Consider the following 144,179-nt stretch of genomic DNA (forward strand, 5'->3'; position numbering starts at 1 on the left):
CGATTTCCCCTCTCCGGAGCCCGAAACGGACTCCAGATCTGCCCTCCAGATGAAGAACAGGATGTGGCGGCGCCTCCGTATCGCAAAATGCGATGAAACCTTCTCTCTGATTTTTTTCCAGGCGAAACGGAAGATATAGGACTGAGATCAGGGGCGGTGGTGCCACGTGGGCCCCACAAGCCTGCATGGCGCGACCTAGGGGGGTGGCCGCACCGTGTGGGCTTGTGGCCCACTGGCACACCCCCTCACGTGGATCTTTGCGCAGGTATTTTTCTTTTATTCCAGAAAAAATCTCCGTAAATTTTCAGGACGTTCCGAGAACTTTCATTTCTGCACAGAAACAACACCATGGCAATTCTGCTGAAAACAACGTCAGTCCGGGTTAGTTCCATTCAAATCATGCAAATTAGAGTCCAAAACAAGGGCAAAAGAGTTCGGAAAAGTAGATACGACGGAGACGTATCAACTCCCCCAAGCTTAAACCTTGCTTTTCCTCAAGCAACTCAGTTGAAAAACTGAGAGAGACAAAAGAAAAACTTTGACGAACTTTGTTTGATCTTGCTATTGCAACTATGTCTAACTCACAACAAGAATTTAAGGAACATCACAAGCAAACCACAAAAGCAAATGACATCTAGGTCTCATGGTAAACTCATCTAGGCCTCAAGTGTCAACACTTCAATCAAAACAACATGAGGTAGCACGGATAGATGGTATCTCGCTAGCTCTTTCTGAGACCGGAAAACATAAATGCAGAGCACCTTAAGAGACCAATGGCTGACTAAACATTGTAATTCAAGGCAATGAAAATCCAGTCATAGTCACACTCAACACAGTTAAAAGCAAAGCTTAAAAATGACAGAGGTGCTCTCTAATTGGTGCTTTTGTAAGAGGAGGATGACTCAACAGGAACATAAATAGACAGGCCCTTCGCAGAGGGAAGCATTGATTTGCGGAGGTGCCAGAGCTCAAGCTTTGAAAACAGAGATAATAATTTTGGGTGGCATGCTCTCATTGTCAACGCAATTACTAAGAGTTCTCAACATCTTCCATGCTACACATGCTATAGGAGGTTCCCAAACAGAAAAGTAAAGTTTCGGTTCCCCCACCACCAATCAATCACACTCCACGACTAGCCGAATCCTCGGGTACCGTCCATACCAACATCAATCTTGGGGGAGTTTTGTTTGCAATTATATTTTCGATTTGAGCAAGGAACTGGGAATTCCAATTACCGGCCCCTTTCTCATGAATGATAGTGAATAAACACATATTGAGGATAACACGCCTAGCATGGAAGATACTAATAGCCCCCTGTCACCACATGAGCGGTTCGGGCATGCAAAACAAATTATTTGTTGAAGGTTTAGAGAGTGGTACATGCAAATTTACTTGGAACGGCAGGTAGATACCGCACATAGGTTGGTATGGTGGACTCATACATCACAACTTTGGGTTTATGGAAGTGGATGCACAAGCAGTATTCCCTCTTAGTACAAGTGAAGGCTAGCAAAAGACTGGGAAGCGACCAACTAGAGAGCGACAACAGTCATCAAAATGCATTGAGAGTAACTAACATTTAGTGCAAGCATGAGTAGGACATAAATCACCATGAACATGAACATCATAGAGGCTATGTTGATTTTGTTTCATCTACATGCGTGAACATGCGCCAAGTCAAGCCACTTGAAACATTCAAAGGAGGATACCATGCTATCACACTACATCATAGTCATCTCAACATTCATCTGGGCAACCAAGACAGACCATTATAAGATCCTAGCTAAATAAGCATGGCATAAGCAACTATGATCTCTAAGTTGTCATTGCAATACTGTTTCTCTCACAACAAAGCTGAATCAGGCATGATGAGCTAGTCATATTTACAAAGACAAAATAGATCGAGTTCATACCAGCTTTTCCAGGCTCAGTCACTTCATCATATATCGTCATTATTGCCTTTCACTTGCACGACCGAACGATGTGAACAATAATAAGAGTGCTTGTGCATTGGACTAAAGCTGGAATCTGCAAGCAAACACAAAGGAGAAGACAAAGTAATATGGCTCTTTGAAAGCTAAACAGGTATGCATGCAAGAGCCACTAAACATTGTAACCAATATCTTCTACCTTGACCCAAAGAAAAACAATACTATCTACACGGGAAAGCTCCCAACCAGCAAAAGAAGAAAAAGAAAATATTTTTGGCTTTTGTTTCAAACTAGACAAACACGCGAAACGAAAACGAGAAAAAGAAAATAAACTAGCATGGATGATATAGTGGCAAAGTGTGAACACCGGCTAACAAAGTGAAAGCATAAGCAAGAATGTAAAGTCGGTGAGAACACGTACACCCCCAAGCTTAGGCTTTTGGCCTAGCTTGGTCTACTCCCAAGGACGGTCCTGGCGAAACCCAAAATCATAATGGGGGTTATACAGGAGCGCTGAAGCCACTGCCTGAATAGCTGCCTCGCGGAGACGAGCAGCCGTCGCCTCCCTCTCATACTCCTCTGCCTCTCCTCTGGTTATGTAATATCTCTGTTTTACCTGAAAGTCAAACAAAGCAGGAGCAGGAAGGGTAATATGGAAAACACGCTGCCGGTTAAATATCAATCGGTATAGGAGGGATTCATCATCCCTCTCAAGGAACTGGTAGCGTGTCATAGCGACGCGGTCAAGGAAAGCTGTATGGAGCAGGGGATCTCCTTCGCGGATGGGTACTCCAAGAAAATTTGCTATGCGAGTGGCATAGATCCCACCAAAGAAATCCACTTCAATAGCATTCTTATTCAACCTCCTTGCTATAATAGCTCCCATGTTGAAGATTTTGTCACCCGTCACTGCGCTCTTAAGGATACTAAGGTTGGGTGCACAGAGGTGACAATGCCCAATCTTGCCATTAATGCATCTACCCATGAAGAGGGCAAAGTAATGCAAGGCAGGAAAATGAATACTCCCCATGGTAGCTTGCGTAATGTCTCTAGTTTCTCCAACTGTAATACCTGCGCAAAAATCTCTAACCGAAGATTTAGGAGGATCATTGAGGTTACCCCAAATAGGTATTTTGCAAATTCTACTGAAATCCTCTAAATCCATGGTATACGATTTATCATAGAGATCAAATAGTACCGGCGGCTCACGGCCAGCTCAAAATTTGAATCTATGAACAAAAGAGGCAGTGAGAGAAACATACTATTCACATTTATCGGAGATGAATTCTTCGAGTCCGACGTTGCAAACAAATGCATCAAACTCATCTTTGAAGCCTGTCTCAATCATAAATTCATCAGAAGGCCATTCACATGGTTGAACCTACGCGTCCCTAGGTTGGTAAGGATCAGGCTCCCGAATCGCAAGACGGGGACCTCTCTTGCTTGAGGAACCACCATGATAGTTTCTCTTGAACATCTTCCTTTTCTGAAATTTTCAGTGACCCAAAGGAAAGGTGAACAAGGTTCAACTAAACTTGTAGCAACTACTCCCACAAGTGCCTAGAGACCATATTACGCATCAAAACTACTTGGGGCAAGCTAGAAAGAGCATACAAAGCTCAAGAACATGGTCACCAAGGCCGCAAAAGTACGCGGAGTATAAGGCACTAGAGCAAAAACTAATTGGACCAATGGAGGAGTCACTTACCAAGGAGTAATTTCCCCAAAACAGTTCGGAGAACGGTGATTTGAGCAAAGAGATCGAAAATCCCAGCAAGAGGAGCAAGAACACGGGTTTGAGCTGCGAATTTTTTTCTGGAGGTAGGAGAAGCGGATGGAAGCAAGAATGAGTGGAGGGGTGCCTGTGGGCCCCACAAGCCAGGGTGGCATGGCCAGGGGGGTGCCCGCGCCCCTAGGGCTTGTGGCCCACTGGTGTGGGCCCCAGACAGACTCTTTGTCCTAGTATTTTTCAAATATTCTAGAAAAAATCATACTTGATTTTCACAGCGTTCGGAGAACTTTTAGTTTAGGGCTATTTTTCTTCGGGACGCTAAAACAGAAAACAGGGAAAAAGCCTTGATGTCCCAAGTGACTCACATAATATAGTTGTGCCTCCCCGGCAACGGCGCCAGAAAAAGCCTTGATGTCCCACAAGCGTATGGGATCGCAGCAGTTTTCGAGGGTAGAGTATTCAACCGAAATTTATTGATTCGCTCACAAGGGGAAGCTAAAGGATATTCTCAAGTATTAGCAGCTGAGTTATCAATTCAACCACACCTGAAAGATTAGTGTCTGCAAGCAAAGTATCAGTAGCAAGGTAGTAGGCACCAGAGAAAAGGTTTGACAATCACAGCAATGGCGCCAGAAAAGGCACGTTGACGGGAGACAATTCTGGAGTCACCCTCCCCGGCAACGGCGCCAGAAAAAGCCTTGTTGACGGGATGTTAGCGCCAACAAAATCTTGCAACAAGGAACATAAGAGTAGAAAGGAAAAGTAGTAGCAACAGCAAAGCGACAAGTAACAACAGTAGCGACAGCAGCAGCAAAGTAACAGCAGTAGTGACAGCAGCAAAGTGGCCCAATCCCTCTTGTGGCAAGGGATAAGCCTAGGCAAAGTAACTTAGCGAGGACCAGTAGTAAAAGACTCGTAGGCAGTGGATCGGTGATGGATGAGTCTGATGGATGTGATTCATCATGTAACAACTATAACACGGAGAGATAAGTAACTAGCTCCCGTTCATCAATCTAATGTAGGCATGTATTCCGTATGTAGTCATACGTCCTTAGGGAAAAGAACTTGCATGACATCTATTGTCCATCCCTCCCATGGCAGCGGGGTCCTAATGGAAACTACGGGATATTAAGGTTCTCCTTTTAATAAAGAACTAGACCAACACATTAACACGCGGTGAATACATGAACTCCTCATACTATGGTCATCTCCGGGAGTGGTTCCGGCTATTGTCACTCCGGGGTTGCCGGGTCATAACACATAGTAGGTGACTACAACTTGCAAGATAGGATCTAAAACACACATATATTGGCGACAACATAATAGGTTCAGATCTGAAATCATGGCACTCGGTCCCTAGTGACAAGCATTAAGCATAGCCAAGTAGTAGCAACATCAATCTAGAACATAGTGGATACTACGGATCAATCCCCGTCAAGAACTAACTTGATTGCATGATAGATCTCATCCAACTCATCACCGTCCAGCAAGCCTACGATGAGATTACTCACGAACGATGAAGAGCATTATGAAATTGTCGATGGAGAAAGATTGATGATGACGATGGCGACAATTTCCCCTCTCCGGAGCCCGAAACGCACTCCAGATCTGCCCTCCAGATGAAGAACAGGATGTGGCGACGCCTCCGTATCGCAAAACGCGATGAAACCTTCTCTTTGATTTTTTCCAGGCGAAACAGAAGATATAGGACTGAGATTGGGGGCGGTGGTGCCACGTGGGCCCCACAAGCCTGCATGGCGCGGCCTAGGGGGGTGGCCGCACCGTGTGGGCTTGTGGCCCACTGGCACACCCCCTCACGTGGATCTTTGCGTAGGTATTTTTCTTTTATTCCAGAAAAAATCTCCGTAAATTTTCAGGACGTTCCGAGAACTTTCATTTCTGCACAAAAACAACACCATGGCAATTCTGCTGAAAACAACGTCAGTCCGGGTTAGTTCCATTCAAATCATGTAAATTAGAGTCCAAAAAAAGGGCAAAAGAGTTCGGAAAAGTAGATACGACGGAAGCGTATCATTGATCAATAGATGATCATGGTTTCCTGATTTGATAACGGGATCACATCATTGGGGAATGATGTGATGGACAAGACCAAATCCTAAGCGTAGCACTAGATCGTGTTGTTCGTCTGCTAACGCTTTTCTAATGTCAAGTACCATTTCCTTAGACCGTGAGATTCTGCAACTCCCGGATATCGTAGAAGTGCTTTGGGTGTACCAAACGTCAATACGTAACTGGGTGATTATAAAGGTGCACTACGGGTATCTCCGAAAGTGTCTGTTGGGTTGTACGAAACGAGACCGGAATTTGTCACGCCGTGTGACGGAGAGGTATCCGTGGGCCCACTCGATAATCCATCATCATAATGAGCTCAGTGTGACTAAGGAGTTAGCCACGGGATGATGTGTTACGAAACGAGTAAAGAGACTTGCCGGTAATGAGATTGAACAAGGTATAAGGATACCGACGATCGAATCTTGGGCAAGTATCATACCGATAGATAATGCGAATTGCATACGGGATTGATTAAATCCTTGACATCATGGTTCATCCGATGAGATCATCATGGAATATGTGGGAACCAAGATGGATATCCACACCCCCTAATTTTTTATTGGCCGGAGAGATATCTCGGTTATGTCTGCATGTCTCCCGAACCCGTAGGGTCTACACACTTAAGGTTCGATGATGCTAGAGTTGTAAAGGGAATGGTATGTGGTTATCGAACATTGTTCGGAGTACCGACTGAGATCCCGGACATCCTGAGGAGCTCCAGAATGGTCTGGAGGTAAATAATGATATATAGTAAGTCCAGTTTTGGACATCGGAAAAGTTTCGGGCTCATCAGTAGTGTACCGAGAGTGCCGGGAGGGTGCCGGACGACCCCCGGGAGGGGTGTGACGACCAAAGAGGTTCATGGGCTATTAGAGGAGGTTTACCAGCCCTTATTGGGTTGGACAAGGACTTCCCTAAAGGCCCATGCGCATAGGTATAGAGGAGATAAGGCAAGAAAGCTTAAAAGGAAAGGAGGAAGAGTCCTACCGAGAGAGTCCACCTCCCTTGTGGGAGGAGGACTCTCCCTTAGCTTCGGCCGAAGCTCTCCTCCTTGGAGGAGGGGCCAAGGCAGCCCTCCATCTCCCTCCTCCTATATATACTTGATGTTTTTTCTTTTTGGAAACACACAATTAATCTCTCCCAAGGCGCAACCCTCTCTCTCTCTTCTTCCTCCTCCGCAGCGCTTGGCGAAGTCTTGCCGGAGAACCACATAGCTCCACCGGCACCACGCCTTCGTGATGCCAGAGCTCTCCCTCAACTTCTCCTCTCTCCTTGCTGGATCAAGAAGGAGGAGACGTCACCGGGCTGTACGTGTGTTGAACGCCGAGGTGCCATGATTCGACACATAGATCGGAATCCACCGTGATACGACTCGCTGCGAGTATGACTCCATCAACCGCGTTCTAGCAACGCTTCCGCTTAGCAATCTTCAAAGGTATGAAGATTCTCTACTACTTCATTCGTTGCTGGTTTCTCCATAGATAGATCCTTGTATGGCATAGATTTTTTTTGAAATTACTACGAACCCCAACAGTGACATCTGAGCCAAGGTTCTATGCGTAGATTCTATGCACGAGTAGAACACAAAAGTTGTGGGTGCTGATTTGTCAATTTGCTTGCTGTTACTAGTCTTATCTTGATTCGGCGGCATCATGGGATGAAGCGGCATGGACCGACTTTACACCTACTTTTATGTGAGACTCGTTCCACTGACTGACATACACTTGGTGCATAAGGTGGCTAGCGGCTGTCTGTCTCTCCCACTTTAGTCGGATCGGATTCGATGAAGAGGGTCCTTATGAAGGGTAAATAGCATTGGCATATCAACGTTGTGGTTGTCACGTAGGTAAGAACCTGTCACACCCTGTTTTCACCTCACTTTCACCCTAATTGCAAAAACTGAGTTTATGGAAACTTTTCAAAAACCAATGCTGTGAGTGCCATGGATGTCATTGTATGCTCGTATGCTTGGTTGAGTGGTATCAAAAACCATATTTTCATAACATAAATATTCCCAAAATTCTTTTTCCTTATTTTTGACTATTTCAAAACCCTGCTTTGGGTTGCACTACATGTCCTTGGCAGCAAGGGAGTGCTCTTAACCAAAGATGGTGATCTGGTTTTAAAACTATTTTAACTCTCCAAAACCACAAAATAATTATTTTATAAATTGTTTTCCTATTTTATTTGAATGTCCATTTCTAAGGCGAGAAATGATATTCCTATATAGAAAATTACTTTTCTGCCTTAGAAAAAACTGAGAAAATTTGGAGATACTGAGAGGACATATATTTTCCATATATAAGATTTTCAACCCCTATTTATATTCAAAATATTTGAGAAAATCCTTGAAAACCTATTCTGTCCGTTTTGATCTTTTGGAATATTTCCAATAAAACCCTAGAAAATTCCAGCAACCATCCCAAGCTATATTTAGTGGCCACACCAAGTTTCATCTCATTCCAAGGTGATTTGGTTCACTAAATAATCCAAAACTCCTCTCTGTCCAGAACCAAGTTGAAGCATCTCTACATTGCGAAGTTTATCCAAATGGGTTAAAACTTTGCAAGAGTGCTCAACACCCCAAATGAGCTTTCTCTGCCAAAAATGGGATTTGAAGGAGGTAATCTACCCACATGCCCTTTGGAGGGGGCAAATCTACCATTTGGGGGGTGATTTCAAGTTTGCATTGCCAAATTTGTCCAATGAGGCTCAAATTTGGTGGAGTATCTTATTTCTACATCAAAGTTAAGCCTATTAACTCTCACCACCAGTGGTGAGGTGTTGCTATCCCAAACACCTGTCGAACACCTTGTGCCATATTAGCAAATCAGCCACTACCCCACTCCAGAGCTAAGCTCTTCCCTCCAAACTCTTTGACCAAGTAGCCAGAACCAGTCCCCAACTGCAGGAGAGTGGCCCCTCCTCTAATCCAAGCAGAAGGCCCCAAAATCCTCATTCTAAGTTCTGATCCAATGATGCATCTCTTCTTTCCTCTCTCCCCATGGCTAGCAGTGAGTCCCTAGTCTCCCAAACGGCTAGGCATCTTTAGTCCAAGCCCCAAGACACCTCAGAACCGGCCAAAGCGCCCCAGAGTGCGCCGGCATGCGGTGGAATGCCAAAATTGCGCTATGGGCACGCTGTTGGGCGCACCCGAATTAAAGGTGGCCAGCCCCGGCCGGTTCGAGCCTCCTCCTGATGCCTATTCCAGTCCCCGACCATCTCTCTGTATCAGGGCAGCTCCAGGGGCCCTCCTCCCTCGCTTTGTTGACCGGAGCGACGCGTGCCCATGCGCGCCCGATCCTACCGGAAGACCATGGCCACGCGTGCGCGCTCCTCCTTGCTCTCTCTCCCTCTCAGTGGGTCACGTAGGTCCTAATCCATGCCTATATACTATGGTTTCGACCCCGCGCACTCACTGCCCCTCCTACGAGCAGCGCTGAAACCACCGGCGCCATCGGCTCGGTGCACCATCGGGAGCCTATAAATAGGCCTCCCCTCAGTCCAGCACCCTCTTCCCACCTATCCAGTGCCTAAATTCCACCCCTAGCCTCCCCATTTGAGCACAGCGAGCTCCTGCGCTCGAGATCGACCGAGGCCCCGCCACTTCAGAGCTCCGTCGATCTCGGGCTACGGGCCAGCTCCGACGCTCTTTTGACCTCCTCCGTGATCCTAGCAACCTCAAGGAGCTTCCCATCACCTCCCCGAGCTAATCCACGCCCGCAGCACCTAGTTCATCAGCCTCCCGAAACAGCTCCGCCATAGCCACCTTGTCGCCGGTGAACCAGGGCCTCCCCAACGACCTCTCGACCACGAGCAGGTAGGCGACGGTGAGATGGTTCCATTTCTACCTTCGTTTGGGCTCGAGGACGTCGGTAGCGTCGTTGGCGTGCCTCCCCACCTCTCTGTCCCGAGGTGGAAGACGACCCCAATAGGTGGGGCTCACCTGTCGGTGGCTCTTCTCTTTCCCCCTCTCCCCTTGCTGCCACTGACCGTGGGGGCCCGCGCGTCAGGTTTGAACATTTTCGCGTGCGCGCATGGGCTGGCTGGCTAGCTAGGCCGGCCCAAGCCACAGGCCAGCCACGCCTGAGCCCGAGCCTCTTTTATTTTTCTGTTTAATCTGGTTTTAAAAGATTTTTATAAAAATAATTATTCAATATATTTTTATTATTCTTCCACCATAATTCTTCTAAAATGAGTAGTATTTAAGAGAGCTTTTGTATAAATTTTTGAGACAACCTTTCTGATTTATAATAATTAACAAGGTTATTTGGAATAGTTTTGCTTTTGTTAAAATGATTTTAAAAATAATCCTTTCACTAAAACCAGAGACAAATATTTTTAAATAACAATATGGATTTATCAAAATTAAGCAACATTTTTAAAGTGATTTTGTGATATGTTTTTTTGAGTGAGCTACTTATTGCTTTTTATTTATTACGATGATAGAAACCACGTTTGACGAAGGAGTTGGACTTGAAGACCCCGAAGACCCCGGATACTTAGCTGATCAAGGCAAGCATCCCTTTGACCATATTTGAGAAAATACTATATTGCATGCTAAGTAAAACAAATATTTCCATTGCATATGATCATAAGTATTCGGTAAAGCATCGATATGATGATTCCGATGGCTCCTCCGGAGCACTTGCATTTTGAGCATGATCCTACCACCTATGAGGGTCACGCTAATACCATGTTGACAAGTAGAGCTAAGCATAGTAGAAGCATGAGCATGATGATGGTAAAAACCGAAGGTTTATGAAAACCCCGTCGGGTGCCACTAATGCCCGAGGGTCATGATGAGTTAGGTGGCCACTTTTGGTGAAGTGGTGCACCGGGTATTTTGGTGTGAGTGGTTTCAGAAATGGGAATAGATGTATGATGTGTCGACCGTCCCAACCATACATGCGCGGCCACGTTACCCCATTATGGGACGGGGCTTTGTTGATTACTCTGGTCGGTGCTAGCAAAGAGCCACATTACTAGTGGCGGGAGGGATGTGTGGTCACTCTCGTGACGGGGTCGTTCCAGGTAGGGTGACTATCCCGTTTTTACGTGTTCCGGGCACACTGTTGGTCCCCGCATGGATGATAATGTACAGAGTCGGTGCTCGTAAGACGTACCTCATGTTTTTTTACTGGAAAATAGTTGGAGAGTCTCCTACTATTCTATATTAAAATAAATAATATTTACATAGAGAGGAGGAAAGTCCTCAAAACAAGAAGACAAAAAACAATGAGAGTCTAGAGATTGTTTACAAGGGAAGTGATATAATCACTGAGATCAGTAGACACTCTATATCTAAGCCAACTAAGATCAGCCTTAGTCATCTAAAGCAAGCGTTATATGTGGGATTGATCTAATTGAAGATAAAATTGTTCCTCTCCTTCCAAATATTCCAGACAGTAATAGTGAAGATTCAAAGAATAGTCTGCCAGAATAAATTTCTTTTGCTCTTATTGTGGCTTCAATCCCTGAGATATTAGAGTTGTAAGATATACCAATCTTGGCCCAACAAGCTTGACTGAATGGGCAATTAAAGATCAAGTGATCAATGGTCTCTTCCTCTTGAGTTGTGCATAGAACACATGATTCTATGTTAGCAATGTGATAATTTCTCCTTTTCAGCATGTTCCTTGTGTTCAGTCTATCAGCTAATAAGAACCACATGAATACTTTCTATTTCATTTGTAGTTTTGATTTCCATATCCATTTGAAGGGCTGTGGGCGGGTAATGTGTCTATGGCAGTGCTTATAGTATTTTTTAGCCAAATAGACAGGTCCCCATGGGTATGACCACTTGTCTTCATATTCAGACTGCATCACATTAGTCGGTTTTAAACTGTTTATAGTTTGCAACTCGGTGAGTGCCTCAGGGGATAGTGGCAGTTGGAACAACATGCTCGAATCGTTAGTGTCATAATATGTATGAACTGATATATCTTCTTCCTTTGCATATGAGTATAGACATCCATAGTTTTCAGCCAGTATTAGATCATTACAATTATCATGCCACATGGAGACATGTTGGCCATTATGAACTTCACATTTGGCGAATCCTATGTAAATAGGCATTGATTTAATCAAAGATCGCCACGAGAAAGAGCCACACTTAGGAAGATCATGGGGGACAAAACCTTCATAGTATGATTCCCATAGCAATTTTACCCATTGAAGGTCTGCATGATTGTAAAACTTATCCAGGAATTTCAAAAGAAGAGATTGATTATGCACTCTGATGTTAATTACTCCAGGGCCTCCTTTATCTTTAGGACAACATACTCTGTTCCAAGCAACCAAAGAGTTACATTACTCACCATGATCATTGTTTTTGTGCCATATACATCCCCTTCGAATCTTGTCAAACGTTTCAAAGAACTTAACTGGCAGTTCCAAGGTGCAAGACACGAACGTGATCATTGAGTATACCATCGAATTTATAAGAGTGATTTTCTGACCGTCGCACATGAGAGTCAATGTACTAGAGATGCGACGTTCCACTCTATCAATTAATGACATGAGGTCATTCATGTAGGGTTTTGTGGTACCGAGAGGTAATCCAAGGTAAGTAACGGGAAGGATCCAACCAACATCAAAAAATGTTTGCTAGCTCTGAAGCTTTCTCAACAGAAATATCGATGGGTATAAGAATGGACTTTTGGAAATTAACCCGAATCCCAGTCGATATGGCAAAGTTATTCAATACTCTTTTGAGGTTGGCAAGCTGAACATGGCAAGCTGGGATAACCAAGATTGTATCATCTGCATATAGTACAACCGGGTACGCACCAGAGCGATCAATTGGGAGCTGCAGCCTGCCTTCTTTGTACTCCTTGTTAATAACATCCATCAGCAGATCGGTAGCTATAGCAAATAGGAGAGGTGATATGGGATCCCCTTGACGCACCCCACGTCTGCAATGGAAACTCTTCCCGGGGGTTCCATTTGAAATAACCGAAGAATGACCGAAGGTAAGAATAGAGTTTATCCAATGATTCCATTTGGAGTCAAATCCCAACTTTTCCAACATCGAAAGGATGACATCATGTTCAATGAGATCAAAGGCTTGTTCAAAGTCTAATTTGAGTATGATCACTTCATTTCCAGATTTCTCACATTGGAAAATGTATTCGAAGGTCCAAGCTAGACAGTCGTTGATCGTTTGACCTTTTATAAATCCATACCGATTTGAATGCAGCAAAGATAAAATGACCTTTTGAAGACAATCAACAAGAAGTTCTGTGATAAGTTTGAGGCAGCAGTTTAGCAGAGATATAGGGCGATAGTCATTTACCGAAGTGGGGTTTGTCTTTTTTGGGATAAGAGTGATCAAAGAGGCATTCAAGCAATTCAGAGAGATAGATCCTTCCCAAAAAACTGGTGCATAGGTTATAGAAATCCAGTGCAATCAAGTCCCAACATTGCTCTAAAAATAGCCATTAAATCCATCCGGACATGGAGCTCTATCTATTGGCATTTTGGCTACTACCTCATCAATCTCTTTATTCGAAAATGGTTGCAAGAGACCCTCAAGATTTCCCACAGGTTGGATGAGGTTGTCAAGGTTGAACTTCATTTCATGATCAATAGATACACTGACTCTCGCTTTGAATGCGTGGAATATAACTTCAGCTTTGGCCTCATGATCCTCAACGGGAGATCCATCAGGGAGAGATAAAGAGGCAACCGAATTTTGTCTGTGTCTTTTAGTGGCCAAATGATGGAAGAGTTTTGTGCTTTCATCCCCGCCCTGAATGTATCTGATTGTGCAACGTTTACGGCAGAATTGATGTGTGTAATATTCTAGATGAATGATGTGGGTTTTCAGAGTTTTTCCAAAGTTCCATTCCTCAATGAATAAAGGTCGTTTCTCTTCAAGACCATCCAAATGAGCAAGAGTCAAGTTACAGTTGTTTAGCAGCAACAAAAGCTTAGATAAACCTTTACTCCATCTTTTAAGAACTCGTCTCAGGTTTCTGAATTTAGCCGAAAGAACAAGTGCAACATCAGAAGAGTGTATGGGGATCTCCCAGGCAGATTTAACAGTAAAAACCAGGGTGTAGGGGCCAATAATTTTCAAAATGAAAAATCTTTGAGCGTGGAATACTAGATTGAACCAAAAACAGGCATGGTATGTGATCCGAAACTGGTCTTGGTAGAGCTTTGACAGTTGTATTTGGATATGTAGAGGTCCAGTGATTGGATGTAAGAATCTAGTCATTTTTTTCTAACAACGGAATATACTGCATATTACTCCATGTGAAAGATGCACCCTGTAATGGTAAATCCATGAGAAGCTGGGAGCGAATAATATCATTGAAAGTGATCATGTCGCTAGAATTACCTCCCGGGCGATTACGGTTTTCAGGTGAGCGAACGAAGTTACAATCCCCCACAAAGCAGCCAATTCTCATCGTCTCCAATATGAAGATCATAAAGCCAATTGACAAAACTTTCGCGTTCAATCCCCGCACACGGACCATAAATGTTAACCATCGTCCAAACGTCAGGTGATAGCATGGATTTAAAGTTTAGGATTTGAGCGCATTGTTGATTTTCAATCATTGTAGCGGAGAAAACATTGCTATTCCAAATTATAGTCAGACCACCTGAACTACCGATCGAGGGGACTAATTGGAACTTAACAAACCTACGCGGGCAAAATTACGAATGTATGAATGATCAAAGTGTTCGTGCTTAGTTTCTTGGATGCAAATGATGGAGCAACACGAACTATTGATAGTGGAGTGTAATGCATCATGCTTTTCATCACAGCTGATACCATGGATGTTCCAACAAAGAAAATTCCATGATCGAAGCTGGGAGTTCATCAAACTAGTAAAAGAATAATAATAGGTCTAGGCGCAGGAGAAAAATAGAGCAATACTTGTCCAATGAGGGTAAACAAATAAAACGCGTCGAACTAAGATTTATTTGTGTCCACGTAATGGGCATGAACTTACTGCTCGTCATCCTTTCCCTTGGCTAACAGACATTCATCAGTAAGCTCCTCAGAGAGGATACCGCAGAGCTCAGTGCCAACCTACTGAATGTATTTGATGGTCATAGGAGGTGGCGGTGGAGCACAACTGGAACTAGCAGCTTCAGTGATTGTTGATGGTGCAGGATCAGAGATCACAATGGAAGCCCTTGGTTTGATCATTGATTTACGGCCACGAGAATCAGACGGCAGATCCACTTTGAACCCCATATATTTGTTATTGCGAGGACTGCGGCAAACTTTAGTAGTGCAGAGTGGAGTAATGGACTTAGACCTTGTGCTTCTTTTGCGCGAAGGGGGGGCATGATAATCCTCAGACATAGCAGACGGAGTAAGCTCAAAACCGTCACAATTATCTTTAGCTTGAGACTCACTGTCATCATCTGAAAGTTCTATGATAACCACTGAGGAAGGAATATACTCAAACTGATCAACAATGTGTGATGAGACCTGGATATTGGAGGAAGCAGGGGTGTGCTCAAACCATAGCTTTCTGGTCACCTTTCGAGCAGGAGCCTCTGGGCTCAAGTGATCAGAATCCTCTTCAGACTTTGGGTTCCATACAATCATATGTAGGGGCATTGGAGGGGTTTAAATTCCAAAAGAGCCACAAAGAATATTTGGATTCTGCAGGTTCATAATGACAAAGCGAGCAAGGTGTTAAATATCCGGTACTTTAGCATTATCAACAAAAAATGCAGCGGCCACATGAGATCCCGTAGATCTAGTAAAAGTGATAGACAAGGAAACCGGAGCTGGGAGAGATATCAATTGACTAGAATCATCTGATGAGTTTGAACTTTCCTCACTGACATTGTCATTCCAAGCTGGCAAGGGCTATCAATTATATTACCAGTGGGTGTAATTCCATTAGTAAAGGAGACGCCTTGATGCCTTAGGATAGCCTGGTAGTTTACTTGTCCTGCGGGAGGAAAGAATAGCAGTGGAACATGTTGCTGGTCTGGAGTTACAGGCTGCTCATCATCTTGATTTCCACCATTAGGAGGGCTAAAAACACCATTTTGTTGTAATCAAACATGAAGTCTTGCTTGGAAAGCCTGCTCAGGAGTCATATGAGGACCATAAAGGGGATGTGGTTGATGGTTGTCCCCCGGAGGTGGGTCTTCCCCTGCTAGAGGAACCTGGTGGATATGAGAAATTCCTCCAACAGTGCGCAATATGTAAACCGACAATGTCCAAGACCGTCGCTGACCACCCATTTGCCGCATCACCAAACTAGAAGGAACAAGAGAAGGACTCATGATCCAAGTTTTAACAAGAATGCAGGAAGCAGATTCCCGAGGAGCAAACCAGGGTATTAGCTTTCCAAATTGGGAGACAGCTTTATCAACCCAGAAATTGGTTTGGTAGTCTTGGGGAAAAGCAAGCAACATAATCCAGCAATCAGAACCTAGCGATGGCATGCGCATATTCAATCCTTCATCATGTTTAACGAAAGTGATTTCATTGTCCTCCCCTAGCAAGTATGTTTCTCCAACTACTGCGTCTCTGATTAAAACCTTGTTGAAACGGAAAATACCTAGCCCCAAGGCAGTATCTTGAACATCTCTAACAAAGTACCTATCATGGTTTAGGAGTCTTGCAACTTGTTGCCTGGCAACATGTCGAAGATGAATCGGGATCGGTCTATTGGACTCAGCTATGGCAAAGTCGTCGTTGCAGAGAGGTGGTGTGGCGCTAAGAGCCATGTCTGCCCTGACCTTGCAATCATCCGGCCCTCGCTTGATGGAGAAGCCCGACGGGAGGAACGCAAAGGGGTTACACGTGAAGTTTGCCATCGCCTGAGAGGGAGGCGGGCCGGTATCCAAGCTAGCAATGATGAGGTCAACAGATGGGGAAGATATGCAAGAAAGGTACATCATGTGGGTTGGGTACCAATCGAGTGGACTTCTTTGTCTAGTATCGTCAGGGGAAAGGCAATGATCGGGTACTTACCTTAGGTATGTTATATACCGCGAGTCGTGGATGACACAGAAGGTTCCCGGATCTCGTGGGTGCAACGTACAACCTCTGAAGAGTGTAAAACTATTCGAATAGCCATGTCCACGGTCAAGGATAGTTGGTTAATCCTGCTTAAACTACGTCCAGTCGTTTCCACATAAACCAAGTGTGAGTGTGTGTGTTAAATGGTGAATCTAAGAAAGAGTTGATATGACCAAGTTTGGTGACTTGGCATATCGGGTGAACCGGAGTGTTCAACCCTTAACAGATATGTTGATATCTGTGACCTATTCTTCTAAATATCATCTAGATTATGTTGCACATCCATGATCATGTTTATTTACAGTTAAGCTGCTATCCACCAATACTGCATATTACTTGTTATCCTACAAATTGCATTATTCATATCATGGGCTGTTTACGAGTAGATTCCAAAGTACTCATTAGCTTGCCACTAGTTATATTATTGACCAGACATGGAAGGACCGGAGTTTGGAGAAGAGTACGTCATCGGAGACGGCCCTGCGAACTAGGACGCTTCCCACTCAAAATGCTTGTTGGTGTAGGCTGATGGCATGGGACCCGCTTAGCATTGAGATTTCCGCTACTAGTTGTATGAGTGTGATTTGGCCTTATAGGACCTACCTTGTGAATTTGACCGGGTTGTTATGTGTTGTATTACTTAGGTACTTTGGATGTAAGACTCTTATATTTCAGCGTCTGTGTGTTCGGTGAGCAGTGATCTCGGGTATCACGGAGCACATTCATTCGGCGATCTCGACTTGTAAGTCGGGGTCCCCACAGAGCTGGTATTAGATCCATCGTGACTGTAGGAAGACTTAGGTAGCACAGACGATAGCCACGACGAGTAGTGCACTCAGCCCTTACACTTGAGATTTCCTGCACCCACCAAAAAATTCTAACCCTCTCCGACAACCTTGTAGATGGCCACCGTACCTGAGTTGCTTCTGGAGACGGGCTTTCCCCTACTTTTGGGAGATAGCCTCGAATAGTGTCAAGTACGTCGCACGCCCATTTTCCTCTACCACAAGCACTGAGTCAATGCCGACACAAAGGAATATCACATGGACGTGATAGTGAAGGCTAAAGACTCCCCAACTACTTGGTTCTTTGAAGGATCACGGATGGAGAATCTGATGTTGGCAGTGGAGATAGCCGCACGAGAGGCACTCGTGCGTCTCCGCAACACCCTTCCCGAGATGGCTAACGAGCCAGCTACTCGTCACCTTCGTTTTATTAAGGATGGGATTGATGAGAGTTGGACACTCAACCCATCTTCAGAGGACGGGACACCACTTAGGTTTCAGACCTACTTCAGCCTCTCCATCGACACCTTGACTCACCTTCTGATCAAGGAGTCAATAACGCTTTGCCAAGACCTACACCAAGTCAAGGACCTACTTTGCGTGGAAAATATGACGATCCGGAAGGTCAAAAAGGAAGGAGCACCCAGAGGGCAGTCCGCCATTGCCTTCCGAGGAGGAATACCATCGCTCCAGGCCACTCCTATTCAGAGTCGTCGTCTGACCGCGGAAGAGTACAATGATCTCCTCACCGCGTCACTAACTAAGAGACGCCGTGATGGACCACTTTCGTCCCCCACTCCTCTGAAGGAGGAAGGTACCGATGAGGATGAAGACGAAGACCCCGGAGAGCCTGCCTACGAGACCGAGCGGTCCGCCGCTTAGAAGTACGACTTAGGCAATTAGGAGTCTTCCCCAATCTTAGTTGAGTCCATGAATCAGTTCATGTGAACCATGAGTGTTGTGTGAACATCTATGATGCAAGCCGCATTTCTACCTTAGGCAGCTTGTAAGCGACTACATCACTTATTTTAATTCAATGCATTTGATTTCCCAAAAATCTTTGTTTAAAAGTCTCACACTAACACATTACCAAACCCCCTTATTTAGAGCATCATCCCTTATGATTCCCAGCCAATTCGGCATGTTTACCTGTCTACTCCCCTGATAGGATGGTGATTTCAAACCGCACCAGCACCTTCGGCAACCCCGGCTCTGCCACCTCTGGCATGCTGCAAGGAACCGGTGGAAACGCTCAAGCTGGAGATCACCACGAGCAGCAGCAAGGCGATATTCCTCCGCCACTGCCTCCTCAGGAGAGCCTGACTGTGGCTCAGTTCCTCCAAGCTCTCCGCGAGGAGCGTCAAGCCAACAATGCCGCCATCCAACAACTGGCTCAAGTCTTGGTGGATAATCCGCCGCAAAATGGAAATGTCAACGGTCGCTCTACTCTGTCTGAGTTTATGCGGACTACGCCTCCTATATTCACGGAGAAAACTGAACCATTGGATGTCGATGACTGGATCCGCAGTATCAAAGACCTCCTCCCGCTGGTCAAGTGCACCGATGATCGTGAGAAAGTACTTTATGCTTCTCACTATCTCGGAGGCACGACCAGAGCTTGGTGGGACGGGTTCCAGATCATGCAAGAAGGGCAAGCTTTCACTTGGGTAGTATTCAAGGAAGGATTCCGCGCTGCTCACATTCCTCCTGGAAAGATGACCATTAAGAAGCGGGAATTCCGAGCTTTCAGGCAAGGCAATGGAACCGTCAAGGAGTATATGCAGAAGTTTAACCTCCTGTCAAGATATGCACCAGAAGACGTCTGGAAGGACTGCAACAGTCACTCCAGTATCAACTGGTTGTTTGTGAATGTCGGACCTTCTATGATCTGGTTAACAAGCCCTCATGTTGGAGAATAAGCTTCGTGCAACGGATGACACCCGTAAGCGCAAGCTGATGGTTAGTGGAGGACCTAGTAACCCGAAACCGCGCACATGGTAGTCAGCTCCAGTGTAACATCCCAAAATTTATAAATTTTGGAATGTTAATATAATTATTAGATTGTTTGTTTGTTTGCTGAGTGATTGAAACTTGTGTGAAATTTGAAACTTTTCGAAACTTTTGAATGAGAGGGAATAAAATGACTTTCCCCTTCTCCGGTAAATTCAAGTTCAATTTTTTTAAAAGCAACGAGAGAAGATGACATGACTTCTTCAACTATAAAGAATTTGAACGGAGATAATTGCATTGAATTCTTTTGCTTTTCCATTTTTCCTCGCGCGAGAAATGTCCGAAGAAAACTCTCTTGCACGCAAGAGAGAGAGCGGAGGAAAATGACACTCCAACAGTGCGGGCAAATCTCTGAAATAATTGAGCAAAGAAAACCATAAATTCTTTTGCAAAAATAATTGCAAAAAGAAATAAAGCAAATTGGGAATTTCTGAAAAAACATTTTTGTAAAAGTTTTTATTTTGGCTTTAAAAAAATGTTATTCGGGTAGAGATTCTTTTTCTGATTTTTTTATACCATATATTTTGATTTACTTTCTTTTTTGTCGTTTTTATTTTCTGTTTTGGAAAACCTTAGAGATTAGGAAGTATTATTATTATTATTATTTTTGTAGCAGCTGCCCTGGGCGCTAGATAGCTGGGCCCGAGCCCCTTTTCTCCCTGGGATCGAATCCCTTGTAACCGGTCACCGACCCCTCCCCTTTTTTCTCCCCCTCTCACTACCGGGTGGACCCCACCCGAGCTCCTCTCTCCCACGTCAGCCTCCTCTCTTCCTCCTTCCTTCTCTGCACCAGTACCGAGACCGAGCCATCTCCTACTCACCTCCAGGGATTCCTTCCCAGCACTCCCTCTCCTCCCTTAACTCTCCCTCCCTCCTCTAACTGCCCAAGCCCCACCGCGACCGAAGCTTTCTCCCTCCCCGTCACCTTCCCTTCTTCTACCTCCCTCCTCCTTCCTTCTTCCACCAAGCCAAGACCGAGCCTCCCCAGTACACGGGATACCTTCCCCGAAGCTCCCTCTCCCTTCCTTAGCCCGAGCCCCTCCTAGCCTATATAAAGACCACCCGAGCCGCCCCCGTTCCCACCCCGCCACCGCCTCCCCTCTCCTCGCCGCCGCCCTAGCCCTGCACCACCCGCCGGAAGCCACCTTCGGCTACTGCCACCTTCGAGGAGGAGCACCCCGTCGCCACCCCTGCACCCCCACCTTCGGCCCCCTCCACCACCGCCCCCTTGCCACCCCGCCACCCCCTGCTGCACCCCCCCTCCACGAGCTGCAGCCACTGCCCACCTTCGGCACCCCACAGGAGCAGCACCCTCTCCCCAGCGCCACCCCGAGCTGCCCCGAGCCGCCCGACGCCTCCCCGCGGAGGAGAAGGACCCCGCCGCCGCCTCCCCGACGCCACTGCCGCCCCGGAGCTTCTCCTTCCTCGCCGGCAGCGACGTCCCTCACCGGTGCAAAGCTACTGCCGTCCAGGTAGCTTCTTCCTCCTCTACTCTCTGTTATTCTTTTGTTGTTCTCTTCCTAACCGTTGGATCTTAACCAGTGGCCTAGATTAGATCATATATACCCTTTCGGTTTAGTCCAGAAAACCAACGGTTCTTTTGTTCACTTAAGATTTAGCCAGTGGTTTTTCTAGCCATAGGACGTTTTCTCCAAACCAAGAAACAAACAGCAACCGCAGCTTGCCACATGTACCCTTGTTAGTACTAGTAGCTCCAGTTTTTCTGTCAAAGAAATAGCAAAAACAGCAACTTTCAATCTTGTTTTGGCCACAACTTTTGATCCCAAGTCCAATGACATTGATTCTTTTTCCAGTAGCTCACAAATTTCCTGTAGTTTTTAAAAACATATAAATTGTCTATGTTTGAAATTTTTAAATATAAGTTAGATCAGATTTAGTTTACACCTTGTTTTGCCTATTCCAGGAGTTTAAAAATATATTTTAATTTGATTCCTTCTGGTGCTGATCACTAGTGAACCTAAGTATCAGTGGTAAAAATTTCAGATTTGTTTGAGTACATTAACTCATTATTTCATGTGAAACAATTTCTGTTTCACCGTTTTTAGGATTTCGGCTAATTCATTTTCTAATTTTGTTTTAAAATATTTTCTTTATTATTTAAGAAAGATTATTACTGTTTTGTTTATGTTAGTTAACAGTAGTTTTTCAACAAGTTTTTATTTTAGTTTTATTTGTTTTTATGAAAACAATTCTAGCTCCGTAGTAACGTGCAATTGTTTTCACCGTTGTTTCAAATCCCGTTTGGGAATACTTCCAAAAGGTTTTGTGAAAAATACTTTATTTTATCTTAGTTAGATTTATAACTTAGTTTCTTGTTATTATTTTATGTTAGACAAAAACTATTTAGTGTTTGACGTAGTAGAGGACTCTCTAGTCTTGTTTGAAGTTTCTTTCGGTTTTCTATTCGCTCTCTCTTTTATTTTGATTGCTAGAATGATTGCTAGTATGAGTGCTTATGTGAATGATATATTTGTTATATATATTTCATCGGAGAGTGACGAGTAGTCTATCAAGTTATTTTCTCGAGGAATTCTTCTTCGTCAACAGCACCAGGCAAGTCATTTTGATCATGTTATTTCACCTATGTTTTCGATGCATGGTAGATCACCTTTCTTTGCCCAATTGCATGCTGCCTAGGTACTTGGAAACTTTAGTGTAAGTTGTAGTATCATGTGGTAGGAACACAACAACAACGACACTTGGCCCCGGGACGACAATTTCTTAATGCTATGCTTGAGTAGACAGGTTATCGGTTGAGTGTATACCACGAGTGATGCGAGGTTGATATAATAATCAAGACCGGACTAAGACAAGATTTTTCAAGACCTCGGACGCAATGCAACTCTGGGTGAAGGACGGTTGATCGGCTCCCTGGAAAACCCAGTGGATGCCCGGGATGCTGGAGAGGCCATGTCATCCTGCGGAAAGCTTCACTCAGGCTCGAAGAGATGGACGGAGACTTCAAGACTCAAGGCTTACCTGCACAGCCACAAGTCATTGTGGGCTCTGGCTTGGTTGGACAACGCGGCGACTCTGGACAGGCGGTGCTAGCAGATGTAGACGAACGGTAGGAATGGATGGGCACCGACAGGGATTCAGAGGGACCCGTTGAAAGACCATGTTTTGATCATCCGGTCTTCAAACACCGTGAAGTGCGAGGACAAAACCCGGAGGCGATCAAATCTTGTGGGGAACGTGTGCAAAACTCTGCAGAGTGCCCAACCTAATCGATTAGCCGTGTCCACGGTCATGGACAACTTGAGCCGAAGGCATTGAATTCCCCCTGAACTCTCGACACAACTTAATAATATTGTGGGTGTTAACACCTATTCGGGTACGAGAATTGGTTGGCGGAACCATCTCGTTAACAACAAACATTATAGTAATATTTTGCTTTTCAACCCCTCTTGTTGTAGGATAAAACTAGCTTTATGCAAAACTTAGCTCCACCGGCCAAATATGCATGTAGAGATAGTTGATTATTATTTTACCCCTCTCTTTGATGACTTGCCAGCATATTAAATATGCTGACCTACACGGCTGCAACGTCTTATGTTGCAGATATTTTTCTTCGACGAGTAAGAGTACGATTCAGGGTTACGGTCTACACTCAACTTGCTGTTGGTGTTTATTGGGACTCCACTCCCTTGACCGCTTCCGCTGAGATAATTAAGGTATATATCAGTTTTACGCTATTTACATGTGATTGCACTTTGATATATACATTGATGTACTGTGTGTGCCAGCATACTGATCCAGGGATGGCACAGAAACACAGAGACTTGACTCGTCTTGAGTCGGGTCGCTACATCCAGCAAGACCCAGTTATCAGAAACAACACTACAAGGCACCAACATTCCGCCACAACTACTAGCCCCAGGAGAAGTCAACACCAAGCCAACATTCAACCCGCAGAATAACAGTGTAGTCAAGACCAACATCCGAGGACAGGTTCCTTTTTTGGATGTGGACAACCTGGGCACTATTCCAAGCAGTGCCCCAACAAGAACCCCGATGCCCCGCACCCAATGCGCCAAATCAGGGACAAGGTCAAGGAGCACCATGTTGGACCAAGCTCCCCGTAATCAACAGTACCACAGCAGGGGACGTATTAATCACATCCTCGTAGAAGAAGCACAGGAAGACCCAGACTGCATTTTGGGTACGTTCCTCGTCAACTCCACCCCAGCAACAATATTGTTTGATTGTGGTGCTTCGCAGTCTTTTCTTACTCAGAAGTTTGTGGAAAAATGTGGTTTCAAGCCTGCCCTACTTAACGGGCAAATGGCAGTACATACCCCGGTAGCAGTGCTAAGGACCAACCTAGGATGTAGAGGACTCGGGGATCAATATTAATGGGATAAGCTTCTCGGCAGATCTCATCGTCATTAAATCGCAAAGCTTAGAAGTGATCCTTGGGATGGATTGGTTGGCAAAGCACCAGAGCATCTTAGACTGTGCCAACAGGACTATTACCATGACAAGCGACCAAGGGGTCAGAGTCAAGTATGTCCCTAAACCGACATGCACTCAAGTGTCACATCCGTGATCCCTATTAGGGTTTAGTAAGTTGTGCTCATGTCTTCTTTCTTTGCATCCAAGAAAATGAAATGAAATCAAAAAGCAAAGCAAAGAAAACCAAAGAAAAACCCTAGCCACCCATTTTTCAAAAACAATTCAACTATTGCCAAAATCAATGAATCCAAAATGGCCATTAGAAAAGTTCATCTTTTCTGATAAATGTTGAAAACAATATATCAGGGGAGAAACATATTTTCAAACTACTTTTGGCATTTTATTTTAGTTTTGAAAGTCACTGAAATCAATTATATAGTTCACTTCAAATAATTTAAAGTTTCCAAAAATGTTGAAAACTCTATGTGTAGTTGGAAATATTTCAACTAACACCCCAATATTTTTAAAACTATTTTTGATTTACCTAAGGCTTACCTAAGGCCCAGCCCACCTCCACGCCTCTCGTCTTCCTCCTTTGCCAGTCGGAGCAGGAGGTGGCCGCCGCTGCTCCCGGCGCGCCCACGCACCTACGTGCACGCCTGCTTCACCCCGATGCGCTGGAGAGGGAGGATAAGTCTCCCGGGATCCATTCTCACCTCTCCCCCCTCCTCATTCACGATCTCTCCTCTCTCTCTTCCTCGGCCGCCATGACCGCGAGCTCGAGCTCGACCGAGCCATCGCTCCGGCCGTCCTCCCCCGCCCCTGAGTGTGCCGTTCGCTCCGCCTCGTCGAGCTGGTCGTCTCTGCCAAAGGAAACAAGCCCCCGAGCCCTGCATTGCCGGATCTCCATCGTCTTCAACCTTGGATCCCCGGAGCTCGCTGCCGTCGTTCTCCCTTCTCCGACCGTCCCCGAGCCTGCTCTCGTCGCCTCTGCACTCCACGTGAGCCCAGGATGCTTTCCCCCATGTTTTCCCCCTCGATCCCTTCCTCTTTCGCCCGATTCCACCGGAGCTCGACGAGATCTGCCGCGGGAGCTCGTCGCCGGTAGCTCTCCGATGAACGGCTGATCATTCTAAGGCCACCAACAGCTTCAGCGCGTTGCGTAGATGCTGTAGGAGCTAAACCCCGCACGAATTGGCTGCGGTTTCGATGACCTCGTCGTTGCCCGATCTCCGGCAGCTGCCGAGCTTGTCGCCGGAGTCATCTCCGGCCACCTTAGCCCCCGTTCTATGCAGAAATGGAACCGCGGCTGAGTGCTCGTTCCACTGGTGCCCACCGTGTGACGTTTGGTCGCCGGAATAGAAAACCCGAGCCCCTCCGCCGTCTCTGTGATAGCCGGAGCTCACCGCCGGCAAGTTCCACCTCGCCGCCGGTGGATCTGAGCCTCCCTGAGTCCGTGACATGTGGGGCCACCTTCAAACTAATTAAGTTTAATAAAAATAAAAATAACTTATTTAATTAACCTAAATAGACACTGACAGGTGGGTCCTACTCTGTTAATTAGCTAATTAAGTTAAAATTTAACCAAAACTGGCCAGAGTCACTCCCTACTGGGTCCCACTGGTGACGTTTGACTTTCAACGACCAGCGGACCTGCTGATGTCATGCTGATGCAATAAATCTAATTCTGGATTTAATATAATTCAGAATAGGTTCAAAACTTTGGAAATTCATAGAAAATTGAATATAACTCCAAATCAGACAAATAATATATGTAAATTGATCAGAAAAATTCAATGAACACAATGGTGCTACTTTCATGCATGAAAAAAAAAGTTACAAAACAGCATGAGGTCAAATCAATTAATGGAAGTTAATAAATAAATCATTTCAATTGGAATTTGAATTTAAATTCAAACCAACACCAAACGAAAGATTTTTCAATCACATTAGCTCATGCTACATTACTTTTCATGCCATGTTCATGCATCATATTGTTGCATATGAGTGTTATTGATTCTTGTTGTTATTCCGGTAGGCTCTGCCCCTCCGGATTCGACTGAATATCCGACTAACGGATATCACCCCTCTGCTGAGCAACAAGGCTAGAAACCATTTTGATCATCCCGATAAATCCCATGTTCTCGCTCCTGCTCTTATTTATTGCATTAGGTCAAAATGCTTTCAATGCTTTTACCACGTTAGTTGAACCCATTCCTTTGAATGACCTATCTTTGTCACAGTAAATAGCTAAACCTTGCAACCTAGCATACCTGGTAGATGCTTGAGCCATGATGTGTCTTATCCTGCTATGCATGCTATGCTTAGAGTTGTGTAAGGTCTGTCATCTCGGTGATGAACAGGATCGTGAGAATGTGTTCAGTTAATAAAGGTTGTGTGTTGAACCTGATTTGGTAAAGGTACCAGTGAAAGGCTATGTAGGAGTACATGGCGGGTTGTTTCATTGGAACCGTCCTTAGGAACTGAGTTTCGTGTATGTAATCCAAGACAAGATACTACCACATGCTGGGCCCTGAAATATGACCCCGCTTGACTTATTAATCGCTTAGTACTTGGTCCAGGAGTTGCAAGTAGTTTCTGGTGTTTATAGTCATGCTGGAGGCCGTGCGTAGCGCTGACCTTAGAGGTGGGCTATGATGCGGTAGACAGTGGCACGGCGTACCAAGTGGCACCCAGATGGTGGGCTTGGGAACCCTGTGCACATCGTTCGGGGCCATGGCGGAAACCTCGGCTGGACTTCCGTACGGGTTACCCTCAGATTGGCGATAAACCTCGACTAGGTATTAGAGTGGTTAACAGTCGTGGCCGACTCCTTCGCTGGGCTTCCGCTTGAAGGTTGCCGAGGTGCATGACGTGCACATAGCGATAAGTGGCGAGAGCGTGTGTGAAAAAGTACACCCCTGCAGGGTTATGATCTATTCGAATAGCCGGTTCCGCGGATATGGACTACTTGGAAACATATGTTGTTCTAAGACAACTATAATGGCTACTGATAAAAATTTCAAGATAAGTGTGAGTGTCGTGGATGGCATTTCCATAGGGAGATGGAATGATTCCACGATGGAGTATTGTTGTGGTGTTATTGGACTCGTGTCCAAGAAAACAAAGTGGTCAAAGCTATTTGAAAATGTAAGTTTGTCTAGCCAAGAGTCAAATGTTGGATTTCTGCATGAAACCCCACAACTCCTGGTTGATACATTGCATGAGTAGATAGATTGTCCTAAAGTCCTGATGAGTACCTTTGTACTCACGTTTGCTTAATAATTTGTGGAAGAGGTTGTTAATGACCCTAATGGTGGGTTCTTTCTAGACGTCGACGACGACGAGTAGCTGGTGTCCCAGCTACGATCTGGCCCTAGGTTGGGGGTCTGTAGATAGTCATGCCATGTGCCTTTATCTTTCCATCTGTCTGTACCCAGACAGTTTTAATCTTCCGCTGGCTTGTAAGACTTGTTTGAATGACTTGTGATGATGGGTCGTGAGACCCCTATCTATGTAATATTTTGTGTGAGGCTCGTCCGAGCCTTCTAAATAAAGTTTGTATGTTTATGGTTATGTTGTGATGCCATTGATGTATCTATGCATATCGGTATGTCATGCGTACGTGTGTTGTACTTGATGTGTATGGGGTTCGAATACCTAGTCGTATGCCTTAGTAGCACTCCTTATGGGGAAATCCCCCTTTGTGATTCCATCGAGCCATGGTAGTTCTCTACTGCTCCGGACACATTGGTTGACCGGCATGTGTCCTTCTTAGCTACTGTGTCTGTCCCTTTGGGGAAATGTCACGTGATAAAATGAAGTCCTTGTAGCTTGCTACGACTCATCTACACTCGTTGTTGACCGACACCTGCTTTGCTGGGTCATGTATGTGTGTTCCTGTACGGAACTGCCACTTGGGTTTATAACTAGACATGTCGATCCAGGTTCTTTGCCATAGGAATGCTAGCGACACGATTACATACGCGAGTCAAAAGGCGCAAATGGTCCCGGCTAAGGTAAGGCTGCAACCGTGGGGATAACCATGCGTGAGACCGCAAAGAGATGTGATGTGTTACAGGCTAGATTCCTATGGCTTAGGATCGGGGTCCCGGCATCATGTCCCGCGGGTAAATTGCCTATCGGGAGAATAGCTGGATCGAGTGTCAATAGTTTGTTAATACCCGGACGTCTTTCCTGATGAGCTGTTGATACGTCTCCAACGTATCTATAATTTTTGATGGTTTAATGCTATTATCTTGTCAAACTTTGGATGTCTTGCATACCTTTTATATATTTTTTGGGACTAACCTATTAACTCAGTGCCAAGTGCCAGTTCCTGTTTTTTCCAAGTTTTTGACCCCTTTCAGAGGAGATTTTGAAACGGAGTCCAAACAGAATAAAATCCCCGATAAGAATTTTTTCGTAACGGAAGAAGATCAGGAGACTTGAGAGCCAAGGCAAGGGGCCCCAGGGGCCCCACAAGCCCACATCCTGCGAACAGGGGGAGGTCGTGGCCCACAGGCTTGTGGGCCCCGTGGACGTCCTTTGCCCTAGGGGTTGCGCCTATATATTCCTTAAAAATCCCAAAAAATCAGGAGATCATCGAAAGTACTTTTTCGCCGCCACAAGTTTCTGTCTCCGCAAGATCCCATCTGGGGCACGTTCTGGTGCCCTGCCAGAGGGGGGATTCGGATATGGAGGCACTACTGAAATTCAGAAATTTACCGTCTGCCATGGCGGACGGCAAAGGGGGGAACCACTGACGGCAAAGGCTTTGCCGTCGGTCAGCAGACGGCAAAGTAGACGGCAAAAAAATCCGGTGAAGAGGTTCTTTGCCGTTTGCTTTTTTAAAGCGGACGGCAAAGAATCTTTGCCATGAGGGGGCAGAAGGCAAATTAAATGGGACGTCACATACTCCAACGGCCCCGTTAAGTGTTAACGGCAGGCCTCCTCTCTTTGCCGTCTGCCATCCCACCTTTGCCATGTGGGGGCTGACGGCAAAGGGGGGAACTAACCCCCTCTCTCTCCCCTCTTTGCCGTCTGCCATCCCACCTTTGCGATGTGGGGCTGACGGCAAAGAAGGGAGAGAGGGGGGGCTGGTTCCCCCTTTGTCATGTGGGGGGCACACGGCAAAGGGGGGAACCAGCCCCCTCTCTCTCCCCTCTTTACCGTCTGCCATCCCACCTTTGCCATGCGGGAGCAGACGGCAAAGGGCGGAACCAGCCCCCTCTCTTCCTCTTTGCCGTCTACCTGCACCCCTTTGCCATGTGGGGGCAGACGGCAAAGGGGGCAACCAGCCCCTTTTTAATTTATTTCTTATTATATCCAGCATTTTTAACAATAATCAGGATATATATATATATATCTATATTTGGCATAAATAAATTTCTTTCCTTACTCATAACCATATTAAAATAACTTTCATCCATAGTGCATAGATATTATGCAAGTTGCATCCGTACCAAACCATATATTACACCAGTTTCATCCACATGCATACAAAGTTTCATATATATCCATATACTACAATAGTTTCAATACAAGCTTCCATGAATCCATGGTACAAGAAATCATCTTCAAGCATTCCATCAATATAATCCAAGGTTCCCGTGAAGTGAATGTAATCTGCAAAATGACAAATAAGAAAATTAGAAGAATAATACTAGATGAAGAAGTATATATAGGTTATTTCGGAGAGAAATTAGCTAAGTATAGGCCATTTAATAGCTAAATTAGGTGGAATAGGTCATCTTGGAGATACATAGCCTTATTATGTCATTTAGAAGAGAACTTAGCTAACTATATGTCATTCTAGAGCTAACTTGGATAAAAATATGTCATTTTGTAGGCAACTATGATTATTAATCCATTTTGACCTTATTATGTCATTTTGGAGCTAAATTAGTCATTTTAATGAGCTAACCAAGGTTCTATGTTGTTTTTACCTAGCTATGCTAATTATCTCATTTTGGAGGATAATTAGCTAAGTATGTCTTTGTTGGGGAAAATAACCTACATAGAAGAAGAAAGAGAAGAAGCAAGAAGAGAAGAAGCAAGAAGAGAAGAAGAAGGAGAAGAAAAAGAAGAAGAAGGAGGAGGAGGAGGAGAAGGAGGAGGAGAAGGAGAAGAAGAAGAAAATAAGAAGGACAAGAAGAACAAGAAGGAGTAGAAGAAGGAGAAGGAGCTTCTCTCCTCCTTCTCCTTCTCCTTCTTCTTCCTCCCTCTTCTTCTCTTCTTCTTCTTCCTTCCTTCCTTTCATTTTTCCTATTTCTTCTCCTCCTCCTCCTTCTTTTTATTAAATAGACCATTTTGGAGCTAACTAAGCTAATTATGTCATTTAGGTGGAACCCTAGCTAACTATAGGTCGTTTCGGAGCTAACTTGGGTAAAATAGGTCATTCCGGAGCAAACTATGCTTATTAAGCCATTTTGGATCTAGCTAGGCTAATTATAGGCCATTTAATACCTAAGTTAGGGGGAATAGGTCATCTTGCAGCTACATAAGCCTTATTATGTCATTTAGGAGAGAACTTAGCTAAATGTAGGTCATTTTTTATTAAATAGGTCATTTTGGAGCTAACTAAGCTAATTATGTTCTTTTGTAGGATAATTAGCCAATTTAGTCTTTCTTGGATGAGTCTAAGCTACGTAGAAGAAGAGAAAGAGAAGAAGAAGTAAAAGAAGGAGGAGGAGGAGGAGGAGAAAGAGAAGGAAGAGGAGAAGAAGAAGAAAAGAAGAAGGAGAAGGAGAACGAGAAGGAGGAAGAAGAAGGAGAAGGAGGAGCTCCTTCTCCTTCTTCTAGTCCTTCTTCTCCTTCTTCTTATCCTCCTCCTTCTCTTCTTCTTCTTCTCTACTTCTTCTTCTTCCTTCCTTTCATTTTTCCTCTTTCTTCTCCTCTTGTCCCCTTCTTCGGGCTAAATTAGCTAAGAATGCCTTTTTGGAGCTAATTATGTCATTTCGAGGATAATTAGCTAAGTATAGGTCATGTTTTATTAAATAGACCATTTTGGAGCTAACTAAGTTAATTATGTCATTTAGGTGGAACCCTAGCTAATTATAGGTCGTTTCGGAGCTAACTTGGGTAAAATAGGTCATTCCGGAGCAAACTATGCTTATTAAGCCATTTTGGATCTAGCTAGGCTAATTATAGGCCATTTAATACCTAAGTTTGGGGGAATAGGTCATCTTGCAGCTACATAAGCCTTATTATGTCATTTAGGAGAGAACTTAGCTAACTATAGGTCATTTTTTATTAAATATGTCATTTTGGAGCTAACTAAGCTAATTATGTCATTTTGCACGATAATTACCAATTTTGTGTTTCTTGGATGAGTCTAAAGCTACGTAGAAGAAGAGAAAGAGAAGAAGAAGTAAAAGAATGAGGAGGAGGAGGAGGAGGAGGAGAAGGAGAAGGAAGAGGAGAAGAAGAAGAAAAGAAGAAGGAGAAGGAGAAGGAGGAAGAAGAAGGAGAAGGAGGAGCTCGTTCTCCTTCTTCTCCTCCTTCTTCTTATCCTCCTCCTTCTCTTCTTCTTCTTCTCTTCTTCTTCTTCTTCCTTCCTTTCATTTTTCCTCTTTCTTCTCCTCTTGTCCCCTTCTTCGGGCTAAATTAGCTAAGAATGCCTTTTTGGAGCTAATTATGTCATTTCGAGGATAATTAGCTAAGTATAGGTCATGTTTTATTAAATAGACCATTTTGGAGCTAACTAAGCTAATTATGTCATTTAGGTGGAACCCTAGCTAACTATAGGTCGTTTCGGAGCTAACTTGGGTAAAATAGGTCATCCGGAGCAAACTATGCTTATTAAGCCATTTTGGATCTAGCTAGGCTAATTATAGGCCATTTAATACCTAAGTTAGGGGGAATAGGTTATCTTGCAGCTACGTAAGCCTTATTATGTCATTTAGGAGAGAACTTAGCTAACTATAGGTCATTTTTTATTAAATAGGTCATTTTGGAGCTAACTAAGCTAATTATGTCATTTTGTAGGATAATTAGCCAATTTAGTCTTTCTTGGATGAGTCTAAAGCTACATAGGAGAAGAGAAAGAGAAGAAGAAGTAAAAGAAGGAGGAGGAGGATGAGAAGGAGAAGGAAGAGGAGAAGAAGAAGTAAAGAAGAAGGAGAAGGAGAAGGAGAAGGAGGAGGAAGAAGGAGGAGCTCCTTCTTCCTTCTTCTCCTCCTTCTCCTTCTTCTTATCCTCCTCCTTCTCTTCTTCTTCTTCTTCTCTTCTTCTTCTTCTTCCCTTTCATTTTCCCTTTCTTCTCCTCTTGTCCCCTTCTTCGGGCTAAATTAGCTAAGATGCCTTTTTGGAGCTAATTATGTCATTTCGAGGATAATTAGCTAAGTATAGGTCATGTTTTATTAAATAGACCATTTTGGAGCTAACTAAGCTAATTATGTCATTTAGGTGGAACCCTAGCTAACTATAGGTCGTTTCGGAGCTAGCTTGGGTAAAATAGGTCATTCCGGAGCAAACTATGCTTATTATGTCATTTAGATGGAAGTCTAGCTATTTTTTATTAAAACACTAGAAATAACATACCATTATCGTCATCACGGCGGTGAAGCACGGTGGCTCTGGCTTGTTTCACCTGGAGAAGGCTGCCCTGGAGAAGGCTCCACTGTAGAAGGGTCGTGCGATGCGTTTCGGGTCATATTCTGCACCAAACATCGTTTGCAATGTGTCGTTAGCATGAGTACACTCTTAAGATCACTGCACTGAAATGAAACTCACCATCGCCGCCACATTAATGACTGGCATCGGCGGAGGGACTTGGCCGCTCTGCTCGCACATAGACTGTACATTTGGTTTCGACAAGTCAAACTTTTTATTTATTAATGAAACAGACATTCAAATGCAAGATTTGAAATAACATGAAGAAGAAACTTACCACGAAGAGCTCATATATGGCCCTGTTAGACGCATCATTCCGTGCCCTCTCCGCCTCCACCAATGCAGTCGTCCTCTCCTCCAGCTCCCTAATCTCCTTATCCTTCTCCGCCATAGCCGCCTGCATTGCCTCTCTCTCTTTCTGAATAGCAGCCTGCAATACAACTCATTGTTAGCAATGTAATCATATTGGTTCCAACGCACAACATAATGCGGAAAGATAGTTGAGCCCATTAAACTAACCTCGATGGCGAGCTTGACTGGCCGTGGACGACGTGTTATCTCCGGACAAGAGCTCGTTTGGTGTGCCTTTATCTGTCGGAGAGTGCTAGGACAACGTATAAGGCCGTCTCCAATGGCGATCGAGCATGGGGCCTCCCGTTGCCAGCTATCATCACCAACTCTGGATCAATAGGCCCCTCGCTCGGGTTAAAGTCCTCCCCTTTCCTGGCCTTCCCGTGAACTCTGTACTTCACAAGCTTGTGGTGGGAGGAGATGTTGGTGAAGTTTTCTGGATGCTCGAGGTCAGACTCAGAGAATGCCTTGACCTTCTTGTACGAGGCCGTATGGGCCATCGCATACAGGTCGTACATCTGTGGCACCTCCGTCTTATTGTGACGCGCCTAAAAGAGAGAGAGAGAGAGGAAAATTGTATTAGTAAAGGGCTCAAGATAGCATTAAGAATGAATTGCATGAGGCATGAAGCAAACCACATACCCAGTTCTCGCCAAATTAGATTAAGTTGACGCTCCCTTGATGGTGTGGCACACCAACCATTTTGCCACGCCCCTCCTTGGCGTTGTTGCGGCTGGCCTCCCACGTTTCGGGGCACCACTAATCCACCAAGGCCTCCAAACAATCCATCTTATCCACACACCATCTCGGGGGCACCTAAGTTAATAAAGAGAAATTTGAGCGCGTAAGAACCAAATCAAGGAAACTAACTACAAAGCCTTAATAATATGTAATTACCTTCATGTAATGCTCCTTCTCCATCTTAGCATCACGACACTTTGCCTTGTCAATCCTAATACGCCACGTGGCATAGTAGTCTCGAACAGCCTACACCCGAGCCTCATGCCAAAAGTTTTGAAGTAGGCCGCGACATTCGGTTTCGATAACCTTTGCCGCGTCCTCCTCGTATCCCTCCTCACACCTGTAGTAGGTCTGCAAACGAGACAACATCGATTAGTACAATAAATAGCTATGGTTGATTTATAATTGTGTGAAGGAGAAATTACCCAGAACTTTCGGATCACCATGTCCGCCCTCGTGTCGCTCAGAACACCGTCGATCTCCACCTCCGGTGGGGCCGGGGCACCCAAGTAGTGCTCCCAGGTCATTCCTACCTCTCGCTCCCGATCGGGCAACTAACCAAACCCTGGGAAGTTTTTACGGCAAAGCACACCAAGGACGCTGTTGGGCTTGCGGACACCCTTGGCAACAATCCAACCCCTACAGCATGACAGATTAAAGCAAAAACATTAGATATTTGAGAAAACGCAAAGGCAAAAGGTTAAATAAGAGTAAATTAACTTACTTGTCCCCATTTGGCCTAATCGACCACCTCTGCTCGGGGGTCGTCGGCACGAGCGGGAGCCCCGAACTACCACGCTGGTAGATGGTAGCCCCCTCACCCAGCTCCTCGTCGCTACCAGCATGGCCACTTGGCTCAGCCCAGGTATCCCACTGGGTCTCTTGGGACGTACCCTCATCCCTGCTTTGCTCCGGAGTAGCCTGGAATGAATCCTCCGGGACACGAGTCTCGTGGGTCGAAGGCTCGTCGACCTGAGGCTCGTCGACCCGAGGCTCGTGAACCGGAGACCGTGTAGCCTCCAGCTCAGATGAATCCACCCTAGAAGTCCTCTGCTCATGTGAATCAGCTTGGGGGTGGTGGCAGAGACCGTGTAGCCTCCACCTTAGAAGTCATGGCAGCCACTGCCCTACCTCTCCCGCGGCCACGTGTACCTTTAGTACAACATAAATACGAACATGAGTAATAAAATGTATATAAATACCAATATGCATACATCATGAGTACAACATAAATACCAACATGAATACAACGTGTACCTTTAGTACCTCTCGGCTTCGTGGGGGGTTGACCTCCTCTCACGGGGGCGCTCCTTGCAGAGTAGAGAGCAATGCTCTCCGAAGAGGCGAGGCAGGAATGGAAGTACCCATCCCATCACCGGCCGACGAAGAAGGAGCCGCGGAGTGCTTTCGACCCTTTCCCACCATCTTTCAACACATGTCATGACAAAGAGTAAATGAAATTAGTACAACATAAATACCAACATGAGTAATAAAATGTATATAAATACCAATATGCATACAGCATGAGTACAACATAAATACCAACAAGAATACAATGTGTACCTTTAGTACCTCTCGGCTTCGTGGGGGGTCGACCTCCTCTCATGGGGGCGCTCCTTGCAGAGTAGAGAGCAACGCTCTCCGAAGAGGCGAGGCAGGAATGGAAGTACCCATCCCATCACCGGCCGACGAAAAAGGAGCCGCGGAGTGCTTTCGACCCTTTCCCACCATCTTTCAACACATGTCATGACAAAGAGTAAATGAAATTAGTACAACATAAATACCAACATGAGTAATAAAATGTATATAATTTAAGTGTATCATCGTCATAAATACCAACATGACTAATAAAAATTGAATACCTAACATGAACTCAAAATTTATATATAGTATAATAGTTGAATACCTGACATGAACTAAGAACAATCGGGTTCGTCTATATATGCTTCGGGGTCAGTAAATGCATCATGATCATCACTATCATCAATAAATGCATCATCATCATCACTATCAGGAAGAACATGTGGAAGGCCACCATTATGTAATTGGTCAAGAAGTGACAGGTCATCCGCAGCAGTAACCTCTTCTTCTTCTAGCTCTTCCTGTTCGGGCTCATGGGTTAAGATGGATTCACTGTCACTGTCTACTTCAATGTTTTGGGGTGAAGTAGAGCGGTTCTTGAAATGTTTCTTGGACATACGTGTTTCTTGGAAGAATTCTCCTTCATATGTTGTCTGGGTTAATGTGAGGTTCGTAATCCTCTTCATTGAGGGTAGGGGGTCTAAAATGTGGTGGCACTTCATAAACGACATCCCAACGTTTGAGATTTGGATCAGTTTGGCAGGCACACGGTAGATAGAAAACTTGTGTCGCCTGTTGAGCCGTAATATAGACATCGGGAACATCTAAGTGGGTGTTTTGGTTGATTTCGACTAGTCCTATATGTTCATGAGTCCTTCTAGTCTCCCTCGGCTCAAACCAATAACATTTGAAGACTACGACGGTCGGTGGGTTTTCAACATAGAATAAAAGTTCATAAATTGCTTCAACTCTTCCATAATACTCGGTGTCTCCTTCGCCGATAGCAGAGACAGAACAATTTTTAGTCTTTAGGTCGGGCATAGATAGCTCTTTGCCAAAGGTACGGAAGTAATACCCGTTGATGTTGTATTTGTCAAATGAAAGGACCTTATAGTCAAAACCATTAGCGCCTTGTCCCAACTCGGCGTCCATAGTCTCTGCATCAGCCTACAAGTTTAGTACGAAAGAATGGATGCATTAGCCGCAAATTAGACCAAGAAATCAAATGGGCCCTTAATGGTAATTAATTACCCTTTGTTTGAACCAAGAGATGAGACCGGGATAGTCGCCTCCATGCATTGCGAGAAGCTCATACTCTTCGACGGAATCATTTTCGATGACCGCTCCATCCGGGAATTTGGCGTTGTATCGACTATATCAAATATCTGGGAATAAGAGTAGTTCAAAGCAATTAGAAGTTGCAGAATAATAAATTACGGAGAACTTACTCGATGTATGGCCGCACTTCTGTTAGGTTGGTGAAGATATACAAAGAAATGGTCCGCCATTCTTCGACATCCAATGATTTCCCTTTCGAAGCACCGGATGGTGCGAGCTTACCTTTGAATAGGCTGAGGTTGTATCAAGCTTTTTTTGGATCACCATCATTGTACCGAGGCTTCGGGTTATGCAAATGATGATTTTTGGCTTCGTAGTGTGCTGTCACGAAGTTTGCCGCCTCCTGAGTAATGAATGCCTCGGCCATCGATGCTTCAATTCTACGTTTATTTTTACACTTAGCTCGAAGCATCTTCTGCATCCTCTCATTTGAGTAGCACCATCGATTTTGAACGGGCCCCCCATTCTTTCCTTGGTCGGGGGATGCAAAATCAAATGTTGCATTGGATTAAAGAAGCCCGGTGGAAATATATTTTCTAATTTGCAGATCAACTCCGGCGCCAACTCTTCCATTTCATCTAGCACGCCAGGCGATAGTTCTTTCGCACAAAGAGAACGGAAGAAATAGCTCAGCTCTACCAGTACTAGCCATTCATCCTTAGGGATAAAGCCATGCAACATCACCGGCATTACCCGCTCAATCCATATGTGCCAATCATGACTCTTAAGCCCAAATATTTTCAATTTCTCAAGACTCGCTCCCCTCTTTAGATTCATAGCATATCCACCGGGGGACATTAACCACATTTTCACCCACAATAGCATTTCCATCATAGCTGGCCTTTCAAGATTGAACCATGCCTTTGGCTTCGGTATGCTTTGCTTTCCTTTCCGTTGCCGCAAGTTTTGCAACGGTCTATCACATAGAGCCTCTAGGTCGATTCTAGCCTTAGGATTATCCTTTGACTTCCCCTCTATGCCGAACAATGTACCCAAAATGGGCTCGGCAATATTCTCTTCAGTGTGCATCACGTCAATGTTGTGTGGGCAAAGGAGGTCTTTGAAGTAAGGCAGATCCCATAAGCATGACTTGTGAGTCCAGGCATGTTCCGTATTATACCGTTTGAAGTATCCTGGACGCAAAGGATCAGGCTCGAGAGCGTTTAACTAATCAAGGGTCTGTTTGCCTGTCAACGCAGCTGATGTAGTGTTTTTGACAACTCTACCTTTGATGAAATTCTTATTGTCTTTTCTGAACTTATGGTCAGGATCCAGGAATTGTCTATGCATGTCGAAGCAAGAATACTTGCGACCAGCCTGCAGCCAACGGAACTGAAGAGTTGCCTTGCATGTGGTGCACGGGAACCTTCCATGCACACACCAGCCAGCGAATAGCGCAAATGCCGGATAACCATGCGTCGAGTACATGTACATGCATTTTGAAATTTGTTTTGGTAGCCGCATCGTAGGTCTTGATCCCATTATCCCAGGCTTCTTGCAACTCATCCTTAAGCAGCTGCATGTACACATTCATATTCTTCCCCGGATAGTTGGGCCTGGAATTATCAACGTTAGGAAAATGTTCTTTCTTTTCATAATTTCTCCGGGTGGAAAATTTAGTGGAATCACAAATACATGCCAACAATATACCTGGAAGATTTGCAAATGGGACAAATACATGCATCGAAGTGCCTCCACGCAAAACCATCTGAAGTGTGTACCAGCATCTTGTTCCCATCCGCATCTAGTTCGGTTCTTTTGCCCAATTTGTGCCATGTCATCTATCTGGCCGTCTCTTCGACCATGAAAAGACATTAAAGTCTTGGTACGATTGGCGGATACCGAAGAACACTAATGGGGATTTTGGTCTGATTCTTCTCACCCATACCGTTGTCTACCACAATATACCCGGAAGATTTGCAAATGGGGCAATAGTTCAAGGCCGCATACTCAAGCCTAAATAAGGCATATCCATTCTCACAGGCATGTATCTTCTCATAGGGCATCTTAAGTACACGGAAGATTTTCTCTGACTGGTACAGGTTTGCAGGCAGTACATGGCCTTTGGGTAGAAAACGTCCAAATATCGTCATCATCGCGTCGTAGCATTCTCTGCCTAGGTTGAATTGAGCCTTCGGAGCCATTACTTGCGCTGTGGCATCCAGCTGACAAAGCTCAGTCTGCTCGTGGAGAGGACGTTTTGAAGACTCCAACATTTCATAGAAGGCCTTTGTAGATTCCTCCATCTCATCATCCGAATCCCGAGCATCAAGTCATCAAAGTCTTGCACCATGTCTTCAATCCCGGTAACATGCTCGTCGGTGCGACGACGAATCACCTCAGCTCTGGCACGTTGGTCAGACTCACCATGAAAAGTCCACACCGTATAATTAGGCGTAAAACCCTACTTCTGCAGGTGTTTACCCGTTCGAACTCTGTCTCCTTTTTCCAGTTGTCGCAGTTGGGACAGGGGCACCATGTTTTTTGCTGGCCATTTGCAAATGCGGCTCTCACAAACCCCCTGGTTTTTGTTAACCATTCATGGGTCATGTCTTTCTGACTAGGGTGACCAGTGTACATCCAAGCACGATCACTCATGTTGCCTAGCTACCTATAGGGGCACAAGAAATAAATATATAATTCATCATCTATATTCATACGCTAATCAAGTTTGTCAGTTTTATTACGTCCATGCAACCTACACGCTAATAGGTAAAGATAGGTCCTAATCCCACCCGAGTATGTGTAGATTGGGTTCGTTTTCCCATGCTCTGCTCCAGATGCGACGCAGAATTTCGGTAGCACCTCCCCACTGTTCTCCTGATACACTTCTCGGCAATAAGTAGAGAGGATGTGTACCCGGAGAACAATAGGGGAGGCACTGACGAAATTCCGCATCGGATCCGGAGCACAGTATACGGGAAAACAAACCCAATCTACACATACTCGGGCTGTCCATGGATAATGTTGGACAATTCAAAAGGATGGCAGTTATAAATATGCAAAAAATGCATATTTATAAATGTCGCCCTTTCGAACGGGAGACGCATACTGGTCACGCATACTCATGATTGAAGAAACCTATAGCTAGCAAGTTTCATCGGCACGAAGACCGGGACAGAGAAAATTAAGGGGCTAGGAGGAGAAGTCATTTGTGCTCACCAACAAACGCAAGGGCGGAGCTCGTCCAACGCACGTGGAGGTCGTCGAACAACTGCACATTGAAATTCACATGATCAACACAAATATGATGTTTTTATAATTAACATAATCGGAAAATATGTGACCTAACTCATAATTTACAAAACTATGACCCCGTGGGCCTCTAGAAGGCAGAAAAGCACCTTCTCGTTCAACAGTAAGTAGAAGAGGTGTCGGGGGTCGGGGCTTAGTGGCATCGAGGGTCGGTGGTGTCGGGTGTCGGTGGTCGGGAGTCGGGTAAATGCATTGATGGTCGGGGGTCAGTGTCGTCGGGGTTCGCGGGTCACTAGCGTCGGGGGTTGGGGTCTTTTCGATCAACAAGAGGCCAAAGAGGTGTCGGGGCCCCGAGGTTGGGGGTTAGTGGCGTCGGGGGTCGGGGGTAGGGGGTCGGTGGTCGGGGGTCGAGGGTCAGTGGCGTTGGGGGTCGGGGTTCGGAGGTCAGTGGTGTCGGGCATCGGGGGTCGGGAGTCGGGGGTCGAGGGTCGGGAGTCGGGGTTCAGTGGTGTCGGGCGTCGAAAGTTGGCGGTCGGGGGTCAGTGGTGTCGGGCGTCGGGAGTTGGGAGTCGGGTGTCAGTGGCGTCGAGGGTCGGGGGTCGAGGGTCGGGGGTTGGTGGCATCGGGCGTCGAGGGTTGGTGGCGTCGGGCGTCGGGGGTCGGGAGTCGGGTGTCGGAGGTCGGGGGTCAGTGGTGTCGGGTGTCGGGGGTCGGGAGTCGAGTGTGAGTGGCGTCGGGGGTCGGGGGTCGAGGGTCGGGGGTTGTTGGCATCGGGCCTTGGGGGTTGGTGGCGTCGGGCGTCGGGGGTCGTGGGCGGGGGGTCGGGGGTCGGGGGTCGGGTCCTTTTCTTTCTTCTTCTCCTCTCTCCTCTTTTTCTTCTTCTTCTTCTTCTTCTTCTTCTTCTTCTTTCTCCTCCTCCTCTTCTTCTTCTTCTTCTTCTTCTTCTTGTTTTCTCTCCTCTTCTTCTTCTTCTTCTTCTTCTTCTTGTTTTCTCTCCTCTTCTTCTTCTTCTTCTTCTTCTTTTTCTTCTTCTTCTTCTTCTTCTTCTTCTTCTTCTTTTCTTCTTCTTCTTCTTCTTCTTCTTCTTCTTCTTCTTCTTTCTCCTCCTCCTCCTCCTCCTCTTCTAACAGTAACCTAATTAACACTAAACTAATAGTAACCTAATTAACCTAAACTAACAATAACCTAATTAACATTAAACTAATAGCAACCTAATTAACCTAAACTAACATTAACCTAATTAACACTGACAGTAACCTAAACTAAAAGATGCAATGAAATGAAAAAAAAGAAAAAAAAGAAACAAAATGAACTCACCAGGGAGGAGGTGTGGTGGTGGGGGAGGAGGGCCGCGGGGAGGGGGTGGCCGCGGGGAGGGGTGATCGCAGGGAGAGGTTGCCGCGGGGAGTGGTGTGGTCACGGGGAGGGGTGTGGCCGCGGGGAGGGGGTGGCCGCGGGGAGGGGTCGTCGCGGGGAGGGAAGCGCCGCGGGGAGAGGGTCACCGGTGGGAGCGAGGCGGGGCGGAGGCGGGGGCGAGTGACAGTGAGCGCGAGGGGGAGAGAGACGGTGTAGGGGGGGAGAGATAGTGAGCGCGAGGGGGAGAAGACGGCCGTTACACGGTCGGCCCCTTTGCCATCCGCCCCCCGACGGCAAAGGGCCCCACGGCAGACGGCAAAGGACCACACATGGCAAAGTTAGCCTTCCGTCGGACACTGCAGGCATGGGACCCACCCGTGCTCTTTGCCGTGTGCCCTTGGTCCCGTTGTCGTCCGCTGGCAGACGGCAAAGGGCCGCCACATGGCAAATAGTATTTTTGCCATCAGTCAGCCCTTTGCCATCTGCTTAGTGTCAACTGACGGCAAAGAGGTTCTTTGCCATCAGCCAGCAGACGGCAAAGAACTAGCTGATGGCAAAGAACTGGATTCCAGTAGTGAGGGCTTCTTCATCAACACCATGACCTCTCCGCTGATTCATGACTAGTTCACCATAGACCTACGAGTCCATAGCTAGTAACTAGATGGATTCTTCTCTCTCTTGGATCTTCAATACAAAGTTCTCCATGATCTTCATGGAGATCTATCCGATGTAATCTTCTTTGCGGTGTGTTTGTCGAGATCCGATGAATTGTGGATTTATGATCAGATTATCTATGAGATTCATAGATAATCTGATCATAAATCCACAATTCATCGGATCTCGACAAACACACCGCAAAGAATATTACATGGGACAGATCTCCATGAAGATCATGGAGAACTTTGTATTGAAGATCCAAGAGAGAGAAGAAGCCATCTAGTTACTAGCTATGGACCCGTAGGTCAAAGGTGAACTACTCACACATCATCGGAGAGGTCATGGTGTTGATGAAGAAGCCCTCTGTATCCGAATCCCCCCTCCGGCAGTGCACCAAAACATGCCCCAGATGGGATCTTGCGGAGACAGAAGCTTGCGGCGGCGGAAAAGTACTTTCGATGATCTCGTGTTTTTTGGGATTTTTAGGGAATATATATGTGCAACCCCTAGGGCAAAGGACGTCCAGGGGGCCCACAAGCCTGTGGGTCACGGCCACCCCCCTGGCCGCGGGGTGGGGGCTTGTGGGCCCCCTAGGGGCCCCCTGCCTTGGCTCTCAAGTCTCCTGATCTTCTTCTGTTACGAAAAAATTCTTTTCGGGGATTTTATTCCGTTTGGACTCCGTTTCAAAATCTCCTCTGAAAGGGGTCAAAAACATGGAAAAAATAGGAACTGGCACTTGGCACTGAGTTAATAGGTTAGTCCCAAAAAATATATAAAAGGTATACAAAACATCCAAAGTTTGACAAGATAATGGCATGAAACCATCAAAAATTATAGATACGTTGGAGACGTATCAAGCATCCCCAAGCTTAACTCCTGCTCGTCCTCGAGTAGGGAAGTGATAAAGAATGAATTTTGGATGTGGAATGCTACCTAGCATAGTTGTCCTTTGCAACTTCTTTCACGTGACAATAGTTGTTCAGATACGTAAGATTCGAAACAATAGTTTGCTATTGACATGAAAACAATAATACTTCAAGCAAATTAGCAAGGTAATCATCAACTTTCAAAATAACAAGGCCAAGGAAAGTTATCCCTACAAAATCATATACTCTGGCTATGCTCCATCATCCTCACACAACTAATGTAAATCATGCGCAACCTCGGTATTGGCCAAGTAATTGTTTTCGCACTCTTACTTTCTCAAACTTTCTATAACTATCATGCAATACATGAGCATGAGGCATGGATATAGCATTATAAGTGGAATAGAGTGTGGTGGTGGTTGTGAGACAAAATGGAGGAGATGGTCACATTGACTCGGCGTATCAAAAGGCTATGGAGATGCCCATTAATAGATATCAATGTGAATGAGTAGGGATTGCCATACAAGAGATGCACTAGAGCTATAAGTGTGTGAAAGCTCAAAAGGAAAACTAGTGGGTGTGCATCCAACTTGCTTGCTCACAAAGACCTAGGGCAATTTTGAGGAAGCCCATTATTGGAATATACAAGCCAAGTTATATAATGAAGGTTCCCACTAGCATATGGTAGTGACGAAGCAAGAAGCTCTCAATCATGAAGAACATGGTGCTATTATGGAGCACAAGTGTGGAAAAACATAGTAGCATTGTCCCTTCTCTCTTTTTCTCTCTTTTCTCTTTTTTTCATTTGGGCTCTTAGGCCTCTTTTTTCTCTCTTTTTTTGGGCTCTTTGGCCTGTTTTTTTAATTATTTCCTCGCATGGGACAATGCTCTAATAATGATGATCATCACACTTTTATTTACTCATAGCTCAAAATGATGATGACTCTATAGGAAATGCCTCCGGCAGTGTACCAGGATATGCAACGATCTAGCATGGCATATGACGTTGAAACATCTCGCTAGCTATCTTACGATCATGCAATGGCAATATGAGAGTGACGACACAAGTCATGAGACGGAACGGTGGGAGTTGCATGGCAATATATCTCGGAATGGCTATGAAAATGCCATAGTAGGTAGGTATGGTGGCTGTTTTGAGGAAGGTAATGGTGGGTTTGTGTACCGGCAAGACTTGCGCGGCACTAGAGATGCTAGCAATGGTGGAAGGTGAAAGTGCATCTATACCATGGACTCACATTAGTCATGAAGAACTCACATACTTGTTGCGAAAGGTTTTATTAGTAATCGAAACAAAGTGCTAAACGCATACTCTTAGGGGAAGGGTTGGTAGGTGTTAACCATCTCGCGATCCGACCTCAACACAAACGATGACAATCAATAGATCAATTATGCTCCGACTTCCTAACATAGCGGTCCACCATACGTGCATGCTACGGTAATCACTAACTTCAACACAAGTATTTCTAGATTCACAACACCCTACTAACATAACTCTTAATATTACCGAATCCACGTCTCAAAACTAATTGAGAGGAATCAAAACTTCTCTTTCTACTCAATGCACATGAAGATGGAGGTTTTTGCATCCTCTCTGGGTACCTATCACCTTTGGGACTACTTTCATAGCATAATCCAACTACCAAGTCATGCACTGCCGTGCTCTAAAAGATATAAGTGAAGCACATAGAGCAAAAGTATCTAGCTCAAAAGATCTAAGTGAAGCACTATGAGCATTATAGAAAAATCACGATGAGTGCATGTCTCTCTCTCTCTCTCAAAAAGGTGTGCAGCAAGGATGATTGTAACACAACAAAAAGAAAAGACTCCTAAGATACAAGACGCTCCAAGCAAAACACATATCATGTGGTGAATAAAAATATAGCTCCAAGTAATGTTACCGATGGATTGAAGACGAAAGAGGGGATGCCTTCCCGGGGCATCCCCAAGCTTAGGCTTTTTGGTGTCCATGAATTTGGCTTGGGATGCCTTGGGCATCCCCAAGATTGAGCTCTTTCCACTCCTTATCTCATAATCCATGAGAACATCACCCAAAACTTGAAAACTTCACAACACAAAACTTAAACAGAAACTCGTGATAACATTAGCACTAGAAAACAAACTACCACGTCTTTTGGTACTGTAGCAAACTTGAATTCTATCTATATTGGTGTTGGGCTACTGTATTCTCACTTTTCCATGGCTAGTACCTGATACGTCTCAAACGTATCTATAATTTTTGATGATTTCACGCTGTTATCTTGCCTTCTTTGTATGTTTTATGTACCTTTTTATATCTTTTTGGGACTAACTTATTAATTCAGTGCCAAGTGCCGGCTCCTGTTTTTTCCGTGTTTTTGACTCTTTTCAGATCTGATTTTGCAACGGAGTCCAAACGTAAGAAAAAACCCCGAAATGATTTTTTCCCGAACGGAAGAAGTCCACGGGGCTTTTGGGCCAAGCCAGGTGGGCTCCAAGGAGCCCACAAGCCCCCACTCCGCCACCAGGGGGGAGGCGGCAGTGGCCAGGCTTGTGGCCTCCTTGGCCGCCCCCTGACCTAGGTCTTTGGCCTATAAATTCCCAAATATTACGCAAAAAATCAGGGGAGCCTCGAAAATACTTTTCCGGTGCCGCAAGCTTCCGTTTCCGCGAGATCTCATCTGGAGACCTTTCCCGGCACCCTGCCGGAGGGGACTTTGGAGTTGGAGGGCTTCTTCATCATCATCATCGCCCCTCCAATGACTCGTGAGTAGTTCACTTCAGACCTACGGGTCCTTAGTTAGTAGCTAGATGGCTTCTTCTCTCTCTTGGATCTTCAATACAAAGTTCTCCATGATCTTCATGGAGATCTATCCGATGTAATCTTCTTTGGCGGTGTGTTTGTCAAGATCCGATGAATTGTGGACTTGTGATCAGATTACCTATGATATATATTTGAGTCTTTGCTTATTTCTTATATGCATGATTTGATATTCTTGTAAGTCTCTCCGAGTCTTGGGTTGATACCTTGGTGACCTTTCCCAGTGACAGTACGGGCAGCAAGGCACACATCAAGCAGTTGCCATCAAGGGTAAAAAGATGGGGTTTTTAACATTGCTTTGAGATTATCCCTCTACATCATGTCATCTTGCTTAAGGCGTTACTCTGTTCTTATGGACTTAATACACTAGATGCATGCTGGATAGCGGTCGACGTGTGGAGTAATAGTAGTAGATGCAGAAAGTATCGGTCTACTTGTTTCGGACGTGATGCCTACAGAAATAATCATTGCATAGATATTGTCACGACTCTGCACAGTTCTATCAATTGCTCGACAGTAATTTGTTCACCCACCCTCTACTTGCTTTCATGAGAGAAGCCACTAGTAAACACTACGGCCCCCGGGTCTATGCACATCCATCGTTTACATCTCCGCTTTTACTTTGCTTTGTTACTTTGTTGCTTTCAGTTCTCACTTGGCAAACAATCTATGAGGGATTGGCAACCCCTTCATAGCATTGGGTACAAGCTTTTGTGTTTGTGCAGGATCTTGAGATACTCTTCCACCGGATTGATACCTTGGTTCTCAAACTGAGGGAAATACTTACCGTCGCTGTGCTACATCACCCTTTCCACTTCGAGGGAACACCAACGCAAGGCTCCAAGGCCACGGGGGAAATCCTTTGCATACTTGCCTAGGAAGTCCCTTAAGGCGTAGCCGTAGCTGAAGGATTCCTGGTGTCGTAGACACAACTATTTCTGGTGCCTTTGCAAGGGATACACAGCAAACATCAGAAGTATTTCTGGCACCGTTGCCGGGGAGGAGGATCTTCAAGAATATTCTCCCGACAACGTGCCTATTTCTGGCGCCGTTGCCGGGGAGGAGAAGTCAAGATCTATCCAAGTAGGTCTCACAAACTCTTCTCTTGCATTTACTTTTGTTGCGAGTTGCCTCTTGTTTTCCTCTCCCCCACTTCACTTTTGTCGTTTTCATTTGCCTTTCTCCTTTGCCTTTTTCATTCGCCCTTTTGTCTCGCTTGCTTTCTATTCGCTTGTGTGCCATGTGCCCTCAATATGCTTGCATCTTCGCTTGCTGAAAATCTAGTGATATGGATCCTCATCCACTTGCTAGTCTCTTTAAGAGACCCACTCGTGTGGAACAAATTGCTAGTGAGTTGAGGGCAATTGACTATTTCTTTGGAGTTTTGCGTAAGATGCGTGAATCTGAAAATTTTGAGGAAGAAATTCATGAAGTGATTCACGAGGGCTCATTGGATGAAAAGCATAATTGCAATGATTTCACTATAAATCCTATTAGTGACAATCATACTAAAAATATGCAAAACCCTAAGCTTGGGGATGCTAGTTTTGCTATGACCACTACTTATTGCAATAATCATGATTGGGGTGATGATCTTTCTTATGATCTTGAAAATTTGTTCAAACCTCATGATGAATATGATATTTGCAACAAAACTGGGATTGGAGAAGTCATGACTTTATTTGATGATAATCCCACTATTTTTGAAGAGCGTCAACTCTGCATGCATGTGGATCATGAAAAGAATATCCTATGGGATAGCTATATTGTTGAATTTGAATATGATACCACATGTAATTGCTATGAGAGAGGAAAATATTTTGGTAGAAACTTTCATGTCACCAAATCACCTCTCGTGATGTTGAGATTGCTCTTGTCTCTTTCTTCTTCCTTGCATGTGGTAACTATTGATTGTCTTGACAATATGTTTTCCTACAAAATGCCTATGCATAGGAAGTATGTTAAACTTATATGTGGTTTTCACATGCTTTAGGATGCTCTCGTTGTGCTTCAACTCTTGTCTTTAGAGAGAGCATCATTGAATGCCTAGCTAAGGGCGTTAAACAAAAGCGCTTGTTGGGAGGAAACCCAATGAATCTATCCTTTTTCTTTCTGTTTTGTGTTTTCCACACTTTCATAATTCTGTTATGATTGTGTTTTTTGTGTTTCTTGTTGCGTTTGTGCCAAGCAAAACCGTTATGATTAGTCTTGGGGATGATCGTTTGGTCATGCTGGAAAAGACAGAAACTTTCTGCTCACGAAAAGAATTGTCATTTTTTTCTGTAAGAGATTTTGAGTCAATTCTTTTTGCTGCTGATTGCTACACAAATTCTTCAGACTTTCGTAATTTTTCAGAATTGTTGAAGTAACAGAGGTATACGAAACATACAGATTGCTACAGACTGGTCTGCTGTTAACAGATTCTGTTTTTGTTGTGTTGGTTGCTTATTTTGATGAAACTATGGATAGTATCGGGGGGTATTAGCCATGGAAGATTGAACGTACAGTAACCCAACATCAGCACAACTATAATTTAAGTTTTCTACAGTAACTAAGGAAGTGGTGGTTTGCTTTCTTGTACTAATGTTATCACGAGTATCTGTTTAAATTTCGTGTTGTGAAGGTTTCAAGTTTTGGGTGAAGTTCTTATGGAAAAAAAGATAAAGAGTGCCAAGAGCTCAAGCTTGGGGATGCCCAAGGCACCCCAAGAGATTGAAGGATGCCATAAAAGCCTAAGCTTGGGGATGCCCCCAGAAGGCATCCCTCTCTCCTCTTCAATCCATCTGTAACGTTACTTGGGGCTATACTTTATTCACCACATGTTATGTGTTTTTGCTTGGAGCGTCTTGTATCGTAGGAGTCCTTTTTTGTGTCACAATCATCCTTTCTTAACACCTAGAGAGAGAGACATGCACTCACCATGATTTTGTCGAGCTTCACTTATATCTTTTGGTAGACAATTCAGCTCACATGTGCTTCAACTTATATCTTTTGAGCTAGATACTTTTGCTCTATGTGCTTCACTTATATATTTTAGAGTGCAGCGGTGCGTGGCTTGGTAGTTGATCTATGCTTTGAAAGTATTCTCAAAAGGGGTAGTTATCCAAAGGGATACGAAAACTTCCACCTTCATGTGCATTGAATAGTTAGAGAAGTTTGATTCACCTCAATTAGTTTTGAGTTGTGGTTATGGTAATATTGAAGTCATGCTAGTAAGGTGTTGTGGATCTAGAAATACTTGTGTTGAAGTTAGTGATTCCCGTAGCATGCACGTATGGTGAACCGCTATGTGATGAAGTCTGAGCATGATTAGTATATTGATTGTCATCCTTTGCGTGGCGGTCGGGATCGCGCGATGGTTTATACCTACCAACCCTTCCCCTAGGAGTATGCGTTGAATGCTTTCTTTCGATTACTAATAAAACTTTTGCAACAAATTTACTAGTTCTTCATGACTAATGTTGAGTCCATGGATTAGATGCACTTTCACCTTCCACCATCACTATCTTCTTAGTGTCGTGCAACTTTCGCCGGTGCACAAAACCCACCATTAGCCTCCCTCAAAACAGCCACCATACCTACCTACTATTGCTTTTTCAAAGTCATTCCGAGATATATTGCCATGCAACTACCACCATGATATGTGCCACCACGTCTAAATTGCCTTTGCATGATTGTAAGATAGCTAGCATGATGTTTCCATTGATGTCTATGCCATGCTAGATCATTGCCACGGTACACTACCGAAGGCATTCCATATAGAGTCATAGTTGCTCTAAGTTTTGAGTTGAAAGTGTGATGATCATCATTATTGGAGCATTGTCCCATGTGAGAAAATAAAAGAGGCCAAATAAGCCCATAAAAAGAGAGGCCAAAGAGCCCACCAAAATAGAAAAAATAAAAAAAGAGAGAAAAAGAGAGAAGGGACAATGCTACCACTTTTTCCACACTTGTGCATATTGAGCACCATGATCTTCATGATTGAGAGTCTCTCCTTTTGTCTCCACCATATAGCTAGTGGGAAATTTTCATTATATAACTTGGCTTGTATATTCCCATGATAGGCTTCCTCAAAATTGCCTTAGGTCTTCGTGAGCAAGCAAGTTGGATGCACACCCACTAGTTTTCTTTAAGAGCTTTCACATACTTGTAGCTCTAGTGCATCATTTGTGGCAATCCCTACTCATTCACATTGATATCTATTGATGAGCATCTCCACAGCTCATTAATATGCCTACTTAATGTGACTATCTTCTCCTTTTTTGTCTTGCAACCTCCACCACATTCCACACCACCTATAGTGCTATAACCATGGCTCACGCTCATGTATTTCGTGAGAGTTGAAAATGTTTGAGAAAGTAAAGGTGTGAAACAATTATTTGGCCAATACCGGGGTTGTGCATGATTTAAATTGGTTGTGCAATGATGATAGAGCATAGCCAGACTATATGCTTTTGTAGGGATAACTTTCTTTTGGCCTTGTTATTTTGAAATCTCATGATTACTTTGCTAGTTTGCTTGAATTATTATTGTTTCCACGTCAATATCAAACTATTGTTTTGAATCTAATGGATCTAAACATTCACGTCACATAAGAGTAATTACAAAGGTGTAGCGACCCGACTCAAAATGAGTCAAGCCTCTATGTATCTGTGCCATCCCTAGATCAGTATGCTGGCACACACAGTACATCAATGTATATATCAAAGTGCAATCACATGTAAATAGCGTAAAACTGATATATACCTTAAATATTTCAGCGGAAGCAGTCAAGGGAGTGGAGTCCCAATAAACACCAACGGCAAGTTGAGTGTAGACCGTAACCCTGAATCATACTCTTACTCGTCGAAGAAAAATATCTGCAACATAAGACGTTGCAGCCGTGTAGGTCAGCATATTGAATATGCTGGCAAGTCACATAAGAGAGGGGTGAAAAGTAATCATCTATACTATATGTATATATGGCAGGTGGGGCTATAAGATTTTTGCGAAAAGCAAGTTTTCTCCTACATCAAGAGAGGCTTAAAAGCAAAATGTTACTACGTTGTTTGTTGTTAACGAGATGGTTCCGCCAACCACTTCTCGTACCCGAGTTGTCAATAATTACCCTCGTCAAATATATTTAATGGTGTTGAGAAATCCAGATAACTTCAGTTCCTTTGGCTCAAGTTATCCATGACCGTGGACACGGCTAATCGATTAGGTTTGAGTACTTTGCAGAGTTTTGCACACGTTCCCCACAAGATTTGATCGCCTCCGTGTATGTCCTCGCACTTCAGGGGGTTTGAAGACCGGATGATCAAAACATGGTCTTTCAACGGGTCCCTCTGAATCCCTGTCGGTGCCCATCCAATCCTACCGTTCTTCTACATCTGCTAGCACCGCCTGTCCAGAGTCGCCGCGTTGTCCAACCAAGCCAGAGCCCATAATGACTTGTGGCTGTGCAGGTAAGCCTTGGGTCTTGAAAATATCCGTCCGTCTCTTTGAGCCTGGGTGAAGCTTTCGGCAGGATGTCATGGCTTCTCCAGCATCCCGGGTCATCCACTAGGTTCTCCAGGGAGCCGATCAACCGTCCTTCACCCAGAGTTGCATTGCATCCGAGGTCTTGAAAATCTTGTCTTAACCGGTCTTGATTATTTAATCAACCTTGCATCACTCGTGTCATGCACTCAACCGAAATCCCGTCTACTCAAGCATAGCAATATGAAATTTCTCGTCCCGGGGCCAAGTATCGGGTTTGTTGTGTGCCTACCACATGATACTACAATCTATACTTAAATTTCCAAGTACCTACTCAGCATGCAATTGGGCATAGGATGGTAGAACTATGATGCATAAAACATAGGCGATAGTATGATCAAAGTGACTTGCCTGGTGATGTTGACGAAGAAGAATTTCTCGAGAAATAACTTGATAGACTATTCGTCACTCTCCGATGAAATCTATATAACAAACATATCATTCACATAAGCACTCATACTAGCAATCATTCTAGCAATCAAAACAAAAGAGAGAGCGAATAGGAATCCGAAGGAAACTTCAAATAAGACTAGGGATTCTTGTAGTACGTCAAACACTAAATAGTTTTTGTCTAACAGAAAATAATAACAAGGAACAAAGATATAAATTTAACTAAGATAAAATAGAGTATTTTTCAGAAAACTTTTTCAAAGTATCTCCAAACGGGTTTTGAAACAGTGGAGAAACCAATTGCAAGTTACTAAGGAACTAGAATTGATTTCATGACAACATATAATAATAAAAATCAAAACTTGTTGCAAACCTACTGTTATCTAACAGAAAACCAAATATAAACTTTCTCAAATATAAAAGAAACTAATTTAAAAACAAATATAGAAAAAGAAATAGCTATAATCCTAAAATAACTAAAACAGAATCTGTTTTGGTAAAAACCCCAATTAAAAATATTTTAAAAAATTGAAACTTAAACTATTAAAATATATGATCAATAGGAAGCAGCAGAAAAAAGAATCAAATTAAAAGCTATTTTTAAACTCCCGGAATAAGCAAAACAAGCTTTAATTCAAATCTGATCTAACTCAATTTTTCTAAATCCAAACATAGACAAATTATATATCTACAGAAACTACATGAAATTTGTGATCCAACACAAAAAGAATCACCTAATTCGGAGTTATAGACTAATAGATATGAATTTTCTAAGGTTGCAATTTCTGAAAAAACTACAATACGGGATTTCGTGAATGTCACCATGGGTGACAGAGAGGAAGAACTCCGGCGAGGTAGCTGCTCCGGCGAGGTGGGGAGGTTGCTGGCGGGGAGGGGAATCGGCGGAGGAGTAGCACGACAGGGGTGGGGCGCTGTAGAGGCTCGGCAGGGGTGATGGGGAAGCGCCACGAGACCTACTGTACTCCGTTCTTGACAGGAAGATGAGGATGGTGGCGCCGTGGCTACGAGCAGGGAGAAGGCGAGGTGATGGGGAAAATGGAACGAGGAGAGTCGGGGCTATCTTATAGGGGTGGTGGGAGGCTCGGGAAGGAAGTGTAGCCCGCGAATCCGGGGAGGGAAGCTTCCTGGGAAGCTTCTGCCATGGCCACACAAGGAAGCTCGTGAGGAGGAAGAAGAAGGTGGGATTGGGCCAGATTGGTTTCCTAACGTGGCCCAAGTACATTCCTAAAATAAGATATCTCTTTCCCTTTTTATTAAAGCAGGAATTAATACGATTAAAAGGAAATAGAATATCCTTGGAATAAAGGGGTATAATATATTAAAATTTTGAGAAAAAATAATTTCAAAAAGATGGACATTTTTCCACGGCCAAAATACTTCAAAAAAATGTTTTTTTGGAAAATCCGCTAAATGCTTTATTTCTTTTTGCAAATAATTACTCAAATAAATCTTGGGTGTCATGGCTCAAATATTTCAAAGAACATCCCCGGGTTTGGAGGGTCATGTTTCTCCTCTCTTTTTCTCTTGTTTGACAAAGTATTGTTCCCGGCATTCCGTGAGTGAAGAAGAAAACAAAATGCAAATGAAAAATCGAAAGAAAATTCAAGTGCCACCTTGGTTCAAATTCTTTGTAGTTGAAGAAGTCATGCTATCTCCTCTCGCTGGTTTTGAAAAGATGAATTTGAACTCACAGGAAACGGGGAACTCATTTTATTCCCTCTCATTCAAAAGTTTTTGAAAAGTTTCAAATTTCACTCAAGTTTCAATCACTCAAACAAACAAACAATCAATCTAATAATTTTACTAACATTCCAAAATTTGGGATGTTACAAAAGGACACCTATGCTAGGTAGCATGAAAGCATCAGAAATTCATTCTTATCACTTCCCTACTCGAGGACGAGCAGGAGTTAAGCTTGGGGATGCTTGATACGTCTCAAACGTATCTATAATTTTTGATGATTTCACGTTGTTATCTTGCCTTCTTTGTATGTTTTATGTACCTTTCTATATCTTTTTGGGACTAACTTATTAATTCAGTGCCAAGTGCCAGTTCCTGTTTTTTCCGTGTTTTTGACTCTTTTCAGATCTGATTTTGGAACGGAGTCCAAACGGAAGAAAAAACCCTGAAATGATTTTTTCCCGTATGGAAGAAGTCCACGGGTTTTTTGGGCCAAGCCAGGTGGGCTCCAGGGAGCCCACAAGCCCCCACTCCGCCACCAGGGGGGATGCGGCGGTGGGCAGGCTTGTGGCCTCCCTGGTCGCCCTCTGACCTAGGTCTTTGGCCTATAAATTCCCAAATATTACGCAAAAAATCAGGGGAGCCTCGAAAATACTTTTCCGGTGCCGCAAGCTTCCGTTTCCGCGAGATCTCATCTGGAGACCCTTCCCGGCACCCTGCCGGAGGGGACTTTGGAGTTGGAGGGCTTCTTCATCATCATCATCGCCCCTCCAATGACTCGTGAGTAGTTCACTTCAGACCTACGGGTCCGTAGTTAGTAGCTAGATGGCTTCTTCTCTCTCTTGGATCTTCAATACAAAGTTCTCCATGATCTTCATGGAGATCTATCCGATGTAATCTTCTTTGGCGGTGTGTTTGTCGAGATCCGATGAATTGTGGACTTGTGATCAGATTACCTATGATATATATTTGAGTCTTTGCTTATTTCTTATATGCATGATTTGATATTCTTGTAAGTCTCTCCGAGTCTTGGGTTTTTGTTTGGCCAACTAGATCTATGATTCTTGCAATGGGAGAAGTGCTTGGTTTTGGGTTCTGCCATGTGGTGAACTTTCCCAGTGACAGTAAGGGCAGCAAGGCACCCATCAAGCAGTTGCCATCAAGGGTAAAAAGATTGGGTTTTTATCATTGGTTTGAGATTATCCCTCTACATCATGTCATCTTGCTTAAGGCGTTACTCTGTTCTTATGGACTTAATACACTAGATGCATGCTGGATAGCGGTCGACGTGTGGAGTAATAGTAGTAGATGCAGAAAGTATCGGTCTACTTGTTTCGGACGTGATGCCTATAGAAATAATCATTGCATAGATATCGTCACGACTCTGCATAGTTCTATCAATTTCTCGACAGTAATTTGTTCACCCACCATCTACTTGCTTTCATGAGAGAAGCCACTAGTAAACACTATGGCCCCCGGGTCTATTCACATCCATCATTTACATCTCCGCTTTTACTTTGCTTTGTTACTTTGTTGCTTTCAGTTCTCACTTGGCAAACAATCTATAAGGGATTGACAACTCCTTCATAGCGTTGGGTGCAAGCTTTTGTGTTTGTGCAGGATCTTGAGATACTCTTTCGCCAGATTGATACCTTGGTTCTCAAACTGAGGGAAATACTTACCGTCGCTGTGCTACATCACCCTTTCCGCTTCGAGGGAACACCAACGCAAGGCTCCAAGGCCACGGGGGAAATCCTTTGCATACTTGCCTAGGAAGTCCCTTAAGGCGTAGCCGTAGCTGAAGGATTCCTGGTGCCGTCGACACAACTATTTCTGGCGCCTTTGCAAGGGATACACAGCAAACATCAGTACGCCCCGATACTAACCATAGTTTCATCAAAACAAGCAACCAACTCAACAAAAACAGAATCTGTCAAAAACAGACCTGTATGTAGCAATCTGTATACTTCGTATACTTCTGGTACCTCAAAAAATCTGAGAAATTACTAAGGCCTGGGAAAAAGGCATATCAACTAGCAGAAAAAATAATCCTCATGAACAAGGTCTCCATGGAATACCTGGATAAGTTTGTCGTCGTTTTCATCGATGACATATTAATCTTCTCCAAATCCGAAGAAGAGCATGAGCAACACTTGAGGTTAGTGTTGGAAAAACTTCGAGAGGACCAACTTTATTCCAAGTTTAGCAAATGCAAATTCTGGCTGCACGAAGTTGGATTCTTGGGTCATACCATGATGGCAAACCGATTGGCAGTCGATCCTTCCAAGATAACCATGGTAACCAATTGGGAGTCGCGAATCGATGTGAAGCAAGTCAGGAGCTTCCTCGGACTCGCGGGATACTACCGCAAGTTTGTAGAAGGATTCTCCCACATCGCTCGACCCATGACTCAGCTCTTGAAGAAAGGCAAGAAGTTCGAATGGACGCCGGAGTGTGAAGCAAGCTTCGAGGAGCTGAAGAAGAGATTGACTACCGCCCCGGTATTGTCTACTCAAGTTATCAATAAGGAGTTTGTGATATATTGTGATGCCTCCAGAACCAGGATCGGTGGAGTCCTAATGCAAGACGACAGAGTCGTGGCATATCTGTCATGGCAATTGCGCCCGCATGAGGAAAACTACGCCACACATGATCTCGAATTGGCAGTAGTAGTGCATGCCCTGAAGACATGGCGACATTACCTTCTGGGGAAGCGATGTGAAATATACACCGACCACAAAAGTCTAAAGTATATCTTTACTCAAAGGGAATTGCATATGAGGCAGCGAAGATTGTTGGAGTTAATCAAAGACTACGACCTCAGCATTCAATACCACACCGGTAAGGCCAATGTGGTGGCCGATGCCTTAAGCCGGAAGGCCAACACCTCGAATGTTATGCTCAAGGAAAGGCTACCTTCCTTGTTTGAAGAGATGGAAAGCTTCGGGTTGGAGCTAGTTGAACCAGGATTCCTAGATAACCTGGAAGTCAAACCACACTGGCAAACGACATCAAGGAGGCCTAGAAGGGGCAGAAGAGCATCGAAGGCATCAAGAAGAAGATTCTGGAAGGCAAGGCCCCGGAATTCTCGGTGGATGAGCAAGTAGTAGTGTGGTTTGGGAAACGTTTATGCGTAGCCAACCAGGCAGAACTCAAGGAATTGACCCTACAGGAAGCTCATGACACACCCTACTCTATTCACCCCAATGGCACCAAGATGTATCAGGACCTCCGGGAAATATTCTGGTGGCATGGCATGAAGAGGGAAATAGCGTCCTATATTGCCAAGTGCGACGTGTGGCAGCGAGTCAAAGTTGAACACCAACGACCTGCTGGACTGCTACAACCTCTCCAGGTGCCCGAATGGAAGTGTGATTGAGTCGTCATGGACTTCATCACCGGCTTACCCAGGTCCAGCAGAGGCCATGACTCTATATGGGTCATCATCGACCATCTGACCAAGGTGTCCGACTTCATTCCGGTCAGTACCACCTATGGGGCGACAAGATGGCTAGCCTCTACATTGAGCTTATTGTGAGCCTTCATGGAGTTCCCAAGGAGATTATATCTAACTGAGGCACGCAGTTCACCTCAAGATTGTGGAATAAGTTCCAAGAAGCTCTCGGAACCAAGCTCTCTTTCAGCACCGCCTTCCACCCGCAGACGGGCGAACAAACGGAGAGAGTAAACCAAATATGCTTCGTGCTTGTGTCTTGGCACATGGTATCAAATGGGAAGACTGTCTGCCATTCGCTGAGTTCTCATACAACAACAGCTACAAGTTCAGTCTCCAGATGGCCCCATTTAAAGTACTATACGGACGAAAGTGCCGCACCCCGCTCAACTGGTCCGAAACCGGCGAAGGATTGATTTTCGGGCCGGAAGTTCTGCAAGAAGCATAAGACAAGGTGCAACTTGTCCCGGAAAACTTAAAAGGGGCCAAGTTGCGACAAAAGAGCTATGCGGACTCTCACCGCAGAGAATTGGAGCTCAACCTCGAAGACCATGTGTACCTCTATGTCACACCTCCCAAGGGAACCAAGTGTTTCCACGTCAAGGGGAAACTTGCTCCAAGGTTCATTGGACCTTTTAAGATCACGGTAAGGCGTGGAGAAGTTGCTTATCAATTGGAGATACCCCCGGAACTTTCAGGTGTGCACAATGTCTTCCACGTGTCACAACTCCGGAAGTGTGTGCAAGCGCCAAACCGTCTAGATCTTTGCAAGGACATTGACCATCAGGCCATCGACCTCCAACCAGACCTCACTTATCGTGAGAGGCCGATCCGCATCTTGGATGAAGCAGAGCGTTGCACCAGAAGCTGCACCATCAAATACTTCAAGGTTCAGTGGAGCAACCACACCGATGCCAAAGCAACATGGGAGCGTGAAGGCTATCCGCGATCTGAATTTCCGTACCTTTTTAACACCTAGCTTAGGAATCTCGAGGACGATATTCTTGTAAGGGAGATAGGTCTGTCACACCCTGTTTTCACCTCACTTTCACTGTAATTTCAAAATCTGAGTTTATTAGAAATTTTCAAACAACAATGCTGTGAGTGCCATGGTTGTCATTCTATGCTTTTACGCTTGGTTGAGTGGTAACAAAAACCATATTTTCATAACATAAATATTCCCAAAATTCTTTTTTCTTATTTTTCACTATTTCAAAACCCTGCTTTGGGTTGCACTACAAGTCCTTGGCACCAAGGGAGTGCTCTTATCCAAAGATGGTGGTCTGGTTTTAAAACTATTTTAACTCTCCAATACCATAAATTAATTATTTTATAAATTGTTTTCCTGTTTTATTTGAATGTCCATTTCTGAGGCCAGAAATGATATTCCTATATGGAAAATTACTTTTCTGCCTCAGAAAATCTGAGAAAATTTGGAGATACGCAAAGGACATATATTTTCCATACATTAGATTTTCAACCCCTATTTATATTCAAAATATTTGAGCAAATCCTTGAAAACATATTTTGTCTATTTTGATCTTTTGGAATATTCGCAAAGCAAATATTTGCAATAAAATCCTAGAAAATTCCAGCAACCATCCCAAGCTATGTTTCGTGGCCACACCAAGTTTCATCTCATTCCAAGATGATTTGGTTAACTAAATAATCCAAAACCACTCTCTGTCCAGAACCAAGTTGAAGGATCTCTACATTGCAAAGTTTATCCAAATAGGTTGAAACTTTGCACGAGTGTTCAACACCCCAAATGAGGGGTCTCTGCCAAAAATGGAATTTGCAGGAGGTAATCTACCCACATTTTATTTGGAAGGGGGAGATTTGCCAATTAGGGGTTATTTCAAGTTTGCATTACCAAACTTGTCCAATGAGGCTCAAATTTGGTGGAGTATCTTATTTCTTCATCAAAGTTAATCGAGTTAACTCTCACCACTAGTGGTGAGGTGTTGCTATCCCAAACACCTGTCGAACACCTTCTGCCATATTAACAAATCAGCCCCTACCCCACTCCACACTTAAGCTTTTCCCTTCAAACTCTTTGACCAACCAGCCAAAACCACTCCCGAACCGCAGGAGAGTGGCCCCTCCTCTAATCCAAGCAGAAGGCCCCAAAATCCTCATTCTAAGTTCTGATCCAATGCTGGAATCTCTTCTTTCCTCTCTCCTCATGGCCAGAAGTGAGTCCCTCGGCTCCCAAACGGCTAGGCATCTTCAGTCCAAGCCCCAGGACAGCTCAGACACGGCCAAAGCGCCCCAGAGTGCACCAACATGCCGTGGCATGCCAAAACTGCGCTCTGGGCACGCTGCTGGGCGCACTCGAAGCAAAGTTGGCCAGCCCCGGCCGGTCCGAGCCTCTCCCTGATGCCTATTCGAGTCCCCAACCATCTATCTATATCAGGGCAGCTCAAGGGGCCCTCCTCCGTCGCTCTGTTGACCGGAGCTACGCCTGCCCACGCGCGCCAGATCCAACCAGAAGACCATGGCCACGCGTGCATGCTCCTCCTCGCTCTCTCTCCCTCTCAGTGGGTCACGCGGGTCCTAAACCACGTCCGCATACCGTGGTTTCGACCCCGCGCACTGACTGACCCTCATGCGAGCCTATAAATAGAGAGTGCCACCGGCTCGGTGCACCGGCGGGAGCCTATAAATAGGCCTACCCCTCGCTCCAGCACCCTTATCCCACCTCTCCAGTGCCTAAATTCCACCCTAGCCTCCCCATTTGAGCACAACGAGCTCGTGTGCTCGAGATTGACCGAGGCCCCGCCACTTCAGAGCACCGTCGATCTTGGGCTATGGGCTAGCTACGACGCTCTTTTCACCTCCTCGGTGATCCTAGCAACCTCAGGGAGCTTCCCCATCACCTCCCCGAGCTAATCCATGCCCGTAGCACCTAGTTCATCAGCCTCCCGAAACAACTCCGTCGTAGCCACCTTATCACCGGTGAATTAGGGCCTCCCTGTCGACCTCTCGTCCACCAGTACGTAGGCGATGGTGTGCTGGTTCCATTTCTGCCTTCGGTTGGTCTCGAGGAAGTCAGTAGTGTCACCGGCGTGCCTCCCCTCCTCTATGTCCCGACGTGGAATACGACCCGGACAGGTGGGGCTCACCTGTTGGTGGCTCTTCTCTCTCCCCCTCTCTCCTCTCTACGACTGACCGCAGGGGCCCGCACGTCAGGTTCGAACCTGGCCGCGTGCGCGCCCGGGCTGGCTGGCTGGCTAGCTCGGCTGGCCCAAGCCATAGGCCGAGCGAGGCCTGAGCCCCAGCCTCTTTTATTTTTCTGTTTAATCTCTTTTTAAATTTTTTATAAAAATATTTATTCAATATATTTTTATTGTTCTTCCACCATAATTCTTCTAAAAATGAGTAGTATTTAACAAAGCCTTTGTATAAAATCTTGAGACAACCTTTTGTTTTATAATAATTAAAAAGGTTATTTGGAATAGTTTTCCTTCTATTAAAATGATTTTAAAAATAATCCTTTTACTAAAACCAGAGAGAAATATTTTAAAAATAACAATATGGATTTATCAGAATTAAGCAACATTTTAAAAGTGATTTTGTGATATGTTTTTTTGAGTGAGCTACTTATTGCTTTTTATTCATTACAACGATAGAAACCATGTTTGACAAAGGAGTTGGACTTGAAGATCCCGAACACCCCAGATACTTAGATGATCAAGGCAAGCAGCCCTTTGACCATGTCTGAGCAAATGCTATATTGCATGCTAAGTAAAACAAATATTTTTCTTGCATATGATCATAAGTATTCGATGAATCATCGATATGATGATTCCGATGGATCCTTCGGAGCACTTGTATTTTGAGCATGATCCTACCACCTATGAGGGTCACGCTAATACCATGTCGATAAGCATAGTAAAACCATGAACATGATGATGGTAAAAACCAAAAGTTTATGAAAACCATGTCGGGTGCCACTAATGCCCGAGGGTGATGATGAGTTAGGTAGCCACTTTTGGTGAAGTGGTGCGCCGGGTATTTTGGTGTGAGTGGTTTCGGAAATGGGAACAGATTTATGATGGGTCGACCTTCACAACCTTACATGTGCAACCACGTTACCCCATTATGGGACGGGGCTTTGTTGATTACTCTGGTCGGTGCTAGCAAAGAGCCACATTACTAGTGACGGGAGCGATGTGTGGTCACTCTCGTGACGGGGTCTTGCCAGGTAGGGCGACTATGTCATTTTTACGTGTTCCGGGCACACCGTTGGTCCCCGCATGGATGATACTGTCCAGAGTCGATGCTCATAAGACGTACATCATGTGGGCTGGGTACCAATCGAGTGGACCTCTTTTTCTAGTGTCATCACGGGAAAGGCAATGATTGGGTATTTACCTCGGGTATATTATATACCGCGAGTCGTGGATGACATGAAAGTTTCCCGGATCTCGCGGGTATAGCATACAACCTCTATAGAGTGTAAAACAATTCGAATAGCCGTGTCCACGGTCAACGATAGTTGGGTAATCCTACTTAAACTACGTCCAGTCGTTTCCGCATAAACCAAGTGTGAGTGTGTGTGTTAAATGGTGTATCTGAGAAATAGTTGATATGACCAAGTTTGGTGACCTGGCATATCGGGTGAACCGGAGTGTTCAACCCTTGACAGATATGTTGATATGCGTGACCTATTCTTCTAATTATCATCTAGCTTATGTTGCACATCCGTGATCATGTTTATTTACAGTTAAGCTGCTATCCACTAATACTGCATATTACTTGTTATCCTACCAATTGCATTATGCATATCATGGGTTGTTTGTGAGTACATTAAAAAGTACTCATTCTCTTTCCACTGGTTATATTATTGACCAGACATCGAAGGACCGGAGTTTGGAGAAGAGTACGTCATGGGAGACGGCCCTACGAACTAGGACGCTTCCCAGTCAGAATGCCTGTTTGTGTAGGCTGATGGCATGGGAACCCGCTTAGCCCTGAGATTTCTGCTACTAGTTGTATCAGTGTGATTTGGCCTTATAGGCCCTACCTTGTGAACCTGACCTTATTGGTCATGTGTTGTATTATTTCGGTACTTTGGATGTAAGACTCTTATATTTCAGCATCTGTGTGTTCGGTGAGCATTGATCTCTGGGATCACTGAGCATGTTCATTCAGCGATCTCAACTCGTAAGTCGGCGTCCCCACAGAAACATTCTTCATAGAAACCCAAATCAGCCACGTAAAACTTGCAACAAAAATTAGAGGACGTCTAACTTGTTATTGTAGGGTATGCTATGGATTGTTATATGTCCAAAAGCATATGGGATGTATGAGATTGATCATGTTCTTGTAATAGGATTCACGACTTGCATGTCGATGAGTACGACAACCGGAAGGAGCCATAGAAGTTGTCTCAATTTATTTTATGAGATGCAACGTCATGTTGATTACTTTACTTTAACGCTAACGGTTAGCTATAGTTGTAGAAGTAATAGTTGGCGAGACGATGTCGCGATGACACAATGAAGGAGATCATGATGATGGAGATCATGGTGTCATGCCCTTGACGATGATGACCATGGTGCCCCGAAGATGGCGACCAAAGGAGCAAGATGATATTGGCCATATGATGTCACTATATGATTGCATGTGATGTTTATTATGTCTTACATCTTATTGTTTTGAACGACGGTAGTAAAGATATGATGATCCCTCATTAAAATTTCGAGATGTGTATTCTGCTAAGTGTGCACCGTTGCGAAGGTTCGTTGTTTCTAAGCACCACGTGTTGATCGGGTGTGATAGATTCTAACGTTCGCATACAACGGGTGTAAGCCAGTTTACACACGCAGAACACTTAGGTTGACTCGATGAGCCTAGCATATATAGACTTGGCCTCGAAAACGGGATACCGAAAGGTCGAACATGAGTCGTATGGTTGATACGATCAACATAGAGATGCTCACCATTGATGACTACTCCGTCTCACGTGATGATCAGACACGGGCTAGTCGACGTGGATCATGTGTCACTCGGATGACTAGAGGAATGTCAATCTAAGTAGGAGTTCATTAGTAAGTTGATTAGATGAACTTAATTATCATGAACTTAGTCTAGAAGTGTATTTACAAATATTGTAGATCCAATGGCCAACGCAAATGTCTCATTCAACTTCAACGCGTTCCTAGAGAAAACCAAGCTGAAAGACGATGGGAGCAACTATGCGGATTGGGCTCATACCTTAAATGTCATCCTCAATGCTGCCAAGAAGGCATATGTCCTTAATGCACCACTAGGTGATCCTCCCGTTCCCGCGGCAACCCATGACGTTGGGAACGCCTGGCAGTCGCAGAGTGATGAGTACTCTCTCGTTCAGTGCGGCATGCTTTACAGTTTAGAACTAGGGCTCCAAAGGCATTTTGAGCATCACGGAGCATATGAGATGTTCGAGGAGCTGAAACTTGTTTTTCAAGCTCATGCCCGGGTCGAGAGATATGAAGTCTCCGACAAGTTCTTTAGCTGTATGATGGAGGAGAATAGTTCTGTCAACGAGCATATACTCAGTTTGCCTGGGTTGAACAACCGCTTGACTCAGCTGGGAGTTGAACTTCCAGATGATGCGGTCATTGACAGAATCCTCCTGTCGCTACCACATAGCTATAAAGGCTTTGTGATGAATTACAACATGCAAGGGATAGAAAAGTCTATTCCTGAGTTGTATTCAATGCTGAAATCTGCAGAGGTAGAAATCAAGAAAGAGCATAAAGTGTTGAGGGTCAATAAGACCACCAGTTTAAAGAAGGCAAGGGTAAGAAAAGCTTCAAGAAAGACGGAAAAGAAGTTGCCGCGCCCGGTAAGATAGTTGCCGGGAAGAAGAAGAAAGGACCCAAGCCTCAGACTGAGTGCTATTACTGCAAGGGAACCGGTCACTGGAAGCGGAATTGCCCAAAGTACTTAGCGGACAAGAAGGCCGGCAACGTCAAACGTATATGTGATATACTTGTTATTGATGTGTACCTTACCAGCGCTCGTAGTAGCTCCTGAGTATTTGATACCGGTTTTGTTGCTCACGTTTGCAACTCTAAGCAGGAACTACGGAACAAGCGTAAGCTAGCTAAGGACGAGGTGACGATGCGCGTCGGGAATGGTTCCAAGGTTGATGTGATCGTCATCAGCACGCTACCTCTACATCTAGCTTCGAGATTAGTTATAAACCTTAATAATTGTTATTTAGTACCAGCTTTAAGCATGAACATTGTATCGGGATCTCACTTGATGCAAGATGTCTACTCATTTAAATCTGAGAATAATGGTTGTTTTATTTATATGAGTGGTATGTTTTATGGTCATGCCCCGCTGGTAAATGGTTTATTCTTGATGAATCTCGATCGTGATGATACACATATTCATAGTGTGATTACCAAAAGATGTAAGGTTGATAATGATAGTCCCACATTCTTGTGGCTCTGCCGCCTTGCTCATACTAGTGTAAAGTGCATGAAGAAACTCCATACTAATGGACTTTTGGAGTCTCTTGATTTTGAATCATTTGACACATGCGAGCCGTGCCTCATGGTCAAGATGACCAAGACACCATTCTCCATAATAATGGAGCGAGCAACCGACTTATTGGAAATAATACATATCGATGTATGCGGTCCAATGAGCGTTGAAGCTCGCAGAGGCTATCATTATGTTCTCACCCTCACTGATGATTTGAGTAGGTATGGGTATGTCTACTTAATGAAGCATAAGTCTGAAACCTTTGAAAAGTTCAAGGAATTTCAGAATGAGGTGGAGAATTGATACTTCTCCAACGTATCTATAATTTTTATGGTTCCATGCTATTATCTTGTCAAACTTTGGATGTTTTGTATGCCTTTTATATCTTTTTTGGGACTAACTTATTAACTCAGTGCGAAGTTCCAGTTCCTGTTTTTTCCGTGTTTTTGACCCTCTTTAGAGAAGAATATTAAACGAAGTCCAAACGGAATAAAACCTCCGAAAAGATTTTTTCCGGAACAGAAGATACGCAGGGAGCTTAAGAACCAAGGCAACGGGCACCAGGGGAGGCCACAAGCCCCCTAGGCGCAGCCTGGGGAGGCGGGGCGTGCCTAGCAGGCTTGTGGGCCCCCTATGGCTCCTCGGCCCTACTTCTTCCGCCTATAAATCTCTGAAAAATCCAAAACCACGAGAGAGATCCACGAAAATACTTTTCCGCTGCCGCAAACTTCCGTCTCCGCAAGATCCCATCTGGGGCATGTTCTGGTGCCCTGCCGATGGGGGGATTCGGATATGGAGGGCTTCTTCATCAACACCATTGCCTCTCTGATGATGCGTGAGTAGTTCACCATAGACCTTCGGGTCCATAGCTAGTAGCTAGATGGCTTTTTCTCTCTCTTGGATCTTCAATACAAAGTTCTCCATGATCTTCATGGAGATCTATCCGATGTAAACTTCTTTTGTGGTGTGTTTGTCCAGATCTGATGAATTGTGGATTTATGATCAGATTATCTATGAATCTTATTTGACTTTCTTCTGATATCTTATATGCATGATTTCATATCCTTGTAATTCTCTTCGAGTTGTGGGTTTTATTTGGCCAACTTGATCTATGATTCTTGCCATGGGAGAAGTGCTTGGTTTTGGGTTCATACCGTGCGGTGACCTCACCCAGTGATAGAAGGGGTAGCGAGGCACACATCATGTTGTTGCCATCAAGGGTAAAAAGATGGAGTTTATATCTATTAAATGAATTTATCCCTCTACATCATGTCATCTTGCTTAAGTCGTTACTCTGTTTGTCACCAACTCAATACACTAGATGCATGCTGGATAGCGGTCGATGTGTGGAGTAATAGTAGTAGATGCAGAAAGTATCGGTCTACTTGTCTCGGACGTGATGCCTATATGTATGATCATTGCCTTAGATATCGTCATGACTTTGCGCGGTTCTATCAATTGCTCGACAGTAATTCGTTCACCCACCATAATATTTGCTATCTTGAGAGATGCCTCTAGTGAACACTATGGCACCCGGGTCTATTTGACATCATATTTTCAGACCTACACTTTTACTTTGTTGCACTTTCCGCCTTCAGATCTCACCTTGCAATCAATCATGAAGGGATTGACAACCCCTTTGTAGCGTTGGGTGCAAGTTTGCTCTTTTTGCGCAGGTACATTGGTGCTTCGTCTTTATACTCCTACTAGATTGATACCTTGGTTCTCAAACTAAGGGAAATACTTACTGCTAATGTCCTGCATCACCCTTTCCACTTCAAGGGAAACAACCAACGCAAGCTCAAGAGGTATCTAGAAGAATTTCTGACGCCGTTGCCGGGGAGCATCAAGTCAAGAATAGTCTTCCTCCAACGTGTCAATTTCTGGCACCGGGGATTATTCTAAGTGAAGCTTATCCAAGTAACTGTCGCAAACTCATCTCTTGCATTTACTATTTTTGCCTCTCATTTTTCTCTCACCCACTTCTGAAAAACAAAATTACAATTTTTTTGCCTTTTCGTTTGCCTTTCCTTTGCTTGTGGGCTATGTGCCCTCAATATGCTTGCATCTTCGCTTGCTGAAAATCTAGTGATATGGATCCTCACCCACTTGCTAAGCTCTTTAAGAGATCCAATTATGTGGCACCAATTGCTAGCGAGTTGAGTGCACTTTACTATTGCTACGGCAACAAAAGTTCTTCCCCAACAATGCCGCCAGGAATCCTTCTACTACTTCTCAAACAACAGCGCCAGAAATTGACACGTTGATGGAGACTTGCTTGCGTTGGTTTTTCCCTTGAAGAGGAAAGGGTGATGCAGCACAGGAGCAGTAAGTATTTCCCTCAGTTTGAGAACCAAGGTATCAATCCAGTAGGAGAATCTCGTCAAGTCCAGAGTACCTGCGCAAACACAAACGAGCTTGCACCCAACGCTATAAAGGGGTGGTCAATCCCTTCAAGATTGATTGCAAAGTGAGATCTGAAGGCGGAAAGTGCAAAGAAGTAAAAGTGTAAGGCTGAAAATATGGTGTGGAGTACACCCGGGGGCCATAGTGTTCACTAGAGGGTTCTCTCGAAATACCAAGTATTACGGTGGGTGAACATATTACTATCAAGCAATTGGTAGAATCGCGCAAAGTCATGACGATATCTAAGGCAATGATCATACATATAGGCATCACGTCCGAGACATGTAGACCGATACTTTCTGCATCTACTACAATTACTCCACACATCGACCGCTATCCAGCATGCATCTAGTGTATTGAGTTCATGACGAACAGAGTAACGCCTTAAGCAAGATGACATGATGTATAGGGATAATCTCAAACAGGTGATGAAAACCCCATCTTTTTACCCTTGATGGCAACAACACGATGTGTGCCTTGCTACCCTTATGTCACTGGGTGAGGTCACAGCACGGTATGAACCCAAAACCAAGCACTTCTCCCATTGCAAGAATCATAGATCTAGTTGGCAAAACAAAACCCACAACTCGAAGAGAATTACAAGGATATGAAATCATGCATAAGAGAGATCAGAAGAAACTCAAATAAGATTCATAGATAATCTGATCATAAATCCACAATTCATCGGATCTCGACAAACACACCGCAAAAGAAGATTACATCGGATATATCTCCATGAAGATCATGGAGAACTTTGTATTGAAGGTCCAAGAGAGAGAAGAAGCCATCTAGCTACTAGCTACGGACCCATAGGTCTATGGTGAACTACTCACGCATCATCGGAGAGGTCATGGTGTTGATGAAGAAGCCCTCTGTGTCCAAATCCCCCCTCCGGCAGGGCACCAGAACGTGCCCCAGATGTGATCTTGCGGAGACAGAAGTTTGCGGCGGCGGAAAAGTATTTTCGATGATCTCCTGATTTTTTATAGGATTTTAGGGAATATATAGGCGCAAAACCTAGGGCAGAGGATGTCCAGGGGGCCCACAAGCCCGTGACGCCCGGCCTCCCCCCTGGCCGGGGCTGAGGGGCTTGTCGGGTCCCTGGGGACCCCCTGCCTTGATTCTCACGTCTCCCGGTCTTCTTTTGTTTCGGAAAAAATATTTTCGGGGAATTTATTCCATTTGGACTCCGTTTCAAATCTTCCTCTGAAAAGGGTCAAAAACACGGAAAAAACAGGAACTGGCACTTGGCACTGAGTTAATAAGTTAGTCCCAAAAAAGATATGGAAGGCATATAAAACATCCAAAGTTTGACAAGATAATAGCATGAAACCATCAAAAATTATAGATACGTTGGAGACGTATCAAGCATCCCCAAGCTTAACTCCTGCTTATCCTCGAGTAGGGAAGTGATAAAGACTGAATATTTTATGTTGAATGCTACCTAGCATAGTTTTCCTTTGCAACTTCTTTCATGTGACATGAATGTTCAGATCCGTAAGATTCAAAACAATAGTTCGCTATTGACATGAAAACAATAATACTTCAAGAAAACTAACAAGGTAATCATGAACTTTCAAAATAACGAGGCCAAAGAAAGTTATCCCTACAAAATCATATAGTCTGGCTATGCTCCATCATCCTCACACAACTAACGTAAATCATGCACAACCCCGGTATTGGCCAAGTAATTGCTTTCGCACTCTTACTTTCTCAAACATTTTATAACTATCATGCAATACATGAGCGTGAGCCATGGATATAGCACTATACGTGGAATAGAGTGTGGTGGTGGTTGTGAGACAAAATGGAGGAGATGGTCACATTGACTCGGCGTATCAAAAGGCTATGCAGATGCCCATCAATGTGAATGAGTAGGGATTACCATACAAGGGATGCACTAGAGCTATAAGTATGTGAAATCTCAAAAGGAGAACTAGTGGGTGTGCATCCAACTTGCTTGCTCATGAAGACCTAGGGCAATTTGAGGAAGCCCATCATTGGAATATACAAGTCAGGTTATATAATAAAGATTTCCACTAGCATATGGTAGTGACAGAGCAAGAAGCTCTCAATCATGAAGAACATGGTGCTATTATGAAGCACAAGTGTGGAAAAAGATAGTAGCATTGTCCCCTCTCTCTTTTTCTCTTTTTTTTATTTGGGCTCTTGGGCCTCTTTTTTCTCTTTTTTTGGCTCTTTGGCCTATTTTTTTATTTTTATTTCCTCACACGGGACAATGATCATCACACCTTTATTTACTCACAACTCAAAGCTCAAAATGATGATGACTCTATAGGAAATGCCTCCGGCAGTGTACCGGGATGTGCAACGATCTAGCTTGGCGTATGACGTTGAAACATCTCGCTAGCTATCTTACGATCATGCAATGGCAATATGAGTGTGACGACACAAGTCATGAGACGGAACGGTGGGACTTGCATGGCAATATATCTCAGAATGGCTATGAAAATGCCATAGTAGGTAGGTATGGTGGCTGTTTTGAGGAAGGCATATGGTGGGTTTGTGTACCGGCGGGAGTTGCGCGGCACTAGAGAGGCTAGCAATGGTGGAAGGTGAAAGTGCATCTATAACATCGACTCACATTAGTCATGAAGAACTCACATACTTGTTGCGAAAGTTTTTATTAGTAATCGAAACAAAGTGCTAAACGCATACTCCTAGGGGAAGGGTTGGTAGGTGTTAACCATCACGCGATCCTGACCTCAACACAAAGGATGACAATCAATAGATCAATTATGCTCCGACTTCCTAACATAGCGGTTCACCATACGTGCATTCTACGGGAATCACTAACTTCAACACAAGTATTTCTAGATTCACAACACCCTAGTAACATAACTCTTAATATTATCAAATCCACGTCTCAAAACTAATCGAGAGGAATCAAGACTTCTCTTTCTACTCAATGCACATGAAGTTGGAGGTTTTTGTATCCTCTTTGGATACCTATCACCCTTGGGACTAGTTTCATAGCATAAGCCAACTACCAAGTCACGCACCGCCGTGCTGTAAAAGATCTAAGTGAAGCACATAGAGCAAAATTATCTAGTTTAAAAGATATAAGTGAAGCACGATGAGCATTCTAGCAAAATCACGATGAGTGCATGTCTCTCTCTAAAGGTGTACAGCAAGGATGATTGTGACACAACAAAAAGAAAAGACTACTAAGATACAAGACGCTCCAAGCAAAACACATATCATGTGGTGAATAAAAATATAGCTCCAAGTAATGTTACCGATGGATTGAAGACGAAAGAGGGGATGCCTTCCCGGGGCATCCCCAAGCTTAGGCTTTTTGGTGTCCTTGAATTTGGCTAGGGATGCCTTGGGCATCCCCAAGCTTGAGCTCTTTCCACTCCTTAGCTCTTTGTCCATGAGAGCATCACCCAAAACTTGAAAACTTCACAACACAAAACTTAAACAGAAACTCGTGATAACATTAGCACAAGAAAAAAAACTACCAGCACTTTAGGTACTGTAGCAATCTTGATTTCTATTTATATTGGTGTTGGGCTACTGTATTCTCACTTTCCCATGGTTAGTACCCCCCGACACTATCCATAGTTTCATCAAAACAAGCAACCAACTCAACAAAAACAGAATCTGTCAAAAACAGACCAGTTTGTAGCAATCTGTATACTTCATATACTTGTGGTACCTAAACAATTCTGAACAATTACGACTGCCTCGGCAAAAGGCATATCAACCAGCAGCAGAATCAACTCAAAAGCTCTTTCTGAATAAAAATGAAAAATCATCTCGTGAGCGAAACATTTCTGTCTTTTTCCAGCAGGATTAAACAACCCTCACAAAGGCTAGTCATAAAGGTTTTGCTTGGCTCAAACACAAAAAGAAACACAAAAAACACAATCACGACAGAATTATGATGGTGTGGACGCAAGAAAAAAATAAATTCATTGGGTTGCCTCCCAACAAGCGCTATTGTTTAACGCCCTTAGCTAGGCATTGATAAATCAATGATGCCCACACAAAAGACAAGAATTGAAGCACAATGAGAGCATTACAAAGCATGTGAAAATCACATCTAAGTCTAACATACTTACTATGCATAGGCATTTTATAGGAGAACAAATTGGCAAGACAACCAATAGTTACCAAATGCAAGGAAGGAGGAAGAGACAATAGCAATCTCAACATAACGAGAGGTAATTTGGTAACATGAAAGTTTCTACCACAATATTTTCCTCTCTCATAGCAATTACAAGTGGGATCATAATCAAATTCAACAAAATAGCTATCACAAAGGATATTCTTTTCATGATCCACATGCATGCAAAGTTGACGCTCTTCAAAAATAGTGGCATTATCATCAACTAAAGTCATGACTTCTCCAAACCCACTTTCAATATTATTGCAAATATCATAATCATCATGAGGCTTAAACAAATTTTCATGATCAAGCACTTCTCCCATTGCAAGATCTAGTTGGCCAAACAAAATCCACAACTCGAAGAGAATTACAAGGATATGAAATCATGCATAAGAGAGATCAGAAGAAACTCAAATAAGATTCATAGATAATTTGATCATAAATCCACAATTCATCGGATCTCGACAAACACACCGCAAAAGAAGATTACATCAGATAGATCTCCATGAACATCACGGACAAATATGTATTAAAGATCCAAGAGAGAGAAGATGCCATCTAGCAACTAGCTATGGACCCGTAGGTCTATGGTGAACTACTCAGGCATCATCGGAGCGGTCATGGTGTTGATGAAGAATCCCTCCGTGTCCGAATCCCCCCTCCGGTAGGGCACCAGAATGCGCCCCAGATGGGATCTTGCGAACACGGAACCTTGCGGCGGCGGAAAAGTATTTTCGATAATATCCTGAATTTTTCTGGGATTTTAGGGAATATATAGGCGCAAAACCTAGGGCAGAGGATGTCCAGGGGGCCCACAAGCCCGTGAGGCCCGGCCACCACCCCTGGCCGGGGCTGAGGGGCTTGTGGGGTCCCTGGGGACCCCCTTCCTTGGTTCTCACGTATCCCAATCTTCTTTTGTTTCGGAAAAAACATTTTCGGGGATTTTATTCCGTTTAGACTCCGTTTCAAATCTTCCTCTGAAAAGGGTCAAAAACACGGAAAAAATAGGAACTGGCACTTGGCACTGAGTTAATAAGTTAGTCCCAAAAAAGATATAAAAGGCATATAAAACGTCCAAAGTTTAACAACATAGTAGCATGAAACCATCAAAAATTATAGATACGTAGGAGATGTATCAACTATCTTTATGGAGTTTTTCTTGAGATGCGTGAATCTGAAAATCGTGATGAAGAAATTTATGAAGTGATTCACAAGGGCTCCTTGAATGAAAAGCATGATTGCAATGGTTTCACTATAAATCCTATTAGTGTCAATCATGCTTAAAATATGCAAAATCCTAAGCTTGGGGATGCTAGTTTTGCTATGTCCACTACTTGTCGCAATGATCATGATTGGGGTAATGATTTTTCTTATGATCTTGAAAATTTGTTTAAGCCTCATGATGATTATGATATTTGCAATAATATTGAAAGTGGGTTTGGAGAACTCATGACTTTAGTTGATGATAATCCCACTATTTGTGAAGAGCGTCAAGTTTGCATGCATGTGGATCATGAAAAGAATATCCTTTGTGATAGCTATATTATTGAATTTGATTATGATCCCACATGTAATTGCTATGAGAGAGGAACATATTTTGGTAGAAACTTTCATTTTACCAAATTACCTCTCGTTATGTTGAGATTGCTATTGTCTCTTTCTTCTTCCTTGCATTTGGTAACTATTGGCTGTCTTGCCAATTTGTTTTCCTACAAAATGCCTATGCATAGGAAGTATGTTAGACTTAGACATGATTTTCACATGCTTTATGATGCTCTCGTTGTGCTTCAATTCTTGTCTTTTGTGTGAGCATCATTGAATTATCAATGCCTAGCTAAAAGGCTTTAAAGAAAAGCGCTTGTTGGGAGGCAACCCAATGAATTTATCTCTCCTTTTTTGCTTTCTTTTTTGTTGCTTCCGCACCATCATAATTCTGTTATGATTGTGCCTTTTGTGTTTATTTTTGTGTTTGATCCAAGTAAGACCTTTATGACTAGTTTGGTGATGGCTGTTTGATCATGCTGGAAAAAGACAGAAACTTTTCGCTCACGAAATTATTTTTCATTTTTATCCAGAAAGAGCTTTTGAGTTGATTCTTTTTGCTGATGGTTGATATGCCAATTGCCCAAACTTTCGTAATTTGTCAGAATTTGTGAGATACAGAAGTATACAAAGTATACAGATTGCTACAGATTGTTTTGTTTTTGACAGATTATGTCTTTGTTGTGTTGATTGCTTATTTTGATGAAACTATGGATAGTATCGGGGGTATTAGTCATAGAAACGTGAGAATACAGTAATCTAACACCAATATAAATAGAAATCAAGTTTCCTACAGTACCTCAAGAGGTGGTAGTTTGTTTTCTTGTGCTAATGATATCACGAGTTTCTGTTTAAGTTTTGTGTTGTGAAGTTTTCAAGTTTTGGGTGATGTTCTCATGGACAAAGGGATAAAGAGTGGAAAGAGCTCAAGCTTGGGGATGCCCAAGGCATCCCAAGCCAAATTCAAGAACACCGTAAACCCTAAGCTTGGGCATGCCCCGGGAAGGCATCCCCTCTTTTGTCTTCAATCCATCGGTAATTTTACTTGGAGCTATATATTTACTCACCACATGATATGTGTTTTGCTTGGAGTGTCATGTATTATAGGAGTCTTTTCTTTTTGTTGTGTCACAATCATCCTTGCTGCACACCTTTTGAGAGAGACATGCACTCATCGTGAATTTGCTAGAATACTCATTAAGCTTCGCTTATATCTTTTGAGTTAGGCAATTTAGCTCACATGTGCTTCACTTAGCTCTTTTAGAGCACGGCGGTGTCATATTTTGAAGAAATAAGAACTCTCGATCTTCACTTATATCTTTTTGAGAGTGCTCTCTCTGAGTAACTTGGTAGTTGGCTTGTGCTATGAAAGTAGTCCCAAAGGTGATAGGCACCCAAAGAGGATACAATAAAACTTCCACCTTCATTTGCATTGGTTAGAAAGAGAAGTCCGATTCCTCTCAATTAGTTTTGAGACTTGGATTTGGTAATATTAAGAGTTATGTTAGTAGGGTGTTGTGAATCTAGAAATACTTGTGTTGAAGTTAGTGATTCCCATAACATGCACGTATGGTGAACCGCTATGTTAGGAAGTCGGAGCATAATTGATTTATTGATTGTCATCCTTTGTGTTGCGGTCGGGATCACGCGATGGTTAACACCTAACAAATCTTCCCCTAGGAGTATGCGTTTAGCACTTTGTTTCGATTACTAATAAAAACTTTCGCAATAAGTATGTGAGGTCTTCATGACTAATGTGAGTCCATGGTATAGATGCACTTTCACCTTCCACCATTGCTAGCCTCTCTAGTGTCGCGCAACTTTCGCCGGTACACAAAACCACCATATACCTTCCTCAAAACAACCACCATACCTACCTATTATGGCATTTTCATAGCCATTCTGAGATATATTGCCATGCAACTCCCACCGTTCTGTCTCATGACATGTGCCGTCACTTTCATATTGCCATTGCATAATCGTAAGATAGCTAGCGAGATGTTTCAACGTCATACGCCAAGCTAGATCGTTGCACATCCCGGTACACTGCCAGAGGCATTTCCTATGGAGTCATCACTGATTCCAAGCATTGAGTTGTGAGTAAATTAAAGTGTGATGACCATCATTATTAGAGCATTGTCCCATGTGAGGAAATAAAAAAAAGAGGCCAAAGTTGCCCACACACAAAAAAGAAGGAAAGAAAGAGATATGGAAAGAGGCCAAAGGGCCCAAACAAAAAAGAGAGAGAGAAAAAGAGAGAAGGGACAATGTTACTATCTTTTCCACACTTGTGCTTTATAATAGCACCATGTTCTTCATGATTGAGAGTCTCTTGTTTTGTCACCACCATATGCTAGTAAGAATCTTCATTATATAACTTGGCTTGTATATTCCAATGATGGGCTTCCTCAAAATTGCCCTAGGTCTTCGTGAGCAAGCAAGTTGGATGTAGACCCACTAGTTCTCCTTTTGAGCTTTCACATACTTCTAGCACTACTGGAAAACAGTTTTTTGCCATCTGCCTAGTCTTTGCCGTGTGCTAGCTGATGGCAAAGAGTGTCTTTGCCGTCAGCTTCGGCAAAACAGACGCCAAAGCATAGGCTGATTGCATAAAGTGTTTTTTCCATCTGTCACATCTTTGTCGTCTGCTCGCGCACGACAAAGAGTCCGGAGGCAGAGGACAAAGATATAGATGGGCCCACCTGACCGTGGGGTGGCTCGATCAAACTGGAGTCAGACCTTTGCCATCTGCTAGCGGACAACAAAGAGTCCGGAGGCAGACGGCAACGCGCTAACTCCGTTAACGGCTCCTCCCCCCCCCAGCCCGCCCCTCTCTCTCTCTCTGTAACGGTCACCCCGCGCGCCCCTCTCTCTCTCCCCCACCCCACGCGCCCCTCTCTCTCTCTCCCCACCCCACTCGCCCCTCTCTCTGTAATGGCCGCCGCCACCACCGTCGCATCGCCGCCCCCATCGTGTCGCCGCCGCCGTCGCGCCGCCGCCCTGTCGCCCCCACCGCAGCCCCTATCGCCCCTGTCGCCGCCCCTCTCTCTCCCCCCACCTCGCCCCCGCTGCCACTGCCCCACCACCATCGCGCCGCCGCCCCTGGCGCCCCCAACGCCGCCCCGCCACCCCCAACACCCCGACCCCTCCACAGCCACCCCTCCCGGTGAGCCACCACACCCCCACCCCCACCCCCCACTCGCATTATTTTTTAGTAGTTTTACTATTTTTTAGTAGTTTTAGTAGTTGTTATTGTTAGTAGTTTTAGTGGTAGATTTAGTTAGGTTAGTAGTTTTAGTTAGGTTAGTTAGTTAGCTTGGTTAGTTAGGTGGAGGAGGAGAAGAGGAGAAGAGGAGGAGGAGGAGGACGAGAAGAGGAGAAGAAGAAGAGGAGTAGGAGGAGATGGAGGAGGAGAAGAAGAAGAAGAAGAAGAAGAAGAAGAAGAAGAGGATGAGAAGAAAAAAATAAGAAGAAAAAGAAGAAGAAGAAGAACAAGAAGAAGAAGAAGAAGAAGAAGAAGAAGAGAAGAAAAAATAAGAAGGAGAAGAAGTAAAGAAGAAGAGAAGAAGAGAATAAGAAAAAAAAGAAGGAGAAGAAGAGAAAAAAGAAGAAGTTGATTTTTTATTGTTTGGTATTTAGTGGTAGCTAGATTCTTTTTTAGTTACTTAGTGGTAGATTCTGTTTTTGTTATAGTGGTAGATTCTGTTTTTGTTATTTTTTTGTTGTTTAGTGCTATCTAGGTTTAGCGATAGGTTTAGTTAGCTTGGTTAGTTAGGTTAGTTAGTTAGATAGTTAGTTATCTTAATAGAAAGAATAGGAAGAAGAAGAGGAGGAGGAGGAGAAGAGGAGGAGGAGGAGGAGGAGAAGAAGAAGAAGAAGAAGAAGAAGAGGAGGAGGAGAAGACAAAAATAAGAAGGAGAAGAAGAAATCAAGAAGAAAAGAAGAAAAGAAGAAGAAGAGAAGAAGAGAAGAAGAATACCTTCTCCTCCTCCTTCTCCTCCTTCTTCTCCTCCTCCTCCTTCCCCTTCTTCTTGATTTCTTCTTCTTCTTCTCCTCCTCCTCTTTCTTCTCCTCTACCTTATTCTCCTGACCTTATTTTCCCCAACAATGAGATAATTAGCCCATTTAGCTACAAAATGGCATAAAAAACCTTGGTTAGCTCATGAATATTGTATTCTTAACTTTTTTTCCTCTAAAATGACATAATTAGAATATTTTGTGTTGATCGGGTGGATTTACATGTGATAGTTGTCTCGTCGCTGTGAGGTCTGCTATGCGAAGACCTGCCCGTGCGTTGTACGAGCTCCGCCCCTGCATTCGTGGGTTAGTACAAATTTCATCTCCTCCCTGCCCCTTCATTTACTGTGGCTCGGTTTCCGGATGAAACTTTCTAGATTTAGGTAATTAAATTAATTTATCAGTATGCGTGACCAGTATGCGTCTCCCGTTCGAAAGGGCGACATCTATAAATATGCATGTCTTTGCATATTTATAACCGCCATTCTTTCGAATTGTCCAACATTATCCATGGACAGCCCGAGTATGTGTAGATTGGGTTCGTTTTCCCATATGCTGTGCTCTGGATCCGATGCGGAATTTCATCAGTGCCTCCCTGTTGTTCTCCGGATGCACATCCTCTCTGTTTATTGCGGAGACGTGTATCAGGAGAACAGCGGGGAGGTGCTGCCAAAATTTTGCGTTTGATCCAGAGGAGAGCATGGGAAAACGAACTCAATCTACACATACTCGGGTGAGATTAGGACCTATCTTTACCTATTAGCGTGTAGGTTGCCTGGACGTAATAAAAATGGTGAACCTGATTAACAGATGAATATAAATGCTAAATTATATATAAATATATTTCTTCAGTCTTTAGTAGCTAGACAAGATGAGTGATCGTGCGTGGATGTATACCGGTCACCCTAGTCAGAAAGAGATGACGAAAGAATGGTTTGTAAAAACAAAGGAATTTGTGAAAGTCGCATTCCTAAATGGCGAGGAAAGAAACTATTGCCCCTGTCCTGGATGCGACAATTATAAAAAGACGACGGAGGCTGTAATGATTAAACACCTGCAGAGGAGGGGTTTTAAGCCTAATTATACGGTGCAGACATTTCATGGTGATTCTATACAACACACAAGACATGGTGGTCGCACCGACGAGCATGGTACCGGGATCGAAGACATGGTGCAAGACTTTGATGATGCTCGGGATTCGGAAGATGAGATGGAGGAATCTGCAAAGGCCTTTTATGAAATATTGGAGTCTTCAAAACGTCCTCTCCATGAGCACACTGAGCTCTGTCAGCTGGATGCAATTGCACAAGTAATGGCTCTGAAGGCTCAGTTCAACTTGGAAAGAGAATGCTACGATGCGATGATGACACTATTTGGACGCTTCCTGCCCAAAGGCCATGTCATGTCTGCAAACCTGTACCAGTTGGACAAAATACTTCGTGTACTTAAGATGCGCTATGAGAAGATAGATGCATGTGAGAAAGGATGTGTCTTATTTAGGAAGGAGTATGCACACTTGGACTATTGTCCCAATTGCGAGTCTTGCAGGTATCTTGTGGAAGACAATGTTATGGGTGAGAAGAGGCAGAGAAAAATTGCAGTTAGTGTTCTTCGGTATATTACAATCGTACAAAGACTTCAACGTCTTTTCATGGTCGAAGAGATAGCCAGACAGATGACATGGCACAAATTGGGCAAAAGAACCGAACTAGATGCGGATGGGAATAAGATGGTGGTACACACATCGGATGGGGAAGCGTGGAAACATTTCGATGGATTGCATCAGGATAAAGCGGCAGATCCAAGGAATCCTCGAGTCTGCGCCGCCATGGATGGTTTTAATCCCTTCGGCATGACGGCAACCCAATACAGTTGTTGGCCTGTATTTGTCATTCCACTCAATCCCCCCCGGGGCAGTTTTTGCAAAGAAAGAACATATTTCTGACGTTGATAATTCTAGGGCCCAATTATCTGGGGAAGAATATGAATGTGTACCTGCAACCGCTTAAGGATGAATTGGAAGAAGCTTGGGATAATGGGGGTCAAGACATACAATGTCGCTAGAAAAGAAATCTTCAAAATGCATGTGTGGTACATGTACTCTATGCATCACTTGCCAGTGTATGCGCTATTCTCTGGATGGTGTGTGCATGGAAGGTTCATGTGCCCCCAATGCAAGGAAGCTCTTCAGTTTCATTGGTTGCAGGAGGGTCGGAAGTATTCTTGCTTTGACTTGCATAGACAGTTCCTGGATCCTGACCATCAGTTCAGAAAAGACAAGAAGAACTTTACCAAAGGTAAAGTTGTCAAAAACTTGGCACCACATGCGTTCACAGGCCAACAGATCCTGGATCAGTTAAACTCCCTCGAGCCTGATCTAGACCATCCAGGGTATTTCAACGGATATAATAAAAAACACGCCTGGACTCACAAGCCATGCTTCTGGGATCTGCCTTACTTCAAAGACCTCCTTCTTCCACACAATATCGACATGATGCACACTGAAAAGAATATCGGAGAGGCTATTTTTGGTACATTGTTCGACATAGATGGGAAGACAAAGGATAATACTAAGGCTAGAATCGATCAAGAGACACTATGTCATAGACCGTTACAAAACATGCGAGAAGGCAAAGGAAAGCATAAGTGGACGAAGCGAAAGGCCTGGTTCAATCTTGGAAGGTTAGCTATGAGGGAAATTATCTTGTGGGTCAAAATGCACTTGATGTTCCCCGATGGGTATGCAGCGAATCTAAAGAGGGGAGCGAGTCTTGAAAAATTAAAAATATTTGGTCTCAAGAGTCATGATTGGCACATATGGCTAGAGCGGGTAATGCTGATGATGTTACGTGGCTTTATTCCTGAGGATGCATGGCTAGTACTGGCGGAGCTGAGCTATTTCTTCCGTGTTCTTTCCGGGACAGAATTGTCGCCTGGCGTGGTAGAAGACATGGAGGAGTTTGCACCAGAGTTGTTGTGCAAGTTAGAGAAGATCTTTCCACCGGCCTTCTTTAATCCAATGCAGCATTTGATTTTACATCTACCGACCGAGGCAAGATTGGGTGGGCCCGTGCAAGATCGTTGGTGCTATGCAACTGAGAGGATTTAGAAGACCCTTCGAGCTAAATGTAAAAATAAGTGTAGAATTGAAACATCGATGGCTGAGGCATTCATTGCTGAGGAGGTGGCAAACTTTGTGACAGCACACTACGAAGCCAAAAATCATCATTTGCATAATCCAAAGCCTCGGCACAATGATGCAGACCCTAAAAAAGGTGGGTCCAACCTCAGCCTATTCAAAGGGAAGCTCGCACCAGCCGGTTCTTTGAAACTAATAACATTGGATGTCGAAGAATGGCGGAACATTTCGTTGTATATCTTCAACAACCTAAGAGAAGTGCGGCCGTACATCGAGTCAGTTCTCGGCACATTTTCCCGTAACTTATAATTCATTTGAACTGCTCTTATTCCCGGATATTTCAAACAGCCGTTACGTCGCCAAATTCTCGGATGGAGCGGTGATCGAAAATGATTCCGTCAAAGAGTATGAGGTTCTGTCAAAGACAGGAGGCGGCTATCCCGGTTTCATCTCTTGGTTCAAACAAATGGTAATTATCAATATGGACCATTTCATTTCTTGGTCTAATTTGCGGCTAATGCAACAATTGTTTCGTATTAAACTTGTAGGCTAATTCAGAGTCTATGGACGCTGAATTGAGACAAGTCGCTAATGGTTTTCACTATAAGGTCCGTTCATTTGAGAAATACAACATCAACGGGTATCTCTTTCGTACCTTTGGAAAAGAGCTATCTATGCCCGACCGGAAATCTACAAATTGTGGTGTCTCTGCTATCGGCGAAGGTGTTATCGATTATTATGGAAGAGTTGAAGCAATTTATGAACTTCAATCCTATGGTGAAAACCCACCGAACGTCGTAGTCTTCAAACGTTATTGGTTCCAGCCGAAGAAGACTAGAAGGACTCATGAACATATAGGACTAGTCGAAATCAATCCAAACACCCATTTAGATGTTCCCGATGTCTTTATTACGGCTCAACAGGCGACCCAAGTTTTCTATCTACCATGGGCATGCCAAACGAATAAGAATCTGGAAGGTTGGTATGTTGTTTATGAAGTGCCGCCACATGTCAGACCACCTCTCCCAAATGAACAGGATTATGAACCTCACATTAACCCAGACACATATGATGGAGAATTCTTCCAAGAAACACGTCTTTCCAAGAAACGTTTCAAGTAAAGCCGTGCTTCACCCAAGAACATGGAAGTAGACAGCGACAATGAATCCGACTCCAGCCCTGAGCCGGAACCAGAAGACCTGGAACTCGTAGAGGTTACTGATGCGGATGACCTGTCAATGCTTCAACGATTAAAGGAAGGCCTTTGACAACTTCACGTCGTTGAACCCAACGAGCACGTCATTCATGAAGACATGCGTGATAGTGATGATGATGATGTATTTATTGATGATGATTAGTAGTTTGTAAGATTCACAACTTAAATTATATATATTTTAATCTTTATTATTCATGTACATATTATTATTCATGTCAGTTATTCAATTTTTTTTATGTTGTACTAATTTATTTTTATCTTTATCATGGCAGGTCACCAAGTGTTGAAAGATGGTGGGTGCTGGTCCAGATTGATCGATGGGTTCTTCCCAGGCGCCCCGCACGAGGGGTGGTACTTCCCTTCCACCCCTATCTCTCCGTAGAGCCTTGGCAGACAGTCTATCGACACCACCCGTGGGTTCTTCTTCGTCGGCGACATTGCCCATTGGGAGAGGTGCTGGTCGGGTAGGGAAGAAGGGGAAGGGTACAGGGAGAGGTGGTGGCCGCGGAAGATCCAGGAGGACTGTTGAGCCGTCATCGCCACCACCACCAGCTCATTCACCCGAGCATAGGACTACTATGGTCGACCTGTTTGCGGAGGAGGCTACGGGGACTCCGTTCAAGGAGCCTAGTGCTGACGGGCATTCGTCCCATGAGACTCCGGTCCAGGAGCAGCCTCGGATCAAGGTGCATTCGGCCCATGAGACTACGGTTCCGGAGGCTCACCCGACGTGGAGAGGCCCGGATGGGAGACCTGGCCGGATCGGACTGAGTTGCCGGATTGGACCAAGGGTCCGGGTGGCTCAGGTGGCGGGGATGGGGGGGATGAGCTTACGGATAGTGAGGGCGATGTGCAGGTGGACGGGGCCACCGTGTACAACCGTGGTAGTACATGTCTCCCGGTCGTGTCGGCTACCCGCCAGCAGAGGCCGGTGATTAAACCTGAAGGAGATAGGTAAGTACATTTACTCTTTTTTAGCTTTTGCCTTCAAGTTTGTTCAAATATCTAACGCATTGACCTTATTATACTGCACGGGATGGGTACACCCTCTTGGAGTCTGCAGGCCGAACACCGTCCTTGGTGTGCTTTGCCGGACAAATTTCCCAGGGTTTGTCACGTTGCCTGGTGAGGGTCAGCTTCCTACACTAGGATTTTCTTCGGAGCACTACCAGGCCGCACAGGCCCCGCCGGAGGAGATTATAGATGGTGTCTTGTGCCACACGAGGGCTGAGATGGTGACCAAGAGCTTTTGGGTAAATTATCCTTTTACGGAATCTAAAATTAACAATATAGCTAATTATTGTACTAATCGGTGTTTTCACGTTTGATTGCAGACCTTCTATAGGTGTGAGGATGGATATGAGGAGGAGGCGGCCAGGGTTCTCGAGGCCGACTGTAGGCGGTTACTACAGAACATATGCCACGAGGCTCGGCCATAGGCTATTTGAGATTACTACGCCATGCGTGGTATTAAGAAGCAGAAGAAGGATTGCCGCAGAAAGTTTCTGAAGAAGGAGCAATACATGAAGGTAATTACCTATTCTTAAGTCCTTGTATGTAGTTTTCTTGATTTCATTCATAGGCGTAGCGCTAAAAATTCTTTCTAATAACTTACAGGTGCCCCCGAGATGGTGTGCGGATAAGATGGATTGTTGGGAGGCATTGGTTGATGAGTGGTGCACACGCAGCTGGCGAGCCGTCCACGAGAATGCGAAGGATCGGCGTAGCCAAATGGTTGGTGTGCCACAGCATCAAGGCAGCGCCAACTTACTTCAGTTCGGACAAATCTGGGTATGTGATTTGCTTCATGATTCATGCAATTCATTCTTCATGCTAATATTTTGTTCCTCTCTTTTAGGCGCATCACAATAAGACGGAGATGCCACACTTGTACGACCTTTATGGCATGGCCCATACTGCCTCGTACAAGAAGGCGAAGGCATTCTCTGAGTCTGACCTGGATGATCCCAATAACTTCACCAACATATCATCCCACCAGAAGCTCGTGGCATACAGGGACGCGGGGAAGGCTACGAAAGGGGATGACTTTAACCCTAGCCAGGAACCTTTGGATCCAGAGCTGGTGATGATATCTGGTGGTGGGAGGCCCCATGGCTCGATAGCCATTGGAGATGGGATAATACGTTGTCCACTCACTCTCCTGGAGATCAAGGCGCACCAGTCGAGCATCTGTCCTGAGATAATGCGTCGTCCACGGCCAATCGATCTTGCCATCGAGGTTAGTTGTACGGACTAAGAACACTTTCATCCATTTCATTATGTGTGTCACCATAGATCATTACTGTGGTAACGAGGAATGGTGTTTCAGGCTGCTCTTCAGAAAGAGAGATTGGCAAACTAGGCTGCTCTTGAGAAAGAGAGATTGGCAAGCCAGGCTGCTCTTGAGGCTGCTATTGAGAAAGAGAGATTGGCAGGTTAGGTTGCTCTTGATCAGAGGGACCAGACCATGGCACGATTGATTGAGGAGGAGAGGTCCCGAAACGAGGCGGGTCAACGGGCCCTGTACGAGCCTTTTGTGGTAATTTTTTTCACATTAGCCAAATCGTGTGTGTAATGTCTGTTTCATTACTAACTAATACGACCCACTCTTTAGGGTCTGTGCGAGAAGAGCGGTCAATTCCCTCTGCCGATGCCCGTCTTCTCTTCGATTGGCACGATGAGTTTCATTATAAACTAGTATTAATAATTGAGTGTCATCATGCTAACTGAGACATTGCAAAATATCTATTCTGCAGAATAACTCCCGAGCGGCATCGCACGACCCTTCTCCAGGTGTTTCTCCTCCTTGATGACCACTACGGTAAGTTTCTCTTCTCCTCTTCCATATTCTTCTTGCCTTAATTTCCCCAACAATGACATAATTAGCCCATTTAGCTCCAAAAAGACATAGTTAGCTAATTTAGCTCCAAGAAGAGGAGAAGGGGAGAAGAAGTAGGAAAAATGAAAAGAAAGAAGAAGAAGAAGAAGAAGAAGAGAAGAAGAGAAGAAGGAGAAGGAGGAGGAGGAGGAGGATGAGAAGGAGGAGAAGGCCAAGGACCTTCTAGTCCTTATCCTCCTCCTCCTCCTTCTCCTCCTTCTTCTTTATTTCTTCTTCTTCTTCTCCTCCTCCTCTTTCTTCTCCTATTTCATATTCTCCTTGCCTTAATTTCCCCAACAATGACATAATTAGCCCATTTAGCTCCAAAATGCCATAATAACCTCAAAATGGCATAAGAACCTTGGTTAGCTCTTTAATATTATATACTTAGCTTGTTTTCCTCTAAAATGGGATAATTAGCCCATTTAGCTCCAAAAAGACATAGTTGGCTAATTTAGCTCCAAGAAGAGGAGAAGAGTAGAAATGAAAAGGAAGAACAAAAAGATGAAGAGAAAGAGAAGACAAGGAGAAGGAGAAGAAGGAGGAGGAGAAGAAGGAGAAGGAGGAGGAGGAGGAGGAGGAGGAGAAGGAGGAGAAGGCCAAGGACCTTCTAGTCCTTCTCCTCCTCCTCCTCCTTCTCCTCCTTCTTCTTTATTTCTTCTTATTCTCCTCTTCCTCCTCTTTCTTTTCCTCTTTCATATTCTCCTTGCCTTAATTTCCCCAGCAATGACATAATTATCCCATTTAGCTCCAAAATGCCATAATAACTTCAAAATGGCATAAGAACCTTGGTTAGCTCATTAATATTATATACTTAGCTTGTTTTCCTCTAAAATGGGATAATTAGCCCATTTAGCTCCAAAAAGACATAGTTAGCTAATTTAGCTCCAAGAAGAGGAGAAGAGGAGAAGAAATAGGAAAAATGAAAAGAAAGAAGAAGAAGAAGAAGAGAAGAAGCAGGCGGAGGAGGAGGAGGAGGAGGAGGAGGAGAAGGACTAGAAGCCTTCTAGTCCTTCTCTTCCTCCTCCTCCTTCTCCTCCTTCTTCTTTCTTTCTTCTTCTTCGCCTCCTCCTCCTCTTTCTTCTCCTATTTCACATTCTCCTTGCCTTAATTTCCCCAACAATGACATAATTAGCCAATTTAGCTCATAAAAGATATTATAAGCTCAAAATGGCATAAGAACCTTGGTTAGCTCATTAATATTATATACTTAGCTTGTTTTACTCTATAATGACATAATTAGCCCATTTAGCTCCAAAAAGATATAGTTAGGTAATTTAGCTCCAAGAAGAGGAGAAGAGGAGAAATGAAAAGAAGGAAGAAGAAGAAGAAGAAGAGAAGAAGAAGAGAAGGAGAAGGAGAAGGAGAAGGAGAAGAAGAAGAAGGAGGAGGAGAAGAAGAGAAGAAGAAGGAGAAGGAGGAGAAGAAGGAGAAGGAGCCCTCCTTCTTCTCCTTCTTCTTCTCTCCTCCTTCTTCTCCTCCTTCTTCTCCTTCTTCTTCTCTTCTTTTTTCTTCTTCTCCTCCTACTTCTCCTTCTCCTTCCCCTTCCCCTCCTCCTCCTTTTCCTCCTCCTCCTCCTTCTTGTTTTCTTCTCCTTGTTTTCTTCTTCCTTCTTCTCTTTCTTCTTCAATTTAGCTTAGTTGTCATATATATGTTGTTGTTCTTCTTCTTCTGACTTTCTTATTCCCATTTTGCAGATTGGATGTACTACATGCATGGAAGCTGGCATTGGAGTGCTTTAGTTTCCGTTTTTATTTGAGTTGATGAACAACGTGGAACTATATGTATATGTATATATGGATGAACAATATATGCGCAACTATATGTATGTATATATGGATGAAACTTTGTATGTGTTGGTTCTTTTGATATATGGGATGTACGTTGATGAACAAATGGCATTGATGAGCTTTATAGGTATATCATATATGTGTTGTGACCTATTTATCATATATGTGCTATGAATTATATGTATATGTGCTGTGAAATAGAAAAAATAAACAAAAATGTGACAATATTGGATCTTTGTCGTCTGCCAGCTGATGGCAAAGGCCTTTGCCATCAGCTGGCCGACGGCAAAGGTGCCACGTGGCGCCCAGCTGTGCAACCTCGGCGGTAGCAGCTGGCCATATAGTATCTTTGTCGTCTGCTTCCAGGGGGCAGACGGCAAAGAAGAGAGCACAGAGGAAGGGTGGAGGAAGTGGAGGCTGACGGCAAAGAAGAGGAGATGGGAGGCAGACGACACAGAAGAGGGGGGAGGCAGATGGCAAAGAAGAGGGGGGAGGCAGACGGCACAGAGGAGGGGGGAGGAGGAGGGGGAGGCAAACGGCAATGAAGAGGGGGAGACAGACGACAAAGAAGAGGGGGAGGCAGACGACACATAAGAGGGGAGGCAGATGGCAAAGCCTCCGTTAGCCCCTAACGGAGGCAATGCCTGCCGGCTGCCGTCTCGACATATTTGCCGACTGTTCTCATGGAAAGCTGACGACAAAGCTCTTTGCCGTCCCCTTCGGTGAGGCAGACGGCAAAGAAGCTACAATGCCGTCGTAGGCTGACGCAAAAATTTTGCCGGTCGTGAGATTATTTGCCGTCTTTTATATTCTTTTTGCCATCCGGGATTTACTCTTTGCTGTCTGTGATGGCAGACGGCAAAGAAGCTAATTCCTGTAGTGTAGCTCTAAGTGCATCCATTGCATGGTAATCCCTACTCTTTTACATTGGTATCTATTTGTGGGCATCTCCATAGTGCTCTGATACGCCGAGTCGATGTGACCATCTCCTCCTTTTTGTGTCACAACCTCCACCACACTCTATTCCACCTATAGTGCTATTTCCATGGCTCACGCTCATGTATTGCGTGAGAGTTGAAAAAGGTTTGAGAAAGTAAGAGTGCGAAAACAATTACTTGGCCAATACCGGTGTTGTGCATGATTTAAATTAGTTGAGTGGGGATGATGGAGCATAGCCAGACTATATGATTTTGTAGGGATAATTTCCTTTGGCCTTGTTATCTCGAAAGTTCATGATTACCTTGCTAGTTTGCCTCAAGTATTATTGTTTTAATGTCAATAGGAAACTATTGTTTTGAATCTTACGGATCTGAACATTCATGTCACATGAAATAAGTTACAAAGGACAAATATGCTAGGTAGCATTCCACATAAAAAATCAGTCTTAATCACTTCCCTACTCGAGGACGAGCAAAAGTTAAGTTTGGGGATGCTTGATACGTTTCCAACGTATCTATAATTTTTTATGGTTCCATGCTATTATCTTGTCAAACTTTGGATGTTTTGTATGCCTTTTATATCTTTTTTGGGACTAACTTATTAACTCAGTGCCAAGTGCCAGTTCCTGTTTTTTCCGTGTTTTGACCATTTTCAGAGGAGAATATTAAACGAGTCCAAATAGAATAAAACCTCCAAAAAGAGTTTTTCCGGAACAGAAGATACGCAGGGAGCTTGAGAACCAAGGCAGAGGGCACCAAGGGAGGCCACAAGCCCCCTAGGCGCGGCCTGGGGGGCACGCCTAGCAGGCTTGTGGGCCCCCTGTGGCTCCTCTACCCTACTTCTTCCGCCTATAAATCTCCCAAAAATCCAAAACCACGAGACAGATCCACGAAAATAGTTTTCCGCCGCCGCAAGCTTCTGTCTCCGCAAGATCCCATCTGGGGAACGTTCTGGTGCCCTGTCGGAGGGGGGATTCGAATACGGAGGGCTTCTTCATCAACACCATTTCCTCTCTGATGATGCATGAGTAGTTCACCATTGACCTTCGGGTCCATAGCTAGTAGCTAGATAGCTTCTTCTCTCTCTTGGATCTTCAATACAAAGTTCTCCATGATCTTCATGGAGATCTATCCGATGTAATCTTCTTTGGCGGTGTGTTTGTCGAGATCTGATGAATTGTGGATTTATGATCAGATTATCTATGAATCTTATTTGAGTTTCTTCTGATCTCTTATATGCATGATTTCATATCCTTGTAATTCTCTTCGAGTTGTGGGTTTTGTTTGGCCAACTTGATCTATGATTCTTGCAATGGGAGAAGTGCTTGGTTTTGGGTTCATACCGTGCGGTGACCTCACCGAGTGACAGAAGGGGTAGCGAGGCACGCATCATATTATTTACATCAAGGGTAAAAAGATGGGGTTTATATCTATTGCATGAATTTATCCTTCTACATCATGTCATCTTGCTTAAGGCGTTACTCTGTTATTTTGGACTTAATACACTAGATGTATGTTGGATAGCGGTCGATGTGTGGAGTAATGTGGTAGATGCAGAAAGTATCGGTCTACTTGTCTTGGACATGATGCCTATATGTATGATCACTGCCTTAGATATCGTCATGACTTTGCGCGTTTCTATCAATTGTTCGACAGTAATTCGTTCACCCACCGTAATATTTTCTATCTTTAGAGAGGCCTCTAGTGAACACTATGGCCCCCGGGTCTACTTCACATCATATTTTCAGCCCTACACTTTTACTTTGTTGCACTTTCCGCCTTCAGATCTCACCTTGCAATCAATCGTGAAGGGATTGACAACCCCTTTGTAGCGTTGGGTGCAAGTTTGCTGTTTTTGCGTAGGTACATTGGTGCTTCGTCTTGATACTCCTACTGGATTGATACCTTGGTTCTCAAACTGAGGGAAATACTTTCTGCTACTGTGCTGCATCACCCTTTCCTCTTCAAGGGAAAAAACCAACGCAAGCTCAAGAGGTAGCAAGAATCAACATGACAAGAAAATAAAGTTTCTACGATCTCATCGTGGAGGAGAATATTTGAGTCACGAGTTTGGCATGCACCTAGAGAAATGTGGAATTGTTTCACAACTCACGCCACTTGGCGCACCACAGTGTAACGGTGTGTCTGAATGTCGTAATCGCACTCTATTGGATATGGTACGATCTATGATGTCTCTTACCGATTTACCGCTATCATTTTGGTGACATGCATTGGAAACTGCCGCATTCACTTTAAATAGGGCACCGTCTAAATACGTTGAGACGACACCGTATGAATATTATGGTTTGGCAAGAAACGTAAGTTGTCGTTTCTGAAAGTTTGGGGCTGCGATGCTTATGTGAAGAAACTTCAACCAGAGAAGCTCGAAACCAAAGCGGAAAAATGTGTCTTCATAGGATACCCTAAGGAAACTATTGGGTACACGTTGTATCTTAGATCCAAAGGCAAGATCTTTGTTTCTAGGAATGGATCCTTTCTAGAGAAAGAGTTTCTCTCGAAAGAAGTAAGTGGGAGGAAAATAGAATTGATGAGGTAATTGTACCTCTTCTCGAACCGGAGAGTAGCGCAGCGCAAGAAAATGTTTCTAAGGCGCCTGCATTGGCTGGAGATGAAGTTAATGATGATGATCATGAAACTTCGCATCAAGTTGCTCTTCAACCTCGAAGGTCGACAAGGGTACGTTCCACATCACAGTGGTACGACAACCCTGTCATGGAAATCATGTTGTTGGACAACAGTGAACTTTCGAACTATGAAGAAGCGACGGCGGGCCCGGATTCCAACAAATGGCTTGAGGCCATGAAATCCGAGATAGGATCCATGTATGAGAATAAAGTATGGACTTTGGTGGACTACCCCAATGATCGGCGAGCCATAGAGAATGAATGGATCTTCAAGAAGAAGACTGACGCGGATGGCAATGTGACAATCTATAAGGCTCAACTTGTCGCTAAGGGTTATCGAGAAGTTCAAGGGATTGACTATGATGAGACCGTCGCACCCGTAGTGATGCCGAAGTCGGTCTGAATCATGTTAGCAATTGTCGCATTCTATGATTATGAAATCCGGAAAATGGACGTCAAAACAACATTCCTGAATGGCAATCTTAAAGAAGAATTGTATATGATACTACCGGAAGGTTTTGTTGATCCTAGCAATGCTAACAAGGCATGCAAGCTCCAGCGCTCCATCTATGGGCTGGTGCAAGCATTTTTGGAGTTGAAACATTCGCTTTCAAGAGGTTATCAAAGTGTTTGGGTTTATACAGACTTATGGAGAAGCCTGTATTCACGAGAAAGTGAGTGGGAGCTCTCTAGCATTTCTCATATTTTATGTAGATGACATATTGTTGATGGGAAATGATATAGAACTACTAAAAAGCATAAAGGCCTTTTGAATATGAGTTTTTCAATTAAGGACCTTGGAGAAGCTTCTTACATATCAGGCATCAAGATCTATAGAGATAGATCGAGACGCCTCATAGGTCTTTCACAAAGCACATACCTTGAGAAGATATTGAAGAAGTTCAATATGGAGAAGGCTAAGAAGGGGTTCTTGCCCGTATTACAAGGTGTGAGGTTGAGTGCGACTCAACAATTGACCATGGCGGAAGATAGAGAAAATATGAGTACCGTCCCCTATGCTTCAGCCATAGGCTCTACCATGTATGACATGCTGTGTACCAGACCTGATGTGAACCTTGCCATAAGTTTGGTAGGGAGATATGAGAGTGATCCAGGAGTGGATCACAGGAAAGCGGTCAAGAACATCCTTAAGTACCTGAAAAGGACTAAAGATATGTTTCACGTTTATGGAGGTGCCGAAGAGCTCGTTGTAAAGGGTTACGTTGATGCTAGCTTCGACGCAGATACAGATGACTCCAAGTCACAAACCGGATACGTGTACATTTTGAATAATGGGGCAGTTAGCTGGTGTAGTTGCAAGCAAAGCGTCGTGGCGACATCTACATGTGAAGCAGAGTACATAGCTACTTCGGAAGCAACACACGAAGGATTCTGGATGAAGGAGTTCATCACCGACCTAGGAGTCATTCCAAGTGTGTCGGTCCCGATGACTCTGTTCTGTGACAACACTGGAGCTATTGTCATTGCAAAGGGGCCCAGGTTTCACAAGAAGACCAAGCACATCAAACGCCGCTTCAACTCCATTCGTGGATACATCCAGGATGGAGATATATATGTTTGTAAAGTACACACGGATCTGAATATCACAAACCCGTTGACTAATCCTCTTCCACGAGCAAAACATGATCATCACCAGAACTCTATGTGTGTTCGATTCATCACAATGTAACTAGATTATTGACTCTAGTGCAAGTGAGAGACTGTTGGAAATATGCCCTAGAGGCAATAATAAAGTTGTTATTATTATATTTCCAGTTCATGACAATTGTCAATTATTCATGGTATAATTGTATTAACCGGAAACCGTAATACATGTGTGACTATATAGATCACAATGTGTCCCTAGTGAGCCTCTAGTTGGCTAGATCGTTGATCAATAGATGATCATGGTTTCCTGATCATGGACATTGGATGTCGTTGATAACAGGATCACATCATTGGGGAATGATGTGATGGACAAGACCCAATCCTAAGCGTAGCACTAGATCGTGTTGTTTGTCTGCTAAAGCTTTTCTAATGTCAAGTACCATTTCCTTCGACCGTTTGATTCTTCAACTCCCGAATATCGTAGGAGTCTATTGGGTGTACCAAACATCAGAACGTAACTGGGTGATTATAAAGGTACACTACGGGTATCTCTGAAAGTGTTTGTTGGGTTGTACGAATCGAAACCGAGATTTGTCACCCCATGTGATGGAGAGGTATCTCTGGGCCCACTCGGTAATCCATCATCATAATGAGCTCAGTGTGACTAAAGAGTTAGCCATGGGATGATGTGTTACAGAACGTGTAAAGAGACTTGCCGGTAACGAGATTGAACAAGGTATAGGGATGCCGACGATCGAATCTCAGGCAAGTATCATACCGATAGACAAAGGGAATTGCATACGGGACTGATTGAATCCTTAACATCGTGGTTCTCCGATGATATCATCGTGGAACATGTCGGAACCAACATGGATATCCAGACCCCGATGTTGGTTATTGGCCAGAGAGATATCTCGGTCATGTCTGCATGTCTCCCGAACCCGTAGGGTCTACACACTTAAGGTTCGATGACACTAGAGTTGTAAAGGGAATTGTATGTGGTTACCGAAGGTTGTTCGGAGTCCCGGATGAGATCCCGGATGTCACGAGGAGCTCCGGAATGGTCCGGAGGTAAAGATTGATATATAGGAAGTCTTGTCTTGGTCAGCGGAAAAGTTTCGGGCTCATCGGTAGTGTACCGAGAGTGTCGGGAGGGTGCCGGAGGACCCCCGGGAGGGGTGTGACGACCAAAGAGGTTCATGGGCTGTTAGAGGAGGTGGACCAGCCATTATTGGTCTGGCCAAGGACTTCCCTAAAGGCCCATGCGCATAGGTATAGAGGAGATAAGGCAAGAAAGCTTAAAAGGAAAGGAGGAAGAGTCCTACCAAGGGAGTCCACCTCCCTTGTGGGAGGAGGACTCTCTCTTAGCTTCGGCCGAAGCTCCCGTCCTTGGAGGAGGGGCCAAGGCAGCCCTCCCTCTCCCTCCTTCTATGTATACTTGAGGTTTTGGCCTTTTGGGAACACACAATTAATCTCTCCCAAGGTGCATCCCTCTCTCTGTCTTCTTCCTCCTCCGCGACGCTTGGAAAGTCGTGCCGGAGAACCACATAGCTCCACCGCCACCATGCCTTCATGCTGCCAGAGCTCTCCCTCAACTTCTCCTCTCTCCTTGCTGGATCAATAAGGAGGTGACGTCACCGGGCTGTACGTGTGTTGAACACGGAGGTGCCGTGATTCGGCACATAGATCGGAATCCACCGCGATCTGAATCGCTGCGAGTACGACTCCATCAACCGCATTCTAGCAACGCTTCCGCTTAGCGATATTCAAAGGTATGAAGATGCTCTACTACTTCACTCGTTTCTGGTTTCTCCATAGATAGATCCTTGTATGGCGTAGGAATTGTTTTGAAATTACTACGATCCCCAACACGCGCCATCGCCGCCACTAGAGACGCGCGCCCCTGGAGCCACCCTCGTCCGCTCCTTGTTGTCCCTGCCTCCCTCGACGTCACCAGAACGATCGTAGATGCCACCGGAGCCACCCTCGACGCCCTCCGCGCCATCGTCTCCCCTGAGCACCTACCCGCAATCGTTCCCCTGAGCCACCCTCAATGCCCTCCTCTCTGTGAGCCCCACCCCTCCTCTCTAGGTTAATTAACTTAGGTGAATTTAGTTATGAATCCTAGGAATTAGCTAGGTTAAGTACGTTAACTAGGTAGGTTAAGTAACTATGTAAACTAGCTAGGTTAACTTTCATAACTAACTAGGTTAACTAGCTAGGTTAATTTGGTTAACTAACTAGGTTAACTAACCAGGTGTTGCTAGTAGTATATATAGTGGTACTAGTAGATGTTAATTAGTTTAGGGCAGTAGTGGTACTAGTAGATTTTAATTAGATGTTTTTTAGTTAGGGAAGTAGGGTTTTACTAGGTTAATTAGGTGAAGTTAAATGAATGACCTAAATGAATGAAATTTGTAGTTAACTAAATTTTTAGGACAAATTTGTATATGCTTAAGTACTTAACTAAATATTATTTTTAGGACAAACTTGTATATGCTTAAGTAGTTAACTAAATATATTATAGGGTTGTATATATAGTTGCTTAAGTACTCGTATAGTTGTACTGGTCCCAATGTATGCTTAAATAGTTGTATAATTCCTAGGGTTCATCAATGGGTGCTTAAGTAGTTGTAGATGCTTTAGTAGCTAGCAAGGTTTCATCTAGTTAGTTAGTACTTGTAGATGCTTAAGTACTAGGGTAGTAGGGTTAGGGTAGTAGGGATAGGGCAGTAGGGTTTAACTATATTTTAATTAGGGCAGTAGGTTTTAGTTTAGAGAAAAAATTCAGTATAAAAATATAAATTTCTATGAGTGCTCCAAGTCTATTAGGTTCTTAATTTTTACTGATTTTTTATTATAACAAAAAATTAGGACATAATTTGAATTGAGTTCTAGGGTTCATAATTCGAAATTTAGGACAGAAATTGAGTTCTAAGCTTAATAATTTATATTAAGACATAATTTTTATTAGGACAACAATTTAGGACAGAAATATGTAAGGGTTCTAGGTTTCTAGGGTTCATCAATCTATATTTGGTTTTGAACTGAGTTTGAGAGAGCATGAGATTTGTGTAGATTTTCTTGAAGTGTCAAACACCAGGAGATGCAAATTGGAAGTGCTCAACTATATATGTTGCATATTATCGACTCATGTGACGATGTAGGTACATATATAATCGATGGTGAAGAAGTGCTACACCAGGAGTATACGACGAGTGGCCGGAGTGTCACGCCCACGTGTACCGGTTTCCGAGCGACATTCAGAGAGAGTTAGATAGTAGAGCCAAAGGAGAAAGTAGTTAGTTTAGGTTCACGGTTGTGCGAGAGAGGGATACGAACCAGTGCCTCAAGAAGTACTACATTATGTATCATGAGACATGCTATGTAACTTTTATAGCTATATCATGATAATGATGTGACGACATGATTTGTGTTGGATGATATGATGATACTATTATGTGTATGATATGATGAACATATTGCGAGTTTATGATATGATTAGAATACTATATAAAATGTGTAAAAAAATCACAAATACGTAGCAAAAAATATATGTGAAAATATAGTAGTAGCATTGTTTAGCGCTGAACAGGAAAACGCTACTGCTAAGTCACTTAGCAGTAGCACTCGTATGGACAGCGCTACTGCTAACTAGCTATATTAGTAGCACGGGATGAAGCGTGCTACTGCCAAATGTTAGTTGTAGTGTTGTACCTTAGACCCGCGCTACCGCTAGGCTTTTCCCTAGTAGTGCACTTTCAATCAATAGAAGCATCAACTTGATGGAGTGCACATTCCCAGATCCAGCAGTGGTGATGGTGATAATACGTCTGTCCCAACTACCACTTAGTTTGGGACCCAGGCCAGATCTGCACGTGTGACAGTTCTCGAGTCTAGAACGTCTTCCTCATCCCAAGCATCAGCTGAATTAACTCCACCAGCTCATGCACCTCTAGTGTCTACACCACCACCTGAGAGAACATATATTTAAGCATTCGTCGTTGCGCTCGTGTCGATTCCATCAACTACCAGCAGAGGAGATCGAGCCTACAGAGACGGTTAGTTCTAGACCTCTGAACTTTTTTGTAACTTGTTGCCAAAGGGGGAGAAGTGTATAGATCAATAGGTCTTCCAGAGATAGTGTGTTGCTTTTGTTGCTCTTCAAAACATTTGGTTCTTTTGGATGTCTAAAAATTTATTGTGTTTCATCATATGCTTTGATTATTGATGCTATAATTTCATATCCTTTGAGATATCTACATGATGATCATTGACTCATTTGTTTGGTGTTATGTGCATTACTATTCATTCATATCATATATGTGCACCACCAGGATGTATGTGACATGGAAGAGTGACCCATGCTCCTAATCAATTGTGCATTTGGATTCAAATGAAAATTTAAAATAATGCACAAATTTAGGGGACCTCTTTCTTATCACATACTTCTCAAAGTGACAATGCTACTCATTGATAATATGTTATGTTGAAGCTTTGATCTATATGTTATTATCAATTACCAAAAAGGGAGAGACTGAAAGCACAACTTCTCCCTAAGGTGGTTTTGGTAAGTAATAACAACATATGTGTCATTGAACTAATGATTCTATCTAGTATGTTGCAGAAAAGTTCAAAGATTGTGAGGCGAGCCCATAGATGCAAGGAACATCTAATGGAAACAAGCTTGAAAACTCTACATTTTATATTTTGTCATAAATCAAATTTGAGTTTGTAGGAAAGCCAATATTATTAAAAGGGGACGAGGTGACTATAATGATGTGGTTGCTCAAATGCTTAGAGATAGCACCAAAAATACTCATGAAATTCTCCCACAAATATTCTGTCAAAATCCACAAAGTCCAAAATTCGATGGCACCAACTTTCCATCTGGCCCTACCAATTTTCCACTCGACAGAGCCCATGCCAAACATTAGCTTCTCGGTGCCACCAACATTCAATTTGGTGCAACCAAAATTAGTGAGCAACTTTCTTGTCATCCATTTTGAAGAATCAAAATTTCTTATTTTTGCAAATTGGTCCCACCGAGATTTGGTAACTTCCTAGGACACCCATATCGGTACCACCGAGAAGTCTACATCGGTCTCACCGAAAAGACAAAATTTGCCACATTTTCACTAGTCGGTACCAGCGAGTTTCACTTTGGTTTCATCGAGTTGAGAAATAATGTTGTAACGGTTGGATTTTCGGAGAAGCCTATATATACGAATCTACCACCTCTCATTCGTAGAGGTAGCACTCAGAACGCACATACACTTGACATATCCATTTTTTTAGAGAGAGCCACCTACGCATGTGGTAAGATCAAGATATTCCAATCCTACCATTTGAAACTTGATCTCTAGCCTCCCCAATCTGCTTTCCACCCAATCAATCTCTTCTACCCAATCCAAATCTGTGAGAGAGTGATCGAGTGTTGAGGAGATTATCTTTTGAAGCACAAGAGCAAGGAGTTCATCGTACTACTTCATCGATTACCTTTTGTAGAGTGGTGTCTCATATATTTTTTAGGTGTCATTTGGGAGCCTCCTACTTTTTGTTTTGGAGTTGAACCAAGAGGTTTTTAAGGGCAAGGAGATCTCCTACTTCGTGAAGATCTACCCCGAGTAAGGGTAGTCCTTCATGGACGTAAGATGTGATGGAATTGACAAGGTTGCTTCTCCGTGGACCCTTAATGTGTTGAGCCCTCCATGGACTCTCGCAGTTGTTACCCTACGTGGGTTGAAGTCTCTATCAACGTGGACATAGGATAGCACCACCTATCAGAACCACGCCAAATATTGTCTTCTAAATCTTTGCATTTGATCTTCCTATCCATACCCTCTATATACATGTGCATGTCTTTGCTTTACGCTGCTATACTCTTACACTTGCATGTGTAGGGTGTGCTTGACTTGCTATAATTGCTAAAACTTGCCCACCACTAAAATTGGGAAAAAGTCTAAGTTTTTATTTGGTCATGTAGTCTAATAACCCCCTCTAGACATACTTCAAATCGTATAGGAGTTCATTAGTAATTTGATTAACTGAACTTATTTTCATGAACATAGTCAAATTGTCTTTGCAAATAAGGTTGTAGATCAATAGCTTGCATTGTATCTCCCCTAAATATTTGATACATTCCTAGAGAAAAATAAGTTGAAATATGATGGTGGTAATTGTACAGACTCGGTCCGTGATCTAAGGATTGCCCTCATTGGTGAATAAAAGGCTTATGTCCTTGATGCACCTCTTGGTGCGTCACCCCCTCAAGTGTCATTTATGGATGTTGTGAACGTGTGGGAAGCACATTCTGATGACTAATCAATAGTTTAGTGTGCCATGTTTTACATCTTAGAACCGGGGCTCCAAAGAAGTTTTGAGCACCACACAACATATGAGATGTTCCTAGAGATGAAATTGGTTTTTAACACTCATGCTCATGTCGAGAGGTATGAGACCTCTCACAAGTTCTTTTCCTACAAGATGGAGGAGAAAAACTCAGTTAATGATCATGTGCTCAGAGTGTATGAGTACTACAATCGCTTGAATCAAGTGGGAGTTAAGTTTTAGATAAGATAATGATTGACAAAGTTCTCGAGTCACTGGCACCAAGCTACCAAGAGCTTCTTCATGAACTATAACATGTAAGGGATGGAGAAAATGTTCGAGGTGCTATTCACGATGTTTTACGCCACGGAGGTAGAAATATAGAAGGAGAATCAAGTGTTGCTGCTTAATAAGTCCACTAGTTTCAAGAAGGGCAAGGGAAAGAAGGGAACTTCAAGAATGGCATGTAAGTTGCTGCTCCAGTGAAGAAACCCAAGGTTGGACCCAAGCCCGAGACTAAGTGCTTCTATTGTAAGGGAAGCAGTCACTAGAAGCGGAACTGCCCCAAATACTGGACAGATAAGAAGGCTGACAACATCAACAGAAGTATATCTGATATACATGTTATGGATGTGTAACTTACTAGTGCTCGTAGTAGCCCCAGGTATTTGATACCAGTTCAATTGCACATATTAGTAACTCGAAACAGGAGCTGCCGAATAAACGAGTCTGGCTAAAGAATGATGTGACGATGCACATTGGAAGTGTCTCCAAGGTTGATGCGATCCCCATTGGGACACTCTCACTACCTTCGGGATTAGTATTAAGCCTAAATAAATGTTATTTGGTCCTTGCGTTGAGCATGAACAATATATTTGGATCTGATTTATTGCGAGGCAATTACCCATTTAAGATAATAATGGTTGTTATGTTTATATGAATAATATCTTCTATGGTCATGCATCTGATGTGAATGGTTTATAAATCTCGATTGTAGGTATACATGCTCATAATATTGATGCCAAAATATGGAAAGTTAATGATGATAGTACCACATACTTGTGGCACTACTGCTTAGGTCACATTGGTGTAAAGTGCTTGAAGAGGCTCCATGTTGATGGATCTTTGGACTCACTCGATTTTGAATCGCTTGATGTCAGTGTCAAAATTGGCAGATCTCGATTAGGGGGGTCAAACTATGGGTCTTGTATTGATGGGTAACATGAGACAAAGGAGATGGTGTTTACCCAGGTTCGGGCCCTCTTGATGCAGTTAAAACCCCACATCCTACTCTTGTGGATACTGATTGTGGAGTATCAAGTACATAGTTGATCTATCTCGAGATCGTATATTGTGGTCTAAACACTAGGAGTAATGAGCTTAATTTGTCTCAATATGAGATTGTATATCGACTTGCCTCGCCTCGGTTTATATAATATACCATAGTCCTAGGATAACAAGAGTCCTAGTCAACTACGTCGGCGTAGTGGAGTCCTTGTCTTGATAGCCAAGTATTGTGGAACTTTCCTCGTATAAGTCATTGGCTATCTGAAGTGGCCAATGGGTACAATCCATAGATATAAGCTATTAGCCTGAGGACCCCTTATTCTCGGACTCCCTCAGTTGCCCTCGAACTGGCGACCAATACGGTAGTCTTGATCTTTACCATCTTCATGTGTGCAAATCTTCGGCTTGCGGGGAGAGTTCTTCTCCCCATTTATGTTCGTCCAACACCAGTTCAGCCGCCTATGACTTCCCGATTTTCAAGCATAGGCCGAGGATGGGTCTTCAAGTTGGCGATGCTCCTGCGTTCTTCTAAATTGTTCTTCATCGTTGGTCGTTGCCTCGTTGGTCTTGAAAATTGGTTCAACAAATCTTCCCATCTTCGATCTAGAGGATCACCGAGTTGAATCCGAAGAATTCACATGTCGAGCATCAAGGAGCCCTTTATGATTTTGGCCTTTATTAATGCCTCATAATTTTTGGGCCACACCTCGGATTTGACGTGTTTCCCATGTGGCGGTGTCCTCTTGCGTCTGACCTCCATTGTTGAACTGCATCTGAGGTGTCTTTTTGTGCAACTGAGCTCTGATGATTGTCATCGTCTGAGGAGTCATAGATTACCTAGGTCTTTGAAAAATTAAAGGAATTCAGCCGAACTCAACGCAGAAAATGCCCTCTTTGGAGCCACCCAGTTGTGACCGAGCTTTATGCCAGACTGCTTCCGAGTGGTGCACCACCTCAGCCGTGGGCTGATTTTTTGTGGATATTTTTGATTGGTGCAATTCATTCTATGATGAGCTATATATCCAATAGCCCTCAAGGTTCGTATTAGTCTAAAACCAGGGATGCACTTGAGGATAAAAACCTCTATTCCCAGTAGCCCCTGAGACCCAGGATGATTCGTGAAATCGGCGTGGTGATCAACTCCTAGCTCGGCAGCATAGTTAGGAACAGAAACACATTGTGCATAGTCCTTGTGAGTCAGGTTAGGAGCGGCCGATCGACCCGAGGATCGAATATCCTCGGAAACTGTATTATACATTGAATTTGTTGTATCGAATAAACAATGCAGTAGCCCTCGAGCCTTAATTTAGGCACGGGTGATCGAATTAAGGATTAATAATTGTTTTACACAAACTTCGTTACTTTTGATACAAGCTATGTGTAATAATTCTATGTACCCAGGTACTTTACATCATTAATACTAGGATCCACATTGTACAAGACTTTGTTGACCGACCTTCAGCTTCAACCTCCTCGCCACTAGCCGAGGAGTGTTTGTCCTACTTTATAAAACATTTATAAGGTAAAAGATTTATGGCAAACAAGGCAATCCGGCCACACTGTTTAATAAACAAAGGTACATGGAGAGATATGTTATATTAATATTTATCGCAAGAAATATCTTCTGAGAAATATAGTTCATTTATAAGATCCTTTCCGAGGGTATCAGTTTTGACCATTTATAAGATCATTTATAAATATTGAGGATTTAGTTTGGGGAATGTTCCCGAATTCCATGGTCTTTAATGAACCAAAATTTTCACTTCCGTTATTGCCGACCAATTATATTCTTAAGATATCTGGCTTTCGGCTTCACCTAGTCTGGGGTACTAACCCAGAAGTTACAATCACAAAGGTGCTCCCTTTACCCCCTAGCCGAACAATAGGTAACGTAGGGGGTAAGCATAGGAACCAGGCAACCCATCTTGGCTAAAATCTTAAGTCAAACTGATGCATATTTCTGGCTTCATAACAATGATCACGGACGGAAGCACTCCTATATTGAATGCAAATGCTTTTATGCTATATGCTATTTTGGCTCCATTGAGACTGTTTATAATCTGAAAGTGGCCCATTGTCGGCTTCCACCCCTTTGTACATACTACACAGGATGTTTCCGTACTAACAAGACAACCCTGAGCTGACGTCTCGGTGCTCGGAAGTGGTTGTGTTAGCGAAAACAACGCAACCAGATATGTAGACTTTATAATTTTCACTTAGTCATAAGAGATTAAAGTTTGGGAGCCAGTGACTAGCCCCCGGTTAGTGTTCAGCATCAACAGAGGTCAAGCCATTAACACTTCGGCCAATTTTATGAAAGGGCTACAGGATTACCTCTATTGGTATATAGTTTGACAGAGTCATCAAATCACTAACCAGCTTTGCACTCATTGTGACAGTCAGTTTTTGGCTTTCTCCAATGAGGTACATGACCAGTTAAATCATATGTACAATCATAATTGTTCTCCCTTTGCACACCTAGCCAAACAAAGTCCAATGTTGTGGGCAATCACAGGAGGCGGGCAACCAAACTGTTGAGTGAAGACACAATTCAAAATTCATGTATATAAAGCAATATCCGAGAATGTTTTAATGAGGACTCCCTGGAGTACCTTGTCTTTTGGTTGGTTTGGCTCTAGTCATAGTCCCCCATTGATATTGCTGATACTTTAAAGGCATCCGACATTGTACTACGAGGGTTATGTTGGAGACACATAGTATCCGCCCAGACTTAGGTTGGGTGCGGCCGACCAACGTGAGGATCGAATCTCCTGGGAACTAGTCTAAATGTCATGTGTTTTTTCCCAACACCGAAGTGTACGTCGGCAGGAAAGATGATGAACTGCTGGTGAGAAAAGATCTCCTTAGCTGAATTATGATGCAGGGCACCTCGGTCATGAGGATATCCCGCCTCTTAAAAGAAAAACATACAAATAACTGAAAAGTTCCATAAGCTCGAAAAGCCAAAAAACTTATGTAAAAACTTTGACGTCTAAACTAAATCAAGTTTCTTGGTGCCAATCCAAAAATTGGTCTTAAAATTAATATGTGCTTCGGCGTGCTTTAACATGATACATCCAATCTCCAAATTTCAAGTGGGTCAGTCTTCGGCTTGAACCTCCTATTCCGAAGGCACAGTGCTTCCGAGGCTAGTTTAGCGAAGTAAACTCGAGCGCTTTATAGAGAAACTAGGCTACTTGACTATTGACCAAAACTCGCATCGGAAAAAGGAGTATTAGAAAAAGACTTTGAAACAACCAGGAAGAAAACATTTATTATAAAACCGCTCATATAAATTTAAGAGCCCCCACTTAACGTGGGAATAGAGAGTGCTTATAACAAACAACGCTTTTAAAAGATAAGTTTTTACCAAAAAGCTTTTTTGTTTAACATAAATATAATGCTTGGTTGAACCGCGTACAAAAAACTGAAAAAAGTTGAGCATGAAAGCGACTTAGCTGGTTAATGTGCTCGGTGTTGAGGACACGGTTCGAGCTGCGGTGGTTCAAGGTCCCAGCCGCCAAGCTCGTGACAAGGTAGCTCACGAATAACTCAACTTCATGAAGTGACAATGCTGCGCTCCAGAAGGGCTGAGGCGAAACCACGGGTCTGACCGAGGAGACAGAGGAAACTGATTAGTTAGGTAGTGTGACGGAAAAGCCCCCACGTTAGTCGACCATGTCGACGATGCAACTTGGTTGATGGAGGTGGGACGACGATGTTGGCACGCCGAGGTGACTGTGTTCGCAGTTGATGTAAATTACATGCGCACGTAATATAGTGGAAGCCAATAGTAATAGAAAATAATGATAATATTTAAAGAAAAACTTGCATAATTAACTTGCGCAAATTTGCATAATATACTGCATGGAGGTCAAAGTCGACATAGGTCGTCAGCGTGATACAATGATGTCGTGATGAAATTCAAAATCATGTGGCAACCTAAGCCCCATATGCGGTGTCCGCCAAACTATGGATAAGAGACTGGCTGGATCATCACGCGGCCGTCATTAATACAACCACAATTTGACCAACCTGCGTACAGAGGATAGCACTAACCAGAGTAATAATTTTCCCAGGAAAATTAAATTTATGGTAGCACAAATTACTAGGATTAATATTACCTGGTTTATATGTTCAATAGTCATTGTAGTATCCGACAAAAAATAGGAGACATTCATAAATTTTCTTCTATGTGTGATGTTGGCCATCAGAATTCAGCCCATGTATGTTGCATCGTATGAATTAGAGCCAACTCAGCATTGTTAATGACGGGGCCTAGCTTGCAGCGGGTCGAGGTCCCAGCCTCCAAGCCGGTGCTGAGGTTCCGGAGCAAACATCTTGGCATGACGAAGTTACAACGCAGCACGATCGACATGATGAGGCGAAGCCCCTTGTCTATCCAAGGTGAGGAAGGTGGTCGGCTGGTGAAGCCGAAGTCGCCAGAGCATGTTGATGAAGAGATGGCGAAGCCCTCAGTCTAGCCTATGTGACATAGTAGATTGTTAAGGTGGCGCTAGATCCCCCATGCCAGCGGACGTGTCGAAGCAAGTCAGTGTGCTGGACGTCGTCTTGAAAAAGCGATGGTGCGGCGATGCCGAAGCGGGTCAGAATTTATGACGCGGTCAATGCGGTTTTGATAAAGAAACGACGCGCCCGAACCATGCAACCCATGGACAATGAGGTTATCCAATGATTATTTGGTCCTCATGATGCCGAACTCTTGGTCCGTTCGCCCAGATGTTGATCCGATGAGGTTAACCTCAGCTCGACGAAGCGATGATCCGTCTAGTGTAGGTTTACGTCGTGGAGCTACGTTGTGGGACTGGTTTGACACCAATGCGATAATGAAGATTACCTCAGAAACGGCTTTAAAATTTGTGGGCACGTGTTTGAGAACAAAACATAAAACCCTAAAAAATTCTCCAAAAAGGATGTCAAATACCCTGTTCATGGAGAAAGATGAACTCGGATCGGATTCGTTTTTGCCCATAAAATAGATCCAAAATTCGTTGTACTCATAGGATTTTTCCCGGAATTTGGATCGTCACACCGGGTTGAAATTTTGAGGCGTGATCTATATAGTAATTACGCAACCGATCAACGGTGGGATATTCCGACGAATGTCCCCCTCGCCCTAAACTCATCCACATTCCCATCTAGATTACACAAGGCTACGGTATATCGGAGATCGGCGGAGATTCCTATTGGAAATATGCCCTAGAGGCAGTAATAAAGTGGTTATTATTATATTTTCTTGTTCATGATAATTGTCTATTATTCATGCTATAATTGTATTAACCAGAAACCGTAATACATGTGTGAATATATAGATCACAATTGGTCCCTAGTGAGCCTCTAGTTGGCTAGATCGTTGATCAATAGATGATCACGGTTTCCTGATCATGGACATTGGATGTCATTGATAACGGGATCACATCATTTGGAGAATGATGTGGCGGACAGACCCAATCCTAAGCATAGCACTATACCATATTGTTCGTCTGCTAAAGCTTTTCTAATGTCAAGTATCATTTCCTTAGACCATGAGACTGTGCAACTCCCGGATGCCCTAAGAGTGCTTTTGGTGTATCAAACGTCACAACATAACTGGGTGATTATAAAGGTGCACTACATGTATCTCCGAAAGTGTCTGTTGGGTTGGTACGAATCGAGACTGGGATTTTTTACTTCGTGCGATGGAGAGGTATCCCTAGGCCCACTCAGTAATACATCATCATAATGAGCTCAATGTGACTAAGGAGTTGGCCACTGGACGATGTTCTACAGAACGAGTAAAGAGACTTGCCGGTAACGAGATTGAACAAGGTCTAGGGATACCGACGATCAAATCTCGAGCAAGGGTCATACCGGTAGACAAAGGGAACTGCATATGGGATTGAGAGAATCCTCGACATTGTGGTTCATACGATGAGATCATCATGGAACATGTGGGAGCCAACATGGATATCCACACCCCGCTGTTGGTTATTGGACGGAGAGATTTCTCGGTCATGTCTGCTTGTTTCCCGAACCCATAGGGTCTACACTCTTAAGGTTCGGTGACGCTAGATTTGTTATGGGAATCGTATATGTGGTTACCGAAAGTTGTTCGGAGTCCCGGACGAGATTCCGGACATCACGAGGAGTTCCAGAATAGTCCGGAGGTAAATATTTATATATGGGAAGTCCAGTTTCGGTCGCCAGAAAAGTTTTAGGGTTTATCAGTATTGTACCGGGACCACCGAAAGGGTATCGGGGGTGCACTGGGAGGGTCCACCTATCTCGGAGGACCACATGGGCTGAAAGGGGAGAGGAACCAGCCCCTGGTGGGATGGTGAGCCATGGGGAGGAGGCCCAAGCTGCAAGGGAAGGGGCCCAAGGCCAAACCCTAGGGGCTGCCTTGGGTGTCAAGCCACCTAGGGTGCCTCCACCTCCTCCTCTTTGGGCTGCCACACCTCCTAGGGTTTGCCTAGGGGTGGCGCACCCCCTCTTCCTCCCTCCTATATATAGTGGAGGATTGGGAGGGCTGCAACACACCTGATTTGATCACCTATGGTGCAGCCCTACTTCCCCACCTCTTTCTCCTCCTCCGTGGTGCTTGGCGTAGCCCTGCCGGAGAGCCCCATACTCCATCGCCACCTCGCCATCGTGCTGTCGGAGTTCTCCCTCAACTTCTCCTCCCTACTTGCTGGATCAAGAAGGTGGAGACGTCCCGAGGCTGCAGGTGTGTTGAACGCGGAGACGTCGTACGTTCGGTGTTCGGATCGGATCTTCCGCGATTTGAATCACCGCGAGTACGACTCCATCGACCGCATTCATAGTAACGCTTCCTCTATGTGATCTCAATGGTATGAAGATGCTCTACCCCTTTTCTCATTGCTGGTTTCTCCTAGATAGATCCTTGTGTGATGTAGGATTTTTTTTGAAATTACTACGTTCCCCAACAGTGGCATCCGAGCATGGTTCTATTGGTAGATTCTATGCACGAGTAGAACACAAAGGTTGTGGGCGATAATTTTGTTAATTTGCTTGTCGTTACTAGTTTTATCTTGATTCGGCGGCATCGTGGGATGAAGCGGCCCGGACCGACTTACACGTACTCTTACGTGAGACTAGTTCCACCGCCCGACATGCACTTGTTGAATAAGGTGGCTAGCAGGTGTCTGTCTCTCCCACTTTAGTCGGGTCGGATTCGATGAAGAGGATCCTTATGAAGGGTAAATAGCATTGGCATATCAATGTTGTGGATGTCATGTAGGTAAGAAGCATTCTTTCTAGAAACCCAAATCAACCACGTAAAACTTGCAACAACATTTAGAAGACGTTTGACTTGTTTTTTAGAGGGTATGCTATGTGATGTGACATGTCCAAAAGGATATGATGTTATATATGTGATGTATGAGATTGATCATGTTCTTGTATTAGGATTCACGACTTGCATGTCGATGAGTATGACAACCGGCAGGAGCCATAGAAGTTGTCTTAATGTATTGTATGAGATGCAACACCATGTGATTACTTTACTTTATTGCTAACCGTTAGCTATATATAGTAGTAGAACTAATAGTTGGCGAGACGACTTCGCAAAGACAAAATGATGGAGATCATGGTGTCATGCCGGTGAAAATGATGATCATGCCGTGCCCCGAAGATGGAGATCAAAGGAGCAAGATGATATTGGCCATATCATGTAACTATATGATTTGCATGTGATGTTTATCATGTTTCTATATCTTATTTGCGTAGAACGACAGTAGTAAATAGGATGATCCCTCACCAAAATTTCAAGAAACGTGTTCCCCCTAAGTGTGCACCGTTGCGAAGGATCATTGTTTCGAAGCACCACGTGATGATCGGGTGTGATAGATTCTAATGTTCGCAGACAACGGGTGTAAGCCAGATTTACACACACAAAAACACTTAGGTTGACTTGACAAGCCTAGCATGTACAGGCATGGCCTCGGAACATGGGAGACCGAAAGGTCGAACATGAGTCGTATGGAGATACGACTAACATGGAGATGTTCACCATTGATGAATAGCCCGTCTCACGTGATGATCGGACACGACCTAGTCGACATGGATCATGTTTCACTTGGATGACTCGAGGGATGTCGATCTAAGTGGGAGTTCATTGAATAATTTGATTAGATGATCTTAATTATCATGAACATAGTTAAGAGGTCTTTAGAAATTATGTTATAACTAGCACTATAGATCTGCGGTTTTTGATATGTTCCTAGAGAAAACTTAGTTGAAAGTTGATAGTAGCAATTATGCAGACTGGGTCTGTTAATTGAGGATTGTCCTCATTGCTGCGCAGAAGGCTTACGTCCTTAATGCAACCCTCAGTGTGCTGAACCCCAAGAATCGTCTGTGGATGTTGCGAATATCTGACATACACGTTTTTGATAACTACATGATAGTTCAGTGCATAATACTTAATGGCTTAGAATTGAGGCACCGAAGACGTTTTGAACGTCACAGAACATATGAGATGTTCCAACAAATGAAATTGGGATTTCAAATTCGTGCCCTTGTTGAGAGGTATGAGACCCCCGACAAGATTCTTTGTCTACAAAGTAAGGGAGAAAAGTTCAATCGTTGAGCATGTGCTCAGATTTTGTGAGTGCGACAATTAGTTGAATCGAGTGGGAGTTGATCTTCCAGATGAGATAGTGATAGTTCTCCAAAGTCACTGCCACCAAGCTACTAGAGCTTCATGATGAACTATAATATATCAGGGACAGATATGATGATCCTTGAGCTATTCGCGATGTTTGACACCGCAAAAGTAGAAATCAAAAAGGAGCATCAATTGTTGACGGTTGGTAAAATCACTAGTTTCAAGAAGGGCAAGGGCAAGAAGGGATACTTCATGAAACGGCAAACCAGTTGTTGCTCTGGTCAAGAGACCCAAGGATGAACCCAAACCCAAGACTAAGTGCTTCTGTAATGAGGGGAACAGTCACTAAAGAGGAACTACCCTAGATACTCGGAAGATGAGAAGGCTGGCAAAGTCGACAAAAGTATATTAGATATGCATGATATTGATGTGTACTTTACTATTACTCCTAGTAGCGCTAGGGTATTAGATACCGGTTCAGTTGCTAAGTGTTAGTAACTCGAAATAAAAGCTACGGAGACTAGTTAAAAGCGGGGTGACGATGTGTGTTGGAAGTGTTTCCAAGGTTGATGTTATCAAACATCGCCCGCTCCCTCTACCATCGGGATTAGTGTTAAACCTAAACAATTGTTATTTGGTGTTTGCGTTGAGCATGAACATGATTGGGTTATGTTTAATGCAATACGATTATTCATTTAAAGATAATAATGGTTATTCTTTTTTACTTGAATAATACCTTCAATGGTCTTGCACCTAATATGAATGGTTTATTGAATCTCGATCGTAGTGATACACATGTTCCTAATATTGTTGCCAAAAGATACAAAGTAGTAATGGTTTACTTGTGGTACTACCGCTTGAGTCATATTGGTGTAAAACGGATGAAGAAGCTCCATACAGATGGATCTTTGGACTCACTTGATTTTGAATCATTTAAGACATTCGAACCATGTCTATTGGTGTAAACGCATGTAGAAGCTCCATGCAGATGGATCATTTGGACTCATTTGATTATTGAATCACTTGAGACATGCAAATCATACCACATGGGCAAGATGACTGAAGACCTCAGGTTTCCAGTGTAATGGACTAAGAAAGTAACTTGATGGAAGTAATACATTTTGATGTATGCAGTCCAATGACTAGTGAGGCACGAAGTGGATATCATTATGCTCTTATTTCACAAATGATTTGAGTAGATACTGATATATTTACTTGATGAAATACAAGTCTGAATTTTTGAAAGGTTCAAGTAATTTCATAGTGAAGTTGAGGATCATAGTAACAAGAGGATAATATGTCTACGATGTGATCATGGAGGTAAACATATCTACCTGAGTTGCGAGTTTGGTAAACATTTAAGACAATGTGAAAGTTGTTTCACGTGAAAATTGTTTCACAACTCATGCCACCACGAACACCATAGTCTGATGGTGTGTCCGTATGTCATAGCCGTGCCCTATTAGATCTGGTGCATACTATGATGTATCTTATCAAATTTCCACAATCGTTTATGGGTTTAGACATTAGAGACAACCGCATTCACTTTAAATATGGCACCACGTAATTCCGTTTGAGATGACACCGTATAAACTATGGTTTAGAGAAACCTAAGATGTTGTTTCTTAAAAGTTTGGGGCTGCGATGCTTATGCGAAAGAGTTTCATCCTAATAAGCTCGAACCCAAAGCGGATAAATGCGTCTTCATAGGACACCCAAAACAGTTGGGTATACCTCCTATCTCAGATATGGAAGCAAAGTGTTAGTTTGTAGAAACGGCTCCTTTCTCGAGGTGAAGTTTATCTCAAAAGAGTTGAGTGGGAGTATGGTGGAGACTTGATGAGGTTATTGAACCATCACTTCAACCAGTGTGTAGCAGGGTGCAGGAAGTTGTTCCTGTGGCACCTACGCCAATTGAAGTGGAAGTTCATGATAGTGATCATGAAGCTTCGGATCAAGTTGCTACCACACCTCGTAGGCCGACAAGGACGTGCACTACTCAAGAGTGGTATGGTAATCCTGTCTTGGAGGTCATGTGGCTGGACAATAATGAACCTACGAGCTATGGAGAAGCGATGGTTGGCCCGGATTCCGATGAATGGCTGGAGGCCATGAAATCCGAGAGAGGATCCATGTATGAAAACAAAGTATAGACATTGGAAGAACTACTTGATGGTCGTAAGGCTGTTAACTGCAGATGGATCTTTAAAAGGAAGACAAACAATGATGGTGAAAAGTCACCATTAAGAAAGCTCGACTTGTCACAAAGATGTTTCCGACAAAGTTCAAAGAGTTGGCTACGATGAGACTTTCTCACTCGTAGCGATGCAGAAAGTCTCTTGGAATTATGTTAGCAGTTGTTGCATCATTCATGAAGTCTTGCAGATAGGATGTCAAAATATTGTTTCCTCGACAGTTTCATTGAGGAAAGGTTGTATGTGATACAACCGGAAGATTTAGTCGATCCTAAAGGATGCTAACAAGTATGCAAAGCTCTAGTGATCGTTCTATGGACTGAAGCAAGCATCTCGGAGTTGGAATATATGCTTTGATGAGATGATCAAAGATTTTGATTTTATACAAAGTTTGTGAGAAACTTGTTTTTCCAAAGAAGTGAGTGGGAGCACTATAGAATTTCTGATAAATATATGTGGTTGACATATCTTTGATCGGAAATGATGTAGAATTTCTGGAAAGCATAAAGGGTTGTTTGAAAAGTGTTTTTCAAGGGAAAACTGGATTAAGCTACTTGAAAATTGAGCATCAAGATCTATGGAGATAGATCAAAGTGCTTAATAGAACTTTCAACGAAATACATGCCTTGACAAGTTTTTTTGAAGGAGTTCAAAATAGATCAGCAAAGAAGGGGTTCTTGGCTGTGTTGTAAGGTGTGAATGTTGAGTAAGGCTCAAAAGCCCGACAATGGCAGAAGAAAGAGAAAGGACGAAGGTCGTCCCCTATGCCTTAGCCGTAAGCTCTATAGTATGTTATGATGTGTACCGTACCTGGAGTGTGCCTAGCCATGAGTCAGTCAAGGGGTACAAGAGTGATCCAGTAATGGATCACTGGATAGCGGTCAAAGTTATCTTTAGTGACTAGTGGACTAAGGGGTTTTTCTCGATTATGGAGGTGATTAAAGAGTTTGTGGTAAAGGGTTACGTCGATGCAAGCTTTGACACTAATCCGGATAGCTCTGAGTAGTAAACCGGATTCGTATAGTAGAGCAGTTATTTGGAATAGTTCCAAATGGCGCGTGGTAGCGGCATCTATAGGATGACATAGATATTTGTAAAGCACAAACAGGATCTGTAAAGTTCAGACCCCTTGACTAAAACCTCTCTCACAAGCAAGATTTTGTCAAACCCCATGGGTGTTAGATTTATTACAATCACATAGTGATGTGATATGATCAAACCCTATGGGTGTTCGATTCATTGCAATCAAATAGTGATGTGAACTACATTATTGACTCTAGTGCAAGTGGGAGACTATTGGAAATATGCCCAGAGGCAATAATAAAGTGTTATTATTATATTTCCTTGTTCATGATAATTGTCTATTATTCATGCTATAATTGTATTAACTGGAAACCGTAATACATGTGTGAATATATAGATCACAATGTGTCCCTAGTGAGCCTCTAGTTGGCAAGGTCGTTGATCAATAGATGATCATAGTTTCCTGATCATGGATGCTACGGCAACAAAATACGTTCCCCAGCAACGGCGTCACAGGTCCTACTGCTGTTGGCTACGCCTACAGGGACTTCCTTGGAAAATATGCAAAGGATTCCCCCACGACCTTGGAGCCTTGCGTTGGTGTTCCCTTGAAGAGGAAAGGGTGATGCAGCACAGAAGCAGTAAGTATTTCCCTCAGTTTGAGAACCAAGGTATCGATCCAGTAGGAGGATCGCGTCAAGTCACAAGTACCTTCACAAACACAAAGAGCTTGCACCCAACACTATGAAGGGGTTGTCAATCCCTTATAGATTGTTTGCAAAGTGAGAAGTGAAAGCAAAAAGTAAACAAAGCAAAGTAAAAGTAAAAGTGGAGACGATAGTTGTGAATAGACCCGGGGGCCGTAGTGTTCACTAGTGGCTTCTCTCATGAAAGCAAGTAGACGGTGTGTGAACGAATTACTATCGAGCAATTGATAGAACCGCACAAAGTCATGACGTTATCTATGGCAATGATCATATCTATAGGCATCACGTCCAAAACAAGTAGACCGATACTTTCTGCATCTAATACTATTACTCCACACGTCGACCGCTATCCAACATGCATCTAGTGTATTGAGTTCATAAGAACAGAGTAACGCCTTAAGCAAGATAGATGAACAATCTCAAATCTATTATGAAAGCCCATCTTGTTACCCTTGATGGCAACAACATGATGCGTGCCTTGCTGCCCCTTCTGTCACTAGGAAAGGTCACCGCACGGTATGAACCCAAAACCAAGCACTTCTCCCATTGCAAGAATCATAGATCTAGTTGGCCAAAAAAACCCAAGACTCGGAGAGACTTACAAGTATATCAAATCATGCATATAAGAAATCAGCAAAGACTCAAATATAATTCATAGATAATCTGATCACAAATCCACAATTCGTCGGATCTCGACAAACACACTGCCAAACAGGATTACATTGGATAGATCTCCATGAAGATCATGGAGAACTTTGTATTGAAGATCCAAGAGAGAGAAGAAACCACCTAGCTACTAACTACGGACCCGTAGGTCTGAAGTGGACTACTCACGAGTCATTGGAGGAGCGATGATGTTGATGTAGAAGCTCTCCAGCTCCAAAGTCCCCTCCGGCAGGGCACCGGGAAGGGTCTCCAGATGAGATCTCGGGGAAACGGAAGCTTGCGCTGGCGGAAAAGTGGTTTCGAGGACGCCCTGATTTTTTCTGGGATTTTAGGGAATATATAGGCGAAAGAGCTAGGGCAGGGGAGCGCCAGGGAGGCCACAAGCCTGGTCCCCGCGGGCCCCCCTGGCCGTGGCAACAGGGCTTGTGGGCTCCCTGTGGGCCTCCTGCCTTGGCCCTCAAGTTCCCGATCTTCTTCTGTTCTGGAAAAATTTATATCGGGGATTTTATTCTGTTTGGACTCCGTTCCAAAATTAGATCTGAAAAGAGTCAAAAACACAGAAAAAACAGGAACTGGCACTTGGCACTAAATTAATAAGTTAGTCCCAAAAAAGAAATAAAAGGTATATAAAACATCCAAAGTTGACAAGATAACAACATGAATCTATCAAAAATTATAGATACGTTTGAGACGTACCAAGCATCCCCAAGCTTAACTCCTGCTCGTCCTCGAGTAGGGAAGTGATAAAGAATGAATTTTTTATGCTTTCGTGCTACCTAGCATAGATGTCCTTTGTAACTCCTATTATGTGACGTGAATGTTCAGATCCAGTAGATTCAAAACGATAGTTTGCTATTGACGTGGAGACAATAATACTTCAAGCAAACTAGCAAGGTCATCATGAACTTTCAAAATAACAAGGCCAAAAGAAAGTTATCCCTACAAAATCATATAATCTCCCTATGCTCTATCATCCTTGCACAACGAATTTAAATCATGCACAACCTCGGTATTGGCCAAGCAATTGTTTTCACACCTTTACTTTCTCAACCTTTTTCAACTCTCACGCATTACATGAGCGTGAGCCATGGTTTTAGCACTATAAGTGGAATGGAGTGTGGTGGAGGTTGCAAGCCAAACAAGGAGAAGATGGTCACATTGACTAGGCATATCAATGAGCTATGGAGATGCTCATCAATAGATATCAACGTGAATGAGTAGGGATTGCCATACAAATGATGCACTAGAGCTAAGAGTATGTGAAAGCTCTTGAAGAAAACTAGTGGGTGTGCATCCAACTTGCTTGCTCACGAAGACCTAAGGCAATTTTGAGGAAGCCTTTCATTGGAATATACAAGCCATGTTATATAATGAAAATTTCCCACTAGCTATATGGTGGTGACAAAACGAGAGACTATCAATCATGAAGATCGTGGTGCTTAATAAGCACAAGTGTGGAAAGATAGTAGCATTGTCCCTTCTCTCTTTTTCTCTCATTTTTTTGGTGGGCTCTATTGCCTCTTTTTATTATTTTTTTTATTTTGGTGGGCATCTTTGGCCTATTTTTGTAAATGGGCTTCGCTGGCCTCTTTTATTTCCTCACATGGGACAATGCTCCATCAATGATGATCATCACACTTACAACTCAAAACTTTGAGCAATGATGATTCTATAAGGAATGCCTTCGGTACTGTACTGTGACAATGATCTAGCATGGCATAGACATTAATGGAAACATCATGCTAGCTATGTTATGATCATGCAATGGCAATGTAGAAGTGGTGGCACATGTCATGGTGGTAGTTGCATGGCAATATATCTCGGAATGGCTTTGAAGAAGCCATAGTAGGTAGGTTTGGTGGCTGTTTTGAGGGAGGCTAATGGTGGGTTTTATGCACTGGCGAAAGTTGCACGACACTAAAGAAGATAGTGATGGTGGAAGGTGAAAGTGCATCTAAACCATGGACTCAACATTAGTCATGAAGAACTCATATACTTGTTGCAAAAGTTTTAGTAGTAATCGAAACAAAGCATTCAACGCATACTCCTAGGGGAAGGGTTGGTAGGTACAAACCATCACGCGATCCCGACCGCCACACAAAGGATGACAATCAATAGACTAATCATGCTCAGACTTCATCACATAGCGGTTCACCATACGTGCATGCTATGGGAATCACTAACTTCAACACAAGTGTTTCTAGATCCACAACACCTTACTAGTATAACTTCAATATTACCACAACACAACTCAAAACTAATTGAGATGAATCAAACTTCTCTAACCACTCAATGCACATGAAGGTGGAAGTTTTCATATCCCTTTGGATAGCTACCCCTTTTGAGACTACTTTCATAACATAGATCAACTACCACGCCACGCGCTTCCGTGCTGTAAAAGATAGAAGTGAAACTCATAGAGCAAAATCAACTAGCTCAAAAGATATAAGTGAAACACATGTGAGCTGAATTGGCTAACCAAAGGATATAAGTGAAGCTCGACAAAATCACGGTGAGTATTTGTCTCTCTCTCTAGGTGTTCAGCAAGGAAGATTGTGACACAACAAAAATAAAAGACTCCTATGATACAAGACGCTCCAAGGAAAACAAATAACATGTGGTGAATAAAAATATAGCCCCAAGTAACGTTACCGATGGATTGAAGACGAAAGAGGGGATGCCTTCCCGGGGCATCCCCAAGCTTAGGCTTCTTCGGCATCCTTGAATCAACTTGGGGTGCCTTGGGCATCCCTAAGCTTGAGCTCTTGCCACTCTTTATCTCTTTGTGAAAGTGTGTTATATCGACTAGAGGGGGGTGAATACAAGATTTTTAGAATTTCATCACTGAGGAAATTCCTTTTGAGGAAATTCCTCACTGATGACTAACTTACAGCGGAAACAGTAAAGGAACAGAAGTGCAAAGTTTCACAACAACAGTTTTCCAGTGTGAGGAATGTGAAAACAGATTGCACAGTGAGCAGGCACGCAGAAAACAGATGAGGATTAACTAGCGTGAAGAATTTGGGGTTGAGGAATTTCAGAGAAAGTCTTCAGCAAATTCTTCAAACAGCAACAGTGACAGTCATCAACACATAATCTGAGAAAAGTAAGGAGTTGAGGAATTAGAACCCGTTTCACAGCGAAGACAGTAGTTGATGACCCAGTTCCAACTGTTGTGACAGTTGTACATCTGGTTTGGAGCGGCTTGGTATTGAAACCAAAGGACACACAGTCCCGGGACACACAGTCCCTACCGTGTTCTCCTTGCTCTAAGAACACACAGTCTTCGCCCAACACTCGTGGTAAGTCTTCACGGCAGATTTCCAAACCATCACAAACTTGGTCACCCGGTGATCCACAATTGACTGCTGGATTTCTCTAGACCATGACGCCTAACCGTCTGGAGGATGCACGGTCCTCAAAGGTGAAAGGCTTCAGTCCCACACAGGAACAACTTCTTCAGTGATGCTCAATCACTTGGTTCTAGGTTTGTGGTTTGGTGTTTGGGGTATTTCCTCACTGATGAATTAGTCTCGAAGACTCTGAGGAATTGGGTTGCTCTTATGACAAGTGTCAGTTTCTAACGGAGCAGCCAACCAGCTAATGGTTGTGAGGGCGGCTATTTATAGCCTGGGAGCATCCCGGCATGATTTGACACTATTGCCCTTAAATAATATGACCGTTGGTGTCGATAAGACCAATGATGTCGCGTGGCTATCGAAACGGTCGGAACCCTCAACTGTGAAAGTCCTCATGTCACTCGTATTCCTCACTTGAGGCTTTTGGTAGTATTAGGCTTGGGTTGAGCATCATGAGGAAATTCATTCCAAAGTGTAACTTCGACCCCCTTTAAGAGTACGGTGTTCCTATTACTCAAGTGTGAAGAAAATAAAACAGAAAGAGTAAATCTTCATGCTTCAAAGTCTTCAAAATGATTTTCTTCATGACACACCGAATTCCTCAATTTCAATATCTTCATGAGGAATATCAATTTTAACGCAGATTCTTCGCGATTCAATTCTTCAGCTTCAGACCAATTTCTTCAACCAAAGATATACATTTTTAGGGGTCGATATTCAGCAAATATCTTAAACTCCTCAGTGACATATAGATCCTGTGTACACTCATAAACATATTAGATACTTAACCTATAAGTCTTCAAACCACCAAAATCACTAAGGGGCACTAGATGCACTTACAATCTCCCCCTTTTTGGTGGTTGATGACAGTTAGGTTAAGTCTTCAACAGGGATCAAAAATATGAAGTGTAAATACTTATTTGAGGAATTTGAAATCAAGATTCAGAGAGACTCCCCCTGAAGATGTGCATATCTTGAGGATTTTTCTTTTCACAAAAATGCACATTGATGATTTATATCATGCAGATCTCCCCCTAAGTCTTGTAAATCATGCATACATGTAACATATAGTATGAAGATGCATGATGACAAATGGTTTCTATCGAATTCCAGCATGCGTGCATTAAAAACTTGAGGAATAAGCATGCGAAGAAAAACGTTCAAAAGCGTCAGAGTACCATCGGGCTTAAGTTACAACTCATTACATAAAAACTTCAGAAGAGCCAAGAGTTTGTAACTTAAATATAGTTCATAAGCCCCAAAATATCCCGCTTGAAGACTAACTCTAAAGTTTCTCCCCCTTTGTCATCAAGTGAAAAAAAGGAACAAACTGAGGACTATCGCCCGTGAAGACTTCATTTCTTGGCGGTCGATGAAGAGGCGTGATGCTTCTTGGGAGTAGTCTTCTTCCTTGGACCGGTGGCAGTGTCGAGCTGTTCTTCATCAGATTCAGCAGTGCGGATTGAAGAGAAGGAACTTTCTTCAAGGTCTGGAACTGGAATTGGCCTGAACTTCTTCTTGGGCAGCCACGACCAGTCAAAGTCTCGCTCAAAGTCCAATTCTTCAAGTTCTGTCTGAGTCTTCAGATGAGCAAGTGTAGCCCAGGTGCGATCAAAAACCTCATGCAGATAGTTTTGGTTAAGCTTCACAGAGTTCTGTGTTTCAGTGAGGGTTTTCACAATGGCGTCGAATTGGTGTTTGACCCACTTATGATTGCGATCCACCTTCTGGTGAAGACTGGGAGAAGATCTCTTGTATTCATCACGCGAGGAGCAACAGGGCTTGCCGGGTGAGTCTCAGTATCATCCCATGAAGAATAAGCTTCTGGCTCTCTGAACTGGCCATTAAGGGGCCTACGACCTTCATCAATCACTGACTTGCCTTTTCCTTCAACTGGCTCGAAAGTCTTCTTGTTGACCCTGATAGGAGGCATATAACCAACATGGTTGTTGAAATCAGCGTGGAAGTTGATGCATGTCCTTGTCCTGATGAATCATGTGATCCATGGGGCATATATCTTGTGATCAAAAGGACACATAGCATTGTCGGACAAAGTCCTCAAGAAGAAATCATGTATGTTGATAGGAATACCATGGATGATGTTGAACAGGATATTCTTCATGAGGCCTACGACATCTTCTTCATCATCATGGCCTTTGATCGGTGCGAGCACACTGCAGAGGATTCTGTAGACAGACCTGGGTGTATATTTGAGCTCGTGGACGAGGAAGGTTTTTCTCGGTGATTGCCCTTTAGCCAAAGGCTTCATGAGGACTTCCATCATTCCGTTGGGCAGCTCATGCTCACCGTAAAGCTTCACAGCCTCCTCTGAGGGAATTGATATAGGCAGTTCATGCAGGAGCTCAGTAGCAGGAGCCTTGTATTGAGTGTTTTGCGTCACCTAGTCAAACACACAAGTGTTAATGTCTTCAGGATCGCCAAATATGTGAAGAGTGGCATAAAACTGAAGAATGAGCTCACTGTTCCAATCAGAGATGTCTGAGCACATTGGTAGCAGGCCAGCTTCATGAAGGACATTTAGGGCTGGAGCTAGGCATGGTATTGCTTCAAGTTAAACGTGAGGAATATGCCTGTGCTGGAATATCTTGTTTCTTCCACACAGCACAGAGGCATAGTCATTCGGCTGTGTCCTCGTCCAAAACTTCAGATGTCTGATTTGAGGCTTATCATAGGGATTTTCTCCAATGAAGTACATGCGTTCTTCAAAGAAGTTCACCTTTTGAAACTGCGGTCGCTTGGAGAATGGCTGACGCTCCATGGGCTTAAGATTATGTTGAGGAACTGTAGGGGAGACAACAATTGCAGTCTGTGGGTTTAGCACGACGAAAGCATTTTCTTGGTCTGGTGCATTTTCCTTAGCATTGTCCTCAGGGTGAGGAATTTCATCAGCTTGGGCTTCAGGCTGAGGAGCTTGCTCATGTCGTGCTTCATATTGAGGAATGGGATCTGTAAGTGCATCTAGTGCCCCTTAGTGATTTTGGTAGTTTGAAGACTTATAGGTTAAGTATCTAATGTGTTTGTGAGTCTACACAGGATCTATAAGTCATTGAGGAGTTTGAGATATTTGAAGAATATCGACCCCTAAAAATATATGTCTTCAGTTGAAGAAATTGGTCTGAAGCTAAAGAAATGAATCGCGAAGAATCTGCGATGAAATTGATATTCCTCATGAAGATACTGATATTGAGGAATCCTGTGTGTTATGAAGAAAATCACTCTGAAGAATTTGAAGCATGAAGATTTACACTTTCTGTTTTATTTTCTTCGCATTTGAGTAATAGGAACACCGTACTGTTAAAGGGGGTCGAAGTTACACTTTGGAATGAATTTCCTCATGATGCTCAACCCAAGCCTAATCCTACCAAAAGCCTCAAGTGAGGAATACGAGTGACATGAGGACTCTCACAGTTGAGGGTTCCGACCGTTTCAATAGCCACGCCAAGTCATTGGTCTTATCCACTCCAACGGTCATATTAGTTAAGGGCATTAGTGTCAAATCATGTCGGGATGCTCCCAGGCTATAAATAGCCCACCCCCACAACCATTAGCTGGTTGGCTGCTCCATTAGAAACTGACACTTGTCATAAGAGCAACCCAATTCCTCAGAGTATTTGAGAGTAGTTTATCAGTGATGAAATACACCATACACCGAAAACACAAACCAAACCTAGTGATTGAGCATCACTGAAGAAGTTGTTCCTATGTGGGACTGAAGACTTTTACCTTTGAGGACTGTGCATCCTCCAGACGGTCAGGCGTCATGGTCTAGAGCTTTCCAGCAGTCAACTGTGGATCGTCGAGTGACCAAGTTTGTGAGGGTTTGGAAGTCTGCCCTGAAGACTTACCACGAGTGTTGGGCGAGGACTGTGTGTCCTTAGCTCAAGGAGAACACGGTAGGGACTGTGTGTCCCGGGACTCTGTGTCCTTTGGTTTCAATTCCAAGCCACTCCAAACCAGATGTACGACTGTCACAGCAGTTGGAACTGGGTCATCAACGACTGTCTTCACTGAGAAACGGGTTCTAATTCCTCAACTCCTTACTTTCCTCGTATTATGTGTTGATGACTTTCACTGCGACTGTTTGAAGAATTTGCTGAAGACTTTCTCTGAATTTCCTCAACCCCAAATTCTTCACGTCAGTTAATCCTCATCTGTGTTCTGCGTGCCTGCTCACAGTGCAATCTGTTTTCACATTCTTAACTCTGAAAAACTATTGTTGTGAAACTTTGCACTTCTAATCCTTTACTGTTTCCGCTGTGAGTTAGTCGTCAGTGAGGAATTTCCTCAGAAGGAATTTCCTCAGTGATGAAATTCTAAAAATCTCCTATTCACCCCCCCTCTAGTCGATATAACGCACTTTCAATTGGTGTCAGAGCAAGGTACTCCCTTGTTCTGTGTGATTTTGGTTTAACCACGTGGAGTTTTAGTTATGTCGACTGCAGACATGTTTAAGGTGACTGCAGCATGTCCTACCTTCGAAGGAAAGAACTTTCCCTTCTGGAAGAACAAAATGCAAATGCATCTACAAGCTATTGATAATGATCTCTGGTATATTGTGGAACATGGCATCCCCATCATCTCTGCTAGTGTCTCTGTTGCTGATGTGAGGAAATTCAAGCAACTCGATTCTCAAGCGAAGAATATCATCTGTGGCCATCTGAGAACAGGCCAGTTTGGAAGAGTAAGTGCTTTGGGCTCTACGACACTGATCTGGGAGAGACTGTGCAAGGTAAATGAAGGAGTATCAACCCAGCGTGACTCTCGTGTTGATATTCTTCGCAATCTCTTCAATCGCTTCAAGAGACATGACAATGAAAGCTGCCAAGACACCTTTGATCGCCTCACTCGCATATCAAATGAACTGCAAGCACTGGGAGCTCGATACATCACTGATCACGAAGTTGTGAAGAAACTGCCGAGACCTTTGGATTCTTCATTTGATACTTCAGTTCTGATGATTCAAGAAAGACCAGACTACAAGATGCTTGATCCAGCTGATATACTCGAAAGGCTAAATACTCATGAATTCCAACTAGAAGAAAAGAAAGATCTATATGGACCAAGCTATTCCAGACCACGTGCACTGAAGGCTAGAGCAATTTCCTCATCTGAAGAAGAAGACACAGATGACAACATTGGTGACCCTGAAGAATTTGGATAGGAGCTTGCAATGCTCGTGAGGAAATTCCAGAGATTTAAGCGACGTGGCCAGTTCGGTAAATCTTCAAGAAGAGACATGAGGAAATCAGAATCTTCATCTGAGGACTACAAGAAACGAACCTGCCACAAGTGCGAGAAATCAGGTCATTACATTGCTGATTGTCCCCGTTGGGGAAAGGAATCAAAGAAGAAGAAATACAAGGATGACAGTTCAGATGACTCGAAGAAGAAGACGAAATCGTCAAAATCCTCATCTTCAAAGCCCTCATCGCACAAGAAGACTAGTTTCAGAAAGGCTCGGGCACTTATTGGCAAGGAAATGGACTCAAAGGCAGAATCAAAGGAAGGTGATGAAGAAGAGGGTTCTTATGAAGTCTCAGAATCCGGACAGGCTAGTCTCGCAATGGCAACCACTTTCGTCAGCAAGTCAATCTTCATTATTGAAGAAAAAGATTTCTCCATCCACACTGATGACTATGTTGATGACTTCGCTCCAACCTATTGCTTCATGGCAAAAGGATCAAAGCTACCAAATAATGCCTCCTCCTCTCATTCAAGTGACTGTGAACCTGATGATTATAAGAAACCCAGTTACAGTAAACTTGCTATCATTGCCACTAAACAACAAACTGCCCTGGAAAAGCTTCAGAAACTGCTAGATAAAAGTGATGATCTGTTGAATGATGAAATGAACCTTACCCAAATCCTCACTGAAGATGTGAAAAGTCTTCAGTCTAGATTTGATAATCTTCAGGATCGTCATGATACACTCCTCACTGATCATGAGAAGCTTTCCTATGAATTTCTTCAAAGGAAGCTTGATCTTGAGAAGCTGAGGATGTCTCACGATGGTCTTAGTATGGAAAATGATTCATTACTTGCTCAACAGATCAGCGCTGGTCAAGTTGAATTCATTCCTCCATGTCTTAAATGCATTGAACGCGAAACTGCTAATTCCTCACCAGAATCATTAAATGCTACTATTGCTACAAAATTCTTCAACTGCACCTGTTGTGTCTATTTCCTCGCTTGAGGAAAACACAAATGTTACTGATGAAAATGCAGGGTTGAAGGAATTGTACGTCACAGGCATATACAAAAGTCTCAAAGAACATCAAACCCTTTGTGATGTGCTCAAAAAGCAGATCTTGAACACGAACCCGAGGAAAGAAGGAATTGCCTTTGAGAGGAAATTAAATGCTGATGGATCTTATTGGAAACCTGAGCAGTATCCCAAAACCTCATGGGTTGCTGCTACTGGGCCTCCTTTTGATCCGTCTAATCTAACTGGCTTTTCATGTGAATTATCCTATTCCTCAGATGAGTCATTTGACTCCAACTATAAACTGTTCAAAAATCAATCTGGTGAAGTATTTGCTCGATATGTTGGAACTAACTGCAGGAATGGCCCTCCCTTGAGGAAAATCTGGGTTCCCAAAAGCTGTCTTGAAAATCTTCAGGTGAATGTCCTCATGACACCACCAATGAAGAATCTGAACCCCAGATCAAATTTCTCAGGAGGACCAAAGTCTTCAAGAGGATCAAAATCCTCAGCTGGTCAAAACTATGCTCGCAGCCGTGCTAATGCGTCTAACATGCAGGGAAACTACAAGGAATATGAATATGAGCGTTACTCCTCAAATCATTATGTTCATAAATCCTCAAATCAGTTCTCTGCATATTCATATGAGTACTTTAACCCTCCTACTATTAAGAGAAGTGCATTGGCTTCAATGCCACCTTTCTCATGTGGTGCTCGCAGGATGATGAATGCTTTGCCACCCACTACAGGAATCACCTTCTTTGCCGTCTGCCATCACAGACGGCAAAGACAATATCCCGGACGGCAAAGACAATACCACAGACGGCAAAGATTGTCACGGCCGACAAAATTTCTGCGTCAGCCTACAACGGCATAGGACCTTCTTTGCCGTCTGCCCGCGCATGGTGGACGGCAAAGCTCTTTGCCGTCAGCTTTCCTCAGGAGCTGTCGGCAAAGCTCTTGAGACGGCAGCAGACACGCGTTGCCTCCGTTAGGGGTTAACGGAGCCTTTGCCGTCTACCTCCCCGTCCATCTTTGTCGTCTGCCTCCCCGTCCATCTTTGCCGTCTGCCTTCTCCTCCCCTCCCCTCCCCCTCCATCTTTGCCATCTGCCTCCACGTCCATCTTTGCCGTCTGCCGGGTCCTCCCCTCCCCCTCTCTCCACTCTTTGTCGTCTGCCTCCTCCTCCCCCCTCCTCTGTTCCTTCTTATTTGCCGTCTGCCCCCTGGCGGCTGACGGCAAAGAGACTATATGGCCAGCTGCTACTGCCCAGGTTGCACAGCTGGGCGCCATGTGGCACCTTTGCCGTCGGTCAGCTGACGGCAAAGGCATTTGCCGTCGGTCAGCTGACGACAAAGGCCTTTGCCGTCAGCTGGCAGACGACAAAGAGCCTATATTGTCACATTTTTTTTATTTTTTCTATTTCACAGCACATATACATATAATTCATAGCACATATATGATAAATAGGTCACAACACATATATGATATACATATAAAGCTCATCAATGCCATTTGTTCATCAACGTACATCCCATATATCAAAAGAACCAACACATACAAAGTTTCATCCATATATACATACATATAGTTGCACATATATTGTTCATCCATATATACATATACATATAGTTCCACATTGTTCATCAACTCAAATAAAAACGGAAACTAAAGCACTCCAACGCCAGCTTCCATGCATCTAGTACATCCAATCTGCAAAATGGGAATAAGAAAGTCAGAAGAAGAAGAACAACAACATATATATGACAAATAAGCTAAATTGAAGAAGAAAGAGAAGAAGCAAGAAGAGAACAAGGAGAAGAAAAACAAGAAGGAGGAGGAGGAGGAGGGGAAGGGGAAGGAGAAGGAGAAGGAGGAGGAGAAGAAGAAAAAGAAGAGAAGAAGAAGGAGAAGAAGGAGGAGAAGAAGGAGAGAAGAAGAAGGAGAAGAAGGAGCCCTCCTTCTTCTCCTTCTTCTTCTCTCCTTCTTCTCCTCCTTCTTCTCCTCCTCCTTCTTCTTCTACTACTTCTCCTTCTATTCTTCTTCTCTTCTTGTTCTTCTTCTTCCTTCTCCTTCTTTTTGAGCTAAATGGGCTAATTATGTCATTTTAGAGGAAAACAAGCTAAGTATATAATATTCATGAGCTAACCAAGGTTCTTATGCCATTTTGAGCTTATTATGGTATTTTGGAGCTAAATGGGCTAATTATGTCATTGTTGGGTTAATTAAAGCAAGGATAATATGAAAGAGGAGAAGAAAGAGGAGGAGGAGGAGAAGAAGAAGAAATCAAGAAGAAGGAGGAGGAGGAGGAGAAGGGGGAGGAGGAGAAGGACTAGAAGGTCCTTGGCCTTCTCCTCCTCCTCCTCCTTCTCCTTCTTCTCTTCTTCTTCTTCTCTTCTTCTTCTTCTATCTTTTCATTTTGCCTATTTCTTCTCCTCTTCTCCTCTTGTTGGAGCTAAATTACCTAATTATGTCTTTTTTGAGCTAAATGTTCCAATTATGTCATTTTAGAGGAAAACAAGCTAAGTATATAATATTCATGAGCTAACCAAGGTTCTTGTGCCATTTTGAGCTTATTATGGTATTTTGGAGCTAAATGGGCTAATTATGTCATTGTTGGGTTAATTAAAGCAAGGATAATATGAAAGAGGAGAAGAAAGAGGAGGAGGAGGAGAAGAAGAAGAAATCAAGAAGAATAAGGAGGAGGAGGAGAAGGATAGAAGGTCCTTGGCCTTCTCCTCCTCCTCCTCCTCCTCCTCCTCCTTCTCCTTCTTCTCTTCTTCTTCTTCTTCTTCTTCTTTCTTTTCATTTTGCTTATTTCTTCTCCTCTTCTCCTCTTGTTGGAGCTAAATTACCTAATTATGTCTTTTTTGAGCTAAATGGACTAATTATCCCATTTTAGAGGAAAACAAGCTTAGTATATAATATTAATGAGATAACCAAGGTTCTTATGCCATTTTGAGCTTATTATGGTATTTTGGAGCTAAATGGACTAATTATGTCATTGTTGGGGAAATTAAAGCAAGGATAATATGAAGAGGAGAAGAAAGAGGAGGAGGAGGAGAAGAAGAAGAAATCAAGGAGGAGAAGGAGGAGAAGGAGGAGGAGGAGAAGGACTAGAAGGTCCTTGGCCTTCTCCTCCTTCTCCTCCTCCTCCTCCTCCTCCTCCTTCTCCTCCTTCTCCTTCTTCTCTTCTTCTTCTTCTTCTTTCTTTTCATTTTTCCTATTTCTTCTCCTCTTGTTGGAGCTAAATTACCTAATTATGTCTTCTTGGAGCTAAATGGGCTAATTATCTCATTTTAGAGGAAAACAAGCTAAGTTTGGAGGAGAAACTTACCATAGTGGTCATCAAGGAGGAGAAACACCACGGTTGCTCGCGCCGGCTTCGTTTGGAGACGGTTGCCCTAGAGAAGGGTCGTGCGATGCCGCTCGGGAGTTATTCTGCAGAAAAGATATTTTGCAATGTCTCAGTTAGCATGATGACACTCAATTATTAATACTAGTTTATAATGAAACTCACCGTGCCAATCGGCGGAGGGACTTGACCGCTCTTCTCGCACAGACCATGAAGAGTGGGTCTTATTAGTTAGTATTGAAACAGACATTACACACATGATTTGGCTAATGTGAAAAAAACATACCACAAAAAGCTCATACAGGGCCCGTTGACCCGCCTCATTCCGGGCCCTCTCCTCCTCAAGCAATCGTGCCGTGGTCTGGTCCCTCTCATCAAGAGCAGCCTGAAGAGCAGCCTGGCTTGCCAATCTCTCTTTCTCAAGAGCAGCCTGGTTTGCCGCTCTCTCTTTCTGAAGAGCAGCCTGAAAAACCATTCCTCGTTACCACAATAATGATCTATGGTGACACACATACTGAAATGGATGGAAGTGTTCTTAGTCCGTACAACTAACCTCGATGGCAAGTTCGACTGGCCGTGGACGAGGCGTTATCTCAGGACATCTGCTCGACTGGCGTGCTTTGATCTCCTGAAGAGTGAGTGGACAACGTATTATCCCATCTCCAATGGCTATCGAGCCATGGGGCCTCCCGCCACCAGATATCATCACCAGCTCTGGATCCAAAGGTTCCTCGCTAGGGTTAAAGTCATCCCCTTTCGTTGCCTTCCCTGCATCCCTGTATGCCACGAGCTTCTGGTGGGATGATATGTTGGTGAAGTTACTGGGATCATCCAGGTCAGACTCAGAGAATGCCTTCGCCTTCTTGTACGAGGCAGTATGGGCCACGCCATAAAGGTCGTACAAGTGTGGCATCTCAGTCTTATTGTGATGCGCCTAAAAGAGAGGAACAAAATATTAGCATCAAGAATGAATTGCATGAATCATGAAGCAAATCACATACCCAGTTTCGTCCAAACTAAAGTAAGTTGGCGCTGCCTTGATGGTGTGGCACACCAACCATTTGGCTACGCCGATCCTTCGCATTCTCGTGGACGGCTCGCCAGCTGCCTCTGCACCACTCATCAACCAATGCCTCCCAACAATCTATCTTATCCGCACACCATCTCGGGGGCACCTGTAAGTTATTAGAAAGAATTTTCAGTGCTACGCCTATGAATGAAATCAAGAAAACTACGTAGAAGGACTTAAGAATAGGTAATTACCTTCATGTATTGCTCCTTCTTCAGAAACTTTCCACGGCAATCCTTCTTCTCCTTCTTAATACCACGCGTGGCGTAGTAATCTCGAATAGCCTGCGGCCGAGCCTCGTGGCGCAAGTTCTGTAGTAACCGCCTACACTCGACCTCGAGAACCCTGGCCGCCTCCTCCTCATATCCATCCCCACACCTATAGAAGGTCTGCAATTAAACGTGAAAACACCGATTAGTACCATAATTAGGTATATTGTTAATTTTAGATTCTGTAAAAGGATAATTTACCCAAAAGCTCTTGATCACCATCTCGGCCCTCGTGTGGCACAAGACACCATCTATAATCTCCTCCGGCGGGGCCTGCGCAGCCTGGTAGTGCTCCCAGGTAAATCCTAGTGTAGGAACCTGACCCTCACCAGGCAACGTGACAAACCCCGGGAAATTTGTCCGGCAAAGCACACCAAGGACGGAGTTCGGCCTGCGGACTCGAAAAGGGTGTACCCATCCCCTGCAGTATGATAAGGTCAGCGCATTAGATATTTGAAAAAACTTGAAGGCAAAAGCTAAAAAAAGGGTAAATGTACTTACCTATCTCCTTCAGGTTTAATCACCGGCCTCTGCTCGCGGGTAGCCGGGGCGACCGGGAGACGTGTACTACCACGCTTGTACACGGTGGCCCCGTCCACCTGCACATCGCCCTCACTAGCCGTAAGCTCATCCCCGCCATCCCCGCCCCCTGAGCCACCCGGACCCTCGGTCCAATCCGACAACTCGGTACGATCCGGCCAAGGCTCCCATCCGGGCCTCTCCACGTCGGGTGAAGCCTCCGGAACCGTAGTCTCCTCCGGCTGCTCCTGGGCCGAATGCACCTCGACCCGAGGCTGCTCCTGGACCGAAGTCTCATGGGACGAATGCCCGTGAACACCAGGCTCCTGGACCGAAGTCCCCGTAGCCTCCTCCGCAAACGGGTCGACCATACTAGTCCTATGCTCGGGTGAATGAGCTGGTGGTGGTGGCGAGGACGGCTCAACAGTCCTCCTGGATCTTTCGCGGCCACCACCTCTCCCTATACCCTTCCCCTTCCTCCCTACCCGACCAGCACCTCTCCCAGTTGGCAATGTCGCCGATGAAGAAGAACCCCCGGCTGGTGTCGAAAGACTATCTGCCAAGGCTCTACGGAGAGATAGGGGTGGAAGGGAAGTACCACCCCTCGTGCGGGGCGCCTGGGAAGAACCCGTCGAGCGCTCTGGACCCGCGCCCACCATCTTTCAACACCTGCCATGATAAAGATTAAAAGAAATTAGTACAACATAAAAAAATTGAATGACTGACATGAATAATAATATGTACATGAATAATAAAGACTAAAATATATATAATTTAAGTTGTGACTCTTACAAACTAATAATCATCATCAATAAATGCATCATCATCATCACTATCACGCATGTCTTCATGAATGACGTGCTCATCGGGTTCAACGGCGTGAAGTTGTGAAAGGCCTTCCTAATCATTGAAGCATTGACAGGTCATCTGCATCAGTAACCTCTACGAGTTCCAGGTCTTCTGGTTCCGGCTGAGGGCTGGAGTCGGATTCATTGTCGCTGTCTACTTCCATGTTCTTGGATGAAGCACGACGGTTCTTGAAATGTTTCTTGGAAAGACGTGCTTCTTGGAAGAATTCTCCATCATATGTGTCTTGGTTAATATGAGGTTCATAATCCTGTTCATTTGGGAGAGGTGGTCTGACATGTGGCGGCACTTCATAAACAACATACCAACCTTCCAGATTCTTATCCGTTTGGCATGCCCACGGTAGATAGAAAACTTGGGTCGCCTGTTGAGCCGTAATATAGACATCGGGAACATCTAAATGGGTGTTTGGATTGATTTCGACTAGTCCTATATGTTCATGAGTCCTTCTAGTCTTTTTCGGCTGGAACCAATAACATTTGAAGACTACGACGTTCGGTGGGTTTTCACCATAGAATTGAAGTTCATAAATGCTTCAACTCTTCCATAATACTCGATAACACCTTCGCCGATAGCAGAGACACCACAATTTGTAGACTTCCGGTCGGGCATAGATAGCTCTTTGCCAAAGGTACGAAAGAGATACCCGTAGATGTTGTATTTCTCAAATGAACGGACCTTATAGTCAAAACCATTAGCGACTTGTCTCAATTCGGCGTCCATAGAGTCTGAATTAGCCTACAAGTTTAATAGAAACGGTTGTTGCATTAGCTGCAAGTTAGACCAAGAATGAAATGGTCCATTATTGATAATTACCGTTTTTTTGAACCAAGAGATGAAACCGGGATAGCCGCCTCCTGTCTTTGACAGAAGCTCATACTCTTCGACGGAATCATTTTCGATCACCGCTCCATCCGATAATTTGATGACGTAACGGCTGTTTGAAATATCCAGGAATAAGAGTAGTTCAAATGAATTAGAAGTTACGGGAAAATGTGCCGAGAACTCACTCGATGTACGGCTGCACTTCTGTTAGGTTGCTGAAGATATACAACGAAATGTTCCACCATTCTTCGATATCCAACGTTATTGGTTTCGAAGCACCGACTGGTGCGAGCTTCCCTTTGAATAGGCTGAGGTTGGACCCACCTTTTTTAGGGTCTCCATCATTGTGCCGAGGCTTCGGATTATGCAAATGATGATTTTTGGCTTCGTAGTGTGCTGTCACAAAGTTTGCCACCTCCTCAGTAATGAATGCCTCAGCCATCGATGCTTCAAATCTACGCTTATTTTTACATTTAGCTCGAAGGGTCTTCTGCATCCTCTTAGTTGCATAGCACGAACGATCTTGCACGGGCCCACCCAATCTTGCCTCGGTCGGTAGATGTAAAATCAAATGCTGCATTGGATTAAAGAAGCCCGGTGGAAAGATCTTCTCTAACTTGCACAACAACTCCGGTGCAAACTCCTCCATGTCTTCTACCACGCCAGGCGACAATTCTTTCGCACAAAGAACACGGAAGAAATAGCTCAGCTCCGCCAGTACTAGCCATTCATCCTCAGGAATAAGGCCACGTAACATCACCGGCATTACCCGCTCTAGCCATATGTGCCAATCATGACTCTTGAGACCAAAGATTTTTAATTTTTCAAGACTCGCTCCCCTCTTTAGATTCGCTGCATACCCATCGGGGAACATCAAGTGCATTTTGACCCACAAGATAATTTCCCTCATAGCTGGCCTTCCAAGATTGAACCAGGCCTTTGGCTTCGACCACTTCTGCTTTCCTTTGCCTTCTCGCATGTTTTGTAACGGTCTATGACATAGTGTCTCTTGATCGACTCTAGCCTTAATATTATCCTTTGTCTTCCCATCTATGTCGAACAATGTACCAAAAATAGTCTCTCCGATATTCTTTTCAGTGTGCATCATGTCGATATTGCGTGGAAGAAGGAGGTCTTTGAAGTAAGGCAGATCCCAGAGCATGGCTTGTGAGTCCAGGCATGTTTTGAATTATACCCCTCGAAATCTCCTGGACGCTCTGGATCAGGGTCGAGGGCGTTTAACTGATCCAGGATCTGTTGGCCTGTGAACGCAGGTGGTGCCATGTTTTTGACAACTTTACCTTTGGTAAAGTTCTTCTTGTCTTTTCTGAACTGATGGTCAGGATCCAGGAACTGTCTATGCAAGTCAGAGCAAGAATACTTCCGAACCTCCTGCAACCAATGAAACTGAAGAGCTGCCTTGCATTGGGGGCACGGGAACCTTCCATGCACACACCATCCAGAGAATAGCGCATACGCTGGCAAGTCATGCATAGAGTACATGTACCACACATGCATTTTGAAGTTTTCTTTTCTAGCGGCATCGTATGTCTTGACCCCATTTTCCCAAGCTTCTTCCAATTCATCCTTAAGCGGTTGCAGGTACACATTCATATTCTTCCCCGGATAATTGGGCCCTGGAATTATCAACGTCAGAAATATGTTCTTTCTTTGCATAATCTGCCCGGGGGGAGATTGAGTGGAATGACAAATACAGGCCAACAACTGTATTGGGTTGTCGTCATGCCGAAGGGATTAAAACCATCCATGGCGGCGCAGACTCGAGGATTCCTTGGATCTGCCGCTTTATCCTGATGCAATCCATCGAAATGTTTCCACGCTTCTCCATCCGATGTGTGTACCATCATCTTATTCCCATCCGCATCTAGTTCGGTTCTTTTGCCCAATTTGTGCCATGTCATCTGTCTGGCTGTCTCTTCGACCATAAAAGACGTTGAAGTCTTGGTACGATTGGCATATACCGAAGAACACTAACTGCGATTTTGGTCTGCCTCTTCTCACCCATACCGTTGTCTACCACAAGATACCTGCAAGACTCGCAATTGGGACAATAGTCCAAGTGTGCATACTCCTCCCTAAATAAGACACATCCTTTCTCACATGCATCTATCTTCTCATAGGGCATCTTAAGTACACGAAGTATTTTGTCCGACTGGTACAGGTTTGCAGGCATGACATGGCCTTTGGGTAGGAAACGTCCAAATAGTGTCATCATCACGTCGTAGCATTCTCTTCCCAAGTTGAACTGAACCTTCAGAGCCATTACTTGTGCAATTGCATTCAGCTGACACAGCTCAGTGTGCTCATAGAGAGGACGTTTTGAAGACTCCAACATTTCATAAAAGGCCTTTGCAGATTCCTCCATCTCATCTTCCGAATCCCGAGCATCATCAAAGTCTTGCACCATGTCTTCGATCCCAGTACCATGCTCGTCCGTGCGACGACGGACCACCTCAGCTCTTCTGCGTTGTATAGACTCACCATGAAATGTCCACACCATATAATGAGGCTTAAAACCCCTCCTCTGCAGGTGTTTAATCATTACAGCCTCTATCGTCTTTTTATAGTTGTCGCATCCAGGACAGGGGCAATAGTTTCTTTCCGGCCATTTGCGAATGCGGCTTTCACAAATTCCTTTGTTTTTAAAAACCATTCTTTCGTCATCTGTTTCTGACTAGGGTGACCGGTATACATCCACGCACGATCACTCATCTTGCGTAGCTACTAAAGACAGAAGAAATATATTTATATGTAATTTAGCATTTATATTCATCGGTTAATCAGGTTCGCCATTTTTATTACGTCCAGGCAACCTACACGCTAATAGGTAAAGATAGGTCCTAATCCCACCCGAGTATGTGTAGATTGGGTTTGTTTTCCCATGCTCGTCTCCGGATCCAACGCAAAATTTCGGCAGCACCTCCCCGCTGTTCTCCTGATACACGTCTCCGCAATAAACAGAGAGGATGTGCATCCGGAGAACAACAGGGAGGCACTGACGAAATTCCGCATCGGATCCAGAGCACAGCATACGGGAAAACGAACCCAATCTACAGATACTCGGGCTGTCCATGGATAATGTTGGACAATTTGAAAGGATGGCGGTTATAAATATGCAAAGACATGCATATTTATAGATGTCGCCCTTTTGAACGGGAGACGCATACTGGTCACGCATACTGATAAATTAATTGAATTACCTAAATCCAGAAAGTTTCATCCGAAAGCCGAGCCACAGTAAATGAAGGGGCGGGGAGGAGATGAAATTTGTACTGACCCACGAATGCAGGGGCGGAGCTCGTACAACGCACGGGCAGGTCTTCGCACAGCAGACCTCACAGCGACGAGACAACTATCACATGTAAATCCACCCGATCAACACAAATATTCCAATTATGTCATTTTAGAGGAAAACAAGCTAAGTATATAATATTCATGAGCTAACCAAGGTTCTTGTGCCATTTTGAGCTTATTATGGTATTTTGGAGCTAAATGGGCTAATTATGTCATTGTTGGGTTAACTAAAGCAAGGATAATATGAAAGAGGAGAAGAAAGAGGAGGAGGAGGAGAAGAAGAAATCAAGAAGAAGGAGGAGGAGGAGGAGAAGGATAGAAGGTCCTTGGCCTTCTCCTCCTCCTCCTCCTCCTCCTTCTCCTTCTTCTCTTCTTCTTCTTCTTCTTCTTCTTCTTTCTTTTCATTTTGCCTATTTCTTCTCCTCTTCTCCTCTTGTTGGAGCTAAGTTAACTAATTATGTCTTTTTTGAGCTAAATGGGCTAATTATCCCATTTTAGAGGAAAACAAGCTAAGTATATAATATTAATGAGCTAACGAAGGTTCTTATGCCATTTTGAGCTTATTATGGTATTTTGGAGCTAAATGGACTAATTATGTCATTGTTGGGGAAATTACCCTGCTGCATGGACATGCACCTAGCACGCAAAGTTCGCAGGTCTAGAAGTTGCCCTTTTGGTCCAGAGGACTTTCCAGGTTACCTATACTACTTTTCAGTTTATATAAAACTTTTTGATATTTTCTACATTTGAGGATGGAAATATTATTTAAGTTGTCCTGTTTTGCGCCGGTACCAATAAATATATACGATACATTATTTTGACAGACTTGATTTCAACAAAAGAACATGTGATCTTCTTTGAAGTAGTCTTGAACCTAAGCAATAATGATGGGAGAATAAACTAACAGAATCTACCACTAAATCTACTAATTAACTAACAGAATCTACCACTAAAACTACTAATTAATTCCAAAAAACTAAATACCAAACATGTGATCTTCTTTTTGTCTTCTCCTCCTCCTATTCTTCTTCTTCTTCTCCTCCTCCTCTTTCTCCTCTTCTCCTCCTCCTCCTCTTCTTCTTCTTCCTATTCTTTCTAGTAAGCTAACTAACTAACTAACCTAACTAACCAAGCTAACTAAACCTATCGCTAAACCTAGATAGCACTAAACAGCAAAAAAAATAACAAAAACAGAATCTACCACTATAACAAAAACGGAATCTACCACTAAGTAACTAAAAAAGAATCTAGCTACCAAATAATACCAAACAATAAAAAATCAACTTCTTCTTCTTTTTTTCTCTTCTTCTCCTTCTTATTTTTTTCTTATTCTCTTCTTCTCTTCTTCTTCTCTTCTTCTTTACTTCTTCTCCTTCTTATTTTTTTTCTTCTCTTCTTCTTCTTTTTCTTTTCTTCTCCTTCTTATTTTTTTCTTCTCCTTCTTATTTTTTTTCTTCTCCTCTTCTTCTTCTTTTTCTTCTCCTCCTCCTCCTCCTCCTACTCCTCTTCTTCTTCTCCTCTTCTTGTCCTCCTCCTCCTCCTCCTCTTCTCCTCTTCTCCTCCTAACTAAATGTACTAACCTAACTAAAACTACTAACCTAACTAAATCTACTAACCTAACTAAAACTACTAACCTAACTAAATCTACCACTAAAACTACTAATAATAACAACTACTAAGACTACTAAAAAATAATAAAACTAGTAAAAAATTATGCCGGTGGGGGGGTGGGGGTGGGGTGTGGGGGCTCACCGAGAGGGGCGGCTGTGGAGGGGCCGGGGTGGCGGGGGTGGCGGGGCGGCGCCTGGGGCGCCAAGTGCGGCGGCGCGACGGTGGTGGGGCAGCGTCAGCGGCAGAGGCAGCGGCAGCAGGGGCGAGGTGGGGAGAGAGAGAGAGAGGGGCGGCAGCGGGGGAGACAGGGCCGACAAGGGCGGCAGTGGGGCGCGACAGGGGCGGCGACGCGACGGGGGCGGCGGCGCGACGGTGGTCCTGGAGGCCGTTACAGAGAGAGGAGCGCGCGGGGTGGGGAGAGAGAGCGAGGGGCGCGCGGGGATGAGCCATTACAGAGAGAGAGAGGGGCGGGGTGGGGGGAAGGAGCCGTTAACGGAGTTAGCGCTTTGCCGTCTGCCGTCGAACGGCAAAGAGTCTAGACTCTTTGTCGTCTGCCTCCGGACTCTTTGCCGTCCGCTAGCAGACGGCAAAGGTCCGACTCCTGTTTGACCTAGCCACCCCGCGGTCAGGTGGGCCTATCTACATCTTTGCCGTCTGCCTCTGGACTATTTGCCGTCCGCTAGCAGACGGCAAAGAGGTGACAGATGGCAAAAAGACTGTATGTCATCAGCCAGTACTGTGCCGTTTGTTTTGCTGAAGCTGACGACAAAGACAATCTTTGCCATCAGCTAGCAGACGGCAAAGACTAGGCAGATGGAAAAATACTGATTTCCAGTAGTGACCCCTTCAGATGTGGGTGGTGAAGAAATCGAACTAATCACTTCTGCACGTCAGGTCTCGAGATGAAAATCATCATCTGAATAATTTGCTGGAGACCTGAGGAAATGCTTGTTAAGACGCAAGCTAATGATTGATGAAATAGAAATATTTAACACGTCCTTATATTTCTGTTATGATGAAATTCTGATCTGATGAAATTTATATTATATTCTTCAAATCTGAAGCATATGAGATGGTAAGCTGTACTAATTCATCTACAGGATGACAAACCCAAGAATACTGAGTGGGTTCTTGATAGTGGCTGCACACATCACATGACTGGTGATAAAAGCTTACTGATGAATATGCTACTAACTCCATCACCTCTGAAGCAAATCACATATGCTGACAAAGGTAAAAGCAAGGCATTGGGACTTGGCAAAGTGGCTATTTCCAAGGATAGGCATATGGACAAAGTGATGCTTGTTGAATCCCTTGGTTTTAACCTCATGTCTGTCTCGATGCTTTGTGATCTTGATATGATTGTTATCTTTGGTAGATATAGATGTGTAGTCATCATGGAATCTGACAGATCCAAAGTCCTCGAAGGTGTAAGAAGAGGGGATTTGTACATTGTTGATTTCTCTACAGGTCCTCAACCAGCCACTTGCTTACTAGCAAAAACCTCAGAAGGATGGTTGTGGCACCGAAGAGTAGGTCATGCAGGCATAAGGAATTTGCACACGCTCGCGAAGAAGAAGCATGTCATCGGCATCAAATCAGTCAAATTCCTCAAGGATCATCTCTGCGGTGCTTGTGAATCTGGGAAAATGACCAGATCCAAGCATCCCTCGAAGACTATCATGGCCACTACACGTCCATTGGATTTATTTGGACCTACTCACTATGCCACACTAACCAATGCAGCATCTTTATATGGTTTCTCATAGTTGATGATTATTCCAGATATACTTGGGTGCATATCATAGTGTATAAAACTGAAGTGCAGGAAATCTTCAAACGATTTTCTTCAAGAGCCTCGACGACCTTTGGCATCAAGATCAAACATATCAGGAGTGATAATGGAACCGAGTTCAAAAACACTAGTATGGATGATTATCTTGATGAACTTGGTATTACTCATGAATTATCTGCTCCTTATACTCCTCAGTAGAATGGTGTCGTCGAAAGGAAGAACAGGACTCTGGTTGAAATGGCAAGAACTATGCTTGAAGAATATCAGACTCCTCGTCGCTTTTGGCCTCAAGCAATAAACACTGCATGCCATATCATTATTAGGGTATATCTTCACAAATTCCTCAAGAAAACCTCATATGAACTCCTCACTGACAAGAAACCCAATGTAAGTTATTTCAAAGTCTTCGGTGCAAATTGCTGGATTAGAGATCCTCACCACAACTCAAAATTTGCACCTAAGGCACATGAAGGTTTTATGCTCGGTTATGGAAAGGACTCGCACACTAATGGCTCGCAACAAAGTTGTTGAGACTGTAGATGTGCGGTTCGATGAAACTAATGGCTCGCAAAGAGAGCAATTGCCTTCTGATCCAGATAAACTGTCTCCAGAGTAAGCAATAAAGCTCAAACCTACTGAAGACATTGTCCCCACTGAGGAAATTGGTGAAGAAACGATCGCCATCACTGATGAAAATCAAGAAGATGCTCCTGAGGAAAATGCACCAGAACCACTTCCTCAGCCCAGACGAAATCCTCAACCAGCTCATCCGAGGATTGCAAATGAAGTAGAACTTGACGAAATCCTCAACGACATCAACGCGCCAGGTCCTCTCACTCGCTCAAACGCTTCACACTTAGTTAACTTTTGTGGGCATTTTTCCTTTGTATCCATCACAGAACCCTCAAAAGTTGCTGAGGCTTTTCTGGAACCGGAGTGGATCCAGGCTATGCAAGACGAACTTCTTCAATTCAAGCTGAATGACGTATGGGAGCTCATCAAATGACCAGATCCTCGCAAGCACAACATCATCGGCACCAAGTGGATTTTCTGAAACAAGCAAGATGAGGACGGTCAAGTGGTAAGGAACAAGGCACGACTTGTTTCCCAAGGCTACACCCAGGTTGAAGTAATAGATTTCGATGAAACTTTTGCACCTGTTGCTAGACTGGAAGCTATTCGAATACTACTTGCTTGTGCTAATCATCATAACATCATCTTATATCAAATGGATGTGAAAAGTGCATTCCTCAATGGTAAGCTTGAGGAAGAAGTATATGTTGCTCAGCCCCCAGGTTTTGAGGATCCAAAGAATCCACACAAAGTCTTCAGACTCAAAAAGGCTCTTTATGGTCTCAAGCAAGCCCCTCGGGCATGGTATGATACATTGAAGGAATTCCTCATGAAGAAAGGCTTCAAACCTGGTTCACTCGATCCAACTCTTTTCACTTAATCCTATGATAATGAGCTATTTGTGTGTCAAATATACGTCGATGATATCCTATGATGAATTTGCTTACATGATGAGTGAAGAATATCAGATGTCCATGATGGGGGAGCTGAAATTCTTCTTAGGTCTTCAAATTCGTCAACAAAGAAATGGAATCTTCATATCACAGGAGAAATACCTCAAGGATGTTTTGAGGAAATTCGACATGCATGAATGCAAAGGTGCCAAGCCTCCATTGCCTACCAACGACCACCTCGGCACTGATGAAAATGGTAAAGATTTTGATCAGCAGGTATACCGCTCTATGATTGGTTCTTTATTGTATCTATGTGCATCTAGGCCAGATATAATGCTTATTGCTTGCATGTGTGCACGTTTTCAAGTAAAACCGAAGGAATCACACCATAAGGCTATGAAGCATATTCTTCGATACTTAGCTCACACACCAACACTAGGATTATGGTATCCCAAGGGCTCAAATCTTCATCTGGTAGGGTATTCTGATTCTGACTATGCTGGTGACCGTGTGGATCGCAAGTCAACCTCTGGCACATGCCATTTCCTTGGAAGATCACTAGTTTGCTGGTCCTCAAGGAAGCAGAACTGCATATCACTCTCCACTGCCGAAGCTGAGTACATTGCTGCTGGTTCATGTTGTGCTCAATTACTATGGATGAAGCAAACCCTCAAGGACTACGGCATCAACATGAAGAATGTGCCTCTCTACTGCGACAATGAGAGTGTTATCAAGATTGCATACAACCCAGTACAACACTCGAAGACCAAGCACATCCTGATTCGTCATCATTTTCTTCGGGACCATGTCCTCAAGGGCAATATCCTCATCGACCATGTGAAGACTGATGATCAACTGGCAGATATCTTCACTAAGCCCTTGGATGAGAAAAGGTTTTGCAAGTTGCGGTGTGAGCTAAATATCTTAGAATCTTCAAATGTTTTGTAAAAACATGCACACATCCTAACACTTATGCAAAATTGATGACTTAGATGTGCAACACATGATGAATCGATTTTCATCAACTAATGAAGAATGTCACTCTGAATGTGAAGAAATCAACGAAGTAATTGATTCTCACGGCCCTACAACAATTGTACGCAGCGTCTGTAATCAACATTCTTATATGGTGGGTCACGCCACCGCCCAATGTGAAATTCCTCAAGTTGATTTTCTTCAAATGTTCCATTTCCTCAAAATGTGTTTTTCTTCAAAACAGCTGTTCTTCATTGTGAAGATTTATCACAAAATCTTCAAAAACACTTAATGACTTTCATTTGACTATATAGACTCTGATTCCAAGTCCTCAACATCATTCACTTATAGCTATTTCTTCAAGTTGATATTTATGCTAAGTGAATGTGATCGGACCCTACTTTCCCTCTATGCTATACTCATCCAGTCCATTCAATTCTTCATATGCGTTGTACTTGAAACTTTCTTCAAAATCCTCACTGCGTCCTTGTCAGCTGATGATTTTGTAACGAAAAATTCTCAAATCTTCAAAAATTGTTTCTTTAATGCACAGTAACTGAACCCCACTTCCCACGATCGGATAACCACGATCTCCACTATCTCCACCGCATTGTTCGGGAGCTACACATGTCCTGCGGAGACGTAGAGGCAGGGGCTGTTTGGTCCGAAATTTTCGCGCCAACAGTAACTATCTGGCTATAAATATGTCCTTATCCCCCTCGGCAAACTCTTCTTCGATCCATCGCTCTCCTGCCACAGCAAACACCACCGAACCCTAGCGCCATCGCTGGTAGTCTCGTCGCCGGTGAGGAAGAGCTTCCCTGCCTCGACTTCTCCGTCGCCGGAACCACGCCGGAGTCGAACCATCTTCGTCCACTGCCACCGTAGACGTCCTCTGTCGCCGGGTTAGGGTGCATTGGACATGCGGCCGAAGAGCTTCTCTACATACCTTTCTGTGTTCTTCGTGCGCACCTTCCAGGGTAAATAAAATCCCATTTTTACTGCAAGTTAGATTTAAAAATTTACATCTTCTATGTGAAATCTGTTTTTCCTCAAGAATCGATAAGCACTTGATTCCTCAAACACTGCCTATCACCACATCATTGATGAACTATGCTAAGCATCTAAGATTTTCACGAGATTCCTCAATTGTGCGAATTTTCGGATCTGTACAACACTGGAACCCAAGAACAGTATGCTTAGGCAAATTCCTAAACCACTGGTTATATTCCTCAACTGTCAAACTTTTTCATTTTCTTCAAATCTGAGAACGCATATGACCTCTCCAAATTCCTCGCAACTATACTCTGTTCACAGGTACACACATGTCAGCTGATGAATCTCTCGGTTCTCATCAAGTTAACTCATTTGCAGCGTTTCTGGAAGAAAATCTTCAAGTCTCATCAGAATGCTCAAGAGTTCAATCTCATCAGCAAAATCCTGAGCTGAAGAAAATGGAGGATGACAGAAAATAGAAGGGAGGAAAGAAACTTGAGCAAAACACAGCTGTGGATATCCCTGAGTATATTTACTTGGACTATTGCACGCCTGATGAAAATGAGACAATGGCAAAGAGAAAGATACGGCTGCAGAAAATAGAACGCCGATGGGCGAAGGAATGGAAGGAATACAGGTTTGTGATTCCCAAGTATGCGAAGAAATTCGCTCTGAAGCCCCCTGGCAGACGGGCCCCACTAGAGGATCATCAAGTAGCACATTCCTCAAGCCTCAAGACCATTGATGACTATCCAGATGAGAAGGAAAAGCATCTGGCTAAGCTCAAGAAGCAGGCAGAAACTGCAGTGAGGAAATTCAATGAATCCTCAGCTGCTGCCTTAGCTGCTGCTACTTCCTCTGCCGCTGAGACCTCTGGCTCGGAAATTCCTCAAATGCAGTCTGTACCGTCAAAACCAAGGGCCCCAAAGCCTCAAGAGAAGTCTGCTCAGGCTTCAGTCACAAAACCCTCAGCACCAAAACCTTCAGGACCAAAACCATCAGCGCCAAAACCCTCAGTACCAATCTCCTCAGCTCCAAAATCCTCAGCACCTTCACCAAAGCCACAAGAGAAACCAGTACAGAAGCAAGTCATGAAGCCTATGACCGCCAGCTCCAGCTCCTCACTCCCAGCTGCAACCAGCTCGGAGACAAAGTCTTCAACACCTCCTACGAAGGCTCAGGTATCTGCTGAACGTGCAACTCTGCCAAGCCCCAGCAAAATCATCACCGTCCCGTCTGCATCCAAGGGCAGTGATGAATATGATGATCAAACCATGCAAGCCATCATCAGAAACAAGCAGGAAAGAGTAGCTCAAGCATCAGGCAGTGTCATTCCTCTGGCCATGGACCCCAAGGTCCTCCTTGACTACATCAACATCTGGTATGAGGACCCCAACACTCCTCTTGATGATTTGAAACTTCCCCCTGGCATTAGCCACATGGTGGCCACTTTCATCAATGAAGCCAAGTGGAAAGAATAGCAGGCCAAGTAGGCCAAAGTTGCAAAGCTTAAAAAGGAGAAATTCCTCAAGCAGAATCTCCTCAACTTGACTCGTGATGCACTGGTATCAACACAGGCAGAGCTGAAGAAATTGACTGACAAGTACTCCAAGCTGTCAGATCGTAAGAGTCTCAAGAACAATTTCATCAAGCTAGCCACTAGAGCTGTTGATGACTACAATAAGAAGGCTGCACCCCCAGCAGCAGCTTCTCAGCCCTTGATTGAGGAGCCAGCAGATGAATCTCCTCATGATGAGGAAACTCCTCAAGCTGAGGAAGTACACCAAGAAGGCCGTGTGGATGAACCGGCTATTGAAGAAATCATCATGGAAACTCCAGCTGATGAATTTGCTGCAGCTGATGAGACTGCCCCTGACCCAGCTGCTTCCTGAAAGCAAGCTGATGACTCTGTTCGAGCTGGTTCCTCAATACCAGATGAAGAATCTGTCGAGAGAACCCCTTTACCAAAAGCTTCAAAGGTGAAGAAGATGACTCCGTCTGCATCAGACGTGAAGAAAACCAGGGCTGCTAAGAAGGAAGCCAAAAAGAGAAAGGCCTCCTCAGCAGAAGAAGAAACAGAGGCCAAGCGCCTCAACGCACTTGAAGAAACTGCTCCTCTGGACCCTGTGCCCCTGAATGTCGCTCCTTCTTATGAAATGGTCATCATTGATGATCCAGCGAAAAAGGCAGATGAGGAAATGAAGGATGCCGCCTCTGAGGAACACACCGACGAGGAAATTCATATAGACGACAGTCCTCAGCCTTTCATTCCTCAGAAAGACACTGCTCAAAAATCAGCAACACCAGCTGATGAAACTGCATCTGCCACCAAGCCAACTGAGGAAGAACAAACTGAAAATCCTCAAACTGATGACATTCAACGCTCTGAGCAAAATCCTCAAGATGAGGAACAGGCTGACCCAACTCCTCCAACTGAGCAAGAAGAAGCTATTCCTCAGCCTGATGCACAGCCAGAGCAAGCCCCTCAGCCTGACGCCCAGCCAGCACCATCCCCTCAGCCTGAAGTACCAGCCGCTGAAATTCCTCACCCTGAGGAAAATGCTGAGGAGAATGCACCTGACCAAGACAATGCATTCGTCGTGCTCAACCCAGAGACTGCCATTGTTGTCTCCCCTCCTGTTCCTCAGCAAAATCTTCAGTCAGTTCAGCGTCAGCCATTCTCCAAGCGTCCTAAGTTTCAAAAGGAAAATTTCTTTGAAGAACGCATGTACTTCATTGGAGAGAACCCCTATGACAAGCCTCAAATGAGGCATCTGATGTTTTGGACTAGGACTCAGATGAATTACTATGCCTCTGTGCTATGTGGACGAAACAAGATATTCCAGCACAGGCATATTCCTCATGTTGAACTTGAAGCAATACCGTCCCTGGAGCCAGTCCTTAGTGTACTCCATGATGCTGGTTTACTACCTATGTGCTTCGACATCTCTGACTGGAACAGCGAGCTAATTCTTCAGTTCTATGCCACTCTTCACATATCCGGCAACCCTGAAGAGATTAACACTTGGGTGTTTGATTGGATGACACAAAACACTCACTACAAGGCTCCTGCTACTGAACACCTCCGAGAACTGCCTATACCAATTCCCTCAGATGAGGCTGTGAAGCTTTGTGATGAGCGTGAGCTGCCCAATGGGATGATGGAACACCTCATGAAGCCTTTGGCTGAAGGAAAATCACCGAGAAACACATTCCTCGTCCACGAGCTCAAGTATACACCCAGGTCTGTCTACAGAATCCTCTGCAGTGTGCTCGCGCTGATCAAAGGCCATGATGATGATGAAGATGTCGTATGCCTCATGAAGAATATCCTCTTCAACACCATCCATGGTATTCCTATCAACATCCATGATTTCTTCTTAAGGACTTTGGCCGACAATGCTATGTGTCCTTTTGATCACAAGATATATGCCCCATGGATCATGAGATTCATCAGGACAAGGACAGGCATCAACTTTCTTGCTGAGTGCCAAAACCATGTTGGTTATATGCCTCCTATCCGGGTCAACAAGAAGACTTTGGAGCCCATTGAAGGAAAGGCAAATCAGTGATTGAAGAAGGCAGTAGGCCCCTTGATGGCCAGTTCAGAGAGCCAGAAGCTTATTCTTCATGGGATGATACTGAGACTCGTCCGGCAAGCCCCGTTCCTCCTCGCGTGATGAATACAAGAGAGCTCCTCCTCAGTCTTCACCAGAAGGTGGATCGCAATCACAAGTGGGTCAAACGCCAGTTTGGCGCCATTGTGAAAACCCTCACTAAAACACAGAACTCTGTGAAGCTCAACCATCATTATCTGCATGAGGTTTTTGATCGCACCTGGGCTACACTTATACATGTGAAGACTCAGACTGAGCTTGAAGAAATGGACTTTGAGCGAGACTTTGAATGGTCGTGGCCGCCCAAAAAGAAGTTCAGGCCTATTCCAGTTCCAGACCTTGAAGACAGCTCCTTTTCTTCATTCCGCACTGCTGAAACTGATGAAGAACAACTCGACACTGCTACCGGTCCAAGGAAGAAGACTACTCCCAAAAACATCACGGCTCTTCCTCAACTGCCAAGAAGTGAAGTCTTCACGGGCGTTAGTCCTCAGTTTGTCCCTTTTTGTCACTTGATGACAAAGGGGGAGAAACTTGAGAGTTAGTCTTCAAGCGGGATATTTTTGGGGCTTATGAACTATATTTAAGTTACAAACTCTTGGCTCTTCTGAAGTTTTTATGTAATGAGTTGTAAGTTAAGCCCGATGGTATTCTGACGCTTTTGAACGTTTTTCTTCGCATGCTTATTCCTCAAGTTTTATTGCACGCATGCTGGAATTCGTCAGATACCATTTGTCATCATGCATTTTCATTTTCTTCATATGATATGTTACATGTATGCATGATTTACAAGACTCAGGGGGAGATCTCCATGATATAAATCATTAATGTGCATTTGCTATGAAAAGCAAAATCCTCAAGATATGCACATCTTCAGGGGGAGTCTCTCTGAATCTTGATTTCAAATTCCTCAAATGAGTATTTACACTTCATATTTTTTATCGCTGTTGAAGACCTAACCTAATTGTCATCAACCACCAAAAAGGGGGAGATTGTAAGTGCATCTAGTGCCCTTAGTGATTTTGGTGGTTTGAAGACTTATAGGTTAAGTATCTAATGTGTTTGTGAGTGTACAAAGGATCTATAAGTCATTGAGGAGTTTGAGATATTTGAAGAATATCGACCCCTAAAATATATGTCTTCAGTTGAAGAAATTGGTCTGAAGCTGAAGAAATGAATCGCGAAGAATCTGCAATGAAATTGGTATTCCTCATGAAGAATCTGCGATGAAATCCGGTGTGTTGTGAAGAAAATCACTCTGAAGAATTTGAAGCATAAAGATTTACACTTTCTGTTTTATTTTCTTCGCATTTGAGTAATAGGAACACCGTACTGTTAAAGGGGGTCGAAGTTACACTTTGGAATGAATTTCCTCATGATGCTCAACCCAAGCCTAATCCTACCAAAAGCCTCAAGTGAGGAATACGAGTGACATGAGGACTCTCACAGTTGAGGGTTCCGACCGTTTCGATAGCCACGCCAAGTCATTGGTCTTATCCACTCCAACGGTCATATTAGTTAAGGGCATTAGTGTCAAATCATGTCGGGATGCTCCCAGGCTATAAATAGCCAACCCCCACAACCATTAGCTGGTTAGCTGCTCCGTTAGAAACTGACACTTGTCATAAGAGCAACCCAAGTCCTCACAGTCTTCGAGAGTAGTTCATCAGTGATGAAATACACCATACACCGAAAACACAAACCAAACCTAGTGATTGAGCATCACTGAAGAAGTTGTTCCTGTGTGGGACTGAAGCCTTTCACCTTTGAGGACTGTGCATCCTCCAGACCGTTAGGCGTCATGGTCTAGAGCTTTCCAGCAGTCAATTGTGGATCGCCGGGTGACCAAGTTTGTGAGGGTTTGGAAGTCTGCCATGGAGACTTACCATTAGTGTTGGGCGAGGACTGTGTGTCCTTAGCTCAAGGAGAACACGGTAGGGACTGTGTGTCCCGGGACTGTGTGTCCTTTGGTTTCAATACCAAGCCGCTTCAAACCAGATGTACGACTGTCACAACAGTTGGAACTGGGTCATCAACGACTGTCTTCACTTAGAAACGGGTTCTAATTCCTCAACTCCTTACTTTCCTCGTATTATGTGTTGATGACTTTCAGTGCGACTGTTTGAAGAATTTGCTGAAGACTTTCTCTGAATTTCCTCAACCCCAAATTCTTCATGTCAGTTAATCCTCATATGTATTCTGTGTGCCTGCTCATAGTGCAATCTGTTTTCACATTCTTCACTCTGAAAAACTGCTGTTGTGAAACTTTGCACTTCTGATGCTTTACTATTTCCGCTGTGAGTTAGTCATCAGTGAGGAATTTCCTCAAAAGGAATTTCCTCAGTGATGAAATTCTAAAAATCTCCTATTCACCCCCTCTAGTCGATATAACGCACTTTCAGGATCTGGCTGGGCATCGGGCTAAGGAATAGGTTCATTCTGAGCCTCAGTGTGAAGATCTTGCTCAGGTGGAGGAGTTGGGTCAGCCTGTTCCTCATCTTGAGGATTTTTCTCAGGACTTTGAATTTCATCAGCTTGAGGAATTTCACTTTGCTCTTCCTCAGCTTTCTTGGTGACAGAGGCAGTTTCATCAGCTGGTGCAGTTGATCCTTGTGAAGTGTCTTCCTGAGGAATGGAGGGCTGAGGACTGTCGTCAACACGAATTTCTTCGTCAGTGTTTTCCTCAGATGCGGCATCCTTCATTTCCTCATCTGTCCCTTTCTCTTGGTCTGCAAGGGTGACCA

The sequence above is a fragment of the Hordeum vulgare genome, chromosome 7H, assembly GCF_904849725.1.
Source record: "Hordeum vulgare subsp. vulgare chromosome 7H, MorexV3_pseudomolecules_assembly, whole genome shotgun sequence".
Classification (NCBI taxonomy): Eukaryota; Viridiplantae; Streptophyta; class Magnoliopsida; order Poales; family Poaceae; genus Hordeum; species Hordeum vulgare.